The sequence below is a fragment of the Vipera berus genome (assembly GCF_964194415.1).
Source record: "Vipera berus genome assembly, chromosome: 1".
Lineage (NCBI taxonomy): Eukaryota > Metazoa > Chordata > Lepidosauria > Squamata > Viperidae > Vipera > Vipera berus.
This window is the reverse complement of record NC_138202.1, coordinates 266,010,817-266,154,995: the sequence shown is the minus strand read 5'-3', so window position 1 is coordinate 266,154,995 and position 144,179 is coordinate 266,010,817. Positions and strand designations below refer to the sequence as shown.

At 39.9% G+C, this 144,179-nt stretch overlaps 3 protein-coding genes across 3 annotated transcripts; 2 read left to right on the top strand and 1 right to left on the bottom strand.

Moving 5' to 3' along the window:
- Positions 1-73,380: 73,380 nt before the first annotated feature.
- On the bottom strand, positions 73,381-79,457 carry RPS12 (ribosomal protein S12). The gene is made up of 6 exons (XM_081330648.1): positions 79,330-79,457; positions 79,121-79,164; positions 76,744-76,860; positions 74,799-74,901; positions 74,437-74,538; positions 73,381-73,467 (listed from the first exon to the last, which is right to left on the bottom strand). Exons 2-6 carry the CDS (start codon positions 79,132-79,134, stop codon positions 73,405-73,407), a joined length of 399 nt encoding a protein of 132 aa, XP_081186774.1. The 5' UTR covers positions 79,135-79,164; positions 79,330-79,457; the 3' UTR covers positions 73,381-73,404.
- Positions 79,458-84,716: 5,259 nt separating this feature from the next.
- SLC18B1 (solute carrier family 18 member B1) lies at positions 84,717-116,745 on the top strand. The gene is made up of 14 exons (XM_081333603.1): positions 84,717-85,033; positions 86,948-87,087; positions 93,335-93,430; positions 96,568-96,641; positions 97,347-97,494; positions 101,169-101,325; positions 103,953-104,089; positions 104,681-104,782; positions 106,318-106,409; positions 108,752-108,847; positions 109,961-110,035; positions 113,839-113,932; positions 114,020-114,069; positions 116,062-116,745. The coding sequence occupies exons 1-14, from the start codon at positions 84,988-84,990 to the stop codon at positions 116,123-116,125; spliced, it is 1,371 nt and encodes a 456-aa protein (XP_081189729.1). The 5' UTR covers positions 84,717-84,987; the 3' UTR covers positions 116,126-116,745.
- Positions 116,746-120,786: 4,041 nt separating this feature from the next.
- On the top strand, positions 120,787-140,038 carry LOC308679515 (pantetheinase-like; the record flags this gene model as incomplete). Its single annotated transcript, XM_081346725.1, has 8 exons — positions 120,787-120,877; positions 124,197-124,426; positions 124,534-124,664; positions 128,608-128,800; positions 129,260-129,554; positions 134,813-135,186; positions 137,048-137,218; positions 139,005-140,038. 8 exons carry the CDS (start codon positions 120,787-120,789, stop codon positions 139,122-139,124), a joined length of 1,605 nt encoding a protein of 534 aa, XP_081202851.1. The 3' UTR covers positions 139,125-140,038.
- Positions 140,039-144,179: the final 4,141 nt, after the last annotated feature.

Sequence of the window (144,179 nt, the reverse complement as noted above, 5' to 3'; positions counted from 1 at the left end):
TTAGGGACCCAAGGCTGAAATTCAATATGTATGTAGAAATCAGAATGTTTAAAGGCTTACTGGCATCTCCTGATAGTTCTGATTTTGGCAGGCTTAAGAGGCATAGTCCCATAAGCTGTCAGCTGTCACTTATGATTAAATCCTTGCTCACCATTGCATGTCTTGTGTCAAATGTTGCCAACTGCCTAATGGTACCAGGTATGGCAGAGTTTCTGGGAAGGCTGGGTTCCTCAAAAAGACGATAGGCAAGAAATAATTTCTCCCTAAGGACAATCAATGCACTGAGAGGGCATTGTATAGGGCCTGCCTGGCTCAGTATGGCCTTTCTACCTTGTGGGTGGGCAGCATTCGATCCTGAGAACCACACAGAAAGTGCATGCACCCATTTAGTGGTTCAGACACAGGCATCTTTATTCACATGCAATAATTTATACATGCATCCTACACCTTATTCTTCTCCCTCCCAACAAGTGGTTTTAACCTTGGGTGTTGTGGTTAGGACTGTTAAATTGTCTTTTAACCCTGTACTTGCACAGAGTAGATGGGCAGCCATATGGATGGAAGGAAGGAAGGAAGGAAGGAAGGAAGGAAGGAAGGAAGGAAGGAAGGAAGGAAGGAAGGAGAGGGAGGGAGGAAGGGAGGATAGGATAGGAGGGAGGGAGGGAGGTAAGGAAGGAAGGAAGGAAGGAAGGAAGGAAGGAAGGAAGGAAGGAAGGAAGGAAGGAAGGAAGGAAGGAAGGAAATAATTGGTATTATTTTCCATGATATCTGCCTAGTCAATTCAGTCTGGCAGGATTGGCAGTCTCTGGGTTCCTTCAATTAAACAATGCCAACTGTCAGCCGTTATTCTGGAACGGCTCTTTTGTTAGGAATTTCAAAGAGATGCTTTCTTGCTTCTTTTTTTCCCCTCACATTTTTGAGTTTTTTGCTTACAAGTTTTAGCCTCATGTTTTTTGTTTTCTCAGACACTTTTACCCTATTTACTGTGGATCACATCATTTGAATTGTATCAGCACCTATTGTTGTCATGTAGAAACAGTTCTTTGAAATTATATTTAGCCCTAGAGCGGGAGTGTTAGCACATGGAGTATATCATCACCACTTTTCCAGGCATTAGTTTGATAGCCACATGACTTACTTGCTCAGTCACTTCCTATCAGACTTTTGTGTTACTTAGGTAATATCATCAGCATCCTGAGGTCCATAGCATTTTTTTTTCATGACTTGAAACATCTGGATAGTGTGTTTTTTACTACCACTCAACTACCTGCGTGGGTGTTTTTGAAAAGTGTAGAAAGAAAAAGTTCTAAAGCAACAAGGGAAGATTATCAGATTTTATACTAGTACTGTGCATTTTGAAAGTCTTTTCAATTTTGGCACCTCCCAATATTTGGTGCCCTAAGTTACTGCCTAGGTTGCTGAAGCTTAGAACTAACCCTGATATGAATGCTGGACACACCTTCACTGTTGCAGCACTTGCTTTTGAAATGAGGTTCCTCTCAAAACTTGAGTAGTTCCCACCCTTCTGGTGTTTTAAAAGGAGTTGAAGATCTGTCCTGCTACACCTCATTCAACTTTGGGTGCTGAAAAATAGATGGACAATGTGATCTCCAGTTCCCTATGTTTTCTACGAGCAGCAGGAATCTGCCAATGATCACAGATGAGTAGCTTGAAAAGAAGATTCAAAGGTAATGTTTTAGTAATAGATTCATTTCATCTACAAAGCAGATAGGCTGTCAAGAATATTACCATAAATGGGGAGGAAAACATCAGCTAAAAAAAGCGAATTGGTAACCAGTCCCTTGGATTTCTCATTCAGTGTAAATTGTGAGGGAGGGTTGTCACCAACTGAAATTGTTCCAGTTGTTGTGATCAATTATCTTATTATTGTTATTTAAGGAAGCGTTTAAAACCAGAATTTAGAAATGGCTATGTTCCAGCAGGATAAGTTGAATAATTGGGTAAGCTAATAATGACAATGGCTAGGCTGTGCTACGCAGGTAATTTTATACTTCAATTGTAAACATTCCAGAAAGGACAGTAAAGGACTTTGAATGCTGCCTGAATAATATTCTGGCCAAAACAAGGGCTTGGCAGAAGATTAACACTTCAAGCAGTACAGGAGGAGGCCTACTTGGCACACCAAGAGATTTTCTTACACAACATGAAAACACCAGCAGTTGTGATAAAATGGTGCTATTACAAGAAGCTGAGGTGCCATATTCTAGGAAGCCTAGGTGACTGTCATGTCTTCCAGCTCCAGTAATTATACTGCACATCATCTGCACAAGATAGATTGGAACCATAGAATACAAGATAGATAGGAACCATAGAAAACATAGGTAGCCAAAAAGCATCTCCAACGTTTGAAAACCCTGACATAAAAGCAAAAGCACTTTGGAAATATCTCAATCCCTTTTCTAAGAAAGGAAAACAATGGGATCAACTGTAGCCTTAATGGGACAATTTTCCACAGTGAAGGATGAGATAGAAGAAATCCCCTTTTCTGGGTGTGAGAAAAACAGTGCTCTGGGGCTGGAGGGAGAGAAATGTTTCTGACGGGGCCTCCCTTGTAAGTCTTCATAACCACTACTTCACAGTGAGATAACTATAGATATAGCAGTGTTCCAATATCTCAGGGGCTGCCACAAAGAAGAGGGAGTCAAGCTATTCTCCAAAGCTCCTGAAGGCAGGACAAGAAGCATCGGATGGAAAATAACCAAGGAGAGAAGCAACCTAGAACTAAGGAGAAACTTCCTGACAGTTAAAACAATTAACCGGTGGAACAACCTGCCTCCAGAAGTGGTGAATGCTCCAACACTGGAAGTTTTTAAGAAGAGAGTGGACAGCCATTTGTCTAAATGGTATAGGGTTTCCTGCCTGAGCAGGGGGTTGGACTAGATGACCTCCAAGGTCCCTTCCAACTTTATTATTATTATTATTATTATTATTATTATTATTATTATTATTATTATTATTAGTAGTAGTAGTAGTAGTAGTAGTAGTAGTTGTTGTACCTCCATTAGACTGGCTTTATTAGGCACTTTCAAAGCCAACACGAATGCCTCGGGCCAAACCCAATAACACCGGCCAAGAGAGTTTTTCAGTATGAGAGGCATATTATATTGTGCACCAGTGAGTAGCTGCCCAGAGCAGAGGGCAGGTGCATCACAATAATGCCAACATTATTTTAATTGGTCGATATAAGACAAGGATAGGAGGCACCAGGTAAGCCTGATTTCATATCAACCATTTTTAACCATTATTAATTAGGGTTGTTTAAAAACAGATGGCCATATATTTCCTCAACATCAGAGATGTCTTCAGATGCTTTTTCCATTTGTATTTTTGACACAACTTGAGAAAACATACATGCAAACCTTCAGCCTCGTATACCTAAGGGATGACATGCACAGCCTGTAGGAGGAAGGAAGAGAACAGGGGGCTCTTTGGGATGGCAGTGAACTAAAGGAGAGGACAGTGGGGTCCCTGATGCTGCCATCATCACCTCACTGCAGTCTGGTTTCCTCAGAGAATAAGGAGCTGCATCCAACTTTGATTTTTCACCCTAAAGAAGCTTTTAAAAAATTCTCCCACCTACCAAACAAGATGTCAGTAGGGATTCGCAGGAATGAAGAAAGAAGACTGATAGTATTGTTGATGTCAGAAAGAGTATAATCACTTATAGGAGGAATCAGCATGTGGAATTTGGTCACTTTGAGCCATAGAGTATCTTAAATATAGGACAACTTCATGAAATTTCAACCATTTAAAAATCAATAACTGAGTGCTGGAACCTAAGGGAGGGGGAAAAACACAATCCAAATTGCATTTTGTTTCTGCTACAGCATCCTGAACTCTCATCATGAGAATGACAAAATCTCATCAGCATTTTTGTGAAATTTCAGCTGTTTTTAATTCTAAAACCATTGCTTGGTTTGTATGGGGCTTTAACTGTTATCTCTGGTCACAACACCATGGCATCCGTCCCATGGAAACTGAGTCATGCAGAGTCCAGGATTGCTTTGGAAGTGCTGTTTGCCTGCCCAAGAAGAGTTGCTACCTCCAGTAGCTTTTCTGAGTGTTTTTAAGTAGAAAGGGGAAAAACAATATTCTTTATTTGAATGCAATATGTTAAAATAACATTATAGGTCTACTGCAGGGCAAGACTGAGGATGGAAGGAGGAAAGAAATTAATGAGAGGTACTAAATGAGATCTGGAATAGACCAGTTAACTATCCTGCATTTTCTTCTGCATCTGTTCCTGACAGGTGAATTAAAAGCAAAATATACTGATACAAACCATATCATGGCTTGACACTTGAGCTAACTTACCACACCTTAGCAGAGATGCATACCTAATGCACACCTTTAGTGCCTCCTCATTCCTCTTAACTTTTATCTCATTCTCATATTACCATAGTTTGTCCCTGTCATGCCACTGCAGCAAGTGCTGAAGCCGCAATGAGATAATACTTGGCCCAGTCCCTAGCCATCATTTCTGAGTAATTAGTCTGGGTGCTGCAGTTCCAGCCTCCACATTTCTCATCAATGGATATAGTTACCCATCCCTTGTTTGCCTTGGAAGGCTGTATAATTAAGACAATGTCTTTCTTGGAGCAGAGAAGAGCATTTAGAGCACAGGTAGGGTTCACTTGCTGATTTTTTGATTTGGGCAAGTTATGGTCTACAGCCGTGGCCCCCAATATTTTGGACACCAGGGACCAGTTCCCTGGAGAGAGATTTTTCCATGGACCGGAAGTGGCATGGCTTCATGTGCTGCCTACATCCCGCAGATGGAACTTCACTTGTTATCATCTGTTTCTGTCATGCCGTGGACTGGTGCTGGTCCACAGACTGGGGTTGGGGACCCCTGGTCCACAGTCACCCTGTTCTGTCTTCTGTCCTGATAGATTTTTTTTCCAGTGACTACAGAATTAGTCACTGAAATAACAGGATCCTTGAAGTACCTTCCATGCTGTTTTATATCAGGTTTTCTGCTGACCCTGAACACTATATAATCACAAAGGGGGGGTTCCCTATAGATTATCCATTATTCAAGATATATTTTAACTTAACTGCCAAGTCAGGATCTAATTAGGTACAAAAAGCATCAGGAAATACTTGTAGGTAGAACTACCAGTCGTTGTAACTCTTCTCACCTCCTGTTTTAGCCAAAAAGAGCAGCTGCTGGACACATGGTAGATCCTATCAGCATTTTTTTTTATCCTTGCATGGAATATCAGATTCATTCATTATTCTATGACTCACCACCAGCTTTTAAATAATTCAATTTAGTATTGATTGAAAGGCTTTTGTGTGTATGTATCCAGTTAAATATATTTATGTATGAATGGATGGTTGGATCTTCAGGAGATCGTGAAATTCAGTGGCTTTGAATATAGGAACTGCTAGCTGTACATGTTAATTTGCTCTGCACTTTTAGTGGCTTAGCATGGAAAGATTTTTCAAACTGAGAAACCACATAAAGCACATAGTGGGACATTCAAGGCATTTCCACAGGGGCTCTTTGCATTCCCACCCTCTATCCCAGCTCTGGCCTTCTGTACTTTCACACTGATGTTTGAGTTCAGCAATTGGTTTGATTGTTATTTCCCAACTCAATGCTACATTCGGCCAACTTCTATTGGTCAGCAGCAGTGGTGGGATTCAAATATGTGAACAACCGGTTCTCTGTGTGGATGCTGCTTCCGGAAGTCCATTCTGGGCCTGGGCAACAAAAAATTAGCTACCGGTTCTGCCGGTTCATGCAGTTCTTGGTTCATGGCGTTCCAAGCTGATTCCCTGAATTCCAGAGTATACAGGAGTGAAAGCCATTGGCAGCTCAGGCAAGTGGTTGGAATGAATTTGGGGAGTGAAATGGTGCCATGTTAAGCGCTCTCTGAGACAGCGAGAGCATTCCACTCATTTTAGAAAGTGAAATAAATGTCTGGCTAGGATTTTCGCATCATAAAATGTTCTTGTTAAGTTGCTGAGAAATAATGGTCCCATTTAACTGTTTTATTCAGACTCATTTTCTATTAAGTGCCAATGAAAGCCCATAGAGCACACTGCCATAAAACAGTCTTGACCCACACACATACATGACCTTTGGTTCCAGTATTGCATTCTGTAGGACACAAACTACTAGAAGTTAAATGACAGGATATTTTAATGTGCAGCTATTCTATAATTGGGAGTTGCACTGGACTGCTGATAAATTCAGGGGCACATCCATACAGTTTTCTTTGCAACAGTGCAAAAACCTTCCTGTGGATCTTTATAAAAACTTCACATCTTAGGCTACATCTTCTTTTTGTGTGCGTGTGGCCTCCCATCCAAGTATTCAGACTTAACTGGCTAAGCTAATAGGAGAGGTTGGAGTAGTACTAAAATCTAAGCAAGAATAAATTTGATGGGTTTTTATTTAGTTTTTATTTGTTTATTTTATTCTATTCTGTTCATCTTGTGTCTGCAAGCTCTGCCACAATCAACTTTCCAGAAGAATACTCAGTGTATATATGTGTATTTTTATGTATATACTATGTACATATATATCCATCCATGATATTATAACAGAGTACAAAGGACAAAGAAAAAGAATTATGCATTGGACTGGCATTTTTCAAATATTCAGATTCCAGCCAAAAACACAAGAATTATTCAAGCAATAGCATAAAACACAATATGTAACATGCAAGAAAAAAATTATTACAATTTTATTAAGAATTGTAATTACCATGGTAAAACTAATATACACTGAACTTAGAGGAGAGAATGGAAAGAAAGAACAAAAAGTGCAAGAAAAAAGAAAAAGGAAGAAAAATAAAAGAAAAAACAAGAAGAAGAAGAAGAAGAAGAAGAAGAAGAAGAAGAAGAAGAAGAAGAAGAAGAAGAAGAAGAAATTTTAAAAAGTGACTTCCAACCTTCTTCACTATAATATAAAGAAATTTGATGACTCTTTACCCCCCGCAAGGTCAAAAACAGATATCGCTTCATCCCATATTCCATTAGCTTTATCTTTAAGCTAATCCATTAAACATTAGCTTTTCAAACAAGGGTTGCCAGAGCATTGCAGGAAAAAAAACTAACTTTATATTCCTTCCTTTTGCTTCTAATAGTCTTACTCTCTAATCCAATCAAATGTTGTATAGGATTTGATTTCTCTTTCTTTATCCCATTGTACAGATTTCTTCAAGGCTTTAGCTCTTTGGATCTTTTGTAGATCCAATAAGAAAATATTTTCCATTCTCTTGGTTCATCATTTCTGTATCCCCTTTAATTGTTCAAATTTCAGTCAGAAGGGGTTTTTTTGGTTTGGGGTCTTTCTTTCTTTCTTTCTTTCTTTCTTTCTTTCTTTCTTTCTTTCTTTCTTTCTTTCTTTCTTTCTTTCTTTCTTTCTTTCTTCTTTCTTTTACAACCCTAACCAGAACCCTACATCTTAACATATGCAGAATCAGAGCAAAGACTAGTTTCATCCCAGAAATTAGTCTTACAAACTGATTGTTTGATGCACAGAAGAATTTAGTTTCATTTTGAATTATCTATACATCTTGGTCATTTAAGATCGACACTCAATACGCAGATAAAGCAGCTTGATATAAATGAGATTTTTACACTCCGAAGTACAATATTTATAAATATTTTCAATATTTATTTTTAAATATTGAACCAAATTTTGAGATGAACTTTAATATGTTCTTGTATATTGAGTTTCAATGTTCTTTCAGATTCATGATCTAAAGGTTAAAATAGTCAAGTGTATCAATTTTATCAAGAAAGTAATGTATGTAAAAGCTGCAAGCATTTTTGATGTGTGTTGTCCTCTCCAGTTTCTTTAAGATTATGCACAACCAGTAATTCAACCATCAATTCAGTCAAATAATGGTCACAGTTAAGATTCTTTTGGATTTTTGCTTGTTGTTTTATTATGTTTTCTTAATGGAATGAAAAATAAGCAATCAAGGCAGAATCATAGACCCCTTAAAATATTCCCATAATAACTGAGATAGGGGCAGGTTATAAAGGTCATCTAGAACCCACATTGTGGATAATTTAAAAGTTAAAATGGTGTGTTGGACCATGTAATCAAAGCCCCATCCCTCTTTTTATGTATGTTCCACATATGGCACAGGTCAAAATGCAGGGTTTGAAACTCATTGTTGCAGTCACTATCTTTCCCCTCCCCTGTGTGTGAAACCATGCTACAATACTGACTTTCTCTGTTCAAATGTTTACAAATTTAGCTATTTAAGCTATATTTTAAAGGAATTTCTTTTTGGAGTATGCATCTAAAAAATCTGGATGGTGTTATAGTTTCAGTTGGAATTATTAAAATGGAGAATTATATGTGACACATATCTCATACATTGCTTTCAAAGACACTTGGCATTTTTCCATGAATTAAACTCTCACAGTTATAAACATTCCATTCCCCTTCTAATATTTCAGAGCCTTGATCATTCAGCCCTATAAAAAAAATGTAAGGCCAGAAAGACAGTGGAGAGTCACTGACTGGGAACTGCTATAGAATAAATGCTCAGTCATCTTTCTTTAGTGATGATACTGGGAATCACCACCATCACCACCACACACTTTATGTTAACTTCTTCTTCTTCTTCTTTTTTATTCTATATCAGGGCAAAACTTTATTTGGGAGAATCATTACAGCTGGTCTTTTCCATAGTGTGAAAGTTAACTGTGTTTGGGAAAGAAAGAGTACAGAGAAGAGCAACAAAGATGATTGGGGGACTGGAGGCTAAAACATATAGGGAACGGTTGTTGGAATTGGGTATGTGTAGTTTAATGAAGAGAAGGGTGAGGGGTGACATGATAGCAGTGTTCCAATATCTCAGGGGCTGCCACAAAGAAGAGGGAGTCAAGCTATTCTCCAAAGCACCTGAAAGCAGGACAAGAAGGAACGGATGGAAACTAGTCAAGGAGAGAAGCAACCTAGAACTAAGGAGAAACCAGTGGAACAACCTGCCTCCAGAAGCGGTGAATGCTCCAACACTGGAAGTTTTTAAGAAGAGACTGGACAGCCATTTGTCTGAAATGGTATAGGGTTTCCTGCCTTAGGGGGTTGGACTAGATGACCTCCAAGGTCCCTTCCAACTTATTATTATTATTAAAAGGAAAGTTGTAAATGGCTTGAAACTGAATCTTCCAAATATATACTTTTATAGACTTTTAGGATATTTGGTTTGCAGAAAAAACAAAAAACAAAGAACGAATGAACTAACAGTGAGAACTTCCTAACAGTCAGAAGTTGTAAATGTTTCATCACTGGAGGTTTTTAAGAAAAGACTTCTGCCTAAAACAAAGCAGCAGATACAGTAGTGGCTTCCTTTCACTCCGAAGTCAAGTTGATATTATGATCTGCAATCATAATATATCAATATTAATTGTACTTATTCCCCAGGTATTCCAAATAATATTTTGGTAATTAACACATTTAGTGCCCTTTTATAACAACCCTGAGCCTTGGTGGAGCAGTGGGCTAATGCCTCCTTAAGTAACACCAGCTGCCTGCAATTAGTGCAGGTTCGCATCCCACCAGGCTCAAGGTTGACTCAGCCTTCCATCCTTCCGAGGTAGGTAAAATGAGGACCCAGATTGTTGGGGGCAATTAAGCTGACTTTGTAATAATGCCGCTGGGGGGGGGGGCGAAAGCCCTAATAAGCAGGCATATACATAGAATGAAGGCTACTGCTAAGCTTGTAAGCCACCCTGAGTCTTCAGAGAAGGGCAGGATATAAATGGAATTAAAATAAAAAAATAAAAAATAATTATGGATTTTTACTTTGTTTAATCATAGAGTCTTATTTATGCAAAGTTTTAAAAAGAGCTCTAGTCATCATCACATCTTAGTCAAAGAACCTACATTTAATTTCTTTAAATGACATTACCATTGGTCTATAGTACACCATGGGGAAATCCTGGATCCACATCTCTGCAACATACCATAGACATGGGCAAGCCAGTGATACACAATAGGAAGCAGCTTTTAATGACCCCTAGTATGTCCAGGAAATGTGCTAATCCTTTATTTTGGAAATTAAGAAAAGTGTATAACAATGAAGCACGGCAAATCAGACATACTTGACTTATCCATATGATTTTGACCCTGAAGTCACAGTAGAAAGTCTGATTGTGGCACCTTCTCCTGTGACAACACAATATACAAAACTCTCTCCAAGCCCCCCTCCATCTCTTCTTGTGTTTCTGTTTATTCTTTCATTCATTCTTTTATTCATTCATTCATTCCACTTTCACAGAAGAGTGGAAATGCAGCAGTGCTGGTACTGATCTTCTGTTGTGTCACCCATTATTCCTTTCTTCAAAAGGAAAGCGAATAATAGCCATTTATTAAACCTAGATAAAAGCCACACCACACTCTAAAGCAGCTGAAGTAAACAATGACATGTTCTTCAACAAAAGAGCAGACCTGAGCAGCTGTACTATCTGCCCAAAATATGTCTCTGTCTTGTTCAGATGAATCCTGCTTGGGAGCGGGGGGGGGGGGTTCTGCCTCCCCAACAGGAGTGAATGAACTCTATCACATTCTAGGATAGAAGTATTATCTGTATGTTACAAAGCATCGTGACACTTTAAAACGGCTTTTCTTTGTGAGACAACCTCTCACAACTACAAACAAAGCAAAGCATCTGATAAAGGACTCAGATCATTTATCGTTTCCTTCCTGGTTTTGCTTCATCATTTTTTCCCCAGAGGTAAGAATGAGAAAGAGCCATCTTTACTTGAGGTTTTTATTTCTACCGTGCTTAAATAATATTATAATTCCATTGGCCTTACACTTGCCACCATATGTATTATGAGTTATCTGTCATGCTGGATCTTTTTCCTGATAAGGAGACCAGTATAGAATTGCTGTCACCTTCTTTGGTGAAGCCTCCTGTTTCCAGGAGAAATATGTATCGCACATGTGCTAAATAAACTTGTTGATCGACTTTCATCCAGATCCAACACTATAGTTGAATATTTGGCTGTCCACAGACATCTGGCCTTTTCCTTTGCTACCTGAGTACTTGAGAGACAGACGGCATAATGATTTAATGTATTATTTTATATACAAAAATGTAGAATCACAACTTCCAGCTCTTTAGCTAGGGTTGGCCTTGATATGCGTCAAATTCTTCCCAAGATCTAAAAACGTATTTATTTGAGCAATCTGACCTGGTCTGATGGGTTAGGGTTGGGGTTTTAATATGTCTTTAATTATTGTTTTAAATTTTAAATTTGGGCATTATATTTAATTCGTTTTTTTAACTTTTGTATTCTGTCTTTTATATATATTTATTGCCCTGTACACCGCCCTGAGTCCTTCGGGAGAAGGGCGGTATAAAAATATAATAAATAAATAAATAAATAAATGTTGTAATATATTGGTGTAGTAGGTGTGCTATACCACACACTCTGACCTTTTGTAACTGATAGATAAGAATTTTGCCAATGCACAGATTTTCTAAGTGCCATTCAATTTTTTTTTGATATGGACATAGTGTGCTGTTGGGACCATCACAGCTGTTTATGCCATAATCTTTCCATTTCAATTTTCAGATCTTTGTGATCTCCAGTTCTTTGTCTTCTATTTCCTGGTATTGCCACATCAATTATCCACCTTTTTTTTCCTTTTCAACCAGAGTTAAATCTGATATGTTGTGAGCTGAAATTTTATCAGTTTTGAAAATGATTATTCAGAAATCTCACTATTTTAACTTGCTCATTTTTTTACTATTTTTTCAACTCTTTTATTATTATGGTTGGTCACATCTAGAATGCAACATACCAAATATCTTAGTAGTTGAAGAAAAGCAAGTTTTATTTATAGATTTGGCAATTCCAAATGATATAGCTCAAAAGCAACAAAAAGCTACATTTAACAGCTGAATTCTGGAATAGACAGGCAAAGGTTTTTCCCATAATTGGAACAAGGGGAGGACTTTGATCACCCACAAATCCTAAACACAGTTGCTCCACATTAGGACAGTGCAAGACAACTGTCTCCAGTGAGTTTAGAGTGCTGTGAGATAAGGAAACAGCCATCTTGCTTAAACCACAGTCAACACCTTCAAAGGTACTGTGAATTTGCATACTTCTTTTTCTAATCATGTTTTTCAGCTTTTGAGAACCTTGGGATCAACGGGGATAGCAGCAGGTGGGTTTTTTCAATCCTTAGTGAAAAAAGTTTTAAATACAAATTTAAGGATTTAAAATAATTCCTTTACAATAAACAGCAAAAGGATGATTAGAAATCACATTCCGTGACATTATTTGAAGGGACTAGAGATCAAGATTGTTAAAAGTAAAAAGTAGGAATACAAAGTGGGTTTATCTGATCAAATTTAAAATAGGCATGTTCTTTTTTTTAGTAACCCTTAATGGACTTTTGTGATGAAGACTGAAGCAGTGAGGCTTTAAGGATTTATTTAGAGATAAGAAATGGGATATGGGAAGAATAGATCATTTGTTGTATTTTAAGAGAAGGTGATTTTAATAAATTTGTTTATCTTTGTTGTGAAGGGGAAAGTTGTTTCTTTATATATTTTTCCTTTGTTATATTCTTTTTTTGTTTCCTTTCTATTTTTCTTTTTCTTTTTTCCTTTCTACACTTTCAGTATTTTTATTCTTTTATATTTTTAGTTTATATTTGTTCTTATCTTTTCAATTGTAACTTTTAATCAAATTACTATAAAAATTATTACATTTCTTACACAGAAACACAAATGTCCTACTTTCACCTGAACTCCCAGGGTAGACCTAGACTAGGGGTATGCAACCTCAGCTCTTTTATGACTCATGGACTTCAACTCCCAGAATTCCTGAGTCAGCTACACTGACTCAGGGATTCTGGGAGTTGAAGTCCTTGAGTCATAAAGGAGCCAAGGTTGCCTACCCCTGACCTAGACTAAAACATAGAGAAAGCCTGCAGGTTTTTCTTTTACTATTATGGATTCTTATTGTATGCTTGAACAATCTGGGGAATGGTTTTATTACTTTTCTATGTATATTTTTTCTGTTACAATAAGTTGAGCTTCCTTAGCAATACTGTGAGAATAGCTTGAACTTCTTTATACAGGAAACTATAGTGAAAGAAGTCCGATTCCTAAGAGTAACTCCCCAGTGCTAACTGAAGGCAATTATGTTCTTCTTCTGTTATAATTATTACTATTATTTGCACATTGCTCCTAATTTAGTGAGTACTGATTTATTATGTAATTGAAACTTTGCATTGGCACAAGCAAAGCATCTCTTTTTAAAGCTTTGAAAAAGGTTGTCTGAAAGGCCTTCCCAGACCGGTTGTCATGGTCCTACCTCAAAAGCTTTCCTTAGAAAAGATTTATTTCATATGCATATTTATCACTCAGTAGGTTACTGCATTTGTACAATGTAAAATGCAAAATAAATACATAAATAAAGGTGAAGGATACTGATTGTTTTTATGTTCATTCTCATGTTCATAGAGTAGTCTGATATGTTATATTGAGCCTGGCGAAATTTGGGGCATTCAAAGTACTGTAACTTGTTCACCATAAACAATCTACAGATTTGGGGAAAGATGCTGATGGGACAAGATATGAAGAGGTGGCAGGGAGCAATCTCACCAGTTGGCTTCCTGGGCAATGGATGCAATGTTTGTGTCTGGTTACAACAATCTTGGCTGCCATTTGCTGAACAAATGAGACCCTTTCACAGCATTCACTTTGGAACAAGGACCCATGAAGTCTTCCCAAAATTCCCAATGTTGCCACCAGCCCAGAAGAATGACCTATCTATGGTATAACAGTCTTCTGCTCTTCAGTACAGGAATTCTACACATTACATGTCTAGAACTTAAAAATACACAGCCACTACAATAAATCTGATTAATTTGTATTACAAGAAAAAAGGGGAAATTGCTAACCGAGCACTATTTTGAAAAATAATATAAATTAACAAGATAGAAGGAATTCTTTAGATAATCTTTTTAAACTGTCTTTACCTTTAAGTCACTTCCTGCTGTCTCCTGTCTACTTGGTGTTTTTTTGTCTCTTTCTCTCTCTTTTTAAATTCTTTCAAGTCTTCTACAGTTACGGTGTTTCAGCCCTCCAAGTCCCCTCCCAGTCATTTTCATTTACCTTGTGACTCTGACCCTTTGTGAGGCTGAACATTTTTAGCGTAAACTGATCCAGAAAGTCCCCAAGGATGCTATTCTCATTTATTCACTCAATCCTTTGAATGGAATAGGCTGCATTTGGCAGTGCTTCAGTTGAGTCAGATTCAAACAACATACTGTCCTCTAGTCTCTCTCTTGCTCACTTTCCCAATTCTCTCTCTCTCCCTCCCCCCCTGTGTATCTCTTCAAATGGAAAGCCCTAGGTTTGTGAAAGAGTGTTAATAGATAGCAGTCATTTTGCATGTTGCATTTCACTTAAAGTTCCCAGCAGACATGAGCAGCAGCAGAAAGGGAAGAAAAGGAAAAAAAAAATAGACATGGGAGAAAGGGTACTGTGATATTAGTAATATTGTACTTTGTCAAGCAGTTTTTAATTCTACCTAGATCCCGCGCATGTGCAGATGAAGCTCCGCTCGCTTGTATGACCCAGTTCCTAACAGGCCACGGACCAGTACTGGTCTGCAGCTCAGGGGTTGGGAACCCCTGCTTTAACCAAACTACATTTCAACCTCAGGATTTTTTAAAAAAAATATATTTTGAAAAAATATTCCCTCCCCATATATTAGCACACTCACTTTCTTTTTATAGTTCGTTGTGATTTAAATGCAGCGGGCTTTCCTAATCAGATGTAGTCAAAATTGGACTGACTGTTTCTTTGTTTAAACAATTTGTATGGCTGACCATCTCAGAATTCTGGGCAGCAGACAAACTTTTTCACCAAGAACAGAACAAAACAACACAATGAATAAAAAGTACCAACTAGAGACTAGAGATCAGTTTAACGGAGGCCAGAGTTCCAAAAATAATTTTACAATCTGTAAGGAAACTGCAACCAAACAAGCTAACAACAAGTCTTACCTAATTGGCTAGACCCAAATGCCGGAGGAAATGGTCAGGTGTTTAACATGTTTTTCCACAGGATACGGGGGTGGTGTGTGTGTGTGTGACATAGAAGTCATGACTTCTGATCCCCTGAGATGATGTTGCTTAATAGAAAGGATCTGAAGGATGGCCACCTTACGAGTTCTGTCTAGCAAAAACAAGTGGAGAAAGCCTTTTCATTTCCTTAAAGCAGATACACAGTATTTGATTCTAGTTGATATCATCCCGAATCTATCTACAAGGACACATCACATTGAAGAAGGTTGGACGAAATTTTCATAGTGCAGTAAGAAGCATTTAACTGTTTCCTAAAGGCGGGGCATTCTCATAATGTTCATTCACTGTATGCACGTTGAGCATATGAATAAGGCATAAAAATTCTGACTAGGGAAAATTGAGGTATCTGCGGAAGAATGATTTTGTGATTTACTAAGGCATTCATAGTTTGTTGATCTATGTATTATTGGAAAGATTTTCTCAAGGTTCTGCCTGCAAGCTTTCTTGCTCTGCCCCTTAGAAAGAATGAGAGGCACTTTACATTATAAAAGGGATATCATGTTTGCATACAGTAGGACCCACACATCAGCTGTCCTAGTGGTCCTTTTCAGATGAAATGTTCATCATTCATGTCATGCAGTGGTCTGTGTTGCAAATATTATTCATAAGCATTGATGTTCAATAATTCTAAAGTTCACATATGTAGTTAAAGTCTGAATAGGATGATGTAATCTAGCTATTTTATGTGGATAAAAGAAAGGAAATTCAAACTAAATTTTATCACTAATTTTTTTGTAAATTCTGAGTAAATAATTTTTTAAGCCATTACAAGTTTACTTTGGAAACTAGATGGCACATAATTATTTTTGCAGATTAAGAGGGGAAAAAAGCTAAAAGATGACATCAAATGATGATGAAGAGTCAGGACTAAAGTAACCTTTAGAATGTGCAAAAAAATAATCACATGGCCCTAATCAGAAGTCTTAGAGTGCATATGTCTCTCCTGAACTTCATGTGATCCTGGCAAAAGACATAGCTGCTTTAAAAATTTGCAGGCTAGTGTTCTTATACCTTTAGAAGGACTTTTTTGCTGTCAGATTTGATGCACTACACATAATGGCTCAATTCCTTCCCATGATGGGTAGCTTGAATACCTGTAGTGATGCCATCTGTGTGTCCACAGGTAATCATTTTGTCTAAGAGTTTGCCCTTTTTTCAGGACTTCAAAATGTCTGGGAAACTTCCCTGGAGACTCATGAGACAGAGGAGCTCTATAAGTGTCCAAATGGAAGGGAAATTGAGAAAAAAAAATCCAACTGCTGTGTCACAAAAGAGCTAAGATTACAAGTTGGTCAATTATCTGATTAAAGAGTTTCTTTCATTTGTGGGTTCTCTCTTTCTTTCTTTCAGTCCTAACTGAAAGCAAAATCTGTAGTAAGTTACTACACTTCTACTTTGGCAGGGATCAACAGCAGGTTTTAAGGGTAAATAAAAGGAGGCGTGGGGGAATCAGCTTTAGAGCTGGCCGAAAGCCGTGCATTTTTCCCTCTCTCTAAGTATCAAATTTAATCTCGTTTATCTTATTTTCTATAAAATGAGGGAGGTAATATGCCTGGCTCTTTTTTATTTGTTTTTAAATGTTAAACTCAAATAAATGAAATGCTTTTCTCTCCTTAAAAGAAGTACCTTGAAATCCTTTGAATTGCAGAGGGTATAAATTATCTGTCTGCCCTCCTATAACAGAAATATGTCTTTTTATGACCCACACACTCAGCCGTATTTGACAGAGTCAGAGGATAAAATTGTAATGTGTTTTACTGACCACTGAATGAATTATCATACCATTTATAGGACCCACAATTGACCTTTGTAAATTTAACACTATTCTGTTAAAGAAGATGCCAGAAGAGGCCCACAGTTCATCAAGGATTTATTATTATTTAATATTAATTCCTAGGAAAATATCCTATTTGATAGATAAGAATATTAAAACTATGTAACAAAGATTTACGGTGTGGGGGAATTAGTATAATACTTTATTATACTTTATGACTGAAAGTACCCATGAACCTTATAAAAGAACAAATGTAGGGATCAGCATCCCCTCAAGATTGGTAAATATTTTAAGATGGTTGATAAAGTTAATTTCATGTTTATTTAACAAATAAACTGATAATTTAATTATTTAAATGCTACAAAATGGTCAAATTCTAAAACCTGTAAGATTGTGATTAGTAGATAATAACTGAGAAGAAAGCAATTTTCTTGATTTTAAAATAAATTCAATGGACAGATTAACATTAGCTTTATATGGGAATGAACATGATATTTATTGTGTAGTATTATAAGACAAATTGTCCTGCCTTCAGGTGCTTTGGAGAATAGCTTGAGTCCCTCCTCTTTATGGCAGCCCCTAAGATATTGGAACACTGCTATCATGTCCCCACCCTTGTCCTTCTCTTCATTAAACTAGACATGCCCAATACCAGCAACCGTTCCTTATATGTTTTAGCCTCCAGTCCCCTAATCATCTTTGTTGCTCTTCTCTGTACTCTATCTAGAGTCTCAACATCTTTTTTACATCATGGTGAACAAAACTGGATGCAGTATTCAACATGTGGCCTTACCAAGGCATTGCAAAGTGGTATTAATATTTCACATGATCTTGATTCTATCCCTTTGTTAATGCAGCCTAGCACTGTGTTGGCTTTTTTGGCAGCTGTTACTATTATTGAGCAAGGAACCACCTATACTATAACTGTACATTTGCTTTTTCTTGCCTAAATGTAGAACCTTACTTTTTTCACCACTGAATTTCATTTTGTTAGATAGCATCCAATGTTCAAGTCTGTCCAGATCCTTCTATATCTTAAGCCTATCTTCTGGAGGCTATTGGCTGCCAGCTTGGTGTCATATGCAAATTTGCTGAGTTCCCCATCTATTCCCTTGTCCAAATTGTTGATGAAGATGTTGAAGAGCACTGGGCCTAGAACAGAGCCCTGGGGCACCCCACTACACACTCCATGTAGATGCGGTTCCATTGAGGACCACACGTTGAGTACGGCTAGCCAGCCAGCTAAAAAACCATCTGGTGGTGATGCTGTCTAATCCACATTTTTCGATCTTATCAAGTAGTAGGTTGTGATCTACTTTATCAAATGCCTTACTGAAGTCCAAGTAAATTATATCCACAGCATTCCTCTGGTCCATTAATTTTGTCACTTGGTCAAAGAATGCAATAAGATTTGTCTGGCATGATCTGATTTTGACAAACCCATGTTGGCTTTTAGTAATGACTTTGTTTGCCTTTAGGTGTTCACTGATTTGTTGTTTGATTATCTTTTCCAGAATCTTCCCAGGTATTGAGGTCAGGCTGATAGGTCTGTAGTTTCCTGGATCTATTTTTTTTTCCTTTTTTGAAGATGGGAACTACATCAGCTCTTTTCCAGTCTTCTGTTGGTTCTCCAGTGCTCCAGGATCTTTGAAAAATATAGTTCAGTGGTTCTGAGATCACATCTGCCAGTTCCTTGAGAACCTTGTGGTGTAATCCATCTGGTCCTGGTGATTTGAACTTATCTAGGCTGGACAGGTGCTCACTTACCATTTTCTTGCCTATCTTAACTTGTGTTACTAATCTGTTTTTTATAGTACTATTTTTGATAGGTTGGACTGTTTTTTCCTTTTGTGTAAAAATGCAAAAAATGAGTTAAATAGTTCTGCTTTCTACCTGTTGTTTGTCACCTTCTTGCCACTTTCCCCCACTAATGGACCAATCATTTCCTTAACTTTTAAAGATGTTGATGTGTTGCTAAATTAAATCCCCCAACCTAGGAACTTGTTTACCTATCCGAAATTTTGGATTTACCATGCTTGAAATGTTGGCCCAAAGATGGCCATGTGTTCCTTCTGTACAAAATGTCAAAGTCTGCTTGATGAAATGTTCTAACTTCCACCCTTTGCACTGGCTATTTTTTTCTGCAAAAGGAATAGAATAGAATAGAATAGAATAGAATAGAATAGAATAGAATAGAATAGAATAGAATAGAATAGAATAGAATAGAATAGAATAGAATAGAATAGAATAGAATATCTGTATTGTCATTGTGTAATTCACAATGAAATTAAGTGCTGTCCACAGTGCACACTATACACAAGAAAAAACCACAAATAAGAACATACATTATATACACATATCCTTCACATTCTATTCATCATTGTGCTGCCCCTAATGTTCCACTTCAGTGTTGCACTATATGGTGGTATTTAATATAGTTGCAGCTCTGGGATAAAAACTATTTTTCAGCTTACTTGTCTGTTTTTATTATCCTGTACCATCTGCTAGATCGTAATAGTTCAAAAAAAGAATGTCCGGGATGAGATGAGTCTTTCAGAATATTTTGAGCTTTCCTAAGAGAACGGGAATTGTACAGTTCATTGGGGGGTGGGGGGTGGGGGAAGGCAGCCAATAATCCTCTGGGCTATGGCAATGACCCTCTGAAGCACTTTCCTATCTGCTACTGTGCAGCAAGCAAACCACACACAAATGGAATAGGTTAGAATGCTCTCTATGGAGTAACTGAACTGGACTATATGATTTTGCATGATCAGGTTCAATCTACTGTTTAAAAACAGTGTTGTAGTAACATTTATGTATCCATGATTACTATTGTTATATTAGAATTAAAGGCTTTTCTCCTTGTGTACTGACCTAGAAAAGGCCTCCGATGCCTGGATCCAGCATCTGGAGGCACGTAGAAGCTGAAGCCTCAGATCGGGATGGCAACAGGAACCGTGGCAGAGAGGAGATGGATCTTTTCAAGGTGAGTCCGGCATGGCAGGAAAGGAGGGGGAAGCACAAGGCATCTTAGTGGGTCGAGGAGGCCTTGGGGGCCTGTTCCATCACGAGGCCCTCCATGGCCTTCCCTACCCTGAGATACCTCATGCACTGTTAACGAACTGCACATTCGACCATGCATTCGATTTGGGAATGTGTGGGTGAAAACAGGGAGAGAATCATGTTCAAGGTACAAGATTCACCCCCATGAATTTTCGAATTACGAAAGGTTCCATTACATTGTATTTGTAACTCAAGGACTACCTGTATTGATCTGAAAAATAATGTATCAAAGATCAAGTTTCTATAATTGTGCCTTATGGAGAAAATAGAATTAACACTTGCTAGTTCTGCATAAATGGGAAATAAACCCTAAAAACCAAGTTTATGAATATGTGTATCTTGGTGGGATATTTCTCAAATTGGCAAAATGGAGGAAGATGTGCAAGTGCTGATATAAAGGTAATGGGAGCATCTTATCTCTTATGAAGAAAGTATGTTTGTAAAGAAAAACAATGGCTGAATATAGGAAGTACATGCTTCTGCTCACTAGGTTATATGGAAGTGAAGGTGGTTACATTGATAGAAGTCTTAAAGTAAACTAAAATGGCTACATAAGAAATACGTTAGTATAACCAGAAGTGACAAAGTCAAGAACAACAGGTGCTGAATGAACATAGACTAAATCCAAAAGTAAGTGAGCACATGAAAGAAATGGGTTGAGGAAGTTTGGTCAAATAGAACAAATAAAAGAAGATCAAAAGTAGCAATTTATAGTTGGAAGAATTTATACTCAAGGAACATTAACAAAGTAAGGAGATACTCCTTTTCCAATCTAGTAGTCAGCTTTTTTTCTCTACATCAGACATGTCAAACTTGTGACATCACGGGACGTATCGGAGCCTTTCCACCATTTCCGGCAATGGGGTGGGCGTGGCTTCTGGATGACGCATCCAGCCCGCGGGCCGGCAGTATGACACCCCTGACCTACATCAATCACTCTATTACTTAGACCAGTTTGTATATAAAGGTCAGGAAGTTATGAATGCCAGTCTTGCTGTCCAGAATCATGAAGCAGTACCTCCAGCATCCACACAGAATGTTGAGGGATAATCAATGCCTACTTCTATTTTCATGCTGCTTACTTTGGGATAAAAAAATATCATTTTCTTTAGAAATTAGCTCGAAATTAGCTCATTAATGTGAACATTATCAATAATATTAATAATATTATCAATAATATTAATATTTTGAGAGCCACAATTCTCCATGATAATTTCACTATGCCTTCCTCAACCTGAGGTTACAGCTTTCATAATTCTTAACTAATATAGCCAAATTCAGATTTGGACAAAACTGGCATAATTATTCTAGCAAAGGTAGAAAAATCTCATCACTGCTTTTTTAGAAGAGAAGACATGGCATGCCCACTGTTAAATGGTGAGTTCTTTGGTGCAGGAATGATGACGCAAAGCTGAGTACAGGATAACTCATACTTTTATTTCTTGCTGGAACTGTACTGAGGTAAGGGCTGCAACCAGCTGCAATATATAGTCTAGCCCCTAGGTGGCAGCCAATAGGTTTGAACCAACCATTGCAGCCTGGGGCTAGCCAATTGCAGGACAGGAGACAGTTAGTCTGGGTTGCTGAAGAGCCATTAGCTGCTCCAGCAACCCACGTGGTATATCACAACAGCCCAGTACATAACACTCACCACAAATCATTCATGTTTGCTGGATTTCCCCCTTCTGGTAAAAGTTCATGAGCTCTTTTTATGTACTAGTCTTTAAGGGAATAACTATTGTTTGCAATATGGGCTTTGCATAGTTCCGAGTAAAAATATTGACCAAGTAGGCAGCCCCAAGCTACAAAAATAACAGTACAAAAACAGAAATTAAAAGGGTGAATTCTTAGCAATCATGGCCTTTGCGACTTGTTATTTTTAATCAGAAAATCAACAAAGTTTGAAACGTTAATGTCCTGAATTACTTTTGTTTTGTTTTATTAACCTTTCCACAACTGGCACATTTGAAAACTCTCTTTCATCACATGCTTAGCAGAAGTTCAAGAGCAGGAAAGAGCTGAGCCAAATTTCTGTCTTCTAAGCTCATGCTCAGTGTGCCATGTTTCTCTTCTAACCTTTTTCTTCTCTGATGCAGCTGATGAGAAGTAGAAAAAGCCAACACTGGATACTACCAACCCAATTAAGCTGAAGAAGCATATCTTCTCAAGTGACTCAATGGAAACATTTCCATTATTCAGTCGATTAGCATCCACTGGCTTTCTGCCATGTTGAACTACACGGTTGAAATTCTTCTATATGTCTGTTGATCTTTCTCTCTATCTTATCTCTCTCTCTCTCTCTCTCTCTCTCTCTCTATCTATCTATCTATCTATCTATCTATCTATCTATCTACCTATCTATCATCTATCTATCTATGTCTATCTAATTTACATTTGGAAGTAACCCTTTCGAACACTTTTCTCGGGGATGCTTACACATTCGCACTAAAAAATAAATTAAACATTTTAAAAACTGAAAAAGGTGACATAAAATGCAAAATGAAAACAATAAAATCGTAGATATCCAGTGGGATGTCCACAAACAAATTCATCACTGCATACAAATCTAAATATTAACTTCTTAACAGGCCCAGGAACATAACTTAATCTTTGTCTGGCCTTGGAAAATTAATAAAATAGATGCTAATATACTTTACTGGAAATGAAACAATGGGTCTGCGAGTGATGGCCACTTTGCCAGGCAGCCATTAATCACACCTCAGCAAGAAAAACACCCCAAACACCCCCAAAAAACAGGTAGACTCTTTGGGGAAAAGGTTTCCATTGGTTACTATGATCCAAAGTCATTAAGGGCATGATACCAGCACTATTAACTAAGTTTGCAAATCAACTAGGAATTTTTCTAGAAATTTGGTAATGATTCTCTCCAAATAAAAATGATATTGTTGCATTTTTCTTATCTTGTGACTGACTTGAGAGAGATTGGAACCCTCAAAGGGGACTAAATTATATCAGTTAAATACCCCACATAAAATAACAAGGTCTGGACAAGAAGATATGGATATATTTCAAAGTTTAAACTGCGGCCTATTAACCCACAGCATATTTGGAGACAGATGCTCCATCCTTCTATCACCTAGTTGCTTCTCCTCTACAATTTTTCCCTCAAGCAAACCTGCCCACTTTTCTATAACCACCGCCAGCAGGTTTTATGCCTGGCCAGACGATTGGCTGAATAGGTGCAAACAAGACAAGTAAAATGGTGGATGGAAGATAGGTCTGCATTGACTTTCAGATTCTCTTATGACTTTTTTTTTCTACCTTTCTGGAAAGTTCGTTTCATTGGCCTATAATATATGGCTCTAGCCCTGCACTAATGCAAGAATCCACAGGCTAGGTCCAGGTTGAGATGGCTAGTGATTCTGGGGATCAGAATTAAACATGAACAGGGCACATAGCAACAGCCTGAAATGGCCTGAATGATCTAGCAGAGTCCAGTACCAAATAAACAGTTGGCGTAACCAAGCTGGCTCAGGAATTATGGGAGTTGAAGTCCAGGAGTCATAAAAGAGCCAAGGTTGCCTACCCCTGGTATAGGCCATCTTCTTTTACATCAGTTTTCTGACATCAGGAAAATGTAGGATTTGGTACCCTTTCAGGCATCTTTAAAAATGGTTTAGCCAAATGTATGGAGAAGGTTCCAGAGAGAAATCATGTATGGGAAAGTGGGTACAAGTCAATGTTTATAGATTATTTTGGATATCAGTGCCTGAACACTGAATATGCAAGAGTTCAGTGCTCATGTCTTTTTAAGATGCTTCTGGCAGAAATCTGGTTGGCCATATAAAGATGGAATTTTGATCTTAGAAGCTCTCTGTTCCTATGATGCTTTTGTCATTTCCACACTGGATTATATTCTCTGCACTGATTTCTTACAATCCTTATGGATATAAATCAAAATGCTGATTTTGATTCTTAAAAATCATACATGGATTTTATAAAATATATTTTCTATTTTTTAAAAATCTATTTGGCCTAGCTTGGTTCCTCACCCTGGAAGAGGGGGGGAAATGTTGTTGATTAGTGTCAGCCCTACAGATGGTACAGATGGTACAGGGCAGCAGGTAACCCAAAAGAGCAGCAACAGTGTAGGATCATGTTTCCGTCGATATCTCATCAGTCTTTTCTTAAATCGATTTTCATTATTTAGTTACCAATGCACTAGGATAAAACTATAGATTAGGTTCAGTTATATGGGGAGTTGATCTTCAATTGTTATGAGTTCACATAAGAAGTGTACTATTTGTCACTTCCTACCTTTGACCATTGTTTCTTAAAATTTTATCACTAGCACTATCAGCAGTTTGTGGAGGGTGAGTTTTTGGAAGCTATAAGTGTAAGCTTATTGAAACTCTTAATTTAGCAGTGGGAGTAGCAACAGGCAGAGCAAACATGTAAGGCTAAGGCAGGAAATTTTGACTTTCTAAAAATCTTTGATTCATTAACAACTCTGGTTGCTGGTTTCCAGCAGTTGAATCCATCTAATTCAGCTGCTGAATTTAGTCATTTCTTAAGGGCAGATGCATATAAGCCAATATTATATGGAACAGCTGCTGATACGGCTCTGCTGAGTCACAGTGTCATGGAAATAGTTTTGGATCTCACAACTTGTGCATAGAATTGTGTCTCTAATGTGGGGGGGGAGTCTGCAAATGGAACAGTATCAGTGGATTTGTTTTAACATTTTTCAGTGAGGACAAGCTATATTTGGATCCAAATCACCACTGCAGTTTAAACTTAGGCTTCAAAAACTTTGCTTGTGTTTGCTGGATGTGAGCTAATTTTTGCCCTTGCTTGTGTTTGCTGGATGTGAGCTAATTTTTGCCCTTGGAGAAAATTCACTTTCCACATTTACAGAAAAAAAGAGGAAGAGGAAGGAAAGAAAGAGAAAGCAAGAGAGAGAGAGAAAGAAAGAAGGAAGAAAGAAAGAAAGAAAGAAAGAAAGAAAGAAAGAAAGAAAGAAAGAGAAAGAAAGAAAGAAAGAAAGAGAAAGAAAGAAAGAAAGAAAGAGAGAGAAAGAAAGAAAGAAAGAAAGAAAGAAAGAAAGAAAGAAAGAAAGAGAAAGAAAGAAAGAGAAAGAAAGAAAGAAAGAAAGAAAGAAAGAGAAAGAAAGAAAGAAAGAAAGAAAGAAAGAAAGAAAGAAAGAAAGAAAGAAAGAAAGAAAGAAAGAAAGAAAGAAGAAAGATTGTGATTTTGGAACAAAGTTCAAGTTAGACCAAAGTATGCCTCATTGCATGTGTGTTCAGCATTAGGGAGAAAATAAATGTGCTGTTTTCATATTTTTGCTTCAGGGTCAGCCAATATCAGTCTACCATGTAACAGCTCTGAGGGGGGAAAAGCTTCGCTTAATGATAGAGCTGCCAGAGTAAACAGTGCCTCGAACCAGGGAAATCTAAAGCACATGCGTTATTGTCAGGTTTGGCTTAGCTAGTTTGGCTAATCAAAACAGCAGCTCTGCTTTTAAAAACTATTTCTGCTTAAGCTGCTAGAAGCTTATCAAGACAAGAAAAGGCAGGAATGCCAGTCAGAGCTGCGCTCCATGAACTGTGAATAAAATGACACATCAGATCTAATTCTTAAAGAGAGGCAATATAACAGTCTAACATAGTTATTTTTTAAAAAAAAAATCTTGCCTTTTCATGCTAGCTCATAGCATTGTTTGTAGCTCCAAAGATTTATATAATATGAAAAAGAATTCTTACAGAAAAAATCATAAGCAGGGAATACTAACTGCTACGGGTATAATGCATAGCTTTGATGTATTTGCAGGTACATGTGGCAGAGAAATTAGGAGCCAATTGCAAGTCTTAAGTATGGGAATCGGAAAGCACAAGCAAATTTGCGTGTACATTTATACTTAGTTCCCAAAATATATTAATGAGTTGAATAACAGCTTAGGAGCCCCCTTTTCTTCCGTGAGTGTGTCTGTCTGTCTGTATATGAAAAACATTTTCCAGGTCACACTTATTCCAAATCTTCCCTGCAACTTTTTCCAACTTCTGCATATAACAGTGTCACATGAAAATTGTGCAAATCTTCCAAGCTTCTAAAATTCATCCTTAGGAAAAAGACCCATTCTCACAAATGAGACCTCCACAGCAGAACACCTCAAAACAGACCAGGCCATGATCCTGACATTGACATACTTTTATAGGCAGAGCTATAACTCTAAACTGAGTTGAGCACACATATCTATCAAGAGGTTTCTGGATCTGACCTTGCTTTTCTCAAGGATTCCTCACTGCCTGGCAACTCAACAAGAGTTAAAAAGCACTTTCCTATGTCATCAAGAGTGTTTCAGAAGAAGTCTGATGGTTGCCTGTGCATAGCAGGAACACACTCATGTGTGGATAATTTTTTAAAAAGGAGATCCCTGGCTACTAAGTATGAAGTTAAACCTTGGCTCTGAATTGTTTCATTTACAAGCAATAGTTTCATTTTACAGTATTTGGTCCTTTTTTTTCCTTAGAAAGGAAAACCAAGTTCTTTTAATATTTGAGAACTTCTTGGCATGTGATTATATAAATATGTTTTAGTAGTCTTGTCCAAAATCCACAACAAGCATTGGGAAGATTTTTATGGTTGTTTTGAAGGGCTGACTTTAACCTGGATTAAGGTTCTTGTTTCATAATGTTTGCAAAGATGTAAAAATACAGCTTAATCTCATTAAACATAGCTATTTTTAATCAATGCTAGGCAGTTTATTTAAATAAAGAATGACTTAAAAATAAAAAAATGATATTCCATATTTAAAATGTCTACAAACCAATCTTTATTTCTCGAGGTTGGCAATTTTCAACCAGTGTCTCATTCAGCTACTCTCATTCATTGAACCAAAAATGGGAAAACAACAGAAGGAATTGGGGACTAGGATCTAAGTGTTATGAGAATATAGTTTAGTTTTTGTTAAGTAGCAGGTTCTTTGGCGCAGGAATGAAGACGAGGTAACTGAGTACAGGGAAACTCATAGTTTATTTCGTGCAGAATCTGAACTGAACAAATGGCTGCAACTAGCCACAATATATAGTCTAGCCCCTAGGCAGCAGCCAATAGGCTTGAAGCAACCATTGCCACCTAGGGATAGCCAATTGTAGCGCTGGAGACTTGTAGTATTACTAATGAGCCCAGTACATAACAGTTTTTCTGCCTTATACCTTAAATGTCTTATAATATTATGAACAGCATCCTCCAATGTCCCATTACAAACTAGTTCTGGAAGTTTCTTTCCTTAAATGTACCATTTGACAACACTGTGAAAGCTCCACTAGTTGTGTGAAACTCTTTTCACAAGTCTTCCAATCAATGTAAGAAAAATAGAGCACTGGGGGGAGGGGGGGAGACACTTCCTTTGATTCCTGATCAATTTTGTTTCCTTAGACATATGACATGGGTCTCTTTTACTTTATCCAGGAGCCAGTAGCTCTGATATGAAATGGTCTGGGACATCTTATATAATATTAAATTTAATAGCTAGAAGCTATTAACTACTCAAGAAAGATTACATAGAATTTTCATTACTGGCCCAAAACAGGTATGATCTTGTTCTCTCGTTTTAAAAAAAAGCAGCTTAATGCAGAAGTAGATGAGATTTCCTCCCCTTCTTAAACAAAAACGGAGTAGTAAAGCTAGCAGTATATGGGTATCTATACTTTCTTCCTATAAGGGCTAATGGGACCTTTCAGCAAAGTCTTTAGATCAGCAGAATGACTTGGAACCCATCCTGCTGTCCTTATCATGCCCAGAGCTCCCAAAAGTTAGTTTGAAATATAACTATGCAAACCTCTTATGACCAAACCTGGAAAATAGCCCAACTAACTCTGTTATTCCAAGAAGACAAGATCCCCAAATTTAGAACATTATTTGGAACAACTAGATTTCCACCCTCTGAGCTTAGGAACAATATATTGTAACTATGCAAGGATAGAATAGACACACAATGTGGGTAACAGTTGACTGATATCAGAAAGACCCAGGTTCTAGGCCACCCTTATCTGCAAAAGTTCACAAGGTAACTTTGGGGCTGTTGCTCTTTCACTGGCCATATTACCTCACAGGGCTGTCATTGAATGGAAAAATAGGAAGAGAGAACAGTACTAATGCCACCTTATGGTTTTAAAGGAAAGGTAGGATATACATCTAAATACTGGTTGATTAACTTTGCACCCATGTTAGAAAACTGAGATTTCAAATTAGACATTAGAGACTGAGCATCATAGATAGTTTTTAACCAGAGACAGGACACGTTAGACAAGTCTGTCATGCTTCAAATATCTTAGAAACCACCTGAATTTATGCCATTCTGTGATTAGTTCAGAGTCTATGCCAAATCAGAACATATTTCTACTCCTAAATTTTATTGATTTATTTTGTTTTAAATGGGACAACTAATCACATATCTCCCAAATCATACATATTTTGTCCATTCATAGTTTTTCAAACATGACAAAAAGTAAGCAGGGGCAGGGAAATGTTCAAGGAACTCCAAAGCACTGGATTTTTTTTTTAAAAAAATCATTTTTTTGGTAGTTTGGATAGAATTTTCCCAGGCTAAACATGCATGGATCGAGCATAATCTAAACCATACTTTGTAAAGTATAGGGAAGCAGCAGAAGCTGTATTATGAAAAAGATACGTACAGAAAATTAATCCTGAAGTCCTACAAAATGCTACCCAAGAGTCTATACATTTATTTCAAGTACTCTAAATCAGAATAAATGAAATAATCAAATGATTTTGAATGTCCAATATTTCGTTCCATTGAAAAAAACTTTATTTTATTAATAGGCTTTTAATCCTTTCATATATATACTGTTTTTGTTCCTGTATGATTCAAGAGTGCTGTGTGGGGACTAACAAGCATATCAATATCACAATTAAATTTTTGAAACAGGTTGTCAAGCATCTTATTTGTTTATTACCCCTTTGACTTTTCCATGTTCCCCATTTTTCATGCCATAAGGAAAACATTCTGAATGAAACTTACTAATTTTTCATGTATAGCTCCTCTCTAGAATACCCTTACTCTATTGCTAAACATGGGTGCTAGGAAAATGCAAATGCAAACTCAATTATTCCTAACTATATATATTCTATTGTAAATGGCATATTATTATCCTCTTGTCTTTTTTTAAAAAAAGGCCCATTTCATTATATCACATTGTTCCAACTTTCAGGAAAAAGAAAAAAAAAATAAACTAAATAATCCATAAACATGTTCAGCTAAAACAATACAAATGTTGTAGATCAGGGTAACTATACATTTTCTGTCCATGCAACTGTCCTCTCTCAAAAACAGCCACTTCAAAAGTTCCCAACCACATCTGAAAAACCCTTTTGTTTACAATGCTTGCAGCCCAGTTGAATTCCACATGAGAATTAAGCAACCTCTTCTAATCAGGCATTCCTGGCTAAGATTAAAGATGTACTAGATACAGATGATTGAAATTGACTAGTATTCCAGGAATGAATTGTTACCCTCTCCTGTTTAATTAGATAAATGGCTAAGAACAATCCTGTAGATAGGGACCAGTTAAATTTCTGAGCTGAATCATTGTGTCTTTTGCAGGCAAAGTAACAAAGTGGGTGGTAATGGAAAAGTTCTAGGATCTTCCAGATTATACAGCAATGGGGCCTCTTGATGGACGCACACTGGCTATGTTCACATAAAACACAAAGAACTTTTGCAACCATGATTTGTTGAACAAGGTTCAAGCCAACTCTATATTGTTGCTAAGAAAAACAAACAACAGATATATTCATGTAATCATTGGGTGTAAAAGTTGACTCAAAATAGTACGTACCACTGGTCAGGGATACCTTATTTTAACTTTGTAGAGTTTTTTATCACTGTCCTTCAGGTGGAAATGGGATCTTTCATCCTGAACAAAAAAATAGGCAAATGTTTATAATGATATAGCAGGAAAGGCTCCAAACTTACCAAAGCACTCTCTTTTGCATACTTCTATTCATTTTATAGAATTTATAAACCGTAAAGGAAGAATATGATCCAAAACTAACACTAGGAACAAAGGAAGAGAAATTGCTTGTGGGGTGTCTGTGTGTGTGTGTGTGTGTGTGTGTGTGTGTGTGTGTGTGTATCAAACTAACAGATGAAGCCAAGGTTTTTCGCTAATTCTAAAAACATTTGCCTTACACAGTTGGCCATATCCCAATCTTTCACTTGCTTTCTGAATACCATCTTGAAAAAATAGGGAGGCATCAAAAGGAGTTGGCTGCAAACCTAGGGAGCTTTATGAGATGCAGCTGGATCCATATCATATCTACCTTCAGTTCTCAGGACATATGCATATGTTTTATGGGTAGGTCTTCTGTAAATGGCAGCATTTGCCTGCCAAATACATGTAAGTAGGAGCTAGGAAAAGGATTAAATTCCTTCTACCTATGGGCCAGAGCTGGGATCATCCTGAATGTGATCTTCTTATGTTTTCTGCTGCAGCATTGGAGCACAAAATGGAAATGCATGCAACAACCTCATGCTTGCTCTGTTGTTGGAATAGTTAAGTGCAAACTGGCAACAGAATGATCTGGAAAGCCCACACACTCAGGAAGAGAAAAATATCCCCCAAATTAAATCTATTGTGGTATGTTATGTTCCCCTTTGGGATTATTCTGTTTATCCTATGACTGAGTCAAGTTCTAAATTACAAGCATTTATTGTCATTAAACAATGTTCCCATATAAGACATTTGTGCATGCAACAGTTTCCTTTCTGCCAATCCAATTCTTCCTGAGTATTTAGGCAGATTCTTTTATCCTAGACAGCCACAGATTGTAAATCTAGACTAATCAACAGTTAAAATTAAATGACCAATTAAATGAAAATCCATATTTATGATCCATATTCCTAACTCTACCCTTTTCGTTTAAGGACTTTATAAGGTATCCAAATAATAACTAGAAAACATTAATCAAACAGTTTATTGACAAAATAATTGTGTAATGTGTGGCAGGTTTTTGTATTTCAGAAATGTACTTTATTTCTGAAATAAGAGTTTGCTTAATTTGGAAGAGTGACATAAGAAGTGTTTGATGGGAAAAGAAACATACCCATACTACATCTTAAAGATGGAAATGTGTTTGATGCTTGATAGATCTTCAAAGATTCTCCTATAGGTCCTTTTAAGTTGTGTAGTTCAGTATTTATCTACTGAATAGTTGAAGTCACACCTTTACATGAACCTACGAAAGACTTTTTTAAAAAAAAATAATCATTCCAAAGTCGGGATGGGTGAGCTAAATGGCTCTCATCACAAGCATCAAAAATGTCCTTAGCCCTCAACGGAATTCAGTGCTCCCATTAGCCTGGATGGATACACTGCTCTGACCTGAATCCAGCTTCCACAATGATCTGATTATCTAAGCATTTTTCCAAAAGCATGCAAAGAGCATGGCCTGTGGAATACTTTCCAACCTCTTAATGATAGATCTCCTTTGGGTCACAGGACTAAGAAAAGAAAAGGATGGAGCTTCAAATGGTCAAGCTGGCAGCAGTCCAAGCTGCTGCCCAACTCTCTTTGCCAGCAGAATACATTGTGCAATTTCTCTGCAGCCCTCAATGGATATGATCCATTTTCAGACTTGATTTTGGTTTTGCCAGCTTTTCTTCCACATCAAATTTGGCCTCATATTCTATTTTCAAAGAGTTTTCTGCTGCTAGAGAAACAGGTGGGCACCTGAACAGGCAGATGGGTGGAGTGTATAGCCATGTTACATAACTTCTTTCAAACGTTGGTAGGGTTGGAAGGAATAAAAATTATGTGATATTCAGGTAGTGGGCTGAAATCTCTTTAAAATGTTTGGAAAAGTACTGTGGGGTTAATCCAGTTTGCACCAGCCTATTGTCTTTTTGAACACTCACTTTAAAGAACAGATACGGCTTTTATATATCTTGAGCCACATATTCAACTACAACTCTTTTCCAATGGGGACACTTTCAGATGGATTATACTCGTCCTCCTTTCCTGGGCTTTTAGCCCAATGCAGATGGAAGATTAAATGTTCACCGAATATTCAGAACAGTTTCAATGACTGGATGTTCTCAGCAACAAGGCTGCCTGACAAAACAAGGATGCTTTCATGCATGACAGTTTGAAATATTGTTAACTGAATTAAATGTTGGATAAAGCAGCTGCACTTAAAAAAAATCTCTCCAAAATTTTTGATGTTATTACTTTAGGCCACTGAAAAATGAATGACGATCATATCCCCCAAGAGGAATTTTTAGAAAATTATCTGAAGGGAAAGGGCACTTTGGCTGTTTTCTGCTACTAACTTCTGTACTGCCAAGCAAGAGCAATGTGGAAAAATTAATTATTAGTGCTGCAAAGTATTAGAATTGCAAATGCGATAGAAAAACAAATTGCCTTGCTCACTTCTGTCTCTTTCAATGAGGCATGATTAGGTTATTGATGGACCAAACCAAATGTTGGCTGCATTCCTGATCACTAGTGAAAAGTAAACCTGAGTTGGCCATTAATCTAGCAAGAGAAGGGGAGGGAGGGAGGGAGGGAGGGAGGGAGGGAGGGAGGGAGGGAGGGAGAGAGAGAGAGAGAGAGAGAGAGAGAGAGAGAGAGAGAGAGAGAGAGAGAGAGAGAGAGAATATGTTGGAAGAAGAACAAGAGGAAGAGGAAGAGGAAGGAGGAGGAGGAGGAGGAGGAGGAGGAGGAGGAGGAGGAGGAGGAGGAGGAGATAGATAGATAGATAGATAGATAGATAGATAGATAGATAGATAGATAGATAGATAGATAGATAGATTAGATAGATACAGGGATTTTTTTCTCATAAAATGCTCAGAACGGAGTTCCGGCACCTCTTTGGGATGGAACCTTGTAGGGTAGGCAAGGTGGGTTGTATGACATTTGTGAGTTCCGGCACCTTTTTCTTTTACAAAAAAAGCACTGGATAGATAGATGATAGATAGACAGACAGACAGACAGACAGACAGACAGACAGACAGACAGATAGATAGATGGGAGAAAGGGGATGGAATAAGGTATTTGAAAACTGGAAATTTATGCAAAGTTTAGGATATGAACTATAAACTCCCACTATCAAAGAAACTATTTTTTCCAATTGTTTAAAAAGTTCTTATCCTTACAGCATGGAAGATCTGTTTGAATTGGGGTGGGAGATATCTTGTGAAATTTCAAAGACAGATGTTGTTGAATAAGATTTTCAGGAATGTGTGTAAGTTTTTCTCTTCTCATGACAAGGAGGATTGAAAACTTCATAAATTTCATAAACTTCAGCCAAAGTTTCGCAGATACCCGCCACATTTCATGACTTAGTTTAAAATGCTCATGGTTATCTTGATCAATCATGGAATCCAGGTTTTGCTGACAAGTTGAATTGTCATAGTGAATTTGCACAAGGTAATGCCAAGCCACTTCCATACTGTTGCCAAAGAAAAATAAATGTAGTTCTCAAGGATCACACTTGGCCCAAGCTACATTTTGCACTTTGATTTGGTAAAATTTCCAGTGTAGAATGAGACAAGTTACTCACTTCTGCAGAGGTCAACTGTCTGTGTTAATGCCCAGTTCAGTTCCTACATGCTACTGTTGGAACATGTAGAAGTCTCTGCCAAATGAAGACCCTCTCTGCAAATATAGCAAGCTAATTTTGCAACAGTGCAACAATTCAAAGAGCAGAGTCTGGAGGAACAGAGAAAGGGGAGGAGTATTTCTCCAGTACCACCAGACATGCAACCCAAAATCTGAGCTTGCAACAGGTGCAAGTCGTTAGGGTTTTCAGCAGCAATTAAACTGCAGCTGTTCATTTGTGCCTGGAATACAACTGGATGCTCTGGAAGGTGCAAACTGGACCCTCTGAAAGGCATTCCCCCCCTTTTTTTTAAATGAAAGAGGATCCAGGGAAACCTATATACAAAATGGGCATTTGGAATAGCTATCCAGAAATTTAACAGGATCAGATGCATTCTGTGCACTATTTTCACAGTAGCTTGTCATTTCTTGGCACAAAACTCTTGCTTGACACATCTCCAGTGCCTGCACAAATCCTACTGTTGGGCTGTACAGATTTTTGGAGGAGGGAGGCATTGAGTCTATTTTTGACTGGATTCATCTCTGCAGTTTTCTTGGCAAGAGTTATGGACATGGTTTACCATTCCCTGCTTCTCAGGGCTGATAGTGAGTACCTGCCCCAGGGTCACCCAGCTGGCTTTATTATGCTTACGGTGGACTAGAACTCCTGGTCTCCCAATTTCTAGGCTGGTGCCTTAACCATTTCTCCAAATTGGCTCTTATTACTATCACCAAATCTAAGAGGCATAACTCCAGTTAAGTCTCTATAGGATTGCAGTGGTAGTAACTTGTATGGAATGTTCATCCTCATCAGAACCAATAATTCAAGAGTTCCGTTTTTCAGATCCCTACAGAAATCACTTTATGTAATGGCGCATGGTGGTTGGTTTCTGGAAAGCAGGCTTTGAGTTATCCCGCTAGCAGTTTTGCCATTCACTTTTTTTTATTTCCAGAATGCCATATATATGTTTGCGGTCAAATCCGTTAGTTAAGTCTTAGTGATAAACACCTGGACTCTATCAAAAACAAAGAGTCTTATTCTGTATGTGCCGCTTGCCTGGGTGAACATACAAGAGAAGAAAGGAACTGCATAATCCAGAACTTGACCAGGGATGTGTTTTTTATGATGTGGCAGCATAGCGGAGATCAAAGACCAAAATCAAATAAATAACAACTGGGTACCAACAAAGAAAATCTGTTTAAGCCTTAAAGTAATCAGAAACAAAGACCCAAGACTGCTGAAACCTCTGTGTGTGTTTAACCACTACCCCCTTCATTAATAACTAAACAGCCACGAAGAATTGCTAACGTAGCCTTTAATAACTTGCAAATAGCTGTAATAACTTGCAAGATTTTTTCCAAGACGTGAGCAGGCCCTAAAGGAATGATCATCAATCATTTCAATTTAACACTGCTGTGTCCAACCCATCTTTAAGGCTGCACGTGCCTTTCCAGTTAACACACAGAGACCCCATAGAGCAAAAAAAAAGTACCTGGTGGAATTTGCCAGCTCAGGTTTTAACCATTTATCGAACCTGACTCCTTATCTGAAACATCTCTCCAGAAACTGGAACAATCTGTCTGGCATCTGTTGATTGGCAGAGCAAATTTTTCCAGGTGGTACAACTAGACACCGAGAATTACATGCCAACCCTATTTTGTAAGGGATTTTGATCAAAGGAGAAAACCCCATATGACTAATGTTCAATGTCATGTTTTTAGTACCTGCAACATATCTACATAAACAGCTTTCAATAACTACTGGAAGTGAAAAAAGTTTGGAACAAAGGTACAAGTGAGAGAATTGAGTGGGCAAGCTGAAGCCTGTAGGCAAAAAAAGAAAGAAAGAAAGAAAAAGCAGGGGGGAGAATCCATCTGTACTTTATTTGTCAGGGCTTTACAATTGGAAAACTTTAACTCTGCAGATGATACACAAGATTATGCTTCCTGAAATCAGTTTATACAAATAATTTTCAGACCACAGAGGATCTCTGGTACAATGGAATCTAGTGGAGAGTCACAAAGTGATTTTCCACAATTAGAACATCTAGCAAAGTATTGCAGTATATTTAATATGGTATTATTGAAACATAAATCCTGTTAATAGCAAGGTTGCAGGTATAAAATAGAATCCAGGCTAACAGAAAGAACTCTTGTCAAAGATAGTACCTCTTCCTAATTAAACATACAAATCCATATTTAATAATCAAAAACCAGTTGCCCAACCAAAGCTTCAGGTGTTGCAACAAAATAACCCACCAATGGACTCATCTAGAAAAATGTTTCTGCTGCATAATATTAAGTTTAAAATGTAAAAGCCAGACTTGAAGTCTATTTAAAACCTATGTGTTCTGATTAGGAAAACACTCTTAATAATTATGATTGTGTCTGAATTTTTTGGAGAATGATGCATTGGATAGAAAAAAAATTATCTGTCCAAATCTCCAATCTCTATTTTAATTATGCTGGTAACACGCTAAGTATTATGCCTTGGAATCTATAAGATAGTCTATTCAAATGTCATCTTGCATTGCTTGCTTACTTTTTGGTTACAAATGTCAATTTTCATCAGCAAGAAGGACCAATTTTCCATCTGTAAAATCAGTATTATGATTTTCTGTTTAAAGATCTAATGTCTATTAGATTATGGATTTGGGAGTCTAATTTGCAGCTGTTTCTTATTCTACTCAATTTTTTTAAAAAAAGAGAAGAAGAAGATTCCATAATGTTTTCTTGCAAGTTATAACCATTTGCAAGTTAATGTCTTGGAGAATGAGTTGGGGTAAGCATAATCACAAACTATGCCAGGTTAGAGACTGATGTTTGTCAAATGTGACTGAAAGGCAATAACACAATCATTCCTGCTGTGTTCACTATCTTAAGTACTTTGTGGTTAATTTGATAAGCCCTTGATAAGCCCTTCTAATCCCCTTCCATTATTCTATGAAAAATGAAGGAATGAATACAGGCCAATAATTAAGTTAGGGGAGAGGACTCTCCCAATAATTTGATGTTTAAAAGTTTGTTATCTTACTCTGAAATTTCACCGTATATGAAGTAAAAGATTACAAAATTCACAGAATAAAATTCAGTTAGATAGATACCTATAATTTTTCTTTGTTTTCATGTTCTATAACAAATGAATGAAACTCTAGCCTTTCTACCAAGAGATTACACGCCTCTAAATCTTATATTTGATTATTTATTTCTCTAAGGAAATATTTATTTATTTATTTATTTTATTAATATTTGTATACCGCCCTTCTCCCGAAGGACTCAGGGCGGTGTACAGGGCAAGAATAAAACACAAAGCTACAAAAATTAAAAAGTAATTAAATACATGCCCAGCAATAAATACATTAATAAAACCCCAATAAAATGATAGTAAAAACCCCACCAATCCCCCCTCAGGCCAGGCCGGCTTGTTCAAACAGGTATGTTTTCAGATCGCGGCGAAAGGAGCGAAGATCGGGCGCCGTCCGGAGCTCAACCGGTAACTGGTTCCATAGCTCCGGGGCGCCCACAGAGAAAGACCTCCCCCTGGGGGCCACCAATCTACATTCTCTGACCGGTGGCACCCTGAGGAGGCCTTCTCTGTGGGAACGCACAGGGCGGAGGGAAGTTGACGCCGGCAGCAGGTGTTCCCTGAGGTACTCCGGACCCCTGCCATGTAGGGCTTTAAACACCATGACTAGTACCTTGAATCTCACCCGGAAGACAACTGGCAACCAATGCAGCTCACGGAGCAGAGGTGTAACATGGGAGTATCGGGAAACTCCCAACACAACTCTCGCGGCTGCATTCTGTGCCAGTTGGAGCTTCCGGGTGGTCCTCAAGGGCAGCCCCATGTAGAGAGCGTTGCAGTAGTCTAGTCGAGAGGTCACGAGCGCGTGAGTGACTGTGCATAGATCATCCCGGCTTAGATAGGGCCGCAACTGGCGCACCAGGCGAACCTGGGCGAAAGCCCCCCTAGTCACAGCTCCTATGTGGTCTTCCAGAGTGAGCCGTGAATCCAGGAGGACTCCCAAGTTGCGAGCCCTATCTACGGGGGGTAATAATTCGCCCCCCATAGAAAGAGATGGAATGTCCAAATAAACCCGGGATGAAGGTATGCAAAGCCACTCGGTCTTGTCGGGGTTGAGTTGAAGTCTGTTCCTCCCCATCCAGACCTGAACCGCCTCCAGGCAACGGGACATCACGGTGAGGGCATCACTGGGGTGGTTTGGGGTCGAAAAGAAAAGCTGGGTATCATCAGCATACTGATGATACCCAACTCCAAAACCACGAATGATCTCACCCAGCGGTTTCATATAGATGTTGAACAGGAGAGGCGAGAGGACCGACCCCTGAGGAACTCCACAAATGAGAGACCTCGCGGTCGACCTCTGCCCTCCTGCCAACACCGACTGCGAGCGTCCCTGGAGATAGGAGGAGAACCACTGTAAAACCGTGCCTCCCACTCCCAATCCCCTAAGACGCCGCAGCAAGATACCATGGTCGATGGTATCGAAAGCCGCTGAGAGGTCTAATAGGACCAGAACAGAGGAATGCCCCCTGTCCCGGGCCCTCCAGAGATCATTCACCAGCGCGACCAATGCCGTCTCCGTGCTGTACCCAGGCCTGAAACCCGATTGGTACGGGTCTAGATAATCCGCTTCATCCAGGACCAGAGGGAGCTGATGTGCCACCACACTCTCAACAACCTTCGCAAGAAAGCGAAGGTTGGAGACAGGACGAAAGTTGTTCAATACAGCTGGGTCCAAGGCAGGCTTCTTGAGGAGAGGCCTCACCACCGCCTCTTTCAAGACGGCGGGGAAGCTACCCTCACTCAAAGAAGCCGATATAACTGCCTGGAACCAGCTGCGTGTCCTCTCCCGGGCTGCATAGACCAGCCAGGAAGGGCACGGGTCCAATAAACATGTGGTGGTGCTCAGCCTCCCCATGATCCTGTCCACTTCCTCCGGAGTCACAGAATCAAACTCCTCCCAGGTGATATCGACAAGACCACCCGTGTCCTGCTCGACAGACTCTGCCCAGTCAGAGTCCAGACCGATCCGAATCCGAGCGATTTTGTCTGACAGATGCTGGTTAAACTCCTCGGCACGACCCTGCAAGGGATCCTCCCTCACCTCCTGATTCAGGAGGGAGCGAGTCACCCTAAACAGGGCGGCCGGGCGATTATCTGCGGACGCGATAAGGGTGGCGAAGTGGTTAGACCTCGCCTCCCTTATCGCAGAGATCATAAGATCATACATTTATATGCCCCCCATTCCCAAAAGAGCCTGGACAAATATTATTTTTGAATAAAAAGTCATTTAAATCAAATTTCAGAATCAAACCAATTGGACAGACAATTCTGATCAACTCCCTAATTGGATGCACTCAGTTTGATTTATCAAATTAATCTGAAACATCTAAGTGAATCAAGAATTCAGTTCAGACGGGATGTACTGTCATAATGATTGGGCTTGTGGATCAGCCATGGATTAAGGAGCTGAATATGTTTAATTGCAATAAACAGGCAAGCATGTGGGCAGATCAGAGGGACAATATGTACTACATTTGCAGTCTGAAGCCTGCCAGACCTTCCAGAATTTGTTTTGACCAAAACCAAGAATATCTATGAGATGCCAAGTTTTTGTCTGGAAAGACCATGACCTGTCCAGACTGCTGCAGCTACATTTCTGAATTTTGGTTTGTGCTGTCTGCAGAAGAAAGTAGTTTTCTAATTCCACACAGTACATATTGCATAAAAATCTGTCTGTCTGTCTGTCTGTCTGTCTGTCTCTCTCTCTGTGTATATGTAAATTTTTTTGGATTGCTAACAAAGAATTGAAGGGAGACTAATATGGCCATTTCAAACTCATTTGTTCTCATAAGTCAGCCATACCCTTCTGACATTCGAACCTGGGCCGATTGCACATTAGGCAATTGTTCTAACCTTTAGGCCACAGGCTCTTTCTCGCTTTGTTAGCTGAGAGGCAAGGGAGATATAACAAACACTTAACACAGAGAGAGAGAGAAACACACATATATACACACACACATACATACAGTAACAAGGTTGATGAAAGAGACTTAAACCAAGATTTTGAATATGAAAAAAATGGGTGTTTCAAATTTAAATCAGTTTAAATTTGAAATATTTTACATAGAGAAAATTCTGTTTGCAACGGCAGTGCTATATCCTATAAAAAGTTATTGATTTGGACAGTAAATCAAGGTGCCAACTCTAATGAACTATACACACCAACCGAAGGCAATCTTAAATTCATCTTCATTTTAAAAATGTAGCCACAAGCCAGATAATGGGACTCCATTTAGAAGGAAAATATTAAGCAGATCTCATTAATAATGCTACATAGGATAAATCCGTTCAATAGAAACAGTAACAGTAGTGCTTAATAGTGAAAGATCAGCTGGCTAAACAACTGTATAAATCATTTCCACTGGCACACAACAGCCCAAATAAAAGTTTAATAAGTCTTGATAAACTTGTACAAATGGGTTGCTCAGCAAATTAGAAAATTGTTACTCAGGATGATGTTGCAGCCAGTTTTGTTATGTGGCTCTACTTAATTTCTCTTCCATCCAATACCGTATTTAATGCCAGTAAAGGATTATCACAAAGCAATTTGTTTCAGATTTGGTCTGATCAGTTGCTAGTGAGCGCTTCAGAGACCACCCTAATCTTATGGAGAAAATAAAGCTGTCTGATGATGGAAAAGCTGTTGATTATTTTTCTAAAGCATTACATTGCTTTTTTGGGAGAACTGTTCAACCCTTTTGTCATTTAAAGTATCTTAGACAGACTTTGTAAGTCTCAGGCAAAAAGTATTACAATCTGGCAAGCTAAAGTGAAAAGCAATTATAAGTACTAATTTCATTTATTCAGCGATTAAGTAAAGACCATTTTTTAAATTTGGTATTGAGTACCAAGAAATATACTTAGCTGTGGAATTTGCTATGAAATATTTATTTGTCTATTAAAATGGGAGAATGATCCACTTGAATTTAGATTTCCACTTATAACTCTTAAAGTGACTTAGTGCAGTGTTTTTCAAACTTGGTCCTACATTAAGATGTATGGACAAGCCTGCTGGCTGGGGAATTATGTGATCTGAAGTCCACAAATATTAAAGTTGCCAAGTTTGAAAAACACAAGTGTGGAGCAACTTGGTAGGGTGTGATGGGAGCTATAATCCCACACATCCAGAGGTGAATGGATTACGGTAGAGAGGACAATTTGAGAATGAAGGAGCAGCTTGCTAAAAAAAACAAAAACGACCCTATAAAATGCTGAATGAATATTGTTGAAGGGACTTTGTGTAGACAAATGAAAGGAAGGAAGATGCTAACTGTGTGTGCTAACTGGGTAATTTAAACCCTAAATTTGGATCTTTTCAGTGATGACATAGTAATAGTCACCACCAGCATTGTTGTAAGATACGTGATTTGTTGTATTGTTAAGGTTTTTCAAATACGCTCGGTCTCTTGAAGACATCATGGAGAAGTCTATGTTGTTTGCTTGGCAATATTTTCAGAGGTGGTTTGCAGTTGCTTTCTCCCAAATTGGTGTGTGTGTGTGTCTGTCTGTGTGTGTGTGTGTGTGTGTGTGTGTGTGTGTGTGTGAGAGAGAGAGAGAGAGAGAGAGAGAGAGGGGGGGGGAGAGATTTGCCCAAAGTCTTCCAAATGGCTTTTGTGCCTTGAGATGAATAAAAATCATTCATTTATCTATCAAAAAGCAACTCTGGGACTTCCACACTACACCAATCTGGTTCTCAAGGCATGATGAGAATCAGATAAAGAGATATCTCAGAGACTTAAAAATAATCTGGATGAGTTCCAATTAGCTCATCAGATTCAAGATGTAGGTTAAGAAGGTGCTGTTTCTCTAAAACATAAAATGAAGTACAGTAAAAGACAAATCAAAACATTTAGCTTAAAACTAAAAATGCAAGTAGTATGCACTATTGATAAATGCAATATTCAACTTAAGTCTCAACACATAGTTATAACTTCTGCCAGCAGATTTTCACAAATACTTGCATATACACGCAAAGTGTCAAACGCAGGAAACCAGGAGTCCAGGCAATTCAAATAAATATATAGGTTTATTGTACGCTAAAGCTTTCCACAAGAATCTGAACTATTAATAGTCAAAGCAAATTGGTGGTAGGTAAGAGTCAATGGAATTCAAGATGGGCTAGTCTTAGATCTCTTGTGGACATGAAGGGACTCATGATGCGTTTGACCCCTCCCTTATGCTCAGCCTGGTCATCTCTCACATAAAGCAATATAACTAGATTTAGTTTTACTTTGCTCTGATTGTTTTCAGATACACTGAATAGAAAGTCCATATATCCCAGTGTATCCAACCTAGGAAATACACAATTATTATAAAGTAAAAAAGAGAGAGTAAACCTTCTTTCAAGAGCTAGTTTGGTGTAGTAGTAAAGGCACCAGGCTAAAAACCAAACAATTGAGATCTGTCCTGCACAACTCACTTTTGGCACAAGTGACTTTGGGGGTGGTCACTCTTTCTAAGCCAAGGAAGAGGTTAAAAGCAAGCTCCTTCTAGAAATGCTGCCAAGAAAAATGCATGTGTCCAGGCAGTCTCCAGAAGTCAGTACTGACTCAGAGGCACCTCCTTAAAGCAAGAAAATGCTTCTTTCATGTGGAAGTCATCTCCTGACTATATGTCCATGCCCCTGTTGTTTTCTAGGCCAGGGGTCTCCAACACCCAGTCTCCAACACCAGTACCAGGCCACAGCATGCCAGCAACTGGTCTGCACAAACAAGGAAAGCCCTATCCGCAGGATGCAAGCAGCACACAAAAACATTTCCCCTCCGGTCCATCGAAAAACCTCCTCCATGTAACCGGTCCCTAGTGCCCAAAATGTTGGGGACCTCTGATCTAGGAAAGTGGTTTGCTGTTACCTTCTGGTTTTTTTTTTCAATTTCTCTGTCTAGCCTTGTATTCAAGAGTTCCTGGTGGTCCCTCCTCCAAGTATCAATCAGGCCTGACATTGCATGATTTCAGTTGGCTCCATTTATTAATTAGTACAATTATAGCACATCTTTTCACACAGCAAAACCAACATCACCCTCCATCAGCTCAATGGTGAAGAACAGTGAGGCATGCAGGAAGGAAGAATGTAGCTCCCTTGAACATCTTATGTAGAAAGCATTAGCTTGTTCCCGCTGAACTATTCGAAATCTTAAAAGACGATGCAGTAAAAGTGCTACACTCAATTTGCCAGCAAATTTGGAAAACTCAACAGTGGCCACAGGATTGGAAAAGATCAGTTTACATTCCAATTCCAAAGAAAGGCAGTGCCAAAGAATGTTCAAACTATCACACCATTGCACTCATTTCACATGCTAGTAAAGTTATGCTTAAAATTCTACAAGCTAGACTCCAGCAGTATGTGGATCGAGAACTACCAGAACTGCAGGCAGGATTTTGAAGAGGCAGAGGAACTAGAGATCAAATTGCCAACATACGCTGGATCATGAAGAAAGTTAGAGAGTTCCAGAAAACCATCTACTTCTGCTTCATTGACTATGCTAAAGCCTTTGATTGTGTGGATCATAGCAAACTGTGGCAAGTTCTTAAAGAGATGGGCGTACCAGACCATCTTATTTGTCTCTTAAGAAACCTATATGTAGGCCAAGAAGCAACAGTGAGAACTGGACACGGAACCACTGATTGGTTCAAAATTGGGAAAGGAGTCCAGCAAGGCTGTATACTGTCGCCCTGCCTATTTAACTTATATGCAGAGCACATCATGAGAAAAGCAGGGCTAGATGAATCAAAAGTTGGAATTAAGATTGCCGGAAAAAAATATCAGCAACCTAAGATATGCAGATGATACCACTTTCTAATGGCAGAAAGTGAAGAAGAACTAAAGAGCCTCTTGTTGCGAGTGAAGAAGGAGAGTGCAAAAGTTGGGTTGAAACTAAACATTAAGAAAACCAAGATCATGGCATCCGGCCCTTTCAACTCCTGACAAATAGATGGGGAAGAAATGGAGGTAGTGACAGATTTTATTTTCCTGGGCTCCAAGATCACTGCAGATGGGGACTGCAGCCAAGAAATTGATAGGGCTCGCAACTTGGGCATCCTCCTGGATTCACGACTAAATTTTGAAGACCATATAGGAGCCGTGACCAGGGGGGCTTTTGCCCAGGTTCGCCTGGTGCGCCAGTTGCGACCCTATCTGGACCGAGATGCCCTACGCACAGTCACTCGTGACCTCCCGTTTAGACTACTACAACGCTCTCTACATGGGGCTGCCCTTGAGGACCACTCGGAGGCTTCAGCTGGTGCAGAATGTGGCCGCGCGAGTTGTGATGGGGGTCTCCCGATACTCCCATGTAACACCTCTACTTCGCAAGCTGCATTGGCTTCCGGTTGCCCTCCGGGTGAGATTCAAGGTGCTGGTGATGACCTATAAAGCCCTACATGGCTTGGGTCCGGGATATCTGAGGGAACACCTGCTGCCGGCATCAAGTTCCCTTCATCCAGTGCGCTCCCACAGGGAGGGTCTTCTCAGGGTGCCACCGGTAAGAGATTGCCGGCGGATGACACCCAGGGATAGGACCTTCTCAGTGGGGGCGCCTGCCCTTTGGAACCAGCTGCCAGTGGAGCTAAGGACTGCCCCCGACCTCTGTTCATTCCGCCGGGACCTGAAGACCTGGCTCTTCAAGCTCTCTGGCCCAGGCTGAGGATTAATTTTATTTTAACTGGGGTTTTATTTATACAGGGACAAATATAATTTTTTTTAAACTTGTTTTTAACTTTTGTATCTTGGTTTTTAATTACCCTGTAAACTGCCCTGAGTCTTTCGGGAAAGGGCGGTATATAAATGTAATAAAATAAATAAATAAAATAAATTAAAAGACTCTTGCTCCTGGGGAGGAAAGCCATGGCAAATCTAGACAGCACACTAAAAAGCAGAGACATCACCCTGCCAACAAAAGTGCATATAGTCAAGGCTATGGTCTTCCCAGTTGCAATGTATGGCTGTGAAAGTTGGACCATAAGAAAAGCCGAGCGCCAAAGAATTGAGGCCTTTGAGCTATGGTGCTGGAGAAGACTCCTGCGAGTCCCTTGGACTGCAAGGCAATCAAACCGGTCAGTCCTAGAGGAGATCAACCTTGACTGCTCTTTAGAAGGCCAGATCTGAAGCTAAAACTCAAATACTTTGGCCACCTAATGAGAAGGAAGGACTCACTGGAGAAGAGCCTAATGCTGGGAAAGGTTGAGGGCAAGAGAAGAAGGGGACGACAGAGAATGAGGTGGCTGGATGGAGTCACTGAAGCAGTAGGCGTGAGCCTAAATGGAGTTCAGAAGATGGTAGAGGACAGGAAGGCCTGGAGGAACGTTGTCCATGGGGTTGCGATGGGTCGGACACGACTTCGCAACTAACAACAACAACAACAAAAGGTTGTGCTAATGGTACATTAATAATAAACACCAAAATTAAATGATTGCAGCATTTTTTGTTTCATAAGAAATTAGAATGTTAAAATTTCCACAAATACAGGAATACCAGAAGGTAGAAATAAGTGAAATAGATTGAACTATAATTAATTGGAAATGAAAACAAATTGATTTGCTCTCCATGTAGCCTCCACAGAAGGGCAGAGAGTAATTATTAGCCTTGAGATCTCCACAATTTTTCCTTCTCCTCCCTTTTCCTAATCTTGTTCTTGGCTTCTTTTTATATTTTCCTTTCTTTCAGAAAACATTTTAAATGATTGCCATGTAAAGGACTAACTCAGCAGTTGGAAGCTAATTATGGAAAGCAATTGGAAGGTTCCTTTAACCAGTTGCTGCATACATTCTTTTCTCCAACGACTTTGGGAAAGCCTTCTGCTACTGTGCATATAATTCAGAGAAAAATCAGAAATACAGCCTAAATATAGACTCGCTGGCCAGCTAGCAAAGCATGGTGAATACAATGGACTTCACATTCCTCTGGGTTTCTCTCTTTTTTTTTTTGGCCTTTTCCATAATAAAACCTTCAAGGGAAAGCTAAAGGAAAAACAGGTCAGCTACCAGTGAAAACATTGATGAGTGTTTTTTTCCCCAAAGATTAATAAGCTGTTGGGTTAGATGCTAGAAATATACCCAAACCATTCTTTCCAACTTGGGGGCCCAGTTCAAAAATAGATCATGTCTGAAGCTGGAATGAGCACTGGAAAAAGTTATTCTTCAGCATCTGATTTGCAGGACAGACACATCTTTGCTTATAGTCACTGAAGAAATAGTGTGTGATTTCTACCTTGGGGCTTATTCGGCGTGCCAGGTGGACTCTTTACTGGTGTGAGCTACCAATTGCTTTTGGAATGGAGAGAGAGAGATGATATTGCCCTGTACTTAATTCCTGTCACACCATAAAGAACAGCTCCAAGCACATTTTCTTGCCCTCCTTTCAAAGTCTTGTTTTCTGCTTTCAGTTTCTCAAACATTGCTATCCGCTTTGCCCGTGGCACATTATTTCCTTCTAGGCCAATCTGATTGGCTAACTTTGCAGAGAAACCCTCAACCGAGATAGTGGTTGCCATGGTTTTTCAATATTTTCTAGAGCTATCATTAAGGTCGTTGTGCAATAATGCAGTAATTATGAGATTTGTCTAGCGCATAGAACAGGGGTGTCAAACTCAATTTCATTGAGGGCCACATCAGCATTGCGGTTGCCCTCAGGGGGCCGGGTGGGTATGGCCATGGTGGGCGTGGCCTACTGGGTGGGCGTGGCTAGAGTGCATATGGCCTACTGGGTGGGCGTGGCCAGCTCTACATCGTTCGCATCAAGGGTGCCTATGGGGGCCTGGGCAGGAGTGGGACAGATCTGAGGGTCTCTGGCAGAAGGAGGGTCTCTGGGCCAGGGCCAAGGCAGTGGGGGCCGTTCCCTCACTGTTTCCAGGATGGCTTCGCGGGCCGCATGAAACCACTTCACGGGCCAGATCTGGCCCCCGGGCCTTGTGTTTGACGTGTCTGGCATAGAACAATGCTGGTTGGAAACCTAGCAAAACCGTTTTTGTTTAATTACTATTTTTCTTTCCCTGAGCTGCCTCCTTTTCCACTCTTTTCCACTCAGTCGAGAAATTCATTTCATCACTTCTCTAATTGCTTTACAGCAAGTGACTGGAAAAATGATGAAATGGTGCACTACTGCAGTTCCTAAAAAAAGAAAAAGAAAAAACCCTCAGATGGTGAAACAAATAAGTAGCTTGAGAAACAAAAGTTGTATTATTAAAAATCTCCTAGCTTTTAATGAACATTAAATGATAAGCAAATCCCTCTCCCTTCCCCCCTCTCCTTCTGCCAGTTTTGTATAGTAGTTAAGGCATCAGGATAAAAACATGGAGACCATGAGTCCTTTGGCCTGTCCACTTTCTTTCAGTCCTAGGAAGGAAGCAAAGGCAAACCATTTCTTAAAAAACCTTGCCAAGATAACTGCAGGAACTTCACTCATCCTCTTCACAACCTGTTTTCCTTGTTACCTTCTGGGAGGAGGCTTCGTGGTATCCATAGCAGAACATCCAGATTCAGCCATAGTTTCATTCCATACAGCATTAACCTTGTGAACTCTCAAGCTTCCTCCTTCCGTTATATATTCAAGATGGACAGTGTTTAATATTCATTTGTTATGTATATATAGGGGTGTGGGTCTATACATATGTTTTATATAGTATGGTTAGGTGTGTGTCATGTATGTGTTCCACTTTGACAGCGGGCAACTAAATTTCATTTTTGATGTGTGCCATTGTGTCCACAGTAAAAAAAATGTCGATAAAGATTATCTTATCTAACTTGTCCAGACTATGTCCAAGAATCAGATATAATTGAACAAAAGAAAACAAACAGAAGTAGATAAATAGGTACCACTTCAGTGGGATGGTAACAACATTCCATGTGCCTTGGTCGCGCCAGCCACATGACCATGGAAGCATCTCTGGGCATTTCTAACTCCCTCAGCTAGGAAATGGAGATGAGCACTGCCTCCTAGAGTCAGACCTGACTGAACAGGGGGACCCTTTACCTTTTTTTAAAATGTCAATATTGCTGTGCACAGAAAGGGAAGGGAGTGGGCTATTGATTCCTGGAACAGGAAGGTGTGAGAGCACATTAGCAGAACAACTGTTCAATGGCAGGACGTGAGAGTCTGCAGTCCAAACTGAGTATTTTGCATATAAGCATCTCAATCTGGACAAGATTTTCTTAAAATAATTGGCGTGTGCTTAGCAGAGTAGCGGCTTAAGGGTACTTTGTAGATATGAAGGGTGGAATTATCTTTGCTGCTCGTGATCTCATTTATGGACAAAGGGCGCTATGGCTCAAAAAATTAAGGAGGAGAAGACTTCAAGTAATTTCACTTCATAATTTCCTCCTGCTGTTTTAAGACCTGCGGCTGGACTATTGGAAATTCAAGGGGAGATTCAGTTGATTCTGTCTATTCAACTCTTTTACTGGTATTATTCCAAGCTTTAATGGATTGATCATGCTACAGTAAGTGTTAAAGAGACAGTCATTCATATTATCCAACACAGGAAAATCTCAACTACTCCAAAAAAAAGCCAAGTTCATGTTGGTTTCAGAAGAGCATTATTGCTAATGTATTGTGGATAGTAGAGAAACCCCCCAAAAATAAAATCACAAGTTATAGTGTTGTGATGTCTTGCTTAATAACCAAATGGGAATTGATGTCATAAATCTGTTGCATTCATAGGGTTTTTGTTCAGTGACCACATTGCTGAGGAATGGAGTTGCTGGTCTCAACTCTGATCACTAGGTGAAAACTACCAGTATTCTAATAGTTGCAAATGATCTGCAAGCTCTAGTAATGAAAGTCAAAGAGCATAAAAAATAGGGGTACAGTTAAGTTGAATAAAACCAACTAATCACAGAGTAACCAGCCTTAGAACTGACTGTGGAGATACTGAAGTGATAAATACCTTCTGTCTTTTTAGGATGACTATCTCTATCCTTTTAGGGTGAATATCATCAGTGAAGGAACAAGGATTCAAGAACTATGCCACAAACCAGTATTTGGTAAAGTAGTCATGAAGACCTTGAAAAAGATATTCAGATACCTGGATTTGCTTATACCCACAAAGTTCAGAATTATAGGTCTGAAATTGGACTTTGAAGGAGAATGATAGAAGGAGTATTGACGTTTTTAGATTTTGGTACTGGAGAAAACTCTTGAGAATATTATGGATATCCAAGGAAGCAAACAGATGGGTGTTGGTACAAATCAATCCAGAGTTTTATTTGAAGCACAAATGACAGGCTAAAAATATTTTAGATACATTATGTGAAGACACAAATCCTATGGAAGTTCATGATGCTGAGAAAGTGGGGGGGAAAAGACAATGACAACTATTCTGGATCGAAGCTGTTGTACTTTAATTAATCTCTTGTTAAGACTTCTATGGTCTATATAAACAGATATCATTAACATTAACAGATCTCTCCAGATAGTTTTGAACTCGTAGAGACACCTTTTATCATATAGAAATACCTTTATTGCATGTAGAGTTGAATACAGAAGGTGGATGCATTCAGATGACCTTTGTACAGCATTTCCAAGATATTTCCAAGGTATCTCTAAGGTTAGAAAATGGTAGTATTCCCAGGAACTGCATATTGAGTCTGCAAGTTACCCCATGTCTTCAGGCTAAAAGAATGGACTCTCTAGGGACAAAGGAGGAGGAAGTCCATCCCAGAAAGGGGAGGGAAAAGGAAATACATCATAAGGTAGGAGGGTCTGACTGCCCACAATGTGATTTCTCCACACAGCCACGTGGTGGCAGCACAACAACAAATAGCAAGATGGATGGTCTCATTCACAGCAGAAATGTGTACACGTTGGGAGACCTGAAAGACCATATAAGACACATTGTCATGGAGAAAGTGTATCTGTGTGGTTGCTAAGACTGACACCAACCTGATAGCACATAATCAGCCAATGATATGTAAAAATAAATAGGTGTATATTTGGTTCCAAGTTATTACAACCTGGATAGAATTAATTGTTCCCTTAAATAGGCATTTCTTGTAATGTGCCTGATACAGTCTTAAAAATCACCTATATTGGTCAGCTCAATTTAGTAGATTCTACTGGCTAGAAATAGTGACTAGAATGTAAGAATCTTGAGTACCACTTGAGATACATTAACTGCAGTTCTTATTAATTGACTAAGCAATAGCTGTCCAGCTTAGTTTTGCAACACTGATGAAAAAAAAAGAATTGGAAGAACTGTTGGAGATTGTTAACTGCTGCCACCTGCTGGAAGAGTAAATGGTTTACAATTCTTTTGGTTTGAAGTGCAATAGACTTTTAAATGCATTGCATCCTTGGAGTTACAGTACAGCTAATGGATGTAGTCTCTTCCTGGTATACTTAGACCTTAGAAAGAGATTGGAAAATTTGAACTATTTTTAAAAAATTAGGGTTTTCTTTTTATATTGACTATTAACCTGTCTAAACATAATTGCTTGGTAATTTATATGTCTCTGTGTATATATAAATAAAGACTGCTCTCCAGAGGTTAAAACTGGGATCTCTTTTTTTCCCCTGGTTGAGGCAAAAATGTTAACTGTAAAACAAGAAGCCCCTCAATGTTGAACCATATCTTCTTGGATGTCAGCCTAAAGATTGCACTGCCATGCAGAACATTAATAATAATTTCCCATTTCATCTCAGGCAAGGAATTATGGTTACAAAAGCAACTTCGGATCCTTACATCAGCTTCAAAGAACTTCAAAGATTGGACTTGTTTGGCACATGGCAATATTAGATTCCTGGTGAGATAAAACTAGAAATGACTGTTCATTATTAACTTCCAGCTGGAAAGGATGAGAAAAGCTGCTGAATCTGTGGCAAAAAAAAATCTCTGGGTCTGAGGATATGTGAGTTCCAGTCATGGTGACTTAAGCCATCCTGTCAGAAACATATAACATAACTGGAAAAGCAAAATGTTTGATAAAATTCTACAAGATATTTAAATTAAAAGTTACAAGTGGCAGAGACAATTTTGCTGCATTGGATAGAAAACCAAATGTTCCTTTTTGTCAACAGGACCAGACTAAAACCCTTCAGGTTTTTTTTAAACAAGCATTTCTTACATTCATACAATTGTGTTGGATGGCAAAGACAACATTTAGCAAATTCTTAAACAGGCAACAGATAAATTTAAAGCCAAGGGAAAATAATAAAAAGCTAAAAGCTAAATTCAAAATTAATGTTGCATTCTGGGAAAAAGGTTTTAGAATAACCCCCAGTTACTGAAACCTTTGCTGGTCAATTTTCATTGCTAATTCTATATTTAAGGTAAGAAGTACTTATACCTTCTTATAATCAAAATCTCTAAAGTGGATAGACTGAAGCAGAATGCAAAAAGCAGGAAGGTTTTTCATATAATTTTAATAAAAGCTTTTGGCTCTGAATACTGCAGGGCAACTCCTTTCAAAACAATTCTATTCTTATTACTCTCCAGTTTCAAATTTCCTTCCTGCTTAAAAACAGTCGGCAGCTATGCTGAAAACATACACTTGAAAAAGTATTTTTTGGAGCAAGAAACCTTACAAATCCAGCAGAGTCAATTCTGAAGTCCAAATCTCAGAAGTATTTTATAACAGTTTACACTAGAATACAGGATTTCTGCATTGGAAAAATAGCTTACAATAATGTTTCTCAGCCTTGGCAACTTTAAGATCTCTGGACTTTAAGCAGCTGGGGGATTCTGGGACTTGAAGTCCACACTTCTTAAAGTCACTGAGGTTGTGAAACCCTGGTCTAGGATTTTTCTTGGGGGGAGGGGGAAATGACAGTGACAGCAACATTTATTGCAATTCTTACATATGGCTGCAATGAAATGGCCCTAAGAGAAGCCAAGACCCATGAGTGAGACATGTTTAAGTCATTTTTAGATGTACTGAGGTTAAAATAACATTTTTCCATCTTATTCTAGCACTCCCTAAGGGAATTCTCAAGATCTGTAAAATCTGTTAATCTCTGTCATCTATTATCTTTGAGGAAAGATTGGTTGTGACTGCTGACAGAGGCAATTTTCCTTAAGTGCTACCTGCCTTTCCGGCAGCAGAACCTCAGTTTCTGGACTTCAGTGAGGGCTGATTATGGTGCCTAAAGAACTCCATGGTGGATTTTACCCCATTGGTTATGTACCTGAGGAGCTTAGCCCTCACTGAAGTCCAGATACTATAGATGATTAGGCTGATCCTAAGGAAGGGATCAAATGCATCATCTGTCATGAGTCCCTTCACGCCCACAAAAGATCCAGGTCCAGCCCATTCCTTCTACTCTTATTTCCCTTGGCTGCTAGTAGTTCAGATTCTAGCTTACAATAAATCTTTATACCCATTTGAACTGTCTGGGTCTCCTGATTTTCCTGGTGCGTGAGAGAAATCAAATATATGAGTCAGAATCTGACAAACAGTTTGGATATGGCAGGGGGTGGGTAGAACTAGTTCCTTTTCTCAGATTCCAGGAGTGAATTTATTATTTATTAAATTCATTTGCCGCCTATCTCACCATGGAGCTACTCTAGGCAGCTACAACAATTAAAACAGAGAAATGAAAATGAAGTAAATCCCGGTTTCTGGAAAAATGCCGTAAATTGATGTCACGTGACCATGGGGTGTTGCAAACGGGCCGGTTGCCAAGCATCCAAAATGCAGTCACTTGACTGTGGAGGAGCGATGTTGAAACTTTGAAACTGGGTCATAAGGGTATGTTATAACTTCAAACAGTCACTAAGTGAATAGTTGTAAGTTGAGGACTATCTGTACACATTTGATGGGTGTGCTTTTTTCCCCACATTTATGTTCCCACTACTTCATGAATTGGGGGTTCCAACCAGAATTTCTTCAATACTTTCCCCAGAGATGAAGGCCATACATATAGTTTCTGGCAGGAAGATCTAAACTAAAATGAACATTACAAAGAAAAGAGAGTTTAAGCCCTTTAAAAGGATGACCTAGTCTGCTGCTATGAAGTGAAAAAAGCAAAGAGGAAAGTTTCAGCATGAGATGGGAAACATCAGACAGAAAAGCGAAATGGTGGATTGAAGAATTGCTCAAGAGGAATTGAGCAAAAGGAAGCAAGGAAACAATGTTGGTCTGGCTTCCTTTCCAGCATCAGTAGCTTGCTGCTGTTGCACTGGCCTTGTGCAGAACATAAATATGCCTAGCACGCTGGTAGAGAAAGCCAAGTACATCAAACGTAGCAGACACGCTTGGAATGTGACACAAAATGCCCTTGACAAAATTCTGCTGAGAGGAATCAAAAAGAGGCTTGATAGATTTCAGTATTCTCAGGTTCAGACCATGACTTTATCAGGACCCTGGATGGTGGAGGAAGAAAAGAATTGTCTGAAATCACTTCTTTGAACAGGGTTATTAGCATTAATCCCTGACAAAGCAGTTGTAGATTCACTAAACCACCAAAAGAAGAAAAAGTGAGAAGAAAATGTGTTTTACTGTAAGTGAAAGGTGTCTGTTGCTGAGAGTTAATCTAATGAAGAGAGATGGGATAAGACAATGGCACCTTTAAAGGGCATTAAACCACCTAGACTTGCTGAGAGTGGGGCAGCATATAAATTTAATCTATTGTCCTTGTTGTTGCTGTTGTTATCAGGAAACTAACAAATAACTCAAGCCAACATCATTTAGGACTGAATCAGTCTAGACACACACACACACCCCATGCATCACAACTGGAATTGCTAATATTGAGGGTGGGGAATTTTTGTAGGTTGCCTCGTAAACTTTTATGTTATTAAAGGCAGCCACTGAATAAAACCACCTGCTGCCATTGTCAACCTCCCATCGTCCGGTTCGCTCCCACAGAGTCGGCCTCCTCAGGTTGCCGTCAGCCAGGCAATGCCAGCTGGTGACCCCCAGGGGGAGAGCCTTCTCTGTGGGTGCGCTGACCCTCTGGAATGAACTACCCCCAGAGCTGCAGATGGCCCCTGACCTTCGGTCCTTCTGCCGTGACCTGAAGACCTGGTTATTCCAACAAGTGGGCCTGGACTGACTACAGTTTTTTAATTAGGCTTTTTACTGGGTTAAATTGTCTTGTATTTATTGCATCTATTGTTTAATTCTTTTTTAAATTTTTTACTTTATGTTTTTTTAATTTTTATGGTTGTGAGCCTCCCTGAATCCTCAGGGAGAAGGGCGGCATATAAATTTAATCAAATCAAATCAAATCACATACGTAAATGCTGAATTATCAAAAGATTTAAGGGCATTAAACAACAGCTAAACTATTCTGCAGGCACATCAGTATTGAAATCAAGCTCAGTAACAGTTAAAATGCCATCAGGCAATAATAACCTCCTAATTCATAACGCCAGTGGTAAACAATCTTTTTATGCCTGCTATGGCCATTTTTTCTGTTTAAATTAACTTTCCACTCAGGTTGCAGTAAGGCTGTTAAGAAACAAACAACTATAGGAAGTATTCACTGTTTTCTTAGTTTAAACAATTACACATTTACTTATTTAAAATATTTATATAGGCTTCCATCTTTCAGCCTATTCAGGGCAATTCCCATTAATTCATAAATTCATTCATTCATTCATATATAGGAATATATATAGATTAGACATAGAGATAGAGATAGAGATAGAGATAGAGATAGAGATAGAGATAGAGATAGAGATAGAGATAGAGATAGAGATAGAGATAGAGATAGAGATAGAGATAGAGATAGAGATAGAGATAGAGATAGAGATAGAGATAGAGATAGAGATAGAGATAGAAATATCTCCCTCCCTCTGAGAAAATCTCTGGCTTGGTTTGGTTCCATTCTGCTAAAGTTACTCTTAGGTACAACAGTACTGCAATGGTATCTATTTAGAGCAGGGGTCTTCAAATTTGGTCCTTTTATGACTTGTGGACTTCAACTCCCAGAATTCCTCAGCCAGCATGCCTGGCTGAGGAATTCTGGGAGTTGAAGTCCACAAGTCATAAAAGGGCCAGGTTTGAAGACCCCTGATCTAGAGTACCTCATAATGTCTTCTCTGTCACATTATACCTTCTGAGATTCATTTGACCCCAATCATGCTGGCATTTTATAAATCCTTGAAGAATTAGATGTTCCCTCAGGCATGGAATCTGGAGGCTGGGTAAGACCATCAACATTTTTTGTGATTGTGGTTCTGCGTATTTGAGTTAGATTAGTTTTTGGTTTTGTTGCCTTTGCTGGCTTTAATCCCATGTTTTCCACTCATATATATAGGTGCCTTTAAGTCAGTATCGATTCCTGGAAACTTTTCAAGATTAGTCCTTGTAGTTCTTGGTGATATTTTCAGAAAGCTTTGTCTTCTTTCTAGGATTGAATTGCTGGCCCAAGGTCATCCAGCTTGGATCATGCCTAAGGTGGGAGTAGAAATCACAGTCTCTCAGTTTCTAGCCTGGTATATTAACCACTACACCAAACTGACCGTCAAATTATATACACAGTAATACAAAAAGGTAATCACTTATCAAAATAGGTCCTACCGAGCAATTGGAAAGTCGCCAAATGAGGGCAAACATAATCCAGTCCGATGGCTCCCAGGATCATCTTCTACCTGTAGTATCAGCCCAGAATTTATAATAGAATCTATTGGGGTACTGTTGTAGCAACAAAACATTGATTAATATATTAGAAATCGGTATCCCTATGTTGATTTCTGACTTTGCATGCTTTAAATGAGCTCTCTGCTTTTTAGTGTAAGGCTATTTCAAATTCTGGTGGGCAACTGAAACACTGGGAACCAGGCTATTTCATTGCATCTGTATGCGATCTGTTCTGAGTTTCATTCCATGTTTACAGATGGAAGAAAATCACATTACTGGTCCATTATCATTTTAATATACAAGAATAGGAAGGCGTGACTAAAATTGATGGCTCAAACTCGGTATTACTTTACTGTCTATATAATACAACGCAACTGTATTCTTAACTCCACTTTATTACATTGTCAGGGAGTTTAGTAATATTCATCAAGTGAAGCTTTATATTAAGCATTCCTCCACCTAATTGGAACCATCCACGCACATTTTGGCCCACATTCTTATTCCTGCTGGAGAAAAAGGGTACTTTGTTACCACTTCAGCATATGTTGGGGTGGAAATTATATTTTGCTAGCAATTACAATGAAATATTAAGAGTGAGCTTTGTGATCAGTTGGAATGTGTTCTACTCTTTAAAAGCAGTTGGCAGTGTAAGCTAAAAAAAATGCCTTGACAATTAAATCAATCATCCAGGAGTTTAAATATTCCCAGAATTTTAAGATGCAACACTGGGTCACCCTTTCCTAAACAGAGGAACAAAATGACCGTGGGTAGGCAAAAAAAGCAGGGGGAGTGGGAGCAACTTCCGACTTCCTGCCAGATTTCCTGTTGACTTTGCTTGTGGGAAGATGGCCTGGAGCATCGGGAATTGTGAACAAGTGTCTGTGGCTAACTGCAGCGATGCTGCACTGGACATAACTTTGCAAATACAGTTTGTGTGAAGATCACTGGAAATTTAATAACATGAGAGTAATGAGTCCTGGATCTTGTACGCATTCTTTAAGCTAAAAGATTTTATAGAATAACAGAGTTGAAAGGGACCTTAAAGATGTTCTAGTCCAATTGCCTGCTCAGGCAGGAAAACCCATTTCAGACAAAAGGGATGTTCAATCTCTTCTTGAAAACCTCCAGTGTTGGAGCACCCACAACTTCTGGAGGCAAGTTGTTCCACTGATTAATTGTTCTAACTGTCAGAATTTTATCCTTACTTCTAAATTGGATCTCTCCTTCTTAGTTTCCATCCACTGCTTCATGTCTTACCTTCAGGTGCCTTGGAGAATAGGTTTACCCCTTCTTCTTTCTGGCAGCCCCCCCCCCACCCATCTGAGGTACTTTGACTCAAATCTTTGCACAAACATGAAACGTTTAGGCTAATTGAAGGTTACAAGCAGACACACAGGAGAATTTTAATAGTATACACATAATGATTGATTAGAAATCCTTTTAACCTTTCTCCCTCCAGTTTAGAGCACCTATGGAAGCAGGGCACTAGAAGTTCAATGAAATCAAGATGAAATGGAAGCAACAGAACTGTAATAACCTTGTATTAATCATAACTGCATAATTAGAATTCAGTAGACGAAAAACTGTCAATTGGAAATAATAATTTGAAGTATTAAGTTGCCAAATAATGATCATTCCATTTTAAACTTACATTTGAAATTTAAACTTGCATTATGAAATTTATTTTATCCTATTTAAACCCTCCAAAATCAATAGTAGATAGAAATGGGCAAAATATACACATAATGGAGTGAAAAAGTATAAGATATGCAAATAATTTCATATAAACGTGGGGCATACATGCTTCCCAAAACACCTGCTTATACCAGTCAGTTTTGACATTAACTCTTTGGGAGGGTCGGTGTTAGAAGGAGTTGAATAGAAGCCGAATTCTTATGCATCTGGCGTTTCCCATAGCAAATGTGGATTTCAGCTAATAAATTATAAATATCTTAATGTTAATTTTCAAGATGTCCGCTATAAAGCTAATGTTGCCAGACACAATAGTTATTTGCAGAGTTGAAATGTTACAACTAAAACTTTGCTCTCAAGACAAATTTCAATTTACCAAACTCTCCAAAGACAATAATTTTGTTTTCAGGAAAACAGTTAAGAAATTGCTAAATATTTTAAGTTGTGTTGTGGTGACATGGACTGACCTATTAATTAGGGTGGCTAACTGATAGGAAGTGAGTTTCTCTCAGGCAGATCTGATCTACTTTCTTGACAAAGAGGCAAGCAAACTAATCTGGATTTTTAAAAAATGAGCTTTTCTTCTCTTTGAGAAAATGTTTATAATAATGGTGTTTAATTTGGGTCTGTAGGGCTAAATCTAGTCTGCCACAGGCAAAATGACTGGTTATTTTATTTATTTATTTATTTATTTATTTATTTTATTTATTTATTTATTTATTTATTTATTTATTTGTTTTATATACCGCCCTTCTCCCGGAGGACTCAGGGGGGTGTACAGAGCAATAAAGTAAGAATACAATAAAGCAATAAAGTGAGAAAATTTTAAAACCCCAATCCATCAGGCCAGGCCGGCTTGTTGGAATAGATAAGTTTTTAGATCACACCGGAAGGAGCGAAGGTCGGGGGCCATCCGGATTTCAGCTGGTAAGCGGTTCCAAAGGATTGGCGCACCCACCGAGAATGCTCTCCCCCTGGGGGTCACCAGCCGACATTCTCTGACCGGTGGCACCCTGAGGAGGCCCTCTCTGTGGGAGCGCACAGGACGGAGGGATGTTGACGCTGGCAGTAGGTGCTCCCGTAAGTGGCAGTGATTGCAACAATGTTCAACTACATTTATTAGACTAGTTCTGTTTCAATCTGTTGTTAATTTGCCTTTTGTACTAACACTTGCTTAACTCTTTCTAGTCAACTATTTTTCTCAGTGCTACTCTGGACCCTATATTATATGCATAGATCCACCAATCATGTCTGTTTTATACATTAAAGAGTTTGACTGTGGGGTTGTGAGGAAAAATGCCAATTAGGGGTACAAATCTTTTCCATCTTGCAACATCAGCAATGATCTCTGTCATGATGCTAATATTTACCCAGGACAGGAATTAAGAATTTGGGAAGCAGTGGGGGGAGTGGGGGGAGGGGCCCAGACTCCTTCCCCACCCTAGACACCACAAAGTTTATCTTCACTGATTTTAAAAATCAGCTTTTAATGACATATTTGGCTTAGCTGAAAGTTGGCCTTTTTGGTGTACGTCAAAAACAATGCACAAATTTGGCAATTTTTCAAAATAGTTCATGCACCAATTAGGGAGCTAAAACTAGTTTGGGCAGATGTATAAAATCTGCCTTACAAGTATTAGTAATTTTGGCCATTCCTCCTACAAAAGGAACTGCTTACTGGGTCTATACCTTTACAGAGATCCAGATTTGAATGGCCAGATGCAATTTAGAGTTTTTACAGGTGACCATTTAACACCTATCAGGAACACCATAAATTCAAGGCATGTTTTCCTAGGATTTTGTATCAGCTGATGCTTTGATGTTTTCCAAATTATGTTTTCCCCTTCAGATCCAGGTTACTCCAGCATGTACTAGCTACATAAATATTGTAAGCTCATTAGCCACTTTTTATTCCTTTAAGAAATCCTACAATATGAAACATTGCAGGTTGCAAGCAATGACTCATTTTAATTCAAATGGACTCCCACTAGTTGCAATACTCACTAAGACTCCAAAGAGCTCCTTTTGTAGATTTTTTTTTTTTAAAAAGAATGCTGTTTTTTTCAATGCTTCCATCCATCAACTTCCATCCATAAAGCTGAATCTGCACTTTACAATTCATTGTCAAATCCAATCTACTTTTTAAACTATTCTGGTTAACAAAGGCTTCCTTCTGTATATTTTTAATAGAACATTATCTTTGTTGTGTATTATAGCAAATAAGGTATAGCCAAACAGTCCATTAAGAACTGTAACTCCATCTGGGGGTTTGTTGACATTGATAATGCACTCAGGTTTCTCTAGCCATTCAAGGCATCATTAGAGCAGTGCTCAGAAAATTTTAGATTTCAGTCTGCATTTGGATATATACAAGCCTGGTACCTCATGTGGTTTTGGGCACTGAATTGAGTTTTGTAACATAATTCGAGCCAATATTTTAAGAGTTCAAACTATGGCTTATATTCTTTCACTATGTATGCATTTTTAATATACTTTCCTTTTAGCTTTGACAGTGAAAATATACAAGTCAGATGTATTTTCATAAGACACAGTCCATCTGAAATTAAAACTCTCTGAGGTCCTACCTGTTGTAAGTAGGAGCGAGAAGTGAGTGCTGCATGTGTTTAATTCTTTCAGTATAAAGAAGATGACTTAAGAATATGAGACTCTGCATGCTGGACATTCAAATACAAGGTCAGGATATACCCAGCTACTTCAGCCATGCAACAGGGTGAAGCAATCTTGCTTTAAATAGACATTGAAGGCAGTGATAAATAATTGCTGGTATCTGGACAGGGCAACAAAACCTAGCACAGTATTTTACGTATATAGTGATGGGGTCTGGATTGTCCACAACTAGCCAGGGAAAAGTTTTGGATACATGGTGAATAGCTCAAAGAAGGTGTTGACACATTGGGGGGGTAGCTGTGAAAAATGCACATTCCATGTTAGGGTTCTGTAGAAAAGGAATTATATTAAAACTGCCAATATTATAATACTTTTATACAAATCTATTAGACAGTGGTCTCCAGAATACTGGGTACAGTTCCAGTCACCACTTTCAAAAATGAATGTAGTTGAGCTGGCCAAAAAGGACAGAAATCTACCACCAAAGTCATTGGAAGTCAAAGCCTGTTTTACGAGAAATTCAAGGACTCTAGCTTAGACAAGGGGCAACTGAAGTGGGATATGACTGAGATGTGCAGTAGAAGGTCAAGCATGGTCTGGAGAAAATTTATCAGGAATTAATTCTCAAAATACTAGGACAAGGCAATTTAATGACGGCAAAAGGAGTTGCAAAAGTGGCCTCTGAAATTCATTAGCACAAGATAAGGTGACCTGAGTCTATTTAAAAGAGGTTAGATAAATGCATGGCGGTCTATTAGGAGCCAATAAGACTTCCAATATCGGTTGCACAGGAACGGTGGAAAGAAAAGGATAGATTCCCACTCTCTGATATTAGCCCCTCAGAGGCATCTGGTTGATCTTTGTAAGAAACCAAAAGCTGGACCAAGATGGACTTTGGCCTGAACTAACCTGGCTCCTCTTATGCTTAAAAAAAAAAGCATCCCAATCACACAAGCTACAACGCAACAGTCCAATTGCTACAGTTAAAATACCTGAAAGAAGATTACTCCAAAGCAGTGGTGGGATTCAGCCAGTTCGCACCACTTTGGCAGAACTGGTAGCTAATTTTTTGTTGCCCAGGCCCAGGATGGACTTCTGGAAGCGGCATCCACACAGAGAACCGGTTGTTCACATATTTGAATCCCACCACTGCTCCAAAGTTTTATTTACCCCCCGATTTCCTCTGAGTTCAGAATACTTGAGATAATTCCTTTGAGGTCAGACACATTAGAGATTGAAATGTTTCACACTTCAGCCCATGGTGTCCCCAAATATCCAGGAAAATAATATTGCTGGTACTTACCAAGCCATATAATATACCGCAATATTAATCTGCAGCTTACAAAGTATTACTTTTCAGATTTTAGTTCTGGATCGAGTAAGATTTTAAATAAAGTAATTGCTTAACAAGCTATTTAGGCCACACATGTTCAGTGGTGTAGAAAGACAGCCACGGCTCTGTCATATTTTACTTCACTCTTATGAGGCTTATCCTGGCAGGAAACCCCACACACACATTGTATCCCATAGCTTCCAGCTGTTCTTGCCCATTTATTCACATTCATTAATATAGACTAAGTGTCTGCTTCAAAGTATAAACTTTCCACTCAACTAGACTATTGTTTTAAATTCAGGATTCTTGGCAGACTGCAATTTAATTATCCACCTGATGTAGCTATTTAGTTTGTGTTGAAATATAGAATGAAATATTGATGAGATTCTTTTCTTGTTCCAGCTTTTCCACATGTGCTGGACTGAATGTATATACAGTATTATGCTGGGCTTAGGCACTTATAAATGCAAATTATACATAGGTGAGATATATTCCGAACAAAATATGTTCTTTTCTTTCAGTGATAATAGATGAGAATTTTATCGTGCATTTGACAGGCACTACATGGAATTTTATGAGGATTTCTGACCAATTTATCTCAACATGGAATTGTCTGTATTTTTTAAGTTGTCTCTTTCCACATCCTAAAAGATCGTGGAAGAGAGAAAAAAGTTTGGAATTGCCAATATAGAAGAGGGGGAAACAATATTTTCAGTTGTAACGTGCAAAAGGCAGGATCCAAGTAACCATGGAACTAATTTGGAACATCAGAAACTGTATTTGAATAAACCTTAGCACTAATTACAATTCTTTGGCATATATGTTGTTGTTGTTAGTTGCGAAGTCGTGTCCAACCCATCGCGACCCTATGGACAACGTTCCTCCAGGCCTTCCTGTCATCCACCATCCTCCGGAGTCCATTCAAGCTCACACCCACTGCTTCAGTGACTCCATCCAGCCACCTCATTCTCTGTCGTCCCCTTCTTCTATTGCCCTCAATCTTTCCCAGCATTAGGCTCTTCTCCAGTGAGTCCTTCCTTCTCATTAGATGGCCAAAGTATTTGAGTTTTAGCTTCAGGATCTGGCCTTCTAAAGAGCAGTCAGGGTTGATCTCCTCTAGGACTGACCGGTTTGATCGCCTTGCAGTCCAAGGGACTCGCAGGAGTCTTCTCCAGCACCAGAGTTCAAAGGCTTCAATTCTTTGGCGTTCAGCCTTTCTTATGGTCCAGCTTTCACTGCCATACATTGCAACTGGGAAGACCATAGCCTTGACTATACGCACTTTTGTTGACAGGGTGATGTCTCTGCTTTTTAGTGTGCTGTCTAGATTTGCCATGGCTTTCCTCCCCAGGAGCAAGCGTCTTTTAATTTCTTGGCTACAGTCCCCATCTGCAGTGATCTTGGAGCCCAGGAAAATAAAATCTGTCACTACCTCCATTTCTTCCCCATCTATTTGCCAGGAATTGAGAGGGCCAGATGCCATGATCTTGGTTTTCTTAATGTTTAGTTTCAACCCAAGTTTTGCACTCTCCTTCTTCACTCGCAACAAGAGGCTCTTTAGTTCCTCTTCACTTTCTGCCATTAGAGTGGTGTCATCTGCATATCTTAGGTTGTTGATGTTTCTTCCGGCAATCTTAATTCCAACTTTTGATTCATCTAGCCCTGCCTTTCTCATGATGTGCTTTGCATATAAATTAAATAGGCAAGGTGACAGTATACAGCCTTGCCGGACTCCTTTCCCAATTTTGAACCAATCAGTGGTTCCGTGTCCAGTTCTCACTGTTGCTTCTTGGCCCGCATATAGGTTTCTCAAAAGACAAATAAGATGGTCTGGTATGCCCATCTCTTTAAGGACTTGCCACAGTTTGTTATGATCCACACAATCAAAGGCTTTAGCATAGTCAATGAAGCAGAAGTAGATGTTTTTCTGGAACTCTCTAGCTTTCTCCATGATCCAGCGTATGTTAGCAATTTGATCTCTAGTTCCTCTGCCTCTTCGAAATCCTGCCTGTACTTCTGGTAGTTCTCGATCCACATACTGCTGGAGTCTAGCTTGTAGAATTTTAAGCATAACTTTACTAGCATGAGAAATGAGTGCAATGGTGCGATAGTTTGAACATTCTTTGGCACTGCCTTTCTTTGGAATTGGAATGTAAACTGATCTTTTCCAATCCTGTGGCCACTGTTGAGTTTTCCAAATTTGCTGGCAAATTGAGTGTAGCACTTTTACTGCATCGTCTTTTAAGATTTTGAATAGCTCAGCTGGAATACTGTCACCTCCACTAGCTTTGTTGTTGCTCAGCTTTTCTAAGGCCCACTTCACTTCACATTCTAAGATGTCTGGCTCGAGGTCAGTGACCACCTCATTGTGATTGTCAGGGATGTTAAGCTCATTCCTGTATAGTTCTTCTGTGTAATTTTGCCACCTCTTCTTAATCTCTTCTGCCTCTGTTAGGTCCCTGCCATTTTGGTCCTTTATCATGCCCATTTTTGCATGAAACATTCCTTTCATCTCTCCAATTTTCTTGAAAAGATCTCTGGTCCTCCCTATTCTATTGTTTTCTTCTATTTCTTTGCATTGTTCATTTAAGAAGGCATTCTTATCTCTTCTAGCTATTCTTTGGAATTCTGCATTTAATTGGGCATATCTTTCTTTTTCTCCCTTGCCTTTCGCTTCCCTCCTTTCCTCAGCTATTTGCAAAGCTTCCTCAGACAGCCATTTTGCTTTCTTGCATTTCTTTTTCTTTGGGATGGTTTTGGTTGCTACCTGTTGTACAATGTTGCGAACCTCTGTCCATAGTTCTTCAGGCACTCTGTCTATCAGATCTAATTCCTTAAATCTATTTGTCACCTCTACTGTATATTGAACAGGGATATGATTTAATTCATACCTGACTGGCCTAGCACTTTTCCCTACTTTCTTTAATTTAAGCCTAAACTTTGCAACAAGAAGCTCATGGTCTGAGCCACAGTCAGCTCCTGGTCTTGTTTTTACTGACTGTATAGAGCTTCTCCATCTTTGGCTGCAGAGCATATAGTCAATCTGATTTCTGTGTTGACCATCTGGTGATGTCCATGTGTAAAGCCGTCTCTTGGGTTGTTGGAAAAGAGTGTTTGCTATGACCATCGTATTCTCTTGACAAAATTCTATCAGCCTGTGCCCTGCTTCATTTTGTACTCCAAGGCCAAACTTGCCTGTTATTCCAGTTATCTTTTGGCTTCCTACTTTAGCATTCCAATCCCCCATGACGATAAGGACATCATTTTTGGGTGTTAGTTCTATAAGGTGCTGTAGGGCTTCATAGAACCGGTCAATTTCATCCTCTTCAGCACCGGTGGTTGGGGCATAGACTTGGACTACTGTGATATTGAATGGTTTGCCTTGGATTCGAACTGAGATCATTCTGTCATTTTGAGGATTGTATCCCAGTATTGCTTTTCCTATTTTTTTATTGACTATGAAGGCTACTCCATTTCTTCTGAGGGATTCTTGCCCGCAGTAGTATACCTGATGGTCATCTGAATTAAATTCACCCATTCCTGTCCATTTTAGTTCGCTGATACCTAAGATGTCGATGTTTAGTCTTGCCATCTCTTGTTTGACCACGTCCAGCTTTCCTTGATTCATGGATCTTACATTCCAGGTTCCTATGGAGAAAAAATCTTTACAGCATCGGACTTTCCTTTCACCACCAGACATATCCACAGCTGAGCGTCCTTTCGGCTTTGGCCCAGTCGCTTCATTCTTTCTGGCGCTACTAGTACTAGCCCTCTGCTCTTCCCCAGTAGCATATTGGACGCCTTCCGACCTGAGGGGCTCATCTTCCAGCGTCATATCGTTTTGCCTTTTGGTACTGTCCATAGGGTTTTCATGGCAAAGATACTGGAGTGGTTTGCCATTTCCTTCTCCAGTGGATCACGTTTTGTCAGAACTCTCTGCTATGACCTTTCCGTCTTGGGTGGCCCTGCACGGCATAGCTCATAGCTTCATTGAATTACGCAAGCCCCTTCGCCACGACAAGGCAGTAATCCATGAAGGGGTTGGCATATATACAACATGTTAAATTTAGTCTGCTTTATCTTTTGGAGTCCAAGGCAGCATACATAGCACATTTTCCTCCAGTTGTTTCAATATCAGCCTTATGAAATAGGTGGAGATAAGATAGAGTGACTGTCCTAAAGAAATTCACATGGTTGAAGAAGGAGTTTGACCTGTGCTAGTTCAACACCTTAAGTGTGATAATGGGTATATATGGTAAACAGATGGTTTGGTGTAGTGTTGAAGGCCTCAAAATACACTACTTACAAGGAGCTGTGGTGGCACAGTGGAATGCAGTATTGCAGGTTAATTCTGCCAACTGCCAGCAGTTCAAGTCTCACCGGCTCAAGGTTGACTCAGCCTTCCATCCTTCTGAGGTCGATAAAATGAGGACCCAGATTGTTGGGGGCAATATGCTGACTCTGTAGACTACTTAGAGAGGTCTGTAAAGCACTGTGAAGTGGTATATAAGTCTAAGTGCTATTGCTAGGTATTGCTATCACCCATGCTACTGCATTTTGGATCATACCATCTTTAAAGGTTCTGGGTAGAGAGAAGTTATAGTTTTATCCCTCATGTAGAGGGACGCTGCTGTAAAGAGGTTCCAAACTGCATAAAATAGTAAACATGGTTTACTGAACATGAATAATGAGAAAGTACATAGGCACATAGCTAGAGACGAGTCAATAACTACACTCCATCCTACATAAAAGAAAGATATTTGAATCCTATGTAGAAAAAGAAATTAAACTCAATACAATTCATTTTTTCCTATTCCTCTGGAGAATGGATAAGCCTTAGACAAAGCATTACTTTAGTGCCACATTTAGTTACTAGGAGATCCTGTTTCCTGCAAATTCCAAGTTAAATCTGAGGCTAAGAGGAGCCTGTGGATCTCCAGCATTTCATCCAGCAACTTTTGGATTTCCAATTTGATTTTAAAAGTGCTTTTCTCTCATCAGAAAGGCAAAGGATGTTGGAAACTGAATATGTATCTGAGCTACCAGGATTCTGTCCTTCTGAATGATGTGGATTCAGGATTGGTGCATTTTGCTTGAAGTATATCTGCCAAAGCTATGAAAGCAAGTTGGCTTGACTAGAGGATACAAGCAAAGAAAGGAATTAGAAGGCTTTCTTCAAAGAAATAAGTACTGGCTGCTTAAAAGCTTTATTTTATTTCTGCCTAAAGAATTGTAAAAATCTGTCTCTTTTTACTTGCTTCAAGGTCAGTTTGTAGAAGGACGTGAGATTGGACCAAGTTTGGACCATTTTTTTAAAAAAAAATCCTTCTGCCTCACAAATTCTTAGCCTCCTTTCCCCCCCCTCCCCCCCCCCGCTTTTCATGTGGCACAAGAAGCAAGTCGAGAACTATTTATGAGTTCTTGGGCAAATTCCTCAACTGATAAATTTAATTTCACATTCTCTGGCTTAAGCAAAAAGTAAAATACTTCATGCCCTACGCGCATGTAGAGATTATATTACATATAGCAAAACTCCAGCGAGCAGTACATTATGAGTTTAACCACAAGCATTTAGTATAGGAATGTCAACTACATGGCACTCTGTGTGTATGCTGCAATTTTATTGAACTGACATAATGTATCCAGGCAGGTTAATACAGGAAGATCTCTTTACAATGGCTCTTGGGAAACTTCCAGGTTTGATTTGATTCAAAGGCAGTTTAATCAAGTCGTCCTTCAAACTGAAATCCCTGCATGGTAAGACGAGGTAGACACCCCACCTCTGCTGAGCCTGCAACAGTATGGAAAGATAGGCAGAATCTGTGTGTTGATGTCCCCTTACCCCCAAATAGGCACATAACCTTGCATGGGGTCCCCTTCAGCAGACAAAAAGGTTGCATCGTGGATTCTGGACAGGAGTATCACAGAGAACCTTCAACACAATGTGAAACACACCTTCATCTGTGAGAGAAGCAGGCAGAAATTGGTCTTCCTGCAACACCAATGGCAATGCAATGACTCTCTATATCCCAATTGCTCAACTGTTTTGTGAAACAGAAGCTTCAGTGTATGAGATAGTGGAGACTGATGTTAGATGGGCTGCTTGCCTTGCAGAAATGGAACTCCATCTCAGCTCACCTCCTCTTTAGTTCTCCGGTCTTTTCTTGTGGAGCATATCTCATAAGGGCTAGCACAGTCCTCTTCATCCTGGGATTCCTCTTTGTGAAGTCACCTTGAAGGAAGGATGAAAATCTCTCCTTCACTTCTAGTGTTCCCTGGCTAGAAAAACCACTAGCTTTATGGGTACCCTTGTGAACAGGTGGCTAAACAAAGGTATTATAGGATCCATTGTTCAGTGACAGCTGGAAATGTGCAAACTTCACCTGAATGGAAGGGCCATGGGGAAGCAACACCCTGTAGCAGTGGAAGGCTGTGCAGTTAGTGCTATCTGGGAGGTCTGTGACAAATAATAATAATAATAATAATAATAATAATAATAATAATAATAATAATAATAATAATAATAATAATAATAATAATAATAATAATAATAATAATAATTATTATTATTATTATTATTATTATTATTATTATTTTATATACCGCCCTTCTCCCGAAGGACTCAGAAGATAGGCAGAAGATAGGGGACTGGAGGCTAAAACATATAAAGAATGGTTGCTGGAATTGGGTAGGTCTAGTTTAATGAAAAGAAGGGTGAGGGGAGACATGATAGCAGTGTTCCAATATCTCAGGGGCTGCCACAAAGAAGAGAGAGTCAAGATATTCTCCAAAGCGCCCGAAGGCAGGACAAGAAGCAACGGATGTAAACTAACCAAGGAGAGAAGCAACCTAGAACTAAGGAGAAATTTCCTGACAGTTAGAACAATTAACCAGTGGAACAACCTGCCTCCAGAAGCTGTGAATGCTCCAACACTGGAAGTTTTTAAGAAGAGACTGGATAGCCATTTGTCTGAAATGGTATAGGGTTTCCTGCCTGAGCAGAGGGTTGGACTAGATGACCTCCAAGGTCCCTTCCAACTTTGTTGTTGTTGTTGTTATGGTCTCTTTGTACTGAATGGCAGTCTTGCTAGTAAATTCTCAGCCAGCACTATTCCAAACAGTGGCGGCAACCACCAACCAACTTTTCCACAAGTTTTCCATGTGAGCAGAATGTCTAGAAGAGAAAGATCACAGAAGACCGTGTGATGAATGTGGGTGAAATACAAAAGTGGATGACCCTTGTAAAAGAGTAAACACACTTTTCATCATTTGTTCCTTTTACATTCCAAGTCATCATCTTCTACATGCCCTGGTTGTTTCCAGATGAGCCCATCGCTTTTTGGGTGCCCACCATCAATACTATTCGGCCAGTTTGGCTTAAGGCTAAGCACTTTGAAGGAGATCTGAAGACTGATTATGCTCTTGGTCCTATCTTTTTCTCATCTTTGGGCAGTCCAAGAAGATAACAAATATCCATTAGAACAGGGGTCCTCAACCTTGGCCACTTTAAGGCTTGTGGACTTCAACTCCCAGCTGAGGAATTCTGGGAGTTGAAGTCCACAAGTCTCAAAGTGGCCAAGGTTGAGGACCCCTGTATTAGAATATGACCAGGCTAGAAATAGATTCAGCCTCTTTCTGCAGATATACAGAAGGCTACAGGAGCTTTTCTCTTCCTCTGCCACAAGCACCCTATCCTAATAATTGTGGAGAAGATGCAGCAGGAAGAAGCCAGGCAAGGAAAAGTAAAACGGCAGCTTTATGTTGCAAAAGTGTATTTCTAAAATGTCCACTTGATTTTTTTTAAAGGCTCATGTATAACATATAATACAAGGTTATGGGCCATGCATTAGGGAAATGCATACAGTAATTCTTCACTATTCTAATTTATTTCCTAAGAAGGCAATTGAAAGCAACACTGGAGCGCCTGCTATCGTTCTCCTCTGCCTTGGCGTTAGCTGCTCTAGACCTATATCAATGCTGCCACCTGCTGTTTCACCCTTTTCTCCAAAAATCATCCTTTTTCCAAGTGCCTTTGGTGATTTCTTTTCATGTCATGTAGTACAGAAATATGTAAATAAAACAGAATACATTAAAAAGGGTGACTGGACATTTATAGGAAAAAAGTAATTCCCCAAACAATGCTGTTTCTTTTTTTTTATTGAAAGGTTTTACAAATTTTTTTACAAAACAACCCCAAAACCCACCCACCCCAAACCCCCCCTCCCCCCCACTTCCCAGAGCTGAATACAGGGTCATAAATATAATAATCATATTCTAACTAAAATGCTGTTTCTTTTAATGGTGTACAAAAATTGTAAAAGAGTGACGTCTGAAAAGTCTACAAATGCCCGTTGTGTATATAGATTTATCATACAGCCTACTGGTCTTGGTTGTATCTAATGTCCCCATCCCACCAACAACACAAACTTATGTTTGTATTTCTGCTATATGTTTAAAATGGAGTGATTAACATTTATGTTTATGTGTGTGTGTGTGTGTGTGTGTGTGTGTGTGTGTGTGTGTGTGTGGATAGATAGATAGATAGATAGATAGATAGATAGATAGATAGATAGATAGATAGATAGATATAGATATATAGATATGTGTGTGTTTGGATATATACTTTCTTTTGAGAGCAGGCAATAGAATTTCATTTTTAATGTGGGCCAGCGTCCTCACAGTAAAAAAACAACAATAAAGGTTTTCTTATGCGCTTTAGGTACCATATCTCATATCTCATTATAGTTCTATACTGCATTCCAGGCACACATGGAAGTGTGTCTGGAAACACAACTCGGATCTATGCAACCGAAGGTACGTAGTCCTCAAAATAGTTCAACATCCTGTTTAGACAGGAGTGCTGTTATCTTATCCAATAGATAGAATGTAGCCTTTATTTCAATTCTAAATTAAAACTATCGGTTCCACAAACAGCTCAAAATAACCAAATTTTATTGATTTTTATTAAATCAAATTTATATGGCTGCCCATTGCATTGAAGATGACTCTGGTCAGTCCAATAAAATAATCATCATCCAACAAAAAAGTGCATATACAAAAACAATCATATAACTACATGAAGCCAGTGTTAAAATTAAATATGATTAAAATCACAAAATAGTCTAATTTATAGATCCCCAGCCCTGGTGACATAAGAAAATCTTGAGGGACGTACTGAATATCAGTAGGGGTGGAGCCAACCTAACCTCGGGGGCAGTGGAAGAATGCCCCACCAGGTGGATGCCATGGCTGAGAAGTTCCCACCTCCCAGGACCCACCAAATTTAAGTCCCTGGCAAATGGCAATTAAGATAACCTTTATTGTCAATTACTGTGGGTACAATGGCACACATAAAAAATGAAATTTAGTTGCCCACTCTCAAAGTGAAACACATACATGACACACCCCTAAACATACTATATACTACATATGTATAGAGCCACAGCCCTACATATACATAACAAATAAATATTAAATACTGTCCAACTTGAATATATAATGGAAGGAGGAAGCCTGAGAGTTCACAAGGTTAATGCTGTATGGAATGAAACTATGGCTGAATCTGAATGTTCTGCTACGGATACCACAAAGCCTCCTCCCAGAAGGTAACAAGGAAAAGAGGTTGTGAAGAGGATGAGTAGTGTCCCAGATAATCTTACGGACCCTGCTCAAGCAACACCTCTGTGCTATGTCCTGGATGGGAGGGAGGGAACTGCTAATGAACTTTTCGACCATCCTCACCACTCTCTGAAGCAGTGATGCTTCCAAACCAGACTGTGATGCTGTATGACAGGATGCTCTCAATCGTCCCCCTGTAGAAAGTGGTCAGGACTGCTGTGCCTGCTTCACCAGTTTCTCACTGTTGAGCGACCAAGCCAGCCTACTTGTTAGCTGCACACCCAGGAATTTGATGCTGGTAACCATCTCCACAGGTGAATCACTCACAGAGAAGTGTGGCTGTGCCTGCCTTTTCTGAAATCAACAATGAACTATCTTCTGTGCCAGATCTAATGAGAGTCTGATATAATTGGGAAAGGAAGTCCCTCAGTAAGTTTTACTCATGGGCGTATTTCATGGGCAGGTAAAATCCTTTGCAACTGTAATTCCAAATTTATTAAAGCATATTCATTTTAAGAACATTACAAATAATTCAAATTATTGCTATTGCTTTACACTGATCTTATCATAAGGAAGTTCTATAGAAAAGGCATTGAAGTTTTACATTGTATGGTTTAAGGTTTCTCTTGCAACTGCATGTATAAACCACTACGCTAGTTAGGGATTATACAATTTTAGTCCAACACTTCCTTGGGATTCTGGAGCATCATAAAAATTTAACAGCAGAGAGGGAATGAAGCAAAAAATCAATGTCAGATGTCAAGCCCCATGCTAGGCAATCAAGGAAGAATGATCAGAAACTTCACTAAGTTTTAATGCAAATATTAGGTAAGATACAGAACTCTGGAAAATGTAATACACACCTCCACCTCTTTTATTAGCTCCTGAAGGTAGATTCTCCATGGATCGTTTCTCTTCTAAGCTTTTTCCAACTCAGACTATACTGCTCCTTATGATGTTACTAATCTCTTTATCTGTTGATTATGTCTGAAAGTGCCTCTAATTTCTTCTTTAGATTCCTCTATCCTGTTTAATTCCTACGATCAGTTTTAAAGACTCATAAATTTAGCCAGAAGGCAATATTGGGCTAATGTAGTAACACATATTACCTCTTTGCCAGACTGAGTCCATTCTTGAGGCAACCATAAAACCACAACACAGAAGGAATTCTATCTTCCCCAGTATCAAGCAATACCTTGTCAACTTGCCAACTATTCTGCTTAACAGGTTCTTGTAATCCACTTCGCTAAATTGTGGAGTAAAGTAAACTTTTCAACCTGTTTAAAATTGAGGAATATATTTAAGGGTTTAAAAATAAATTGTAAACGCTTGAATCAAACAGGAGACTGTTGTCCCCTGCATCAGGCGTAATCTTAAATCAATTTGATGAAATAGCATGCATCAATGAACCCTTAAGTAGTCAGAAGCTAATATTGTCTAGACTAGAGCGGATATTGAATCATACCACGTCCTATGATGGTTTGGAGCTTACAGAGGATCCTTGCTCTTTATAGTTCAGAAAGTTGTGGTTACAAATCTGCTTAGCTACTTCCCAATTATTACCTATAAAAACACTACCAATTACAACAGCCACATAGTCTTTCTGAACAATTTAAACTTTCCAAACTAAAATTGTTCTTATGGTTAATGCAAATGTTACCATTAGTCAACAGCTTAGAATTCTTAAGGCTGTGGAAAAGATTGCCAGGGAAATTCACACAAGAATTTGTCTATAATGTAATCCACGTGACCTGTGAATTGGGCATCTATATAAATTTAATATTAAATTTATACATACATGTAATATTATGCATGCAGGAGACTGGGGAATCCCTGAAGCAATTATCCTTAACCGAGGACATGGCAGTCTTTCACAATGCACTTTGAGCATCTTTTGAATAGCTCCAATTTCATGTTTCCCTTTATACTAGCCTCATTTGTTCTTGCACATATCACAAACTTGATTTTATACAAATGATCCGTTTCCCTTATTTTTGCAACAGAATACTATTTCCCTCTTAAAATTTATTCAGCATCAGGACAAGCACCCTTAAGAGCAGTGTCATCCTTATTTCATTTATAAACTAAATTTCCATAGTATTGGCAGATATTGAGTTCCTACTCTCAGAAATGTTTTTTCAAGCCTAGTTTCTGTACAAAAATCTCTTTAATCAACAGGATTTTCTTTTTTTGGAATTGAATCCTCTATACAGAATTCATGCCAGAAATACAGAAAAGATGCAAAAAATGCTTCCCTCAGTTCTGTAGTTCATTATGGTTTGCACCAATCCCAATTTGTAACTTTAATTAACAAAATATGTAGTTCGAATTCAGATTACTCCCAATTCAGCACAAAAAAAATTGCTACTTGAGCAACCTAACTTTAGAATCACTCATCAGTGATTATTGTGGGACTTCTCTGTAGCTCATTCAAGCTAAAATATTCTTAAACCCTGCATTTAATTGTGACCTTTGGAAAGTTTGCTTGTAAGTAAACCACAGCAGGCTACAACTGTTTTGTAAAAATAAAAACAACTCTTCAGGAATAAGCCACCTGGAGCGAGTTGGGCAGCCAGACAAGTTTTCTTAAATAAATCTGAATTTGCTTGTGGGAAGCCAGCAAGAAAGGTCACAAACGGTGATTATGGGATGGTAGCATTTTGCAATCATCATAAATGCAAGCCAGTTGCCAAGAACCACGGGCCTTAAATATTACTTGGTCACATTATTGTATCTTCAGCTACTGTAAGTGGTTGTTGGGTAAGCAAGGGCTAGCTGTATTTTTTTTTTAAAAAAACCTTTTGTCTTGTAAGGCAATTGTAGATGGCCACGTGTCTATAGTTGTATCGCTGATAAATTTTATACTTCATTGTACCATGTGTTTTTCTTCATTGTCCATCACTCAGTCTTTGTAGGTCTGTCATAAATAATTGAAACTCTCATCATAAACCAGCAAAATACAAAATAATGTCAACTCAAATGTATTTTATTTGTTCATTTCTTGCATTTGAAGTATTCTTCGATGACATCTTTGGCCTGAGATTCTTTGCCATAGTCCTAAAACAATATAATTCCAGTATATTATTCATTTAAACAATCACATAATAAAGTTGTAAATATTTAGTGATCTAGTATAATTGCAGAATCAAGAAAAAAGGCAGTTTAGATTAAAGTTAATAGTTGTTAATCATATCCTTTAGTTTAAAGAAAAATCCTTGCATAAAATATCAATGTCGCCTTTATTGGGACCTCAATGCCTATAAAGACTTCAAGGCTCGTACTCTGGCATTATTATTTCCAGCAATGATCTTCTGCAGAACATTTGTTAAGTTAAGCAGATTTTGTCTTACTGGCAGCTTCTTGGTATATTAGGCAACTGTGGTAATTTAGAAGACTGCAATGGCGATAGAACATTACAAAAGAAAACTTTTCCTTATCTCTCTGCCATAGTTATTGTCTTGTCTATACAAACTAACATCCCACAAAAAGGATTTTTTCCACCTTTTTCTACTATTAGCAATGGAGCAACTTCTATGTGACAGAAATACAAATAGCCTTCAACATAATTACTGTAATTGAGCTTGCAATTAGTCTTAAGACCTAGCAGTCATTAATCGAGTCAAAGTGTGAATGTGCCAGATTTTACACTTTTTGTCATGGCTGTTAAATGAACTTATTCTTCAACGGATGCTTTTTTTGCCAGAAACTGGCAAAAAATGCTCGAAATTACAGTCCTATGACCACAGGATGCTGCGAACAGCTTTACATGTGAATTGGCCATCACATTCCCAAAATGCAATCACATGACCAGTGGGGATGTAACTGATTGCCAGAACTTTGGAACAGTCCTAAATAGCTTTGGGTAAGTCCATAACTTTGAACAGTTACTAAGTGACCAGTCATTAAACAAGGACTACCTGTACTTTAAATGTAATGCTCAAAGAATATGACATAGTACTTGCAGTTTTAAGGAGCCTGTAGAAGTATTCAATTTAATAAACGCAAATAAAAAGAACGTTATCTTACTTTAACAACCACACAACTGCAGCCCACAACTTTACGAGGTTTTCCTTCTCTGTCGATCTTGCAGAGACCTACCCACTCACCAAGCTTCTTGTTATCATCAACCTGTTAAGAGAGATTTGCATTTTGTTAGAAGTGCTAATACAAGGCAGTAAATACAGAATCAAAGGTAGCTGTACACTCAGACCAACAGGGTAACAATTTGTGGTTCTTTTCCTCACAATTCTCAGTAGAGGGAGCCAAGTTATCATCACTGTACAGCATAAACAGCACTAACTTGTTTTAACCAAGACATGATTTGCATGATTTTACTATAAACTACTTGATTGTCTCGTATCATCACTTCTAAATAAAATAGCTGTTACCTTTATCAGATTGATCTGATGTTCAGCACAAAGAGCTTCAACCAGCTTGACATACACAGGTTCATCACAATTGGATGCAAGAACACAAAGATGGGCTTGACGTCTAAAATGGAAAAAAATTATCATATAAAAAATTATTAAGCTTATCTACATTTATTTCCTTAACATAGCTGTTTGGATTAAATTGTTATTTGGAAGATATAAGGTATGAAGACAGAGGGGATTACACCCATAAAACCCAAGTCATAATTTTCAAATCATTTCCTAGTTGTGCTTTACCTAGAGCAGGGGTAGGCAACCTCGGCTCTTTTATGACTCGTGGACTTCAACTCCCAGAATTCCTGAGCCAGCCATGCTGGCTCAGGAATTCTGGGAGTTGAAATCCACGAGTCATAAAAGAGCCGAGGTTGCCTACCCCTGACCTAGAGAAACAGATTTTGGGAAGGTAGTATAGAAAGCTGAAAAAGAAAAGGGTAGAGCTAAAATGTTTCTATGAAGCTATATATGTTTAATTCAAATTTTTAATACGAAGTCACTGACTAGAAATATCTTAATGAAAGGAAGTGTTCATACAATTCTAAAATTAAAACCAGTTATCATTCAACAGTTGCATTTTAAGGCTTTTTTAAAAAAAATCCATTTGTTTACTACCCAGAAGTGGGTAAACCTAGCATAACCATTTAGTCAAAGAATGACCTTTTAAGGTTATGCTATTGTTCCTGGTTTGTTTAAAAAATAAGCTCTTCTCTACAGGTTTGTCAGACTATTATTGTCACTCATAAAGAGTGAAGGGGTATCCGACTTTCATGAAGTCATCATTCAAACACTGTAGTTCTTAACTTTGAATCTAATATACCATTTGCTGCTCACCTAGCCACTTCCTTCATCTTTGCCCTCTGGCTAAAATCTGAAATGCATCCCATTATTAAACTATAAATCTCAGCCTACCTTTTCCCATTTTCTCTCCTTTTCCCATCTTCCCAACCCCTTGCTTCCCCGTTACATTTAATTAATTCACTTGATAGACCGATTTTACCTTTCTACTATGACTTTACCTCACCATCACTACATACTACTGGCCCTCCTTTCCCCTTTATCCCTCCTCTTTAGAACAAGTCTACTGGCACACAAATGCTGTCTCTGTCCAGAAAAACATATGCTCCAGTTTAGTGCATATATAAAGCCTATGTGCTTTAATCCATGCACAGACTACTCAACATGACTGATCTGTACATATAATGGCTTGCAAATCCTTAAAATATAGAGTGTTGCATGGTCCCAGGAAAATGTACTTTTGAGTTAGGGAAGATGCTGATGGGGTATTATCATTGCATCTTATTACTGAACACATAATTTTCCTGAGATAAACTATTACAAAGACCTGAAAAAGATATAGCTTCTCTAAAACATAACAGACCTTCTCCAAGCACCCTCCAAGTTGGGCTCAAACAACTACTTATTTTTAGAATGTGGTGTCTACAATACTGCTGAAGGAAGCAGTAACAGCATGTTTTGTTCCCTTTTCAAATATATACCTAACTTTCATTCTGGAGAAACTTTCGGGACATTTTGAAAGACATAAACCCTAATGAAAACACAGCAAATAAAAGGAAAATAACATCTTGACCAATCTGTCCATACCAGGACTGCAAGGCTGAACCCAACTGATCTTTAACAACAGATTTTACACTAATCTTTAACAACACATTTGGGTCAATCATGTCAGCAATTACCTTGCAGTGAGGAGGGAAATTTGCAATTTAAGTCCCACATTTAATTTCATCTCACATTCGTAAGAGAATTATTGGGAGAATAGACTTTAACATTTAGAATATGTTAAATATCTTAACATTCCTCTGACAAGTATTATGCCAACATGAATTTCATACAAAATCAAAGCAATAGGCTGTACAATCCCATTTTTGAGAAAGACTAAATCACTTACTTGTCCAAGGCTTTGGCAGCTTCACGAATTCCACGAGCTAATCCATCATGGATAAGTGCAGTTTTCAGCACTTCTTGAAGGGCGGTGTTGACATCCATTATGCCTCCAGCAGTTATGCTATATAACAATATGAAATAAGCAAGGTAATGCATATAATAGAAATTCCTTAAATTCTGATTGTAATTCTAATGGTACCCTGAAGCACAAGGATGCAAAACACCTGGACAATAAAAAGGATTGCAAGTTCAAAATAGATATGAAATATGAGTACAGAGGAAAATTAAGAGTCCTTACAAGTTAGAAATTAGGGGGAAAAACAATCACTTCATACTTTGGAGAAGCACTAAAGATTACAGTGATTTAGACAAGCACCTGAACATAAAACACAGTTCTATGCCACATCTAGCCATTAGAATACAAAAACCAAGTCCCTATTTTTCTACTTGCATTTTTACGTGCTTTCGAACTGCTAGGTTGGCAGAAGCTGGGATGAGTAACAGGCGCTCACTCTGTTACGCGGCACTTGGGATTCGACCCGCCAAACTGCCGACCATCTGATCGACAAGCTCAGCGTCCTAACCCACCGCGTCCCCAATTTTATATATATTGCTAAGCACATTGACTTGTGCTTAGATTGTAAGCTGCCCTGAGTCTTCGGAGAAGGGCGGGATATAAATGGGATTAAAATAAAAATAAATATATATGTACTATCATCTGATATAGAAGATGCAAAAGAACTAAAAGTCACAGAAGTAAAAAAAAATATCTATTGTGTCCATTTATATTTGAGAGCCAGTTCGATGCATCGGCTAAGGTACAAACCTAGAAACAGAAAACAGAGTTGCAGTCCTGCTTTAGGCATGATCAACTAGCTAGGAAAACTTGGGCCACAACTACACTCTCCACCTAACCCTTAGGGTTGTTGTGGGGAAAACAGTCGCATCAGTATGTTCATTACCTTGAGCTGTATATGTGAAAAAGGACAGGATGATTTTTTTTAAAAAAAAAAACGAACTAGCATTTCAAAGCAAAAGAGAAGAAATTAGTTACAATTACTTGAAACTGTAATTATTTTTTTCTCATCGGGCCACTCTGAATTTGGCTGCAGTTACTTCCTTACATCACAATTTTCTACCCCATTTAAATCCATACAAATTACTCAAAAATTTTCCTATCCAGTCTTTATTCCACCTCAAATGATGCAGAACCTCTCCCCATCAACCCTACAAAAAAGTGATGAAAACTTTTTCATCAATGCTTCAGATTTTAGATATTCAGGGCAGAATTTAAACAACTCACAGAATCTCTGTACTTAAAAAGTCACCATCTGTAAATAAAAAAAGAAGCCAAAACCACTATTATTTGGCTCTTGTTCCTTTTTTTGCCCACTAGTGATAAAAGTCTCATGCCCAGGTTTGTTTTTTTAGCTCACAGTAGATAAATCCCCGTTCTGCAACAATTAATCAGTAATTCAGTGATAGGAACATTGCATAGCTATATCGTCTATATATATATATTTGAAATATATTTTAATGCATTTATAAATATATAAACATGTTTATATATTTACATAAATATAAATTTAGAGATAACCTTCATTGTCACTTTTCTGTAAACAGTCATACATTAAAACAGGACATTCGGATGCTTGAACATTTGTGTGTGTGTGTGTATATATATATATATACACACAGATATATCTATATATATCTATCTATATATATCTATATCTATATACATATATATATATATATATATATATATATACATATGTGCTTGAATATTTGTATGTATATATGTGTATGTGTGTGTGTATGTTTTAAATGTTTGTTAAGCATTCAGAATACACTTGCTTGCTTAGTCCCAGACACGGGACAAATCTTATTTCCTGTTTCGGCCTAGCCCAAGGCCATCTACAGGCAATAGCCACAGCAGTGGTAGCTCATATTTGTGTAATTTTTTTTTGGCTTGCTAACAAAGAATAAAGGGAGACCGATATGATCATTTCAAACTTATTTGTATGGCTGACGGATGAGAACAAATAAGTTTGAAATGATCATATCGGTCTCCCTTTATTCTTTGTTAGCAAGCCAAAAAAAAAATTTACACACACACATATAAGCATATTCTGCGATTACAGTACTGGCGAGCAAAAATCAGAACAAGAGACATTTTAATAGCTCTTGGCAACAATCAAAGAGAGCTGGGGGAAAAAGCACTAGGCCCCACCACGTGGACCAAGTCGCCCCGCGCTCCACGCACAGAACCAGGCTGGGCAAGAAGGCGAAGGCGAACAAGGAAGCGCGCGGGCGCGTCTCAAATGGCCTCGCGGACACCTGGGACGCAACGCTAGTATCTCCGCCTCGCGCACACTTACCCTTCCTCGGTCATGGTTGGTGGTAATGCTCCCACCCGGAGTTCCTGAAACAAGACAAATCCCCGTTAAAGGTTCGAAAATGCACCCCCAAAGTTTGCCTTCCCGCCTTCATCCTTTCAGTCCCCGGCCCCGAAGAGCGAAAGAAACTAATAACCTTTTTTTTAAAAAAATATATACTAAACTCCAGGCCTACCAAAGCACGCGCTCACCTTACAACTTCCACGAGTCGTCGGTGAAAAGGAAGAGGTGGAGCCTCCGGACTCTTATTTAGCCCCGCAAGGACCCCCCTCCACTCCCCGCTTTTGAAAATAGGTGTCTAACTAGGTTGCCTGTTTTAGCAGAACGAGGGGAAGTGGTAGGAATTTCAAAGGTTAAACAGAACAGAAGGCGAAGGTCGCTTATTCGGGCGGCGAGACTCTTTGAAGCGCTAAGCCAGGGGTCTTCAAAACTTGGCCCTTTTATGACTTGTGGACTTCAACTCCCAGAATTCCTCAGCCAGCGTGCTAGGCTAGGCACACTGGCTGAGGAATTCTGGGAGTTGAAGTCCACAAGTCATAAAAGGGCCAAGTTTGAAGACTCCTGCGCTAAGCGCTTTGCCAATAGGTGTCCAGGCTACTGCCGGAAATATATTCCTCGGCTAGTACACCATCCGAAAGGCGCGGGGGAGGCTGCCTTTCGAGAGTTTTGATTGGATGATAGAAACGGTGCTGAGTATAAACTGAATAATATTCGTGTCATGTATAAATTATTCGGGGCAAGCCACATTTCTGTTACTTTACTCAGTGTTTTGCTAAGTGCACCTGATCGGGGTTTTTTTTGGGGGGGGGGGAATGAGCTTTTTGTTTGACTTGCCTTATTAAAAATCGCCGTAAATGCACGTGCACGCACGCTGAATTGCGTTTCTGTCGTGCTTAACTTCACTTCCTTTCACCTAATACTGGGACTGGCAAATAAGTGCGTGGTGCTTTGAATAATAATAATAATAAACCCACGCCGTCACGCAAGTCAACATCTAACAGCTGTCAAATTTTATTTTAATATAATTATGATAACTGTAGTTTCTAGATTAAAATAGACATTCGAGTTTTATAAATCAGGTTACTCGGTAATAGATAATTTTGTTGATGGCTCAAACCTACCATTCCCAATTCTAAACCAGTTTTTAAAATTAGTAAATGCTGTTCTACTCCTGAGTGCAGCACAGAACACACTCTTCCAACTAAATTTTAGAATAAATTGAACTAAGCAAGCTGTTTCGTATATATTCCTCGTTCACAGAATGTTGTTGGAATGTCAGACGATGCGCTGCATTTATAATCTTAGGTTTTCTCGCTGATTCTTCCACCTTTCCTTCTCGGGGGGGGGGGAAATACGGTACCTCTGATGACAGAATGCTTTTTGATACCTCTTTGCATGGTAGCAACCTGAACCAGTTGCAGCAAACTTTATGGGAACGTGATGTCATATTTGAACTTTTGCTAGGAGATTTGGTTGGATTGCATGAATGAATTTGTAAAATATAAACATGTAAGGTTCCTCACTTATGAGGAAGTAATAATTTGGAACTTAAGGGTATTCATTTTAGTAGACAATGATGGTTACAGTACATATGCTGTAGAACCCTGTATTAGAACCCTGCATCCTATTTCAAAGTTGGTCTTACCAAAGTAAATTGGTTTTTTACTGTTATTTTCTAAGGCTATTCCTGTGCAAATCCATTTGTTATTTTCTAAGGCTATTCCTGTGCAAACCCATTAAATAAATCTATTTATTTAAATAGATTTAAATAAGACTTTGGTTATGTTTCTACAGCGATTGTGTAAATTAGCACTGTGGACTTTTCATTATGCTTAGTGGAATTTGCATAAGTAAAATGCATTGGCTAAGTAAAATGCATATGGTTTGTTTCTGAGCATCACACATAGGATCACACAACATAAAAGCAGGAAATCTGCATATGGCAGTTTTGGGGAAAACTCAGATGTGTAACGTTTTAAAAAGTGAAGGAAGGAGTCATAAAATTTTACCATCACTTCTGAAGCTGAGGGCATTCTTATTTATGTTGATTGCCTGTATTTCAAAATAATACATTCTTCATCAAAAGCAGGGGTGTTAAACTGCCAGCCTGCGGGCTGTATGCATCGTAGCAAAACCGCGCCCACCCATTGCCAAGCAATGGCAAAACAGTCACGATACATCATGACACGTCATGTGATATTGCGAGTTTGACACCCCTGATCTAGAGCAGGGGTGTCAAACTCAATTTCATTGAGGGCCGCATCAGCATTGTGGTTGCCCTCAGGGGGCCGGGTGGGTGTGGCCAGGGTGGGCGTGGCCTACTGGGTGGGCGTGGCTAGAGTGCATATGGCCTACTGGGTGGGCATGGCCAGCTCTACATTGTTCGCATCAATGGTGCCTATGGGGGCCTGGGCAGGAGTGGGACAGATCTGAGGGTCTCTGGCAGAAGGAGGGTCTCTGGGCCAGGGCCAAGGCAGTGGGGGCCGTTCCCTCACTGTTTCCAGGATGGCTTCACGGGCCACATGAAACCACTTCGCGGGCCGGATCCGGCCCCCGGGCCTTGTGTTTGACGTGTCTGCTTTAAGACAATGATATCCTTCTGAACAATTTGAGAGAGTTACAGAATTTGAGGCACTGTTTTGCAGTGGTTCCATTCCTTCCATGAAACATGGCTCCAGCTAGTTCCAATGGCACAGTATTTGGTATGAGACAAAAAACAAAAAACAAAAGTTCTAGACCAGTGATGGCGAGCCTTTAAGAGACCGTGTGCCCAAACTGCAACCCAAAACCCACTTATGTATCGTTGGGTGCTGGGTGGGCATGGCCCATTGGGTGGGCCTGACCCATTGGGTGGGCATGGCTGCAGTGGTAAAGGCAGACTGGGTGGGACTAAAAAGTTCAATCAATCATTTCCAACTTCGCAAGATCTTCCCCCCCCCGTGAGAAGTTGAAATTGATTGATTGAACCTCTTTTTTTTGCACACGGCAGTGGAGGCCTAAAGCAAAAAGGTTTTATAAAACCCAGCTGAAGGCCTAGGACTGGGGTGACGGTATGCGTGCCCATAGAGAGGGCTCTGCGTGCCACCTGTGGCACGTGTGCCATGGGTTTGCCACCATGGTTCTAGACAAAGCCAATGCTATTTCTTCTTTACTTCTTCTTTTACCACTTCGGGTATTGAGGGAGAAATTCTGGTTCTTACTAGCCAAAGATACACCCAACCAAAATCTCCATGTGGTATCCAATCCACCTTTGTCTACCCTCACCGCACTCTGCAAGACTTAAGCTAGTGCTGTGCTGGTTCTGAGGTTTTGCTTGATAAAAAATACAGGAAACCAGAAGTTGCCTTCAAGCTTTATGTTTTTATTCAGCTGAACAAAGATGGGCTTCTCTAAAAAGAGAAAAAGCCCCAAATATCAGCAAAGCCTTATTTTTATACCTTCTTTGATTACATAAGCAATTCACCCAGCAAAGCTGACACACATAAGATAAAGACTTCACCTTTTAAGGCTGGCACACTAGATAAGAAGGAAGAAAGCAGAAGTAGCTAAAATTTTCCCTTTTGGGTGTTCCCCCAAGACACTATATGTTCCCTTTTGGGTGGTTTAGGTGTTCCCGGGTTGGTTAGGATATTGAGTGTTTCCTTTGCTGTCCTTTTATGACCTTGCATTCATGGTTCTGCAAGTGGCCAAAGATAGCAGGGCCATCTGCACGTATTCACAATTGATACTGTTCCCTAAGCCCGCGTCAACACTAGCATTGGACAAAACTTATTAAAATATTTAGAATCAACTTTTGAATATTTATCTCTGTGCTGTTAAAGTCTGTCAGTCTTCTGTAAATGAGCACCCTCTAGATTAGACATGTCAAACACAAGGCCCGGGGGCCGGATCCGGCCCGCGAAGTGGTTTCATGTGGCCCGTGAAGCCATCCTGGAAACAGTGAGGGAACGGCCCCCACTGCCTTGGCCCTGGCCCAGAGACCCTCCTTCCGCCAGAGACCCTCAGATCTGTCCCACTCCTGCCCAGGCCCCCATAGGCACCCTTGATGCGAACGATGTAGAGCTGGCCATGCCCACCCAGTAGGCCATACGCACTCTAGCCACGCCCACCCAGTAGGCCACGCCCACCCTGGCCATACCCACCCGGCCCCCTGAGAGCAACCGCAATGCTGATGCGGCCCTCAATGAAATTGAGTTTGACACCCCTGATCTAGAACAAGCAATATTTTCATTCCATGACCAGGCCTGAACCCTGATTGAAAAGGGTCTAGACAATTTGCTTCTGTTGGGGCACTTTGAAGGTGACTCTTCACTCCCAAAATTGGAGGTTAGAGACTGATTGATAATTATTAAGTATTGTTGAATATAGGATAATGGCAATGATTTGAAATAGAAATATATTCTTTTCACAGCAGCAAATTTAGTTTAAAACATATTTAGACTCTGCTCAGGTTTATGATTTGTGAGACCATGATTATTATTCTCTACACCTTGTTTTCCATATAGGAATAACATGAAAGTCCCGGTGGTACATTGGTTAAAGTACAGAACAGACACTGGGGGATTCTCTCAGCTCTTATCTATCTTATAGGATCATTTGGGGGAAAATAGATGAAGCAACACTATCTATGACATCTTGTACTCATGCAGGAAAGTCAGAATTTGATTCAAACAAACATATTAGCTGAATTTACATGATTCTCTGGAAAACCCAAACTAGCAAATCACATTTAATCTATTATGTAAACTCAATCCATGTGGTCAGTTAACATGGTACAATTTACTATAGAAACCAAGAATATTATATATTTTCAATAATTGTTGACCATGCACAAACCTGCCTGGCAAACAGCCAATATTTGGACTGTACATTGAACTTAATGTGGCTGGTTTAGTTTCTGACTTAAAATTGAATGAGCACGTTGTAGCTTGTAAAGCAGACTTTGATTTTAATCAGTTGTAATTTATTAACTACATTGTGGATAAGTAAGCCATAAATTGACATACATGAACCCATATATTAAAATGAATGGCATAAAGTGCCCATTAAAATGTAGGGCCCCCATCAAAACACCTTAAGCAATCATAATTTACTGTAAAAGGCATTTGGTAAAATTGAAACAACTTTAACATGCCATAAATCATGGGTTTCTTAACACAGTGGCTGAGTTCAATATGTTAACTTAAACCACATTACTCTATAGTGTAATATAAAAAACTAAGTGCATTTCCAAATGACCACTAGAATACAGTTAAGGTTCAAATATCCTATGTATTTCTTTCTCGTTTACTTAACTTTGGTTGATATCAAAAAGCTAAGCAGGACTGCATAATACTTGGGCGAGAGATCAAGGTTGGTTGGTTTTTTTAAGGTAAACTGGGAAGAAGATGGTAGAGGACAGGAAGGCCCGGAGGAACGTTGTCCGTGGGGTCGCGATGGGTCGGACACGACTTCGCAACTAACAACAACAAAGGGAAGTAAAGAAAAAAAAATCCGGAAGAAAGCCATACCGGCTGTAGTAAATAAGACCAAATCCTTTATTTCAAAAGTGCGCTGAAGGGTGCCTGGGACATCGCGATAGTAATAAATCTGGTTTGCTGCCAGGTGAGTAAGTATGAGATAATTCCAGTCGCAGCGGCTAACTAAAAGGAGGGATCCCAGCCTTAGATAGATTTCGGTTTCCGGCTGAATTAGAACTGCTTGCTCCGGTCCTCTTGCGGCGCCTAGGAAGTTTCTGACCGCGGCGACTGAAGTTTATCGACTCTGTGAGGGTGGACTTCAGGAAGACAGGCAGGGAGGCTCAGCCCCCGCGCCTTTCCAAGCCGCTTTACAGCAGGAGACCCACAGCTATGGAAAACTACCAAACGATGGGTCCCTCGGACGGCGCGAATCCAGGTGAGAGGGGACAGAGCTACTGTCTGCATTCCCGGGGTATTTTTTCTCCCTTCCCCGCAGTGCTTTCTTCCGAGGAATGTCAGTCCGGAATTACAAGCAGCCCTCTGTTGTTATCCCCATGTTCGATCATACGTAGGACTAGTGGGTTTAAACTACTCTTTTATCTTTCGAAAGAGGTTGTGTTGATTCCTGGTGAGCGCCTACGTTTTCTTGCCAACTTCTACGGTTTTCTTGGCAAGGCAAGATTTCATTGCCTCCTTCCCAAGACTGACAAAGTGACTGGAACCAGGTCAACCAGGTGGCTTTGTGCCAAAGGCAAGACTAGAATTCACCGGCTTTTGGTTTCTAGCTTGGTGTCTAAACTACTACATCAAACTGGCTCTCTAGATGGCACACCTCCAAAAGGTAGCCTTGGGGACTGCAGTTTCGAAGGTCATGTCTACTATATCTGTCTATGGGTGCTTGAGGGTTTGTTTGTTTGTTCCCCGCCACCCCCCTGAAGTTAGCTACTTAACTGTAGAGCAAGAATGAGAGACTGCAAACTGGGAGATTGCTTGAGACTTAGGAAGAACACAAGGGCATACCACTTCCAAAGATTTATTCCAAATGTTTTTTTTTCTCAGAAGCTACAGGCACTACAGTACTCAGGCAGTTGCCCAATGTTGAGACTAACCTGAAGACATTTTTTTAAAAAAATATTGTATATGGCAGCTTGGTCTAGGGCAGGGGTAGGCAACCTTGGCTCTTTTATGACTCGTGGATTTCAACTCCCAGAATTCCTGAGCCAGCTATGTTGGCTCAGGAATTCTGGGAGTTGAAGTCCATGAGTCATAAAAGAGCCAAGATTGCCTACCCCTGGTCTAGGGGTTAAAAGGAACTGGATTAGAACCTGGGGCACTTTCATGAAGGAATAATGAAAGGGATCTCCCTCCTTCCATCCCTCTCCTCCTCTCTCTCTCTCTCTCTCTCTCTCTCTCTGTCTCTCTCTCTCTCTCTCTCTCTTTCTTATATATTTACACACACACACACACACACACACACACACACACACACTTATAGAAAGATAAGTATGTAAAGATCATAATGAAAAACATTAAGTAATTAATCCTGCCTTAGGCTTGAAACCAGCTGAGTGATTTTGGGTTAGTCACTTTCTCTGAGTGCTAGGAAAGAGGCAAATGCAAATCGCTTCTGAAAAATGTTGTCAAGAAAACTGCAGGGACCTGTCCATAAATTTGCCAGGAGTCAGGACGACACCTAAGATCAATATTATATTGTATTTGATCTGAATAAAGACACACTGACTTGGATTGTAAATATGTAAAATATGAACTTAATTAAGATTTAATTAAAGATAAACATTACCTTGGTCATATTTTTCTCCTCTAGTTGCTTAGTTCATACCTAGTATTTAGTCTGGAACATTTGAAGACATAGATAGATTCAAAAATCTGACACCAATACAGTCAGTTTTCCCCAACATGATGCTCTTCAACTGTTTGTACCAAATACTCTTTAAGTTACCAGCTAGCATATGAATTCTAGAAGCTGCCACCCAACACATTTGGAGGGCTCTGGATTAAGGGAGGTTAAAGTCCAGCTGAATTCTCATATTCCTAATCCTATGAAAAGTCATATTTGGAATATTAATCTCTCTACATCTGAAACTTTTTCAAGAATGAACTGCCTTGTGAGCAGGCTTTAGAAACCTGTTATTGTTTTCACTGCAGCTTTTTATCACAATTGTCATGTGAATAGATTTGGGCCAAATTATAAAACAAAGCGTGCTCCTATTGAAGTATAAGATTCTGCATTTTTTTGCTAGCTGATCAGTTTCAGAAATCTGAACTTGTTTGTTTCCAAATGTTAGTTTTGAAGGCTTTTTCTATTCTAAGAGAGATTTTTGCTACTCAGATAATGACAGATTAGAGGTTGCCAAGGAGGAACCGAAGCGGCTGAGCAGAGAGCAGATGTTTATCATGATATCAACAGCATCCCTCAACTTCAGTTCAATGGTTTGCTACTCGATTCTGGGACCATTCTTTCCAAGAGAGGTAAGTGGATGTATGCGTTTAAAACAAAAGTCTGCAATAAGATTCTTTAATGATAGCCTCTGTAATATAGCAGTGCATATAACAAAGACTCATTTGCTCTTGTATCAGTTTGTAGTTCACAAAATGCAAAAAACTTACGTTTTGTAAACTATTGCTACAAGAAGAGTTTTGTCTTCCTCCTGAATCTAGTACATCTTACACAAATATGTAGGAGCAACATAACAGTTACAACATTTTAAAAAAGATGGTGTGGTTTAAAACAATTATATCATTAGCTTTTTTCTTTGCCTATTTACTATTTTTAAAAAGCAAATAAATATATTCAACTCTTCCAACTTCTTGCCTCTCAGTTGGATTAGATTTACACTGAGTTTAAGCAGCCCTTTGAAAGCAGTTTGTACAAAGTTGTATACTTGCATTCTTTGAGGACTGGGCACCATTGTCCTGGCTTGGTTTTTAAAAGGTAATTCAGAACTTTCACTTTGCATTCATAGTCAGAAACTACTTGCATAATAGTGGGTATGAACTTTTAAAAAAATGATTGCCTCACCTCAGTTTGCTGTAACCATGTTCCTTTTTTGTGCCCAGACATATACACAATCGTTCATTTGTATAAATGTGCAGTTTTTCTCAAATTGCTAGCACTTGCGAAATATTCATCTAAGCTGACAAAAAAATAATTACACAAATGACCGAACCCAGCAAAAGATGGGCTCTTTCTAACTTAATTCATGTCACTTTTCAGTATCTGTCACCATTCCGATATCACAGGCATTCATTCATGCATTTAAATTTGCTTTTTCTCATTTTGCTTTTTCTTTTCTTTTTACGACCCTGTAGTCCCTTAATTTGGGGTAGAGTCGGGGTGACTGGGTGAAACTGAGCATTTACAAGCCGAATGCTTTTCCTGATGCCACACGGAGTTTGCAGCAGATATTTTTCCTTTGCTCCCTAAGAGAAAAATATCTGCTACTACCTAGGATTGAACTCTTGCCCTTTCTGACTGGAAGGCGAGTGTCTTCACCGCTAGACCACCACATAGTCTTTCCTGTTTTTGCTTTATACTTGAGAAATGCTGCAATCATTTTTCACAATACTATGTCTTGCAACTGGAAGGGAATGTATGAATATAAGCATATCACAAAAAATGCTAATTATAGGAAACAAATCAGGCAAAAGGTGTGTATATTGTGTATGAAGTGGCTGAAGGACCACACAGGGACGACAGGTTAGCTAACTAGGATTTATTAGGAACAAGGCAGAGAACAGTACAACTTGTTCGGCTTTTATAGCTGGCTGCTGTCAGGTTAGACCAATCAGGTTCTTGTCTTTTGGCGCCGCGTCTTGTTGTCCAATCATTTCCGTCGCGTCTTTGACAGTTCTCCTCTCCGCGTGGTTAAACGGCTTCTGTTATGACAGCCGCGAGCTGTCAGATGGCTGCGCCTGCGCTCTGGCGGGGAACTTTGACAGCTGTCAAAGTTCCCGCGTGTTCTCCTGTCAGAGGAGTTTACCTCATAGAGTTTAACGGGTTTAACTGGTTAATAACATTTATACATATATATTACATATATTACACCCCTTACCCCTCGCCCGGATTGTTTCTTCCCTCTTGTTGTTGGTTGTTAGAGCCAGCCCATTCATAGTCCCGTAAGTATGCTGGTGCTCTTCTGTTCCGGGTAGATCGTCGTGGGGGTGGTGCGTTTCCGTGTTCCTCGGGAGGTACATTTTCTTGTTCCCCTTCCTCCTGTGGTGGTGCAGGTAGTATGTCCACGGGGGGTGGGGGTTGGTTGTTCGTAGGAGGAAGGTCTGGGTGGTGTTCCGGTTGTCTTGGTCTGAGCTGGTCTATGTGTCGCCGCAAGTTGCCGTCCGTTGTCGTGTGTATTAAATAGGAAATGGGTCCTGTTTGCTGTAAGACTGTCCCTTGGACCCATTTGTTATTGGACGTGTATGATCGTGCCCAGACCATTTGCCCTGGTTTGAATGTGCGGGGTGGGGGGGTGTGATCCGGTTCTGATGTATACGTGTCGGGGTGCAGTCTGTCTAGACGCGTTATCAGCCTCCTTCCCCACCTTAGTTCCGCTGGTGTTTTGCCAGTTGCCGTGCAAGGTGTGGTGTGTTGTGCCATGAGGAACTGGCTGAGACGACGCTGCCAGTCCCCTTTTACAAACTTTTTTAATGCTTCTTTGGTTGAGCGCACCATAATTTCAGCCATCCCGTTCGTCGATGGGTGGAACGGCGCTGAAGTGACCAGCCTAATAGAGTTCCTCGTAGCGAACATCTGAAATTCACGAGAAGTGAATTGTGGTCCGTTATCTGAGACTATGATGTCTGGAAGGCCATGGGTGGCGAAGACCTTTCTAAGGGCTTGTATGGTGGCTCCTGAAGTGGTTTTCTTAAGGGGAAGTACTTCTAGCCATTTTGAGTAGCTGTCAACTATTAATAGAAAACTCTGGCCCTGGATTGGTCCTGCAAAATCTAGGTGTATGCGTGACCATGGGTTTTTTGTTGTCTCCCATCTGTGCACTGGGGCCTGGGGTGGTTCGCTTCTTGTTGCTTGGCAGGGGTAGCATCCTCCCACATGTCTTTCTATATCCTTGCCTATCCCTGGCCACCATACATAACTCCTGGCTAGTGCTTTCATTTTAACTATGCCTGGATGTCCTTCGTGAAGGGTGTGTAGGGTTTGTGCTATGTTTTTATTCGGTATCACTACCCTGTTCCCCCATAAAAGGCATCCCAAGTGTGATGAGATTTTGTGTTGTCTATTATAGAATGGCTGAAATTGTGGTTCTGGGTTTTTGGCTGGCCATCCCGTGGTTGTCCACCTGAGGACCCTGCTTAGCACCTTGTCCTTGGCTGAATTTTTGGCTATGATTTTAGCGGAGAGGGGGCAGTCTGGAAGTTGGGATATTGCTAGTATGAGTCCTGCAGGAGCTGGGTCTGTGTCATTGGTTTGAATGGGCAGTCTGCTAAGGCAATCTGCGTGTCCCAATTCTTTTCCCGGTTTGTGTATTAATTTGTATGAATACGCTGAAGGTAGACCAGCGCAATATTCTGGGAGATAGAATTTGGGGGGTTGTTTTGTCGCACGTGAATCTTCCCAGAAGGGGCTTGTGATCAGTGAATATGGTGAAGGGTCTTCCGTAGAGATAGTCGTGGAACTTTTTTACCCCTGTGACTATTGCTAGCGCTTCTCTGTCTATCTGCGCGTAGTTCCTTTCAGCTTTGGAAAGTGTGCGGGAATAGAAGGCTATAGGTCTTTGGGTGCCATCCCTATACAGGTGGCTTAGTACTGCCCCGATTCCGTAGGGTGAGCCATCGCAAGCGATGCACACTGGTATGTCTTCTCTAAAGAGTGTGACAGTTGAGCTGTTGCAGATAATGTTTTTCAGTGACTGAAAACTATTTTCGTGCGTCCTGGTCCAAGACCAGGCGGTGCCCTTGTCCAGAAGCCTGTGGAGAGATTCTGCTATAGTGGCTTTGTGTGGCAGGAACGCGTGATAGAAGTTTAGCAACCCCAAAAAGGCTTGGAGTTCTTGCTTATTTTTTGGACTGGGTGCTGTTTGAATAGCTTTCAATTTTTCTGTAGTGGGGTGGATGCCATGGGCATCTATTTTATAGCCTAGGAATTCTGTGGAAGTGACTCCGATGGAGCACTTTTCTCGTTTTAATTTGAGACCGGCTTTTCTGAGCCGGTCCAGCACAGCTGACAGTCTGTCAGCTAAGTTTGCTTCGTTTTCTCCGGCGATTAGGACATCGTCGAAGTAGGGGCAGACCCCGGGTATTCCCCTTAAGGTTTTCTCCATGATACCTTGGAAGATCCCCGGGGCTGCCGAGATGCCAAACTGAAGTCTTTTTACTTTGAAAGCCCCGCGGTGCGTGACAATTGTTTGGGCTTCCGCGGTTTCATTGGTTACAGGCAATTGCAAGTACGCCTGCGTGAGGTCAAGTTTGGCGAAGATGGCGCCGGAGAGGATGGAAGCGAGGACGTCTCTCACCGCTGGAACCGGGTAAGCGTGGGGGCTTAGAGCTCGGTTAAGGGTCGCTTTATAGTCAGCGCACAGTCTAATTTCCCCATTAGGCTTTACCGGGGTGACTATTGCGGTTTCCCAGCTTCCCCCTTTGGTAGGTTCCAGTACCCCTAGTTTTACGAGGTGTTCCAGTTCGTCCTCAATTTTTTCTTTGAGGGCGAATGGGACCCTCCTGGCCCTTATCTTAATGGGTTGGATGGTTGGATTTAATTTTAGGGAGATGGGAGGGCCGGTGTATGTCCCTAGTGAGCCGTCAAAGACATCTGCATACTTATTGCAGACGGCTTCGAGGCTTGCGGCCTGCACTAAGTTTACCCCGGTAATGGCAATGCCCAGGGGGCTGAACCAGTTCAGCCCAATTAAATTGGTGCAGTTCCCTGGAGTCACTAGGACTTCTAGGGGTCCCTTAAATTTTTTGTATTCAACTGTGACCCTAGCCTTCCCTTCTAGTGGAATGGGGGTTTTTTGGAAGTCTGCTAGGTGAACCTGGGTTTTTTTAAGAGGGATTTCCCTGTTACTCCGTTGGCAGATTTCCTGATACATTTTAAACGATATTAGGGAAACTGCTGACCCGGAGTCGACCTCCATGTTGCAGGTGACTCCTTGTATTTTTACCCTAATTTTTACTTTCGGGCTTAAACTGTGTACCTTGTCTATGGTTTCCACTAGGCCCCCCGGTATTCTTCCCTTGTTGTTGTGGGTGGTGTTCCTACCTGGGGGGGTTGGCCTCCAGTTCGTGCACGTTGTCGCGGGGACGGCTTCGGCATACAGGCTTGATGTGGCCGGTTTTACCGCAATTGTGGCATTTAGCGTTTCGGAACCGGCAGCTGCCCCTGGCATGGTTGCCCCCGCAGCTGGCACAGGTGGGCCATTGATCGTGTCGCGGTGGCAGGGGGGTTCTGGTTTTTTGGCGGCCTGAGGCGTCGTTCCTTCGGTGTTGTCGTCGCTCCATCCTTTGTTGTAGGGCGTCCCCATCGGTGAAGTCTACGGACTCGTTGTCATCACTGAAGGTAGCGTTTTCTTGGTATACGGTTGCATGACTTTCTGGTGTAGTCGTGGTCGATTTTTTCCGATGGTTGTCTTCGTAGGCCATTATTTCTCGGGTAAGTTCGGCTAGACTCATATCGGGCTTCGATGTGAGTTTTTTCTGGAGGCGTTCGTCCCTTAAGCCTATTAACACTTGGTCCCGGATGCGGTCTTCCAAATCTGGGAAGCTGCAGTTGCAGGTGGCGTGCCGGACCCCTGCGATAAAATCGTTCGCGGGGTCATCCGGCCGCTGCTTCTTTTGGGCGAATTGTACTCGCCAGTACAGCTCTGAGCAGGCCGGCATGTAGTGTTTGTTGAGCTGGTCGACCCGGTCCGCGTAGGAGACTTCGGTGATGGGCACCGGGCTGAACAGCCCGACGGCGTCGTCGTATACCGGGGGCCCGCTGATATACAGGAGGGCTGCGGCCTTTGCTCGGTCATCGGTAATTTTACTGACGAGGAGGAAGCCCTCGACCTGCCCCAGGTGTGACTGCCATCGCTCCGGATGGCGGGTGTCAAATTCCCTCACACGCCCGAAGTTGGCCATGTCGTCCGGTCCTAGGTCTCGCTCCGTTCGGAAGTTAAAACTTCCAGTGACTGCTCTTGGCCGGGAATTCCCTTCCTCGGCCGTGACTTCAGCTCCGGAGCAATCCCACCTTCGTCGCCAGTGAAGTGGCTGAAGGACCACACAGGGACGACAGGTTAGCTAACTAGGATTTATTAGGAACAAGGCAGAGAACGGTACAACTTGTTCGGCTTTTATAGCCGGCTGCTGTCAGGTTAGACCAATCAGGTTCTTGTCTTTTGATGCCGCGTCTTGTTGTCCAATCATTTCCGTCGCGTCTTTGACAGTTCTCCTCTCCGCATGGTTAAACGGCTTCTGTTATGACAGCTGCGAGCTGTCAGATGGCTGCGCCTGCGCTCTGGCGGGGAACTTTGACAGCTGTCAAAGTTCCCGCGTGTTCTCCTGTCAGAGGAGTTTACCTCATAGAGTTTAACGGGTTTAACTGGTTAATAACATTTATACATATATATTACATATATTACAGTGTAATAGCTAGTTCTTTTCCTGTGGTATTGTGGTAGGCCAAGTTCCATTGGGCATTTTTGTAAAATTTGAGCTATGTGATTATTTTCTGCATGCTACCGGCTTTTGTTTTCTAAGTCTTTGTGTCTGATTTTTTTTTTAGGCAGAAAAGAAAGGAGTTAGTAGTACAATTGTTGGACTTATTTTTGGATGTTTTGCATTATTCAATTTCCTGACATCTTTGATAATGGGAAAATATGTAAGTATCTTCAAAAATATGATGATGACTGCGCAAAAATATCATATAGCCTGATAAATAAAAAGTTCATTGCATCAGTGGAATAGATCGTAATGTTTTAAACAGATTGGTAAACACTATGCCTGGGAGAAGTCAGCTTTCTAAATGACAGTGCATATCAACTAAAACAATGTCAAATGAACATGTACCCTAAGTATTCTGCAAAAATTGACTCTTTCAACAGGTTTCAGAAAGCCAAAACCATCTCTAAGTTATGTAATAACCAAGAAAAATTTAGGACTATATGAGAATCTTAATTCATGACCCAAGGGCAATATTAATGTCAGTGGAACATCCTGTTCAATCTATTCTAGCAGATAAACAAATGCAAGTCTCTAACAGAAAAACATTTTCAGTTCTCTCCCTCCCTCCCTCCCTCCCTCCCTCCTTCCCTCCCTCCCTCCCTCTCTTCCTCCCTCCCTCCCTCTCATCTGTCTAGTTTCTAGACTGCTTCAATCTACCATCTCTGAGTAGAATATAACTCCACAATATATATTACAGATTGCAACCAAAATTAAAATTAAAAACAATATTTTATATTCTTATACAATCATGAGTTATGACTAAAACATTTGCAGTAAAAATAAAGACCAATCCATCAATTTGAAGGGCGGTCACAAGAGCTTAGCCCCCATTTCTTAGGCTTAATATAGCCACGTATATACTGGGTTTTTTAAAAATAAATCCTAGAAGGAAGAGATAGATCTCACATCAGAGAAAATATTCTTCCAGAGGATGGTGGCAATGACTGAACATGTACTTTAAGATGGCAGTTCTAAACTGTAGCACAGTTGGTGATTCCATCTTATTACATCTTATTGGCAGGCACATGTAAATGAGAGAAGTTAAGTTACTCAAGCCCAAAAGTAAGAAGGGCTTTAAAGATGGCAACCAGGATCCTGAATTGCAGCTGGAAGCTACCTAACATTTGTGCAGGTCCCGTAGTAGAAATCTTATATGAGTGCCTTAAAATGCATTCTTAGTTACTCAAGCTGCTAGATTCTAGATTAGATTAGCTTCCAAGTGCTCCTCAAAGGCAGCCTCATGTAGGGTACATTGCAGTCATTCAGTTGCATAGCACTTTGACAGTATTATTTATTTAACTGGGGGTTGAGATGTACAATTGGATATCTTCAGTTGATGGTTGAAAAATAGTCACATATCAACATGATCTCATCCAATGGTTTCATGTAGATGTTGAATCAGGTAAGAAAAACAGGGGGCCTTATAGCACACACACAACCCAGAGGTACCTGGGCATTAATCTTTCCCCACCATCTCCACTGATTTAGACCATCCCCTCAGGAAGGAGGAGAAGCATTAGGCTTCTCATTCTAAACTTTGGAGACAGTGGGATAATTGATGGTATCAAAAACCAGTGAGAGGTCAAGCAGGATCCAGAGAATTGCAGTACCCATGTTCTGATCCCACCAGAAATAATTATAGGGACCTTACTTATGGGACGCGGTGGCTCAGTGGGTTAGGACGCTGAGCCTGTTGATCAGAAGGTCGGCAGTTTGGCGGGTCGAATTCCAAGTGCTGTGTAACAGAGTGAGCGCCTGTTGCTCGTCCCAGCTTCTGCCAACCTAGCAGTTCGAAAGCACGTAAAAATGCAAGTAGAAAAATAGGGAACACCACGGTGGGAAGGTAACAGCATTCTGGGCACCTTTGGCGTCTAGTCATGCCGGCCACATGACCACGGAGACATCCTCGGACAAGCGCTGGCTCTTCGGCTTTGAAACGGAGATGAGCACCGGCCCCTAGAGTCAGAAACGACTAGCACACATGTGCAGGGCAACCTTTACCTTTTACCTTACTTATGGACCTGTAAAATTATTTGGAAAGCATAACTAGTTCTGAAGAGAAACTAAGACTATTTAATTGTTTGGAAGTTGTATTTCTGCCATATAAAATATTCCCACATTTTTAAATTCTGAAAATTTTGGCCTCACTACCCAGTAATATTATGACGTTGGCCATACTATTTTTGGTCATTAAAGGCTCACAGTTGTTTCTTTTCAAGTGCATGCCCAAGATTGATATCTTGTAATTCCTGTTTCGGTGGGTCAAGTCAATTTCATAGCACAATTTAAAGTCTTGCCTTTAACTTACACATTTTATATGACTTTAGGCTAATTAATGTGAACAATTGCCTCATAATATATGTCCTTTGGAATCTTAAGACCATCTCTAGAGATGCTGCCCAGAAAATAGCTAACCAGATAAATTAAGATTCTCACTGCTGTAGCTATTCTGATAAACGAAAAACCTTTATTATATTTTCTATGGTATATAAAATATTTTTTTCAGTGTCCTGACCATCTATGGCAGGCATATCAAACTCACAATGTCACGTGACATTGCATGACGTATCGCGACTTTTTCCCCATTGCCGGCAATGGGGAGGGTGTGGTTTCATCATGATGCATCCAACCTGCAGGCCGCCAGTTTGACATGCCTGATCTATGGCCTTTCAACCTTTTTTATGTCACAGAACATGTAAGGTTTTCGTTTTAAGCCCTGGAACCTTTAGTCAAGTGACAAAGCTATAGTGATAGAAAATGGGCTGTCTGAGTTGTTATGCCTTGCAAAATGGCAATCATTTTGTAAATAGGCACAACCCCTTTTGTAGCCATTTAATGTGCACATCTTCAACATAAAAGTGTCCCCTAGTTCAAAAATTTTGCCTGATGGTGTATTATCCTGCATTTCCTATGAAATTCCATGGTGCTTCAGCAATATCAGAGGCAGCCAATTTATCCTGTTGTGAATTTAGAATTAGATGCATGGTATGCATTAAACTTTTTTTTTAAAAAAATATTTTATTGCTTAGTCACTGCTCCCCAATCTTTTCAATAAACTTTGGTGATCATAAACATTATTATAACATACTGATACTAGTTCATACAGTTTATCATGTCATTAATATATGAACTGTTAGTAATAATAAAGAACAGTTAATTGCACTAGTTTACTTCATTTTGTAAAAACTAGGTTGATTTCTATAATGTTACAAATGTAAATGTGTCAATATATCATTTGTTTTTGAAATACAAGTAAATTTCCAAAACAAGCATTTATTTTTTAATAATTTACAGCTTGTACAGATTGGAGCAAAATTTATGTTTATTGCTGGCATGTTCGTCTCAGGATGTGTCACAATTCTCTTTGGGTGAGTATAGAATTTGTTTTATGCATATCTTTTCCTAAAAGCTTCACTGTGTTTCCATTGCTATTTTATTTCAGCTTTCTTTCTTTCTTTCTTTCTTTCTTTCTTTCTTTCTTTCTTTCTTTCTTTCTTTCTTTCTTTCTTTCTTTCTTTCTTTCTTTCTTTCTTTCTTTCTTTCTTCCTTCCTTTCTTTCTTCCCCCCTCTCTCCTCCTTCCTTCCTTCCTTCCTTCCTTCCTTCCTTCCTTCCTTCCTTTCTTTCTTTCTTTCTTTCTTTCTTTCTTTCTTCCCCCCTCCCTTCCTTCCTTCCTTCCTTCCTTCCTTCCTTCCTTCCTTCCTTCCTTCCTTCCTTCCTTCCTTCCTTCCTTTCCCAGACTTGCTAATTGGAAGGATGGATAATCCCTGGAGTTCATTGTCTTAGTTCCTTTGAAAAAAGAAATACTTTTTTTCTCCATTCCTTTTCATATTAAGTTGTAAGTCCCAGGCAAGTATCTTGACTTTGATAAGTTAGCAAGGTGAAGTATTTGTTAGTACTTCTATGTTTTGGAGCATTGCTGAAAGTACAAATTACTTTTATTTTATTCTGCAGAAGAATATTGCTAAACCAGTCAATATACAATAACTTTAACATCTGCCTGAATAACATCTGTTATTAAAGCAGGAATCTCTGCTTTAAGAGATAGAGTGATTCGTTATATCTTTCTCTTTAGATTTTTGGACAAAGCACCTGATGGGCCAATATTCATAGGGCTGTGTTTTTTGGTCCGAGCAGTGGATGCCATTGGTTTTGCTGCTGCAATGACAGCCTCATTTTCTATTCTCATAAATGCTTTCCCACAAAATGTAGCCACAGTTATGGTATGTATGAAGCCAGTCAAAACTATGTAATATTGTGATGATTTTTGAGAAATCATTCTAGCTATGCTAGGGAACAGAGCCAGGTGAATGGCTATTTAAGAGTAACGCCCACGTAGTGTATATCTAATAACATTTAAATATAATCTATACTTTGGTTGTATACTTTGGCAAAGAAGAGCAACTAATATGATTAAAGGCCTAGAGACAAAAAACATATGAAGAACAGTTGCAGAAATTGGGTATGACCAGTCTAGAGAAAAGAAGGATAGGGAGGACATGATAGCAGTATTCCAGTATTTGAGGGGGTGCCACAAAGAAGAGGGGGTCAACTTATTTACCAAAGCACCAGAAGGCAAGATAAGAAACAATGGATGGAAACTAATCAAGGAGAGAAGCAACCTGGAGTTAAGGAGAAAGTTCTTAACAATGAGGACAATTAACCAGTGGAACAGCTTGCCTTCAGGAGTTGTCTGTGCTTCATCACTGGAGGTTTTTAAGAAAAGACTGGACAGCCACCTACATAAAATAGTATACGGTCTGCTTGTTGAACAGGGGGTTGAACTAGAAGATCTCCAAAATCCCTTCCAGCTGTATTCTGATTGATTGATTGATGCTTATGATTGTTACAAGAATGTGCATCTCTTTTCTAAAAGAATCTAAAAGCTCCACACCCTGGCAAACGTAGTATTTTCCATCCTAATATACAACAAAAGAACACAGTCCTTTTCTTGAAAGCTACCCTGATTCTTTTACTTTTTTGTCTCTCCTTATTCTGTGCTTTTATTTAATATTTACTCTAACACCTATTTTGTAATTTCACCCCAATCAAAAAACAGAGGATGCTCAATTTGAACTATGTAACATACCTTAATCAATAGAATGTAATAAGAAAAACATACAGAATCTTCCATATTTGCACATACATTTTGACATAGTTGACTCTGCAGTCACGATAGACAGCGACCTAAGACTTTTACCTATCTGAGATATGAGGTCTTTGCTGAAGAGAAAATAACTTGTGTCATCTTAGTTACCAAAGTAATAGAGAGGAAGAGCAATAGGAATATTGCAACCTACAAGGAATTGGTGAGGAGGTTGTAGAATTCAACTCACACTAGAATAAAACCATTCTGTGCATCAGATAAGCTCACAAAAGTTTTTGCCTTTTAATACAACCTATTAGTTGAAAAAAGGGTTGCTGAAAGAAAAATCTTCATCAGGGTCCAGTCCAAGCTGGGAATAAACAAAATGGAGACTGCTTTAGAAAGAAGGTTGTAGTTTATTGAAGAGGAGAGCCAGACAGAAAGATGGCTCTGGGAAAGCTGACCACGTGGTGGGTTTTTATACCTTCTGAGGCTTTTGAGGTGGTTTCCTGTTCCTGTCTGAGGCTTTGTATTTCCTGTGTCATGTACTTTGACCTGAGTCTCAGTGTGTCCTTTGGGTATTCTGATGGTGGGTATGTAGATTTTGGGGGTCTTTGTCTTCCTAATCTCATCTGCTTCTAGCTTCCTGGCTCCAATCTTTCTGAAAGGATTATCACATCTGCATTTCTAAAAGCTGGCCTCTGCCTAGTTTCTGCTTGGGGGAGAGGGGCTGGGGCTGGTTTCTGTCCTTTTTAAAGATCTTCTCCATTATTTCTTTGGGGAAATATATGCTGCCTTTTTAATATTCCCTAAATATTTTTTTCTCGGGGTGGGGTGGGGGTGCTGTCCTCCCACAATGTTATCAAGAGGAGCTGACTCAGGAATTCTGGGAATTGAAGTCCATGAGTCATAAAAGAGCCGAGGTTGCCTACCCTTGGTAGACATACCTAGTTCCCTTAACTATTCATCATACAATTCATACCCTTTATCATTTGTATTGCTCTTCTCTGTACATTTTCTAGGGTCTCAGCAGCCTCTCTGTATTGTGATGACAAAAACCATACACAGTATTCCAAGGGTGGCCTCACTAGTGCTGTATAAAGCAATGTCATCACTTTGCAGTATGCCAATATGCCACCAAGCTGCATAGGTTGCCAGTCAGTTTCCGGGTGCAATTCAAGGTGCTGGTTGTTATCTATAAAGACCTCTCTGGATACCTGCCTATTTCCATTTTTTTTCTTCCTGCCTAATATGTTCTGGCAGAGAATGTACAGTATATTCCAGATCCTTTTTGTTAAACATTGATATCTTATGGGTTTGAGGTAGTGTGCCTTCTCTGTGGTGGCCCCCATTCTCTGGAACAGCAAAGATAAAACAGCATCTTCTCTCCTGGGGTTCCAGAAAGCTCTTGAGTCCTGACTTTGCTGTTGGTCCTGGGGTTGATGTCTTTGTGGTGGTCCTGGTCTAGTGTGTTATCATTATCATTATTTTAGCCCAGGCTGCCTGGGGTGCTGTATGTTTTTAAATGCTTGTGTTCTTTTTAGGCTTGTAAGCAGTCTATGAGAGTGGGCAGCTATAACATTTTTAAATTATATCAATACTAATAGTAGCACAAGGATCCTTTCTTTACTTGCTGATGGTTTCTATTTTATTCTATTTTTATTCCACCAGAGAAGTACTCTTTAAGGATCCTAGAAAGAATGTTTTAAAACATCAAACACTTGCACTTAAGTATTAAGTGCTAAATCAGCAGAAACATTTTAGAGCTAAAAAATGACAATACAAAGCAACTCAGACTAAGATTCAGTAACATAATATGAAACAAGCAGAAGCAGAGGGAAAAAAATCCAGTTCAGTATTATTAATTAAAAGGGGTCTTGTTAATGACGACTTATTTGGAAATGATAAAAAAGATCAAATTTATACTATGTGTATGTTTGACAAAACTAATTGACCTGTACTTTTGCCAGCTACCTAGTTCAGAATAATCTCTGTAGATAATCTAGGAAAGCAAAAAGGTTAACTGGACTGTAGTCCTTTTTTATTTTATTTTGTGCCTTCAAGTCAGCATCAATTCCTGTCGAGTGCCTGGACTAATTCCTGCAGTTTTCTTGGCAAGGTTTCAGAATGTTTTGCCATTGATTCCTTCCTGGGGCTGAGAGAGTGTGACTGGCCCACATCATCCAGTTGGCTTTATGCTTAAAGTTGCACTAGAATTTAGAGTCTCCCAATTCATAGTCTGGCGCTTTAATCACTAGACCAGGGGTCTTCAAACATGGCCCTTTTATGACTTGTGGACTTCAACTCCCAGAATTTCTCAGCCAACCTGCCTGGCTGAGGAATTCTGGGAGTTGAAGTCCACAAGTCATAAAAAGCCCACGTTTGAAGACCCCTGGACTAGACCAAACTGGTGTATCCCAGGCTTAGTTAACAACCCTAACCCTAACTAAAACACAAGGCAGCTCACTTTGCTTCAGTGGAAAGGTTTTCAGTGATGTATCCTGAATAGCCATGGAAGCTATTGTTTTAAAATGGCACAGCAATTCAGTGAAGTAGGTAGGGTGCCATATTATTTTGCAGAATTTTAACCCATCATAATAATTTTATGATTATTAAATTTTAAAATGTGCTAGCAATTAGTTGTAGTGGGGTTCTGTGCACCTTTTACATACAAGAAGCCACATGCTGTCCATTCTTATACCAGTAGTACTTTTGTTAATAAATGAGAGTTATACACCAAGATCATGGTTTCCTTCTGGTGCCAAAAGTCCATCCTTTCTCACTGAACTGCTGTTTCTTCTTTCTTTTTAGGGCACTCTTGAGGTTTTTACTGGACTAGGATTAGTCCTGGGTCCCCCAATTGGTGGCTTTTTGTACCAGAGTTTTGGCTATGAAATCCCTTTCATTGCACTTGGAAGTGTAATGCTGCTCATGGTGCCTCTGAATATGTTCATCATACCAAATTATAGTAGGTGGAGGTTTTATTGCCTTTCTTATTAAAACTGGGAAAGGGAGTATAAGATTTATGCTGTTTAGTTCAACTGATGATGTTTCTTTCCTTGAGAGTGGGATATTATTTATTTTTGTCACCACGAGTAGTCCTCAACTTACAATCAATTTTTTTCTGATTAAGTGAGACAGATAAGTGAGTTTTGCTTCATTTTACGACCTTTTTGCCACAGTTGTTAGGTAAATCACTGCAGTTGTTAAGTGTGGTCCTTAAGCGACTCTGGCTTCTCCCATTCACTTTGTTTGTCAGAAGCCAGCTGGGAAGCTTACAAATGGTGGTATGAAAACCTTTTCACCTTTTCAGTCCCGTTGATAAACGAACGGTTGTAAGTTGAGGACTACCTGTAGTATTCCTGCAACATTCTCCTGTTATAATTCATAGACCTCTTTTCCGTAGTTTCATGGATTCTAGAATTGTGCAGTGCTCTGATAAAATTTCAGAGAGTAACTTTATAAGTACTTGGGAGCACCAAAAGCACTAGTTTGCCACTCTTGAAAACAGCTTCATCTTCTCCCAGGATTGCCTGGTGCCACATGATCTCAGGAAAAGATGGGGTTGTTTTAAAGAATTGCAGACAGGTGCCACGAAGCATGCCACACCTGTACTTTCTCTCTCTCTCTCTCTCTCTCTCTCTCTCTCTCTGTATATATATATATATGCCAAAATATTTTTTTTGTCTTAAATGGCAGTCTGACTTCATATGCCTCAGTGAAAGCTTAAGAATGCAATGAAAAACAAGAGCAATGATCATAGCACAATAAAAAAATGTATTGTGGGCATTTAAAATAATTTTCTAGTGTTCAAAATTAATGGTAGTAGCATTATTACTAACGGAATCCGTTCTGCAGGTTCTTCTAGCATTTTAAATGTGTAGAAATGGGCTGGGCTGAAGTTGCTATCAGGACAAGAACTGTATTTGGGCCTAATAACTAATATGATCTCTGGCAGGCTCGGGACAGGGGTTGCTCCTCTGTCCTAGTCCTATTAGATCTCTCAGCGGCTTTTGATACCATCGACCATGGTATCCTACTGCGGCGTCTCAGGGGGTTGGGAGTGGGAGGCACCGTTTTACGGTGGTTCTCCTATCTCCTGGGCCACTCGCAGTCGGTGTTGACAGGAGGGCAGAGATCCACCCCGAGGCCTCTTGTTTGTGGAGTTCCTCAGGGGTCGATTCTCTTGCCCCTCCTGTTCAACATCTACATGAAGCCGCTGGGTGAGATCATTCGCGGTTTCGGGGTGGGGTATCATCAGTACGCTGACGATACCCAACTTTTTCTTTCCACCCCGAACCAACCCAGCGATGCCCTCGCCGTGATGTCCCGTTGCCTGGAGGCGGTCCAGGTCTGGATGGGGAGAAACAGGCTTCGTCTCAACCCTGCCAAGACTGAGTGGCTGTGCATATCGGCATCTCGGGTTAACCAGACCATTCCATCTTTAACGATGGGGGGTGAGGTGTTATCCCCCGTTGATAGGGCTCACAACTTGGGCGTCCTCCTAGACTCCCGGCTCAATTTTGAAGACCATATAGGAGCCGTGACCAGGGGGGCTTTTGCCCAGGTTCACCTGGTGTGCCAGTTGCGACCCTACCTGGACCGAGATGCCCTACGCACAGTCACTCATGCGCTCGTGATCTCCCGTTTAGACTACTGCAACACTCTCTACATGGGGCTGCCCTTGAGGACCACTCGGAGGCTTCAGCTGGTGCAGAATGCAGCCGCACGAGTTGTGATGGGTTGCCCTCCGGGTGAGATTCAAGGTGCTGGTAATGACCTATAAAGCCCTAAATGGCTTGGGTCCGGGATATCTGAGGGAACACCTGCTGTCAGCATCAAGCTCCCTTCGTCCAGTGCGCTCCCACAGGGAGGGTCTGCTCAGGGTCCCGCCGGTAAGAGACTGCCGGCGGGTGACACCCAGGGGGAGGGCCTTCTCAGTGGGTGTGCCTGCCCTCTGGAACCAGCTGCCCATGGAGCTGAGGACTGCCCCCGACCTCCGTTCATTCCGCCGGGACCTGAAGACCTGGCTCTTCGAGCTCTCTGGCCCAGGCTGAGAATTTTAATTTTAATTTTAATTGGGGGCTTTTACCTTTTCAGGGACTGTTGTAATTTTTGTAATCATTTTTAATTTTTGTATTTCTTGTTTTAATTACCCTGTAAACCGCCCTGAGTCCTTCGGGAAAGGGTGGTATACAAATCTAAATAAATAAATAAATAAATAAATAAATAAATAAATAAATAAATAAATAAATAACTGCATTGTCATGGTTCATATCCATTCTTGTACTATACACAATGCTACTTGTTTTATATATAGTATACAGGGTGCTACTTTCTGTCCCAATTTATGAATCCTGCTCAGAATTGATATTTTAAATTATTTGTATTCTTGTTTATAAGGAAAATGCATAATAAATACCATTTGTGTATCAGCCTGGTTAAATATTACACAATACATTTCCCCTTCTTTAGCTGAACTCAGGACTTTAAACTCAGGGCAGGGAATAGTTAGTATCTTTTAATGTGTAAAACATTTGTACAGATTAGTTACTATAATAATTAATTTTATGTTTTATGCTTTTCTAATTACAGGTTCAGTTCCTAAAAAAGATTCATTCTTGAAGCTTATTGTTCTACCAAAAGTTGCAATCCTTTGTCTAAATATATTTGGACTAAGTTCAACTATAGCCTTTCTAGATCCTACGATGTCATTATTTGTCTTGAAAAAAGTAGGTACATTTTGAAAGGAAAAAAAAACACACAACCTTTTAGATACATCCTATCCATTCTAGAAAAACTCATTAAGTGAGTTTGTTCAGTGAGTTTTGCCCCATTTTGCAACTTTTTTTGTCAGAATTGTTAAGTGAGTCACTGCGATTGTAAAATTAGTAACACGGTTGTTAAATGAATCTGGTTTCCCAACTGACTTTACTTGTCAGAAGTTCGCAAAAAGGGATCACGTCACTCCTGAAGACTGGAACCGTCATAAATGCAAGTCAGTTTCAAGCATCAGAATGTAAATCACATGACCATGAGGATGCTACAATGGTCGCAAGTGTGAAAAATAGTCATAAGTCACTTTTTTCAGTGCCGTTGTAACTGAATGGTCACTAAGCAAACTGTTGTAAGTTGAGGACTACTTGTATAGGATAGGTTGGAGTTAAATCCTTTAAATAAACAAACTGATGAAGTCATATTTCAGAACATCTGAAAGTCCTCAGAATGCTTTTTATTCAACAAACTGGGTCAATGGAATATAGTGAATTAATATCATATTCTATTTTTGAGTCCTAATAAAAATACTGCTTTTCTTTCTATAGTTTAAATTGCCAGCAGGATACGTAGGATTGGTCTTCCTGGCCCTAGCGCTCCCTTATTCCATATCTTCACCACTTCTTGGTTTTCTAAGTGATAACAAACCGGTGAGTACAAGATCTCACCCCATCCTTATTTTAATTTTTAAACTTCTTTAGATTTGCTAGTTGTGATCATCCAGTATTGGTGTTTAGGGTTGGCATGCTTCAGAAGCCAAATAATAGAAATCCTTGTGTTGAAATTTGATCTTACCAAATCCCATAGGATCAACTATGAAGACGTGTTTCTGCCTAGTGAGGTTCCTCAGCCAAGGAATGGTAAGAAATAGTAATGCAATATATTCATAATGTATGGAAGAACTGTAGAGCTACTTTGTCAAAGTTGTCCAATCTTTTCCCATGAAGTCTCATCTCTGATGTGATAGATGTGATGAAACTTGTGTTTTGCATGCGAAATATTCATAGCAGAAAAATCACCAATAGCATGGCTCTCTGTAACTTGGAGAGCCATTGCCAATGATAGCAATAGCAACAGCACTTAGACTTATATACCGCTTCACAGTGCTCTACAGCCCTCTTTATGCAGTTTACAGAGTCACAGTATTGCCCCAAACAATATAGAGTAGAGTAGAGTAGAGTAGAGTAGAGTAGAGTAGAGTAGAGTAGAGTAGAGTAGAGTAGAGTAGTGTAGAGTAGAGTAGAGTAGAGTAGGAAGGGACCTCCTTATCTCCTCATTTTTCTTCCATCTAAATTAGTATTAGCCATCTTTTAAGCCTATTCTCTTTTTCACCCACTCGTAAAATTTTCCCCAAATTTCATAATTTTTATTTTATTTTATTTTAATTCCATTTATATCCCGCCCTTCTCCGAAGACTCAGGGCGGCTTACAAGCTTAGCAGTAGCCTTCATTCTATGTATATGCCTGCTTATTAGGGCTTTCACACACACCCCAAGCGGCATTATTACAAAGTCAGCTTAATTGCCCCCAACAATCTGGGTCCTCATTTTACCTACCTCGGAAGGATGGAAGGCTGAGTCAACCTTGAGCCTGGTGGGATGCGAACCTGCACTAATTGCAGGCAGCTGGTGTTACTTAAGGAGGCATTAGCCCACTGCTCCACCAAGGCTCTGATAATACTCTGACTCTGTCTTATCTTTAATTATCATTGTTAATCTATTCATTTCCACACATTCCATTATTTTCCTGATCACCTCTTCTTCTGGACATTTTTATTGGTAGAAAGAAAAGCTATTTTCCCTAGTCACCCTTTTCTGCTTCAGGAGACTGGTTACATCTGGTTACATCCCCAACCTAAGGTCCATGGACCGGCACCTGGCCACGGCATGCCAGAAACCAGTCCTATTCAGGGTATGCAGGCAGCATGTGAAACCATGCCCTCATTGGGCGAAGGAAAAAAAAACTTCCATGGAAACAGTCCTTGATGCCCAAAGGATTGCGGGCTGCTGTTCTAAAAGAACATGATGATGAATGCTAGGTTATGGTTGAACTGAATACATGAAATGATCTAACGTGAGATTTCTCAGTTATTTCACTTTATTCCCTATTGGTTGAATTAATGCATTCAATTTACTCAAATATGAGATTTTAATGAGAATCAAACTTCTCTGTCTATCTCTTACAGAGTTTAAGGAAGTGGCTGCTAATCACTGGAGCTTTTCTGACTGCATTATGCTATTTTTTCTTAGGGCCAGCTCCCATCTTGCATATTGAAAGGTAAAATATGCTTCACTAACTTCTACACTGACTATTTTCCTGGAATGAAGTTTTCCTGTTCCTCAAGTCAATAATGAAAAGGGCTGTGTATTTACTAGCAATATCAAAATTTTGTACCCCAATAAATGAACTTTGCTGCTTAGCGCTAGTATTCTTGTTAATGTTTTGTTTAGCCTATGGCTAGAATAACAGCTATATGGTTCTGTTTTTCCTTACCTGTGAATGGGAAGGCTTAGAAACATTAAATTTCCAGATCAGGAATTCCACTACCATCTCATTTTATTCCACTTTTTATTTGGAAATAAGATAGTGGTATTCCTGGGGTATATATGAAGGGAATTAAGAGACTACATGCTTTTCATTTAAGCCAGCTGGTGTCGTCTCTCTAATAGATGATTAGAGATTCAGGGATTAACCCATGTGTTAGTCACTAAACTGTAGTCCTTCCCACAAAGGTATGTAGTTTCCTGGGGCTCAAAATCCCCATCCTGCTTCCCATCCTTACTCCTGTGCAGTGAGTAACACGCTTCTTGTTACTCATTAGCAAAACATTAATTCCATTGTTCAAAATCAAATAATTAGTTATGAATGGAAGCTCATTACATATCTTTGAGGAAATCAGCACATCTGCATAGAAATTAGGCAGCTTTGAGCTTCAATAACATAGGAATATGTTAACAGTGATGATGGTTAGTCTGGAAAAATGGGGGTTCTAGTCTAAGGACCCATCCACAGGGCAGGTGGCCCCACTGTGGCCCTGTTTCTGGAGAGCAGGAATAAACAGTATCATTCTCCATCCACCCTCAGCCCATTGTTAATGCAAACTCTGCTTGTTTCGTCTTCCTCTGTGCATAAGGGGCTGTTTCCCAGTTCAGGCGTTACTATCTGGTTTGCTTGTTCTTTCTTTTTTTGTTGGAAAACGTTTGCACTTTAATTAGTACAGAGCGTAGTGGCTGGAACGTCCTCTTATCTGGATCACTAACCTCTAATCTCTGTTCCAGCTACTGTTATTGCTAAAATTCCAGTTGTGTACTGGTTCAAACGTTTCTCTGACATACAGAGGATCACTGGCTTAAAACCTAGCAGGATTTTTTTGGTCTTGGTTTTGTCATTTCTTTTTTTTTCGCCTTTAGCTTTCTGCTTTTTCCTTGGGACTTCTTTTTTTGTCAGTCTACCAATAAACCATTGAAATGTTGGAGCTGTTCCCTTCCCTTTCCCTCCCTCTCCACCCTTCCCTCCCATTCCCCTCCCCTCCCTTCCCCTTCCCTTTCTTTTCCCTCCCCTCCCCTCCCCTACCTTCCCCTTCCCTCCCCTCCCCTCCTCTTCCCTTCCTGCTATTTTGGGAAGTGGAGTGAAACTCTCATCTCAAACAACATGAAAAAAAATGAAAATATGCACTATTGATCTTGTTCAAAAAAGCCCCAAGACTGAGAGAGGTAGCTCAGAAAAAGAAAAATAATTCAAAAGAAAATGCCTGTTCTAAGTTTTGAATCAATGAATTTCTGCAGGTCAGCCGGAGCTATGCTGCTGAGAGACTATTTTTTTATCAGTAACTGTGTTGCAGACATTATTGAGCCAAATCTGGGAAAAATGCAAGAAAGGATTATTTTATTTATTTAAAAGTAGGCTGTTACTACTGTATCTGCATGCATGTATATTTTGACACTTCATTGCTGTATGTATAGATTTAGCATAACTTTAGATAAATATATTTTTATGAGTATATATAATTGTCAGTTTTTTTCTTGGCATGAAATGTTGGGAAGGCCCAACAGCAAGGGATTTGCTCAATGGAGAGAGGGCTTCTGTAGCTGGCAATCTTGATTGAAAACCTGGCAGATCTTCACTGAAGCAACCCAGCGTTTAGGCTGAATATTTTTAAAGTGGCTTAGATCCGAGGTCTCCGACCTTTGGGGCACCAGGGACCGGTTCTGTGGAGAGAGGTTTTTCCAAGGACCGGGAGAGTGCATGGTTTTGTGTGCTGACTGCATCCTACGGATGGGGCTTTGCTTGTTTGTGTGGACCAGTTGGTGGCATACCATGGCCTGGTACCAGTCCACGGACCGGGGTTGGGGACCCCTGGCTTAAGAGTCCAGGTAATACCAATGTGAAACCCGAGAGGTTTAACATAGCAGTGCTGACTAACAGAAAGGAGCATGTGTTCTGTTATTGCAGCTAGTGAGAATGACACTTAAGAGATTAACGGACTCAAAATGGTGGACTCTAAATCTCTAAGGTCCTTTTGAGTTGGGTGGCCTTTTAAATATAAGCATACAGATGGCAGAGAGATGCCATGAATTACAGCTAAAATGAAGCATTGTGTCTATGCTTGTGATTTGCAGTCAACTTTGGCTTTTCATTCTGATGTTGGTCCTGAACGGTTTTGCTCTTGCAATGATTGGTATCCCAATATACCCTGAAGCAATCAATTGTGCATAGTAAGTGATCTTCCCTTCCTATTTATGCTATTCTTTATCCTCAAAGACTAGAATAATTAACTGCAGTTGCATGCATTCTTTTTCTTTTTCCTTCCACTCAGTTGTCCCTGTCTTCCCTTGCAGTTTTCTTGGCAAGGTTTTTCAAAAGTAGTTTGCCGTTGTCTCCTTCCTATGGCTGAGAGAAAGTGACTAGTCCTAGGTCGCCTAGCTGGCTTTCTGCCGCAGACTGGGACTAGAACTCCTGGTCTCCCAGTTTCGAGCCTGATGCCTTAGCAACTAAACCAAATTGCTAGGATTGCTTTAAATACAGAGATATTTATCAAACCAAATTATGGTTTGGCTCTGCCTCTGTTCAGAAAAGCCTTTTCACCTCTCTCTCCCCTCCCCCCCACCCTAGATAATGACCTGCCTTGCTTATCAAAGGTACATCCATGGAATCCATTTAACATACCAACTCAAGACAACATCATGCTGCTCACCAATAATACATGGTAATGTCTGCATGCCATGGTCCATGGACCAACGTGTTGAACATATTTGGTTATCCCCCATTTATTCAATACAGTGGAATAAACATTCCAATCCACGGCCACATATAACCCCTGAGTGGTCTGTGTCTGTCTCTCTCTTTTTTGCCTTGGTGTCCCCATTTATGATAGCTGAAACCTAGTGGCAGTTTCCTAATGTTTGAATTGGTAAACTCATGAAAAAAAGAAATGTAACAAGAGCCACATCAATATAAACAAAGCATACCCCATCCCCACAAACTGCCATCCTGTATATCTGAAACAGCCCTTGACTATCATTAAGAACATTAAATATGGCCTCTGGCCAAACCGAGAAATAATCATGATTAAGCAAACAATGGCAGAGTTCAAGGGGCGAACCAAATCACTGAAAAGATTTTAAATGCTAAATATATTCTACTGAAGAGAAAGATAGCCCTTGATATTTTTCTTTTCTACATTTAAGGACAAACCGTCCTATTACAGATGTTGTTGCTTTGGGACTATATAATTATTTTTGTGATGATTGCCTTCTAAAATGTTTTGTAGTTGTAAATGAAAATATTGTCCTTGGAAATAACTCTGTTTCTGCCTTTCCTTTCTGCAGTGAGAATGGTTTTGAAGAAGGATTAAGTTTGTTAGGACTGGTGTCTGGACTCTTTGGTGCATTGTGGGCCCTTGGGTATGCAACCACTCATAAAATACCTATACAATTCATGATCAGAAATATAACTGTTAACTAAACATTATGTAGATGAAACAGCATCAACAAGTACAAAAGAAATTATTAAGAGTTGGGGAGAAATACATAAAAGCCAATAACCCTTCAGGAAATAGGACAGTAGGCATCTGTGGAGGAGAGCCAACTGGTGGGGGGGTTGGGTTTTCACACTGATAAATGCAGCACCCCAAATCAAGCCCTACCCATAATCTGTCCGCATCATGATAGTGCTACAATCATTGCATCACCAGAATGTGCTTCATGAGCAATAGAATGTGTAGTTAGCCTTTAACTTCTAAAACATGATACTTAAGGTTTACAAAATGGTGCAGACACAGGAAGGAAAAATTATTATTGCTTCAAGTGATGATGCTAATTTTGTTGGATACCAGGCTGTGATGCTTGCTCAGCCATATTGTATGCAATCTTCGGCATCACAATCGGGGATATTAGCTAGAGACAACTCAGAAACATTGCACCTTAATTTTTTCACAACATAGGATTTCTCCCAATATCTATATCCTCTATAAATATTGAGTAACTCATGTAGGACCTTGCCAGAAGTAAAAAGGTTGAACTGCACAAAGACACCAGAGCACTATACAGAGTAATTCTAGTTCTAAGGGGCAGCTCATTGTCTCAGATGTATAGATCACAATCATGCTGGAATTGGATATGTCTAGTTTAATGAAGAGAAGGACGACAGGGGGATATGATAGCAGTGTTCCAATATCTCGGGGGCTGCCACAAAGAAGAGGGAGTCAAGCTATTCTCCAAAGTGCCCGAGGGCAGGACAAGAAGCAACAGATGGAAACTAATCAATGAGAGAAGCAACCTAGAACTAAGGAGAAACTTTCTGACAGCTAGAACAATTAACCAGTGGAACAACCTGCCTCCAGAAGTGGTGAATGCTCCAACACTGGAAGTTTTTAAGAAGAGACTGGACAGCCTCCTGCCTGAGCAGGGGGTTGGACTAGATGACCTCCAAGGTCCCTTCCAACTTTATTATTACTATGGTCATTTTGCTCTCTTTTGGATCTCATTGTAATATTATTAATAATATTAGTATTACTTTTTGCACTGAAAGCTGGTTATAGGCATAGCTAAAGAACAGATATTACATTGTTTCCTTCAGAAGCTAGTATTTTGTAAGTGATGGGAAGAAAAGCAATACAAATTGAACGTTTTCTGATTATTGATTTGGGATTTGTTGTCCTAATGCAACAAGTAAAATTAGCCATTTCCTTTAAAAAAAACATTTAAAAGCAAACTAATATACAGGAAGTGCTTATTAATGCTAGGTGCAATTATTAAGAGTAATAGTTGAATGCCATTTTCATTCCCACTGGGGAAAAAAAAGACAAGGATAAAATCATGTGAACAGATAGAGAAGGCTTCTTAAACATATTTAGAAAGTCATATCTACTGAATTTATTTTGCAGTTGCCAAAAATTTCTTCCTTCTAGAAACAGACATTAAGATTGATTCATCGTGAGCACATCTCAAAGCTTGTATTTCTTAATTGCCTAGGAGGATTAGGATTTATTTACTGATTTGATTTTTACTCAACCTTTATTACTTCATAAGTAAGTCAAGGCAGCAAACGCACGTAATGCTTCTTCATCCTTTTATCTGCGAGGACTTGGATTGGACTGAGACAGAGTGATGGGCTCAAAGTCACCTGGCTGGCTTTCAGGCTTGAGGCAGGACTAAAATTCAGTCTCCTGGTTTTTAGGCCAACACGTTAAATTCCTCTGCCAAATTGGCATATATATGGAAAGAGCTGGCTACTCCTTTCACATAATGGCTCTTAAGGCTATGTTCACAGCCCCTCTCTTCCTTTTCTTAAAGCACGTATATATCTTTTCCCAGGCTTCTATATGATGCTGAGAAAAGATTTAGCAGCCTTAAAAGTTTGCAAGCAATTATTTGATTCATTAACATAGCAGTAATCTCTGTTTCAGGAAGCCTCAGCAAAGATGTGCTGTAATGAATAAGAGAAGTATTGTGCATAGGCAAGATTCAAAGGACTTCTTCCAACTCATTTTTAAAGGAGGCAGCTACTTAATAGCTTGATACGTACCTAAATTATTTACTGTTAGAGATGCTGTGTGGGTTGGGGAGGATGCAGGTGTGTGTGGAAGGGTATGAAGAAAGTGCAGCGAGGGTCAAAAGAGTGTATGAGAGATAAGGAAATATATATGAAATGATGGTCCAATGGATCATGGGTTGCCTAGTCTTTCTATAAATATGAAAGAAAGTAGTTTTTGTTATGTTTCTCTAGAAAACAGCATGTGACTTACCAGTTGCTTGGATGGGGTGGGGTGGGGGTAAAATTTGGCTTCAGAAACCATATTTAAATGCCAATTACACACACTTCTTTTATATATTGGATATACACAGTGTACTAAAGGTCAATTACAATATGTTCCATTATTTGTTTTAAAGAAAATGTTACTGTACTTTAAAACATTCAAACTATCAATGAGTAAGGAATTGTTTAGAAATAACTGGCAACTAATTCAAACATTTAGAAATAACTGGCAACTAATTCAAACATTTAATGTAACATACTGTATGCAATAAAAAGGCTGTGGGGCCTGACGTTTGGTACATCCTGTATATTTGTTTTGTAGTTTTGTAGTAGATCTAGGAACATGGGGAGTGAGTGGCCAGCTGGATCTCTAGGGATTCCTAAGTAATCTACTAACATATCTACTATCTTTCTCTAGTGTGAGGCAGGGGACAGAATTCAAGGGAAACAAAATTAGGAATCTATTTCTCTTGAGTCTTGGTTGATGGTCTTAGGGAGAAGCAAGGACCTTAAAGAAACAGATTTCATGTGATTGAGCCTAGGAACTCAGGTTTCCCAAGAGATTTGGAACAAGCAAATTAAAGTCACCAGGGAATGAGCAGTTACTCGTGTCACGAATCAATGTGTGTTACTCAATTTGGATTAGCTATATATGCATTCCTGTTCTTGATTGATCTCTTAGTTAGTCTCTTCAGGCTGTTTACAGGTTAATGATGGTTGCCTTTGTATCAGCCTCACAGAAATTGTGGCATCTCAAGTATTGTGTTGTCTTTACTGTATTAAGATAAAAGCATTTATTCTTTTTCACTCCAGGATAGCAGTAGTTCTTAGACTTACATGCCACTTCACAGTGCTTTACAGCCCTGTCTAAGCGGTTTACAGAGTCAGCGTATTGCCCCCAACAATCTGGGCCCTCATTTTACCGACCTGGGAAGGATGGAAGGCTGAGTCAATCTTGAGCTGGTGAGAATCGAGCTTCTGACAGTGAGCAGTGAGTTAGCCTACAGTACTGCATTCTAACCACTGCACCACTACGGCTCCTAATGGAATTTGGGTGGAGTTTGTCCTTAGTAAACTACAGTCTGAAACTACTTGGGCCTGGAAACTCTGGTTCTAAGGACAAAACTGGAGGCATTTATTTAAAAACCTATTTCTGGGGAAGCTTCAAAGGTCAAGGGTTCAGAAGAGGGCAGCATCTCCCCACTCCAGAACAGATGGTGGCAGAATAGTTACCTGCCCAAGTGGACTTGTTTTACCTGTGGAATAGCCACCCCCATATGCCCCATGACAGAAGAGTTATGAGTGTGGAATTTCCAAAAGGCAGTTTGTATGGACGTTGATTACCCCAATCTATTCTTCCCTGCTACATATTTATTTCCCGATCTTATATATTTTTAGATCTATGATAAATTTAGTATGTGTGATTTTTTTCCCCTGTTTGTTTGTTCAGGTCTTTTGTAGGTCCGACTTTAGGTGGCTTCTTAAATGAGAAACTGGGTTTTGAATGGTCCGCAGTCATACAAGGAGGATTCACATTGTTAAGTGTAGGTACACTGACATGATTTATTCATTCTTTTATTATATTTAAATATGGAATGTCACAAATATACTAATGACTGCTTTCTCTGAAGGGACTGGCAACTGCAATTTATTATACCTACGAAGCCATACAAAGGAGGAGGTACAGTGAATTTTTATTCTTTTTCTTAAAATTTGAAGAAAGGAGCAGAATACTTTGTTATTGATTCTCACTTAGACCACACACACACAAAAAAATTAAGGCCATTTTTTGTTAGTTATACGTTTTTCCTGAATTAATTGGCTGGGTTTTTCTTTTAACAGATATCAGCCGTTCAAATAGCATTGTAAACAGGATGCCAAGTGGTCTCTTTATTTCAAAAATTAAAATATTGTTAACATTATTTTAAATACTTGAATTGTTGAATTGTCCTGCAGCGAGTTGTCCCATGGTGAGTTGGCCATGGCGAGTTGGCTACAGCAAATTGGCAGTGGCAAGTTGGCTGTGCCAAGTTGTCCCATTCCATGCCCAGAGACCCAGGCTTGGACCTCACAAAAAGCCAACAGGGATGGAGATAATCTAATTTCAGGGGTGATGATATTCCAAAGGGAAGGTGTCAGGCAGAAAGGACTGTCCTTCTGGTCCCTGCTAGCCAACACTCTTTAGGATATGGTACTCAGAGCACCCATCTCCTACCAGATCTAATAAGGCAGATAGATACCACTGAGGAGAGACATAAGTAACCTAGTCCCAAGCCATGAAAGACGTTAAAGGTGACAACCAGCACCTTGAATTGCACCCAAAAGCACACCAGAAGCCAATTCAGCTCATGAAGCAGTGACGTTATATGCGCTGGTACCAGTAACTGCCCATGCCACCTCTCTTTGCACCAGTTGAAGTTTCCAAACACTCTTCAAGGGCAGCCCCATATAAAGTGAATTGCCATAGTCAAAGTGGAGGTCACAAAGGCATGAGTGACTGTGAATAGGACCCCTCAGTCCACGAACGGGTACAATTGATGCACTACCTGAAGTTGTGCAAAGGCCCTCCTAGCCACAGCTGCTACCAAAGCTGTAAATCCAGGAGGACCCCCAGATTATGCACAGGGTCTGTTTGAGGCAGCACCACCTCATGCATAGCAAATATGAAAGGCCCCTAATGAGGAGGATCCAAAAACTCAGAGCCACTCAGGTCTGGTTTGGGTTGCGCTGAAGCCTACTGTGGCCCATCTAGGCTCCATAACTTCCAGACATGGAGGGAACCTCTGCAGTATCACTCAGGTGGCCCAGAGTATAAAGCTGAGTAGTATCATCAGCATGCTAATGATATCTCACCCAATCTGTTAGGTCAGATGTCTTCAAACCTGGCAACTTTAAGACTTGTGGACTTCAACTCCCAGGGCTGGCTGAGGAATTCTGGGAGTTGAAGTCCACAAGTCTTAAAATTGCCAAGTCTAAAGGTCCCTATGTTAGGTGATCTCCCCAGAGGCTCCAAATAGATACTAAACAGGAGTGGAGAGAGTATTAAGCTTTGTGGCACCCCATGAAGTAGGGTCTGTGGGCTGGATCTCTTCTCCCCTGTCCACACCGAAACCAATCCCAGAGGAAGGAAGAGAAACAGTACAACATCATGTCTTTCACCCTCGACTCCTGGAGCCAGTCCAGAAAGATACCGTTCATTGGTATCGAAAGCCGTGAGAGGTTAAGAAGAGCAAGGATGGATGCACCACCTCTATCCTATTCCTGCCAGAGGTCATACAATGGACGCACCCACATCCATCCTGCTCCTGCCACAGGTCATCCAGCAGTGCGATCAATGCTATTTCAGTCCCGTACCCAGGCCTGAATCCTGACTGGAAGGGATCCAGACAATCCACTTCTTCCAGAGTCCTCTGAAGCTGCCACTTCTCCACAGCAGTTTTCTTTTCTGGGTTTCCCATGTGAATCAGTAAAAAAACAAAATTGTAGCTACCTGTGAATGGACTCTGTAAAGCAATGTCATTGTTTTTGCAGCCAGTTTCCACAGTGTAATACAATTTATTTATTGGTTTACACAAAATAAATATGCCCGGTTATGAGAAAAGTGTGCATGTATTGCCTCTTTGTTTTTGTAGTGTCCAATATTCTGAGAACATTTTTTTTCCATTTTGCATAGGTCCCGGCCTGGAATTCATCTTGGTTCAAAGCAAGAAAGAACTCTTTTATTGAATGGAACTTAATGAGATATTTTTCTCATTGCCAGTTTAAATCTAACTTCATTTGCAAATTTAAGAGCACAATGTGCAGAAGAACAGGCAAATGTCATGAAATGTAGTTCTTTCAAAATCCACCTTCACAATCTTTGGATTATAAAAAACACTAGTCTCTAATTAGATAATAATGTGCCATTTTAGTATTAGACACATCATTTTTTTTTCATTTCTACAGTGGTGTTCTGAAAAAGTTGCACTGGAAAAGACAGTCAAAGAGATTTACAGGGTAAATGTGTTTTGCACAAGAGGTGACTTTTATACTTTGATATAGGGACACGAACAAAAAATGCAAACAAATAAAGCATCATTTCAAATGATCCTATTGTCAGAATCTATTTATATCACATTCATAAATGCATGTTTAAAACATTATCCACCCCCATATGGATTCTGCCATCTCCCGAGGAAGGAGGAGCATATGTGGATTCAGCCTGCCTTAGGTTATTTCAAAGACCAAGGAAACCTTTTGAACTGGGGGGATCAAAAGTGAGGAAGGTATCTGGCTTGTGTTTTCTTTTAATTCTGGAGAGGAAGAAGGCAATAACCATAAAGATTTGAAGTTCCTTTTTTTTCTTTCCCACGAAAGGGATGACACGAAGTAGAAGGATGGGGGCTGACCAAATGGGGTTGAGGGAAGGGGGGTTGAACCGGGTACCCTTTATAAAATTTCAATTTGTAAAACAATACTAAGTCCTGTCTTGTATTCCCACAACCAAGCATGTCCTAGTAAAGATTCCTTTTGGACTAGAACTGACTCCAAGAGTTTTTGTCTTCCTAAGATGTGGTTTGGGGTGGGTCCTGACACCTATGTTGGTTTGGTCAGTTTACTGAACGTTAATATGGAACTGAATTCTGTACATGGTTTTGTATCTTTTCCTTTTAAAAACATTTTCTGAAAGTCAGTATCAAGACAGAAGAAACAGAATGCATAGATCCCAAAGCTCATAGGGTCAAAGAAGTCAACATACATTTAAAGCTTAGACTTCCAAGAGCGGAGCAAATGTTTGACATGAAGTGCATATTTAAATCACAGCCTTTGGCTTGCAAAGTCCTGCTACTTCTGTGAGTCAGTGACAAGAGAGAGAGAGAGAGAGAGCGCACATTTTGCTCATTTGAGGAAGCATGCAAATGGCCCTGCTAGTCATAGGCTAGCAGAATAGTGTAGATCCTTGAAGCTCCTGCCCTTCCTCATAATGTCCCTTTCACAGTCATTAATTGAGGTGGTGGTGGTTATAGTGTGACTCAGATGAACTCATCAACTAGAGAATCCATTAAGGATGTTTCAGAAGATAAGCAGCAAAGGCAAGCTTTGTTTTAAAATAAAATGCTTGTGTGGGTGTGTGTGTAGTCCACCAAACATCCTTTCAGTACTCTTAGTACCCATCATACACCACTTAACTGGAAAATTAATTTCACCAAATGAGCAAGCAAGCTTCAATTCAGGGTGGGGAAAGAAACATGCTATTCACTTTAAAGGGTGCTAACTTGCAAAAAAATAAAATAAAATGGGAGCATTGGCTTAATGGTTAAAGGTGCTAAGCTTGTTGGAAAGTTGACAGCCGGGTCCGAGATCCGAGTGCAGTGTGATGTGGCGAGCACCTGTTACTTATGCCAGCTCCTGCAAACCTAGCAGTTCCAAAGCACACAAATGCAAGTAGATAAATAGGTACCACTTGGTGGGAAGGTAACATACTACATAATAGACATAATAGCCATAATAGAATTCTTTATTGGCCAAGAGTGGTTGGACACAGAAGGAATTTGTCTCCTGTGCATAAGCTCTGTCCAGTCTCTTCTTAAAAACTTCCAGTGTTGGAGCATTCACCACTTCTGGAGGCAGGTTGTTCCACTGATTAATTGTTCTAACTGTCAGGAAATTTCTCCTTGGTTCTAGGTTGCTTCTCTCCTTGACTAGTTTCCATCCATTGCTTCTTGTCCTGCTCTCAGGTGCTCTGGAGAACAGCCTGGCTCCCTCTTCTTTGTGGCAGCCCCTGAGATATTGGAACACTGCTATCATGTCACCCCTCACTCTTCTCTTCATTAAACTACACATACCCAATTCCAGCAACCGTTCCCTATATGTTTTAGCCTCCAGTCCCCTAATCATCTTTGTTGCTCTTCTGTGTACTCTTTCTAGAGTCTCGACATCTTTTTTACATTGTGGTGACCAAAACTGGATGCAGTATTCCAGGTGTGGCCTTACCAAGGCATTGTAAAGTGGTATTAGTACTTCACGTGATCTTGATTCTATCCCTCTGTTAATGCAGCCTAGCACTGTGTTGGCTTTTTTGGCAGCTGCAGCACACTGCTGGCTCATATTGAAGTGATTTTCCACTAGGACTCCGAGATCCCTCTCACAGTTACTACTATCGAGCAAGGTACCACCTTTACTATACCTGTGCATACTCTCAGTGTACATACAAGTAATAGTGATAATCATGATCACACACAACATGAAAACATATTCATCATAAATTGTGAAATACAACACTTCATCATAAATCATAAGTTGCAACACTTAGTGATAGTCATGGAGTACTAGCTAAGCAAACAACATAAATCATACCAGGCTAAGAAATGGAGATGAGCACCATCCCCTAGGTTAGACACGACTGGACAGGGGAAACCTTTTACCTTTACCTAACGTGAAAAATGGGACTGGGAGGGAGAAGTACTCCCTTCCCCTATAGTCTATCAGTTCTTTCAGTACTAAAACTACAGTGTGGGTTAGGAGATTTATCGTATTTAAGATAGACAATCAGAACAAACAGGATGATAGTTAAGAGAGAAAAATGTAAAGTCTACATCGGGGAGGAAAAAAAAGATTAAAGGAAGCGAGGATTAGTAGAAACTGTGAAAAAGATCTGGAAGTCCTGGGAGGTGACCAGTTAAAAACGAGCCAACACCATGATGCAGCTGATAAAAAGGCAAATACTATTTTGAGTGTATTAAGAGGAGGTCTAAAGGCCAGATTGCAAGACATAACCTCCGAACTTTACCCTGACTTGTTCAAGTCCCCTTGGAAAACTCTGCCCAATTTTGGACGCCATAGTCCAAATTCATACTGACAAGCTACTCCAGAGAAGAGCTTTTAAGATAATAAGGCACCTGGAAACCAATTCCTGTGAGGAACAGTTAACTGGATAGTTTCAACCTTTAGAGGAGAAGACTTGAGGGGAAATGTGATAATAGTATCTACATTGTCATACGTAAGAGGCTTGTTCTCTAGCACATTGAGGAGCAGAATCAAAACCAATGGGCTATTTGCCCACTCTCTTACCCAATCCAAGGCTGGATACCTGGCATTGACACACAACTAGCGTTAGGAACCAAAAATCTGATTTTGGATTACTCAACCTGTAGGCCAGAGGCTTTTTTAAAAGTACATTTCGTTAATTTTTTGAAGAGCATTATGCTATCACTTAAAATATTGCCTACTGGTTTACAATAAAAGAAATAAATACTGTAGGAAATAACAATTTTGTTTATTTGTATATTTTCTGGTTTTCCAACAACAGTTCAGGCAGAGTGACAGTTCTCAAATGCTGTACTTCCATGAGTTGTGGTAAATAACACTTAGGCTCAGTCCTCTTTATATAAATATAAGTATAAACATAAATATAAACCTTTTATTGTCAAAGTACAACATGTGTACATTGAGATAAGATGAGCCTCCCCCCGTGCTCTCTCCCCCCAACACACAGTGACAACAAACCCTCCATCCCACCACACTATGTGAACCAACTACACCACGCACCGGCCTCCCAAGTCAATTCTGCATAAGATTATGTCCCATTTAAAAGCCTAACAGCCCACGGATAAAATCTATTTTTCAGCCTGTTGGTACGGCTGGCTATATTCCTATATCTCCTACCGGATGGTAGGAGAGTAAAGAGATACCTTCCAGGGTGTGAGTCATCCCTGAGAATCTTCCTCACTCTTCCAAGGCAACGAGCCCTGGAAATAAGTACAGTATTTTCTATTTTGGAACAATTTCTTTCCTCAAAGTTCTCTGCCCTGAGATACTTGAGGAGTGATAAATGAAGGGCAGGATATTCAAGATGAAATACATATAGGTAGTCCTCATTTAGCGACTTGATTCATCTAGCGATCGTTCATAGTTACAATGATGATGAGAAAGTAACTGTTTCTCCCTTAAAGTTATCTGAAAGATTTAAAATGGATAAAAAGACTTAGGGAGCAAAGTAAGACAGAATTTGAAATGCAATTGTATATTGTTGATGAACATTAAATGTGAAAATCTATAAACTTCTGTTGAAATTTGAAACAGGAAGAACGCATGCTGAAGTGGACTAAGAATTTTGTTTATAATATAAAAATGGATCCGTGCAAAAATATGTGGTTAAAAGAGTTGAAATGTACAGTACATTGAGTTATGATCTCAAATAGAGTTTTATAAAAATGATGTATTGTTGATACATGATTCCAAAGAAATTATCTAGACTGTCTAAAAGCACTTCAAATATATGTTGGAAATGTGAACAACATAAAGGGACATTTTCATGCTTTGTGGACATGTAAAAAAGCTACACAATTTTGGATGCAAATACATACTTTGATGCAGAATACAGCTGGAAATATAATGGAAAGATTTGACCCTCTCCGCTATGGAGGACTGGTTGGTGAAGTTGACAGATTTTTCTGAAATGAAGAACTTGACTTCTTTGAAAGAAGAAAAGGCATTACTTACATTTATTGGTGACTGGAAACTTCTTATAGACCTTTTGCATTAAAAAAATAAACTTGTGATTTATGGCTTTGATGATTGGACACGATAGATTATAGAAAGAAGAGTAATATGATGTAATTTTAGAGAATTTAAAATATATTTGCATTTATAAATTTTACATAACATAAAAGAACCCTTTTTCGAAGTATTCTGTATGTGGGTGTGGGCATTCTTAAGAAGGAGAATCTTAGAATCTCACAGAGTATATTTAAAGCAAGTTTTGTAACTCTAACTGAAAAAGTCTTTATTGACAGGAAATGTTTACAAGGGAAAAACAAAGACTATTTGAATCCTACCAGAAACGGAGCTGCGATGAGGAAGTCATCATGTTGAAAACTACTGGATCCTGGAACCACAAGCACTTTGAAATTAATGTCATCAGATGCCTCTTTAGATCTTGCCAAGCCTTCAAGAAGAATTTATTTCTTAATGGTAAATAATAATAATAATAATAATAATAATAATAATAATAATAATAATAAGAAGAAGAAGAAGAAGAAGAAGAAGAAGAAGAAGAAGAAGAAGAAGAAGAAGAAGAAGAAGAAGAAGTTGGAAGGGACCTTGGAGGTCATCTAGTCCAATCCCCTGCTCAGGCAGGAAACCTTATACCATTCCAGGCAAATGCCTGTCCAGTCTCTTCTTAAAAACCTCCAGTGTTGGAGCATTTACCACCTCTGGAGGCAGGTTGTTCCACTGGTTAATTGTTCTAACTGTCAGGAAGTTTCTCCTTAGTTCTAGGTTGCTTCTCTCCTTGACTAGTTTCCATCCATTGCTTCTTGTCCTGCTTTCAGGTACTTTGGAGAATAGCTTGACTCCCTCTTCTTTGTGGTAGCCCCTGAGATATTGGAACACTGCTATCATGTCACCCCTCACTCTTCTCTTCATTAAACTACACATACCCAATTCCAGCAACCGTTCCCTATATGTTTTGGCCTCCAGCCCCCTAATCATCTTTGTTGCTCTTCTGTGTACTCTTTCTAGAGTCTCGACATCTTTTTTACATTGTGGTGACCAAAACTGGATGCAGTATTCCAGGTGTGGCCTTACCAAAGCATTGTAAAGTGGTATTAGTACTTCACTTGATCTTGATTCTATCCCTCTGTTAATGCAGCCTAGCACTGTGTTGGCTATTTTGGCAGCTGCAGCACACTGCTGGCTCATATTTAAGTGATTGTCTACTAGGACTCCAAGATCCCTCTCACAGTTACTACTATTGAGCAAGGTACCACCTATACTATACCTGTGCATTTGATTTTTCCTGCCTAAATGTAGAACCTTAATTTTTTCACCATTGAATTTCATTTTGTTAGATAGTGCCCAGTGTTTGAGTCTGTCCAGATCCTTCTGTATCTTAAGCCTATCTTCTGGAGTATTGGCTATTCCTGCCAGCTTGGTGTCGTCTGCAAATTTGATGAGTTCCCCATCTATCCCCTCATCCAAGTCGTTAATGAAGATATTGAAGAGCAGTGGGCCCAGAACAGAGCCCTGGGGCACCCAACTGCACACTTCCTTCCATGTAGATGCAGTTCCATTGAGGACCACACGCTGAATACGGCCTGTCAGCCAGCTACGAATCCATCTGGTGGTGATGCTGTCTAACCCACATTTTTCTATCTTATCAAGTAGTAGGTTGTGATCTACTTTATCAAATGCCTTACTGAAGTTCAAGTAAATTATATCTACAGCCTTCCTCTGGTCCACTAATTTTGTCACTTGGTCAAAGAATGTAATAAGATTTGTCTGGCATGATCTGTTTTTGACAAACCCATGTTGACTTTTAGTGATGACTTTGTTTGCATCAAGGTGTTCGCTGATTTGTTGTTTGATTATCTTTTCCAGAATCTTCCCAGGTATTGAGGTCAGGCTGATAGGTCTGTAGTTTCCTGGATCTATTTTTCCCCCTTTTTTGAATATGGGAACTACATCAGCTCTCTTCCAGTCCTCTGGTAGTTTCCCAGTGCTCCAGGATCTATGAAAAATATAGTTCAGTGGTTCTGAGATCACGTCTGCCAGTTCCTTGAGAACTTTGGGATGTAATCCATCTGGTCCTGGTGATTTGAACTCGTCTAGGCTGGACAGGTGTTCCTGTAATGTATTGGGCTTGTTTTACTTGAACTGTTCCACGTGTCTTTGAATGCTATTTGAGATTGCTTAATCAGGGAGTCTGTGTAATGGTTGCAGGCTGCCCAGACATGCAGTCTCCAGGACGACCTTTGGTTGGCTCTGGGCGGGAATAGGTTCCTTCAAACATATTGGCCACCGCCTAGTGGCCAGCTGTATAAATAGCTGCGTAGAAGCCTTGGTAACTAGTTCAGATCCTGTTATTCAATAAAGCAATGTTCCTGCCTGAACTCTCTCGCCTCGTCCTCTGCTTGCAAGAAACCCAGTATACAACAGTACCCATCCTAGCTAGGAACTGATTTTAGTTTGTATGTGTGTGTCTGAATTTTCTTCTTGAAAAACAGCAAGATATAGTATTTTGTTCTTGAAAACAATTGTTGCATTTGTTTTACTCTCCTGGCTAGTGAGTTTCTTGTATATAAATGAATGCTGCTTAAATCAAACTTATTAATTATGATTTGTTGAATAAGCCACAGTTGTCCACTTTAAATAGAGCAGTAAACCACAAAAAGATGTATGTTAGCAAAAGGGGGAGCAGCTTATAAACTGGGATACCCAACCTTGAGCACCAAACTGAGGCAATCTCAGTCAAATCAGGATATACGGTGAAGCTATTCATTAGCCTGTAATAAGTAAGACCTGAATTTCCCTAAATATATTGTACCAGTCTGTAACATTTCCTCAGTAATATAATGTAGCTGCTTGTTCTTCCCTTGTCCCCCTTCCAGGCTGGAAAATTGAAAAAAATGTAACAACCTTCAAATCAAAGAAAGGTCAGCCTGTGAGGAGAATTATATAATGAAATCCCGAACACTGCATTGTTAAAGGGTTTTATCTCCTGATGGAGCTTTATGATTATTAATCAACAAATTTTCTACGAAGTGTCTTCAAATCCTGAATAGGGAATTTCCCAGTCAGTGTTAGGGAAGTGAGACTGACTTAATTTCAGGAACTGAACAATTGTCTCTGTCTCTTCTAATATATTTCTTAACAAAGATAATTCTAGTTTCAGGAAGGATATAGTGTGGTAATCACTGTGTTTCACAATATATTCTTCTCCTAGAGTAGCTGGTGATGTAACAGGAAAATTGTCACTCACCAAATAACTCCCTCCCTCCCTTCTTATTAACCTAAACAGACCTCCCATTTTGTTTCATTCTGAGCCAGAATTAGGTTCCGGAAGCACGGTTGCCTTGCAGCCTCATCTTTGGGTTGTCTTCCTGACTGGGGTTATTCTTGGGACTTCTGCTGTGGAAACATTCCTTGCTGCCATCTATGAGCATGCTGTTATACTTACCGGACCCACCCCAAAACTTGTCTCGCCAGAAGAAGCCCTGAATTTAATGAACAGAAATCTAGACATCTTAGAAAAAGCCATCAAAACAGCTGCTGAACAGGTACAACAGATGCAGGGATGGATAGTAAGTTCCATCGTCTTTGTTCTTGGAAGCAGTGAAATCCATTAATTGAACAGGCATTCTTCTGTTTCCTTTCTTTTTTGTAGGGAGCCCGCATCATTGTGACCCCTGAAGATGGCATTTATGGGTGGGTCTTTACTCGGGAAACACTTTATCCCTATCTTGAGGATATACCAGATCCTGAAGTAAACTGGATTCCATGTGACAATCCAGAAAGGTAATCTTATCAAGTCTAAGTAGAATCTCCTTGAAGGTGAAGAGTCACTTTGGCTAGTGTGATGGATGGCATATAAATTTAACAAATACATTTGATACACAAAGTAGTATGAGTCTCAGTTACTCACAAGCACACTTCTCCATCCTTATAGTGAATTAACAGAGGGTTTTTCTAATGCTCTTCTGTGTACACAATAGTGATTCCAATTTACATTTGTACTGTAAAGGCAGAATTATAAATGGTTGGATAATTAAGAATAGGCACACAACTTTATTTACCTCATATATAACCAAATCTATGTATAATGTTTTATTACGCTTTGATTGAATTTTATTTGAGTAAGATAAGCACATGCAATTAGGAAATGCTGTTAAAATGTGAGTTTTGCAAGTGATTCCCGGTGAAATTTGATTTCTCTTTTTTTTAAAAAAAAACTACATTTCTGTATTTAAATTTATCAATGCTGGTTTCTTTGGAAAGTATAATTCCATATTAAACAAGTCTCTAAAAGGAAATGTTCATTTCTTTTATTAGTTTATGTTGAGAATTAATGAGTTCTAAAAATATTGTACCAGACTGAATTGATAAGCAGTCGTCCAGAGTTTTGTCACTAGGTGGCAGTATGGCAATAGATTTTCCCATGTAACATAGCTACCTTAAATTCCTTGTTTACTGCACTTTTATGTATCTGAGAGCCTAATTCTCTATTTAAAAAATCAAGTTAATTTCTTTGGGAGAGAGCTGCCCTGTCTGAATACTATGACCCAAGTAGACACAGAGCTAAGCGGTTTTCTGAACGAACAATATTCCTGTCTTGGTGGAACTGAACTTCAGCCTGCTTTGTCCCAGCGAGTCCCCACAGCCTGTAGACACCAGATCAAGAGTCCACTGGCCTTATGGACTGGCTCTGTGTGGAAATATCTGGATATCATCAGTAAAGGTGTCAGCCTCACTAGGTAGACCAGACCATAAAATCAACTTCACAGGAAAGCTTAGGATACTTTTATTGAGATTGGTTATAACAATAGAATCTTGCAAATCTAATTGCTCTGTACCATCACCACCCCTTCTTATACTCCTGTGAAGTGGGGAGTATCTGTCTAAACAATTTCCAAATATCATCTGGACATTCTGATTAAAAATATTTCAGCCCCTTTTGCCTAAGCAACAGCTTCTGCTTATCTTCATCAAGGTTATTTTCATTACTTTCTATACCACTGAAACAATTCAAAGCAATGGGTAGCCTCTTCCAACAATTTCACGCAGAAGTTAAAAAGTATGGTGAGAGGGCCCAATCTGCAGTGCTGGTTTCATGGAACTGACGTCTGTTTCCTGCCACCCACCAGATGCTGTTACCTACCTAGAATGGATCAGAAGTATTGTAGAAAAATACTCTTTACTTCTAACTCTTGCAGATAATTCAAAACAATCCCATGTTCAATAGAATCGAACCAGGAGTTGGTTTAGAAAGGGCATATTTCCCCAGTCCAGGTCTGGACAAATGTCATTGTCATCACTGCTAACATTGGATGTTCTTACTTTGACAATATATGAAGATGCAGCCATTCTCTCTTTAACCTGTGTGTTACTTTTAGAGTTAGAATTAGATTATGCTGAGGGGGAGGGGGTGAGGAAGAATGTCTATGGGGAGTAGTTAGACATAACAACATTGCAGTAGAGTATTTTTCCTCCTGGTTGTTTGAAATAAGAGATGATAAGAAATGGAACTGGAGGGAAGGTTAGCCTTTCAAACTAATTGGAGAACATGATGCTTTGATACTATGTGTTTAGGGGAGGGGAATTCAGATTTTGGCTTTGACCATGTACTTGCTGATGCTGTGAAACTTGAATAAAGATTCTTTAAGGTAAACAATGCCTCAAAGTTCTTTGAAGAGTTTCATCTGTCGGAACCATGACAGTTATCCACCAGAGATATCATCCAGCAGAATAACTGAGCCTTTCTCTGTCTGATGCCCTGGTCTGAATTGTGATGCAAAAGAGTCCAGATATTTTATTCCCTTTAGGGTATTCTGTAATTCAAGCCCTACCACCTTCCCAGCAGCCTTTCCTAGAAAAAAGGAGGGTGGAGGTAGGACAGTAATTGTCCAGTATAGCTGAACCCAGGGAAATTCTCTTCAGCAGGGGCCACCCTACTGCCATCTTCAAGGTGATGAGCAATATGATCCCCTCTCTTAATGAGGTATCAAGTACCTCCTAGATCCAGCGGCTTATCCCTCCACAGCCACCTGAACAAGTTAGGAGTGTGTATCCAAGCCAGAGGTAGCAGAGCTCACATCAGAGAACACCCTACCTGCCTCATCAGAGTTCACAGGGTAAAAAAAATCCCTACCCAGGCACAATCAAGCATTTTAGTCACTTTATTAATAAAAAGTCACAGTGACACAGCAGCAGACCCTCCCTGTTTTGCATTGTCAGTCACTTACAGGCAGTGATGTGCTGCTGAATGTTTAAGAACCAGCTCTGCTGGTTTCATTACCACTGCCAAACCCCTAACTGTGGAACAGCTGATTGGCACACTAGGAATGGCGGCTGTGTTCTCAGTTGGCTTGGAAAATTCCAGAAAGCCAATACAAATCAGCTTCAGCACACTATTGTTACAATCCACGCTATACGACATGAGTGCAACTAATTCTTCAAAGAAAAAAAATCAGCTTGTCACCATTTTATCATTTACAGAGAAATATTTTATTTATAATATTAAATAAAATGTTGCACTCAGTTGAGATGACTAACTGAATCACAACAGTTTGGATGAATATTTATAGCAGGGGTCTTCAACCTTGGCCCTTTTATGACTTGTGGACTTCAACTCCAAGAATTCCTCAGTCAGCATATGCTGGCTGAGGAATTCTGGGAGTTGTAATCCACAAGTCATAAAAGGGCCAAGTTTGAAGACCCCTGATTTATAGCAAGGTCACAGCCAGTTCTGTCTTAGGGCTGTCAGGGATGTTATAATATTAGTTAACCCTAGAATTCTGGTCAGCTGTGACCTGACCAAAGGCCAAGTGTCATTCAGAAGTATGGGTCTCACAATTCTCAGAATTCCTCCATCAGGACAGCCTGACTAGAAATTCTAACAACTGCCAATCTAGAACTACTGTACTCGCAGACTAATGCAATGTTTCTCCCAGTGAAAGATCATGATGAGAATTTTAGTAGAATGTGGAATATGTATACACTGCAAAAGAATATACAAGCCCCAATCTTGATATATATTATGAAGACACAAACCGTTATACAAAATATGAATCAGCCCCAGATAATAAATTTGCCTTTTCTTTTGGGGTCACTTTTCTAGCCACCATTGATATATTGATGGTAAGATGTCCATATATCATTTTTACTTAAGATTTCCTTGAAAATATGTTCTTCATTTGTTCTCTTATAAAAAAGAAAGAAAAAAGATCTCTTTAAGGCTGTTGATACTTCTGAACAAAGGGATCTGCAGAATCAGAGGCTTTCATCAAAATGAAAATCAGCAATTGCATGACACAATCTCCACCCCTTTGATGCAGGCACACCAGTGGTGGGTGGGATTCAAATATGTGAACAACCAGTTCTCTGTGTGGATGCCACTTCCGGAAGTCCATTCTGGGCCTGGGCAACAAAAATTAGCTACTGGTTCTGCCAAAATGGTGCGAACCGGCTGAATCCCACCACTGAGGCACGTAATATCAAGATGCACGCGCAAAAGGGGCAAAATGTGTATCAGGATGGTAGATTGCTGTTTTCCTAATTTATCCTGCTGAGTTCTCCTGCCTGCTGCTTCTGAATCAACCAACATTTAAATTTCTCCCATTCTTCCTTCCTTATCCCAGCTCAGCAAGAATGCATTTACCAAGCTAGTATCTGTGCGCTGTTGATCAATCTACCAGATTTCTAGATACTGCCTTTGTCATTAAATTCTTTCTTTCCATTTTAGGTTTGGATTTACCCCAGTGCAGAAAAGGCTTAGTTGTATGGCAAAGAATTATGGCATCTATGTGGTTGCCAACATGGGGGACAAGAAAACATGTAACTCCAGTGATCCTAAGTGTCCCAGTGATGGTCGCTATCAGTACAATACCAATGTTGTTTATGATTCAGAAGGAAAGTTTCTGGCCCATTATCACAAGGTAACTATTTTTAGACTGACTAATCTAGGCTTCAAATGTTGTAATGTCCATTAGTTGCTGTCTAAACCTGATAGCCCTATCAGTCAGACAGTCCTCTGTGTAAACATGGTACAAAATACAAGGTAATGCTGCTGTATTTGAATGAAAAGAAGCACACACTCTCACCTGACTTTTCCATAAGAGCTTCAAGGAGCAAGAATTGCTCCAAGTGCTACTTGGATCATGAAACACTCAGCGGCTAACCTCTTTGTTTTGATAATATAAAATCCAGTTATCATCTGAACCTTTGTTTTCCCTGACTGTTTCTTTTATAACAGTGTAAAGGAGAGTAATAAAGTACAAATATCTACTAGAAAAACATCAGGATCACATTTTTTCCGTGTTTTTAGTGAAATAATTTTCCTCTAATGCTATAAATTCTCTCTCTCTCTCTCTCCCCCCTCCCCTTTTTATAAACAGTACAACCTTTTTGCCTCAGAAATCCACTTCGATTTTGCGAAGGAGCCACAGTTTGTCAACTTCAACACCTCCTTTGGGAAGTTTGGTGTTTTCACTTGTGCTGATATGCTTAACTTTGGTGAACCTGCCATCTCATTGGTAGAAAAGTTCAAGGTGGACACCATTCTTTTCCCAACTGCTTGGTTAAATACTCTACCCCTTTTGTCTGCTGTTCAATATTACTCAGCCTGGGCAATGGGAATGCGTGTGAATATCCTTGCGGCTAATATACACAAACCCAGCTTGGACATTACTGGTAATTACAATCTTTATATACTTGGTTTAAAGTTAGATCTTAATATGCGTAGTACATATAAATGAATACGTACTAATGACTGGCTTCACACCTCACCGAAAATCATAAGGTGGTTTGTTTGTCTTACTTTACATGCTGTTTGCACTCAGCTGTAATGATTGGAACCATGGCTTAGCATGTGATGGGAATCTATCCAACTGTTAAGATTTATTGAGGCTTACCAAAATGTATAAAATAAGCACATAATGTATAAGCAAACACAATGAAAAACAAAATTAATTATTGCTGATAAGCATTTAATGACAAGAGATGGTGTGACACATTTGATTTGGTGCCAGATTTTCATTGCTTTCAATGCTTTTATTGTTTAGTTTTATAGTTTTAATATGGCTATTATGCTGTTCTAATTTTTGATTGGGAGCCGCCCATAATTGGTTATTAGATGTATGGCAGTATAAATGTTTTAAATAAATAAACTATATAGGAAAACATAAATGGGAAAATAGCAACTTGGAAGTGACTCAGCATAATACTATGGAGATAATGTTGAGAGAATGTCAAGAATAAGAAGGGAAGTGAGTCAGCACAATGTGGACAAAGCCAGAGAAACACAGAAAGGGAGTAGCTTGAAGAAATTCACTCCTGTTTTATAAAACCCTGCCTGATTCTTAATTTCATTTGAAAATTGATCCAGCCAAATCTAAATGGCAGTATATATATCTAAATTATGAACAAGCCAAAATGATTTTGGTGTCATACTTCAAAATTCCTTTGTGATTCAAAATCCTTTCTTTAAAGTAATTCAGTCATCCAGGGACAAACAATCTCCTGTTGACTCCAGATCTTAATCCATTATTTGTTTTAGATAGGGCAATTGCATAAACACATAAAGAGGCATCACACAAACAAGGATAAGTCTAGGACTTTCTGATTTTTATCAGCTACAGTAATAAGATTCAGTGGCTCAATTAGAGGATGCTATAAGGGCTATAGAAAAATGAATTCAGGGACTGGCTAAAGCTGTGGAGCAAAAAATTAGATGGACAAAAAAACCCCTTTTTTAAAACTTGCGAGAACATCTTATTATTATTATTATTATTATTATTATTATTATTATTATTATTATTATTATTATTATTATTATTATTATTATTATTATTATTATTCCAGGAGTATCAAAAAGCTGACAAAAATGTATCCCATATCAGACCACATCACTTTTGAAGTTAGCATAAAAATACTATTTTCCTCCCCTTCATGGATTACTGCCTTGTCGTGGCGAAGGGGCTTGCGTAATTCAATGAAGCTACGAGCTATGCTGTGCAGGGCCACCCAAGATGGAAAGGTCATAGCAGAGAGTTCTGACAAAATGTGATCCACTGGAGAAGGAAATGGCAACCCACTCCAGTATCTTTGCCGTGAAAACCCTATGGACAGTACCAAAAGGCAAAACTATATGACGCTGGAAGATGAATCCCTCAAGTCGGAAGGCGTCCAATATGCTACTGGGGAAGAGCAGAGGGCTAGTACTAGTAGTGCCAGAAAGACTGAAGCGACTGGGCCAAAGCTGAAAGGACACTCAGCTGTGGATGTGTCTGGTGGTGAAAGGAAACCAATGCTGTAAAGTTTTTTTCTCCATAGGAACCTGAAATGTATGATCCATGAATCAAGGCAAGCTGGATGTGCTCAAACAAGAGATGACAAGACTGAACATCGACATCTTAGGTATCAGCGAACTAAAATGGACAGGAATGGGTGAATTGAATTCAGATGACCATCAGATATACTACTGCGGGCAAGAATCCCTCAGAAGAAATGGAGTAGCCTTCATAGTCAATAAAAGAATAGGAAAAGACAGAATGATCTCAGTTCGAATCCAAGGCAAACCATTCAATATCACAGTAGTCCAAGTCTATGCCCCAACCACCAGTGCTGAAGAGGATGAAATTGACTGGTTCTATGAAGCCCTACAGCACCTTATAGAACTAACACCAAAAATGATGTACTTATCGTCATGGGGGCTTGGAATGCTAAAGTAGGAAGCCAAAAGATAACCGGAATAACAGGCAAGTTTGGCCTTGGAGTACAAAATGAAGCAGGGCACAGGCTGATAGAATTTTGTCCAGAGAATACGATGGTCATAGCAAACACTTTTTTCCAACAACCCAAGAGACGGCTCTACACATGGACATCACCAGATGGTCAACACAGAAATCAGATTGACTATATGCTCTGCAGCCAAAGATGGAGGTACTCTATACAGTCAGTAAAAAGAAGACCAGGAGCTGACTGTGGCTCAGACCATGAGCTTCTCATTGCAAAGTTTAGACTTAAACTGAAGAAAGTAGGGAAAAGCACTAGGCCACTCAGGTATGAATTAAATGATATCCCTGTTGAATATACAGTAGAGGTGACAAATAGTTTTAAGGAATTAGATCTGATAGACAGAGTGCCTGAAGAACTATGGACAGAGGTTCGCAACATTGTAGAACAGGTAGCAACCAAAACCATCCCAAAGAAAAAGAAATGCAAAAAAGCAAAATGGCTGTCTGAGGAAGCTTTGCAAATAGCTGAAGAAAGGAGGGAAGCGAAAGGCAAGGGAGAAAAAGAAAGATACACCCAATTCCAGAGAATAGCTAGAAGAGATAAGAATGCCTTCTTAAATGAACAGTGCAAAGAAATAGAAGAAAACAATAGAATAGGGAGGACCAGAGATCTTTTCAAGAAAATTGGAGAGATGAAGGGAACGTTTCATGCAAAAATGGGCATGATAAAGGACCAAAATGGCAGAGACCTAACAGAGGCAGAAGAGATTAAGAAGAGATGGCAAAATTACACAGAAGAACTATACAAGAATGAGCTTAACGTCCCTGATAATCACAATGAGGTGGTCACTGACCTCGAGCCAGACATCCTAGAATGTGAAGTGAAGTGGGCCTTAGAAAAGCTGAGCAACAAAAAAGCTAGTGGAGGTGACAGTATTCCAGCTGAGCTATTCAAAATCTTAAAAGAAGATGCAGTAAAAGTGCTACACTCAATTTGCCAGCAAATTTGGAAAACCCAACAGTGGCCGCAGGATTGGAAAAGATCAGTTTACATTCCAATTCCAAAGAAGGGCAGTGCCAAAGAATGTTCAAACTATCACACCATTGCACTCATTTCTCATGCTAGTAAAGTTATGCTTAAAATCCTACAAGCTAGACTCCAGCAGTATGTGGATCGAGAACTACCAGAAGTACAGGTAGGATTTCAAAGAGGCAGAGGAACTAGAGATCAAATTGCCAACATACGCTGGATCATGGAGAAAGCTAGGGAGTTCCAGAAAAACATCTACTTCTGCTTCATTGACAATGCTAAAGCCTTTGATTGTGTGGATCATAACAAACTGTAGCAAGTTCTTAAAGAGATGGGTGTACCAGACCATCTTATTTGTCTCTTAAGAAACCTATATGTGGGCCAAGAAGCAACAGTGAGAACTGGACATGGAACCACTGATTGGTTCAAAATTGGGAAAGGAGTTTGGCAAGGCTGTATACTGTTGCCCTGCCTATTTAACTTATATGCAGAGCACATCATGAGAAAGGCAGGGCTTGATGAATCAAAAGTTGGAATTAAGATTGCCGGGAGAAATATCAACAACCTAAGATATGCAGATGATACCACTCTAATGGCAGAAAGTGAAGAAGAACTAAAGAGCCTCTTATTGTAGGTGAAGAAGGAGAGTGCAAAACTTGGGTTGAAACTTAATATTAAGAAAACCAAGATCATGGCATCTGGCCCTCTCAATTCCTGGCAAATAGATGGGGAAGAAATGGAGGTAGTGACAGATTTTATTTTCCTGGGCTCTAAGATCACTGCAGATGGGGACTGTAGCCAAGAAATTAAAAGACGCTTGCTCCTCAGGAGGAAAGCCATGGCAAATCTAGACAGCACACTAAAAAGCAGAGACATCACCCTGTCAGCAAAAGTGCATATAGTCAAGGCTATGGTCTTCCCAGTTGCAATGTATGGCAGTGAAAGTTGGACCATAAGAAAGGCCAAGCGCCAAAGAATTGAGGCCTTTGAGCTATGGTGCTGGAGAAGACTCCTGCGAGTCCCTTGGACTGCAAGGCGATCAAACCGGTCAGTCATAGAGGAGATCAATCCTGACTGCTCTTTAGAAGGCCAGATCCTGAAGCTAAAACTCAAATACTTTGGCCACCTAATGAGGACTCACTGGAGAAGAGCCTAATGCTGGGAAAGATTGAGGGCAAGAGAAGGTGATGACAGAGAATGAGGTGGCTGGATGGAGTCACTGAAGCAGTAGGCGTGAGCTTAAATAGATTCCAGAAGATGGTAGAGGACAGGAAGGCCTGGAGGAACATTGTCCATAGGGTTGCGATGGGTCAGACATGACTTCGCAGCTAACAACAACATTTTCCTGAAAATTATGGCTGCGTGAATTTCTAGGTTTCTGAAATTATTGCTCCACAGATATTTCTTATGGCTTTTCTGTATCCATTTGGATACCTGAAAGAGAGTCACAAGTGGTTTTTTTCAAAGGCAAGATGGGATGCATTTCATTAGTCCTCACTTACCAATCACTTATTCAGCAACCATTTGAAGTTACAATGGTGCTGAAAAAAAAATAAAAAGTTCATCTGGTCTTCGGGGGCCATTGCAGTATCCTCACAATTATGTGGTCGTAATTTGGGTACTCGATAACTGGCTGACAATTACAGCATTGCAGGGAACCGTGATCATTGTTGACAACTTTCGCTGCTGGCTTCCTCAAAGCAAAGTCAATGGGGAAGCCAAAAGGAGACTGTGTGAGGTGACGCCTAGCAACCATATAGCATTTGCTTAATGATCACAGCTGGAGCTGATGAACTGATGAAGATTGGCACAGTCACGAGACATTTCACTTTATGACTGCATCATCTTAGCAACAGACTTTCTGGTCCCATCTGCTGTCAGTAAGTGAGGACTGCCTGCATTCCTTTTGCTATTCCTTCTCTGAGGAATACCAAACAGCCCTTTCAGCTGCAGAAGGAAGCTGAACAGTTGTTTAAGAAACAGATTTCTGAACTGATCAGGATTCGAATTCTGAGTCATCCATGTTCAAAATCCAGGCCTCTTGCATTGGAATCTGGGTTTGTTTCAGGTTCAGTCCAGTTTCTAGCAAGTACTTGACAAGCGGCATTCCAAGTAACTTCTTTATTGTTGCAATCTGCCAGTAGAACAGTGAACAGATCTGTCCATCTCTTTTGTCTTCACAGGGAGTGGCATTTTTACACCCAATGGCCCGCAGGCCTATCACTTTGATATGGAAAGCCAGGATGGCAAACTCTTACTTGCAGAAATTGAAGCACGTCCCTGTCTTTCTCCCACCTACCCTCCCCCTTTCAACTGGAGCCTGTACGCGTCAAGGCTTCAACATTTCTCACCACAGAGCCCAGTATTTCACAACAGCATCTATTTTGATAATTTCACCTTTACGGAACTATCACAAGAAGCAGGAAACTATATGGTCTGCCAGAAAAACCTCTGCTGCTATTTGAACTACAGTATGGCAGAGAAGCAAGAGGATGAAGTTTATGCCTTGGGTGTTTTTGATGGGCTCCATGTGATTGAAGGAGAATATTATTTGCAGGTAAAAGACTCGGTGAGGTATGATGGGTTGTGGGACTTTCATATATGGAAGGTAGAAGAGCAGGGATCCATATCTGAACTGGACCAGGGTATTGTTCTGACTAAGGTATATCAACAATTACATTTCCAGCTAAACTGTCCTTCTTACTGGCATCTTTTACACAGTGGAAGGCAACAAGCTATTTAGAAAGTCCAGCAAAAGCCAAATAGCTTTGACGTTCAGCATTAGTATCAGATGCCCAAAACATCTGCTTTGTTGCCCACCAGGGTATGGCTGAGTACTTTCTGCTGAATGAAAGGGGGAGAAAACTTGGTATGATAAAGTACCTTGTATGAATTGAAGGGGGAAAAACTTTCAGCATGAAAAAGCCATCAGGGTTTTACACACTCACACACACACACACACACACACACAGAGAGAGAGAGAGAGAGAGAGAGAGAGAGAGAGAAATCTACATTAAGAAATAAATAGTATAAAAACAAATATAAAAACACACAAAGACTGTTCTTCCATCTTTTCTCCATATTTAATTTATTATATGTGTATAGCTGCCATAAAAGTGATACGGTGGCTCAGTGGGTTAGGACACTGAGCTTGTCGATCAGATGGTCAGCAGTTTGGTGGGTCGAATCCCAAGTGCCGCGTAACAGAGTGAGCGCCTGTTACTCGTCCCAGCTTCTGCCAACCTAGCAGTTCAAAAGCATGTTAAAAATGCAAGTAGAAAAATAGGGACCACTACGGTTGGAAGGTAACAGCGTTCCGTGTGCCTTTGGCATCTAGTCATGCCAGCCACGGAGATGTCCTCGGACAAGCGCTGGCTCTTCGGCTTTGAAACGGAGATGAGCACTGGCCCCTAGAGTCAGAAACGACTAGCACACATGTGCGGGGGAACCTTTTACCTTTACCTTATAGCTGCCATAAGGGACTCTGGGTGGTACACAACAATCAGATCACACACACACACACACACACACACACACACACACACAGAGAGAGAGAGAGAGAGAGAGAGAGAGAGAGAAAGAGAGAGAGAGAGAGAGAGAGAGAGAGAGAGACAGAGACAGAGAGACAAATCTACATTAAGAAATAAATAGTATAAAAACAAATATAAAACAAACCTAGGCAAAGAGAGGATAAAAATGATCACCTCAACAATGGAGCTATTTAAACAAATCTCTGGATCCCTGGGAGCCTCAGGCCTGATAACATAACTAGGTCTTGAGGGCCTTCCAAAAATGATGGACTGGGCTGATATAATTGGGGAGAGGTGGTCCTTCAGATAACTGGGTCCCATGCCAAGATGGCCTTTAAAGGTTGAAATTGGACCTGGAAGCAAACTGGCAACCAATGCAGTTCATAGAGCTGGGGTGTAACATGCACTGTTCTAGAAACAGCCATATTTAGTCATAACCATTCTACGGAGCTTGAGAATTCTCATAAAACAATCCTTTTCTAGGCAAAAAGGTTGAAATAAAATACAAACTATGCCTAATAACTTCATTATATCTCAAAGAGTCAGTGGGTCCTGAAGAGACTTGCAATACGCCATACAATTTTTAAAAAGATGGATTACAAAATAACATTGAAGGACTTGCCTTTTTGCTCTTTCACTCTTTTTGTTTTAGTTTTTGCAACCTTCTGAACATAGACTATCCTATACTGCTATATTGCTATCCTATATTCCCTCTGGGAATCTTTTCAGCTGAAGAAATGGAAGTTAAAACAATTTTAATGCATAAGTATTTGTCCATTAAATACTTAGTGTAGGTTGTTCCAGCTGTTGGGAACAGCATGGGCTGTTTTTCTTATATTTCTAGATGACTTGATTCCACATAAGCCTTTTTTCCTCCTCTGACTATAGATCTGCACACTTCTGAAGTGTAACGGCACAGACTTGAAATCGTGCGGCCAGCGAGTGGATACTGCTGCTACCACGTTCAATTTCTTTTCCCTCAGTGGCTCATTTAACACTAATTATGTGTTTCCTGAAGTGCTGCTCAGTGGGACCCAGCTGGCTCCTGGAGAATTTAAGGTAAGTTTCAAACTTCAACAAGCATATTGGCTTCTTGAGATATTTTTAAGTTAAAAAATAAGCCACTTGAAAAATACATACGCAGTTACAAGAGTGGTGTTGTGATTATGCGAAAAGTATATCTGCAATTTCACTAGTCTCTATGGGGGGTAACTGTTTTTTTCTAATATCACTAGTTGATGACTCTGCCATATGATTCATCCAATGTACTATTTTCCCTCAGTGAAGAAGGCTTGCACCCATTATACCCAACAAGTAACCACCACGAAACTAATAGTGTGTTATGACCCAGATTGCCTAGGCAGAGGCAGGCCTTGATAGAGTCCTTTATTGCTCTGTTAATTTGCACAACAAATGGCCCTACAATGGCCAGTAAGGCTCCACTCCAAACTTCCTTGAAGGTAGCTACCCACAGTCCCCAACAAAAGCCAGAATGGAACAAAACCAAGGTGCAAGCTCATGGAACAAAGTCCAGAATCACAGTCCACAGGGCAAGGCAAGTCCATGAGGCACAGGCAGAAGGCAAGGCACCAGCAGAAACTTGAGTCAAGGCTAAGTTTTTCCAAGACCGGAGGAGTGCATGCCAAAGCAAAAAATTGTTCCTGACAAGACAATCTCCCTCTGGCCTCTGCTTAAGTCAACCCAAGCTAGGTATTGTGAGGAAGGGCAGGGCGACCTTCTCCCGAGCAGCTCGCAGACCTCCTTTGAGCTTGCCTCTACCCTTCTCTCTGTGCCCTTGGATCAACTGGGGAAGATAGCTGTTCCTCATCAGAGGGGATCTGCTGCCAATTGTCACCACTGCCTGTCCCTCATGTCTGTGAGGGCAGGCAGCTCCCCGTCCAGTCGACCAACCTCCTGCAATGCCTGAGGGGCCTGGGACAGCATTGTCTTCAGCCCCTGGCCTCTCCAAACATTCCAGGGAAGACATGCCATCCCCATTGGATGATCCCAGTTCCAACTCCTACTCCTCCTTTCAGCTGGGATGCAATGGGGCTATGACACTGGTAGATGAAAAAGAGCTTTTGCTGGAAGGGGTGAGAGTTTCAATTAAGGCAGGCTATATTAGACTGGACTAGCCCACGCCTGTTCTCTATGGTTGTATACTAAATTATTCAGTCACAAAAGGCAAATTGAGTCCCTATGTTCTTAATTTCTAAGCTTATAATAAAGAGAATATTTGTCCATGTCCTGCTAAGGACACTTCTGTTATGTTTGCCATCTAGGGTCCATTTAGGCCTGTACTGAGAATCAAAGAGTAAGCCCCTGTGCCTCAAGTCTGGCTTCATATTTTAACTGAGTTCTAACCCTTGTCTGTTATGTGTTTATATTGTAATTTGTGACAAAACATTTTTGCCAAATATCACCTGTAATTTTGGCCCCAGAGTACCAGGGTTATGAATCACAGAGGTCTCCAAACAAACCAGGCCATTTTCCCTCTAAGATCAGAGAGTAACCAGGCGCTGTCTTTATTTGGAATAGGGAACAGTAGATGTTGATGAAACTGGATTGTTTTGCAACTCAGATGGCAAGCTGCATAAGGATAATAATAATAATAATAATAATAATAATAATAATAATAATAATAATAATAATAATAATAATAATAATAATAACAACAACAACAACAACAACAACAACAATAACAACAACAACAACAACAATAATCCTGATTGGAAGCTGCTGTGATTTTCAGTGATTAAGCAGTCTGTATTGTCAAGCACGTTCCTTCTCCAATAAAGCTTTTGCAGATGAGATTGTTTAAATGTATACTTTTTTTTATGTCCAGGTTTTGCCTGATGGACAGATGATTAGTGAGAAAGGCCTGTCAAAGCCACTTCTAGTGGCAGCTCTTTTTGGAAGATGGTATGAAAAAGACTCTCCACACCCCACCTCCAGTACACCATGAACTAGGCCTTCATGATTTGCTTTCCTTTCACATGGTCAATATTTTGTGTTTGTCATAGAAATTATGTCTATTTTCTAACATTTCTGGTAGCTAAAGAGAAAAGCCAAAGTGAAAGATGATCAATATTTCAGCATGCACAGGATCCAAATGAATGCTTCAAGTGATGCAATCAACTTTCTTCATCCATGAAAAAGTATGGGAATCCAGATGTTATTCCCCTCTCTACGAGACAGGGTATTTTTCATAACAACTTCCATCTTTTCACTTTCCACCACAAAGCTGTTGAGCAGGGAAAGAAAGGATAGTGTTACTTGGAACTTTAGGCCTCATTATTAGCATTTTGATAAAGGTGTTATTAGGATTTTAGCATGGCATCCATGTCTCCTTTTTAAGTTTAGGAAATGTTTTTCCTAACCTTTCCAGGGGTTCATTAATCAAACAATAGGGCTGTATTCTGAAATCCTTGAGTGTTGCAAATGTTAAAGAAACAAGCTTGAATGGAAAAGAAGAAGATACAACATATTTAAGGGCAGGGGTCCCCAATCCCAAGGCCGTACCCCATTCAAAACTCAGCCGAGCAAGCAGGGTGCGCATGCAGCTCTGTTTGAGTGAGTGGTGGGTGCTTGTGCTTGTGCACAAAGCTCTATTTACATGAGAAGCAGGTGCACATGCTCACTACTGGCACAAATGGAGTTGTGCAAGTTCACAAGCATGCCTGTGGCTCACACGGAACTATCCCTTCGCCCCTGACGACAGTCCAGCAAGCTGCTTTTTTAAGGGGTCTGTTTTTCCTCCTATCTAATCACTTTCTTATTTGTATTTCTGACTCATCCTATATATTAAATGTATGCATCATTTGTTTCTGTGCCCTATATAAAATCTTGAAACCCCTTAATAAAATGCTTTTCACTTCCCCCAAAGTATTTGTGGTTCTTATTGTCAGTGGTGAGGGGAGCAAAAAGCCACTTTGCAATGGTATTAGGTGTTTCTGTCTCAAATTCAGGGGTGAGGTTCTTTCCATCTCCACGCCAATTCAGGTGCCTGAGTTACAAAGGCAACATTCATATTCTGTCCCTGTTGATTGGTAGTTTTCTGCATTTGCACATGATTGCTCTGGAAGGCATCTGGTTATGTTTTATAATCAGGAACAACTGTGCCTAAATAGAAAAAAAACAACTGTTGTATTTTTCAATACAGTTAGTTTTCAACTGCTTAACAATTGTTGGCATTTATGCCATAGAATCATCACAACCCGGCCATCATAAATGGTCACAATGACCTCTTGGTCATGTGACTGCAAGTTAGATGTTCGGAAACCAGTCAACTTTACAATTGGTTGTGGCATTTTGTGGTCATTTGACTGTGATTTGTAATTCAAATCTATTTGAATGAATGGATTCACACTTATGACTACCATATTTGCTTAATGACTGTTGCAAAAAGTGTTGTAAAATCACTTTGAGTTACATGGGTACACAAACCTCCACAGGTCTGGGAAAGATGTTTAATGGTGTGTGTGTGCGTGGTTGAGTCATTTCTAAGGGGGGGAGAGATCCTCTAAAAGTAACTAGTAACAAGGCCTTATTCCAAAAGGAAATTGGGGAAATGGAATTCATTGGCTTGTAAAAAAGCTCCCTGAAAAATAATGGTTGTTTTGCCTGGGGTGAAATATTTGGAAATTGTTTATGTCTGGTATAAATGCGAGAGAGGGACAAACCTTAACCCCCCTTTCAGTGAAGAAGGCTTGTTTCTTAAGTAATTAGGAGAACAATAGAAGGTGTTAAAAAGAATGGGAATGATGAGATGGAAGAGGGGGGGGAGAGAGAGAGGAGGGAGGGAGGAGCTGTATGAAGTTTTATGCCTGGCCAGGATGAAAGGGTGAGAACTCTGATCTGCTATTTTGTGTGAGAGAGTTAAGATGATAGTTAATCTATAGAAACTCATAGAGACTTATGTATTTCTTTAGGTTCCTATAGTTTGGAGGGTGACAAGAGAGAGAAAAACCCCTCTGGTGGGGGGATTGCCCCCATTTACAGCTTTTGAAATTTGGCAGTTAGGAAAGAACTGCCCAAACTAATAGAAGATCCTACTGAAATAGGAAAACAGTTAAAATGTATTTAGGACCAATGGAATAATCATGGGGAGAAATGCAACCTATATTTTTTATATGTTGTTTACCCCAGAAGAGAATGGGATGATTAAGTGAGCAGCTAGAGAGAGAGAGAGAGAGAGAGAGAGAGAGAGAGAGAGAGAGAGAGAGAGAGAGAGAGAGAGAGAGAGATCAAGGAAAAGTAGATCTTCTTATATGGGCCCAAGAGGGCAATAGAGGAGGGGTATACACATGTATCCTTTAAAGGTGACTTTGAACCCTACTGCCTTTACTGCTGTGTGCTGCTAGCTTGCCAACAGAGTGGGGAGGGAGATAGGGAGAGCTTTGGATTCACAGATGAATCACGGATGAATTCTTATCATCGTGAGAAAGCTGGAGCTGTGGAAGACTTGTTTTGGTGAATTAAGTTTCTTGTCATAACAATTACTGGAAGATGTATTGCACAATGTGATTTGAACTGTCAGAGGGGAGGAGATTCATTCTTTGAATTACTTGTTTCCCACTTTTTCTTCAGAGCTAGCTTTCACTTTCAACCTGCTATAATGATTCTGCTCAGTAAAAGTCACATGATTAGAGTAATTAATGACTCTGATATTTTCCTTAGTTGGGATTTTCGGTCAGAGGTTGACATGCTGGTGAAGTAATCTACCAGAAACAGTATAACTGTTATGTATTGGGCTCAGTTGTAACACCACATGGTAAGCTGGAGCAGCTAACGGCTCTTCAGCAACCCAGACTCCAGGTCTCCAGTGCTGCTATTGGCTGTCCCTAGGCGGCAATGGTTGCTTTAAACCAGACATGTCAAACACAAGGCCCGGGGGCCGGATCCGGCCCACGAAGTGGTTTCATGTGGCCCGCGAAGCCATCCTGGAAACAGTGAGGGAGCGGCTCCCACTGCCTTGGCCCTGGCCTAGAGACCCTCTTTCCACCAGAGACCCTCAGATCTGTCCCACTCCTGCCCAGGCCCCCATAGGCACCCTTGATGCGAACGATGTAGAGCTGGCCATGCCCACCCAGTAGGCCATACGCACTCTAGCTACGCCCACCCAGTAGCCCACGCCCACCCTGGCCATACCCACCCGGCCCCCTGAGGGCAACCGCAATGCTGATGTGGCCCTCAATGAAATTGAGTTTGACACCCCTGCTTTAAACCTATTGGCAGCTGCTGCCTAGGGGCCAGGCTATAAATTGCTGCAAGCCACAGCCCAATTCTCAGTTCAGATCCTGCAAGCAATAAACTGTGAGCTTTGTTGAACTCACTTGCCTCGTCTCCTTTCCTGCGCGAAGAACTCACTACACAACAATAACGTTACATTGGAAGGAAGAATGGGTTTAAAGCCTGTGGTGTAAGGGCTGCTGAAGGACAAATGTGTGGGTGTGTGGATAAATGTATGTGTGAGTAATCCCCACCCCAAGGCTATGAAAGGGGCTAGTTACTTTCATTCCCCTTCTTACAAAGAAACAGTGAGTTGCAGACTTTATATTGTGAAGTAAATGGAAGGGCAGTAGCAAGTGTTTACAATGAAGTGTAGAAAAAATATTATTAGAAAGGTCCCAAGGAGAAAAAAATGTCTCTGAAGATGTGGGAGAGAAATTCATGGCAAAATATGGTGATTTGCTGAGGAAAGAAGGCAAGAATTTTGTTAAAGTGAGTAGAGAAGGGGGGTGAAATTTCTGAGCAATCATTTTAAACATGTTTAGTTTTTTAACCCAAGAATTTCTGCTTTGGAAAAGTAAGAGATGCAGGGAGGGGGGGAAGGGAGGGGGAGGCAATTCTTGTCTGCATATTTGTCTTTTTAAAGAACAGGAATTGGGGAAGATTTCCTGACTATGAGAATAATTAATCAGTGGGATTGTCTCCAGAAGCTGTGGGTCCTTCATTACTGGAGGTTTTGGGGAGGAGGTTAGAAATTGTTAGGGTCTGATCCCATCCAACTCTGATATTCTGTTTTTGTGTGTGTCGTGCTTCAGTGATTTTCTTTTGCATTTTAGTTTGGATTCATCCTCAATAATGCACTGGAGGGCATTTGTGTGTGTGTGTGTGTGTAAAACATGGCATCTAATCAAGGTGAAAGAGGGAAGGCAAAAGAAACATATCACAATTTTTGATAGAGCTTCCATGGACAAGTATAGTCTACCCCTGACACAGGATAAATGATTTTTTTTCCCTCCACTTTGAGGTGTGGAAGCAAATACATTCTTATGTAGCTTCCCAGTTTTGTCAGATCTTATTCTGGGAATTATCAAGAAATGGGAAAGCAACTTTTCCACAGAAAAAGCACTGAGGGTGTCTAGAAAATAAAGCCCAATTGGTAGAAAGAGGAGGTAAAATGCTTAGGATATATTATAGTTGGAGGGGAAAGGAAAATAGAAAGTAAAAGGGTTAAGGCTCCCAAAGGAGGGAGATCAATAGCTATATGTAGAACAAGTACTGGGATCTCTGTCCTCTCTTTGACAGGAAGGCTTGGTAGCGCAAACAGCTCCTTTGGAATTGCCAGTCCATAAGATCCAGCTGGGACAGTAGATGCTGATTTGTAAATGGAAGGAGAAATCTCTACAACCAAAGAAGGGAAGTTCCTTATATTGAATCTGCTGTCCGGATAGCTGAGAAGGGTTGGACTCATTACACAGGAGCAAAGGTGGTGACTGGACCTGAAAGAGGTTGGACGGTCATTCCAGGAGAAAGGACTGAAAGCCACATTTAAAAGGACTTGAATGGGTGGTAGACCAGAGCCCCCCTACCTGTTTTGAACATCTCTATTAGAATTCCAGGTGACCCCAGATGAGGAACAAAGGTTTTGGTGGTGACTCATGAGAGAAGTAAAAGTGGTTTGTTACAAATAAAAACATTAACTGAGTCAGAAGTCACACCATTAAGAAACTGAAAATGTAGAATTGTAAATTGTAAGAATTAGGTTATTGTCAGTGTGGTAGCTGCTGCTGCT

Bases quoted from the DNA above. Each gene is read 5' to 3' on its own strand.
- RPS12 (XM_081330648.1), bottom strand. The intron at 74,539-74,798 runs GTAACAGCTATT...CTCTCTTAACAG, and splicing joins ATCAGATCAATCTGATAAAG to GTTGATGATAACAAGAAGCT. The intron at 73,468-74,436 runs GTAAGATAACGT...ATATTGTTTTAG, and splicing joins GCAGTTGTGTGGTTGTTAAA to GACTATGGCAAAGAATCTCA.
- SLC18B1 (XM_081333603.1), top strand. From the start codon at position 84,988: ATGGAAAACTACCAAACGATGGGTCCCTCGGACGGCGCGAATCCAG. The intron at 93,431-96,567 runs GTAAGTATCTTC...AATAATTTACAG, and splicing joins CTTTGATAATGGGAAAATAT to CTTGTACAGATTGGAGCAAA. The intron at 113,933-114,019 runs GTAGGTACACTG...CTTTCTCTGAAG, and splicing joins GAGGATTCACATTGTTAAGT to GGACTGGCAACTGCAATTTA.